Raw genomic sequence first — 127,970 nt, 5'->3', positions numbered from 1 at the left:
GGGTGGACATGACTGAGGGTGTAGACTCGAAACTACCACACCAATGCAACTACCAACAATTTGGAAATTGGTCTTGTTCAAGGACACATGACAAAACTAGTGGAAACGCGCATCGGCCAAGGGTGGGGGGGGGGCGCGGGGGGGGGTTGAAGGGGAAAGGGGAGCATGAATCATGTAACCATGTTAAAAATGAATATTAATAAATGTTAAAAAAAAATAAACTCACCAAAGATACCTTGTAAGATGTAACCAAAGAGATAACTTTGTTCAGTGACCCCTGATTATTGATCCCAAGCAAGGAATAAAACAGAGAGACATAAAGGTCTTTATCACTGTCATGGAGGATGTGCAGCACTGAGTCTAAATTGAAGATGGATTCCCTACCTCAGGGTTTCTTAGTCCAGGCTCTGTGACATTTAAACATTTTCTTTTGAAAATAGTATTTCAATATAATTGGTTTTCTTTATAATATTGTTTAGTTTATGCATTTAAAAACATTATTTTGAGAAGTGGACCACAGGCTTCACCAGATTGGCAAAGGAGTCCATGACACAGAAACTATTCTGGAAAGCAATTTGAAATTATGCACAAGGAAGTTAGACGGGAAGTTCATTGAGTTAGTCAATTAGTAATGTATCTGGGACAGACACAGTGATTAAACAGTGAGATGGCCCAGGATTGAATGGAAGAGAAGGCCTGATTGCATTTGGGAAATTGTCCAGGATTTTTAGTGATTCCTAGGCTGTTCTTTGACACAAAAATCTTTCTTTTTATTCCCATTTGTCTCCCAGCTGGTCCACTAGACCCTCAGCCCTTCTCCAACCTGACAGGTGGATAGTGGACAGGAAAAGAACCTTTGTCTCCTTCATTTATTAACCAAATTCTGTTAAAAAGGAAGACATTCTTTGGGATAAAGAAAATACAAAAAGTAGCAGACTAGATGGTGTTTCTGACACAGATCTCAGACAGAGAAATACAGAATAATTCTCCTTAATATATAGGAATTAATACAGTATATGAAAAATAAATTCTCACAAGTAGAACCTATCTCACCAGGTTATTGTGAGGATCAAGTGAAATTTTATATATAGAGAAATATATATATATATATTTGCTAATCATAGAAATGCTAGCTATTATTATGTAATATAGATATATAAAGAGTTTAAGCATGCACATGAATGAATTCTACAAAAGTTATTGAGGGAAGGTAGATGTTTGGCATGACCTTTTTTTTTTTAACCTTTACCTTCCAGCTTAATATCAATACTGTGTGAACTCAGGACACCTCCCATCTCTAGGTCAGTTCTCAAGCTACTAAGCCATCTAGCTGCCCCCTGGCACAGCCTTTTGACAGTCACATCCTCTCATAGGTCACGGAAGGCATCAGTGATAAGATAATGTGTTAGATGGCTCACTAATGTGACCTAGTCTGATATTTCATGTCCTTACACTGTGGTAATGGTAGTGAATAGGAGAGTTGTTAATGTCAGAGGACTATGAGCTACTCTCTGAAGACAGATTAGCAAGAGACAATTAAGAGAAGGTAGAAAAGGTAATAATAAGAACATACTTATGCTCAAGTTCCTAGTAAAAGATCATCATTGAATGAACCAAAGCCAGAATGCCCTGTTTGGGTGTGACCATATCACTGTGAAGTCCACTAAAGGAGCCTGTTTTTCATTTTGAGGTTCAGTTTTTAATTACAATTATATAAGAATACATTTCTGTGTTCTTCCATCTTTTTCAAAGGACACTTATGAACACCCAAGGTCAACACACAATATTTTCTTTTGTTCCAAATCACTACCTCATATCCTTCCACTGTGAGAGTAGCCACAGGGCTTTGCTCTTATTATTGGGTGTAACTGTGACACTAAGGGAGTCATGATGAAATTATAGCATCCCATTTGGTATCATTTAAATGTTGCTTCTTGTAGTGAAAAGCAAGGCTGGGATGGAAATGCCAGTAGCAAAAAGTATTTGTATTGTAGTCTTGGGTTCATTACTTAGCTTTCTGTTATTTCCCACATTTTCATTTCAATCATGATATTATAGCCCTGATATTATGGAAGGCATCATGCTGAGTATTGATGAGATAAATGTTGAAATATATTTTGAGTTTTCCAGATAAAAAGTCCTTGACAAACACCAGGTTCCAGATTTGGATACATGAGTTGGTGAGTATATCAAAGTCATGGACATTTCTCATTAAAAAAAAATATCCCCCAAAGGACACATACTTTAAAGCTCCAGGCCATTTTTTACTTAAGTTTAGGATATTATTTAAGTTTCATTATAATTTATGTTTATTATTAATATTTCTTTTTCATCTTAGGTATATTAACATATTTATTAAGCACATTCACTTAATATGCACACATGTGGATATATACATACACACACACAAGAGAAAGAGGGAGAGAGGGGAAAGTCACAGAGAGATAAAGACAGAGAGAGAGAGAGAGAGAGAGAGAGAGAGAGAGAGAGAGAGATGAACAGACAGAAAGACCACTGCAGGAAGAAGACTGGGCTGGGAGCCAGAAGACTAAGGTTCTAAATCTGGCTCCACCACTCAATAGATGACCTTCAGAAAATTCCTTAACCTTTTTGAATTTTAGTTTCCTCATCTGTTAAATCAGTATGACAATATCTGTCTTAACTATCTCACTAAGGCATTGAAATAATAGATGTGTGTGAAAGTATTTTGAAAAAAAATTGAGGTGGGGAGGTGGAGAGGGTGTCTGGGCTCATAAGATCATCGAGTAGGGAACTTATGGTAATGAAACTCCCTTTACCAGTGCCAAAGACTAACTAATCTGTAACTTAAAATTGTTAATTGCTGTAGGCACTGAAAGATAAAGTTATTTATCTAAGACCAGCTGGCTAGTAGTAGCTTCGGATTCTGGAATTTAACCCAGATCTTCCAAGTTCTCTCTTATATACTATATTATATATTGCCTTTCTTTGAAGATATCATATGTATTATATATTTACATGTGTATATAGGATATCCATATATTAGCTCATGTAAAATTTTACTAATACCTATGGCAAAGTATTTTTTAAATTGAATTTTCAAATAAACAAATTGGAGTTAATATAGTTTAGGTAAAAAATAATTAGATATAAGAATTCAACTCTTATGCCCAAGTGAGAAGGTAATATTAATCCAAAATAAATCATAAAAACAAAAACTTAAAGTCAAGGTCTTTCTTCAAGACAAAAGAGAATTCTGATCCTACCTGTGACTAAAGCTCACATATGAACAAATGTATATGTTTATACATACGTATGTATATACAACACGTTTGTATGTGAACTATTATAAATTCCATATAACACAGATTCCAAAATGCTTTCCTTTTTCGCTCTTGTGAAGCAGAGGTAGTCCAAATAACAGTATCCTTATTTTGTAGGGAACAGGAAACAGAAAGTCTTCTTAGGAGGAGGCAGTATGGCTTGGCAGACAGAGCACTGGATATTGGTTTAAATTCAGTTTTATATCTTCTAGTTATATGACTTTGGGCATTTAATTGTCTTTATTTCATTTGTAGAATAAATACTTTCTGTATAGTTTATCTCACAGATTTATTGTGAGCAGTTATTATAATTTGCCCAAGATCATGTAGCTCACAAATGTTTGACATAGGACTTGAATTCTGGTCTTCTAACTTTAAGTTGAACTATCCTTATAAAGGTCTCTATGCCTAGAAGTTCCTGATTTGTATCTAGGATAAAATTAATGGGCCAAATTCACAAGTGCTACAGGCAAAAGTGATTTCATAAGGCTAAGCTAAAGATAGTTGTTTTTTTTTATAATGGTTATTTCCAAAGCATAGAAAAAATAGCTAAATAAGGCTAACCATTTTTGAACTTATAAAATGAGGTTGTGATAATGGAATACTTTGTGTCAGATATTAGTATATAAACCCTAGAAAAACTGGTTTTCCCCTGAATTTGAAAGAAAGGTACCACCAATAATTCATTGTCACTATTTCTTACAGATTCCTAGTATATCCCATCTGCTAAGCAACAGGCAAGAAAACACCTGCTGTGCCAATGACTCCCTGTATGAATCTGGAGAGGGCATTTCAGCTCAGTCAATAATTTGTTTTTGCACTTGGAAAAAAGGAATAACTACAAAAGGTTTATAGCTATATGTGGTGAATGCCAGGCCTTAGAAACCAAAACTTATCTCTTTGTATCCCCAGTGCTTAAGATGGTTCTTTACACAAAGAATTTGATAAATGCTTTTTTTATTCATTCATTCATTCATTCATTTTTTCAAATGCCAAATTTATCTCACTCTGTTCACTATCAAGCTGACATCAAAGAATTATCTATACTTATTCACCCAACATGTTTCTATTTTGGTAATAAAATTAAATACATTCTGAAGCCATGGGAATAAAGCAGTTTAATTTGAGAGGTCTTTCCTGTGTCTTGTCCCATATTGTCTAACTATTTATTTTTACAGGGCTATGGCAAATGTGCTTTTCGACCCTTAAAATCTAAATGTTAAAAATAAAAGTCAACCCAAATCAAAGTAGGTAGGGAAGGAGGGGAAATTGGGTGCTAAATGATGTATGCTTAGCAATCCAATTTAGCATATTTGATATTTGAAACAGTGATCCATTCATGAACGTATGAATATGTTAAAATATTCAGTGTCTAAATAAACCACAGTGGGCTTGAGAAAAACTGGGCAATAAGCAATGAAAACTAGAGTGAATCTAAAAGAAATTTTGCTCTCCCTACCTGCTATTCTTGCTGTTCCCCTCGAGTTATGTTGGAATACCTGTGGGAACATGGGCTTATGGGAAACTGGCTGCTTTTACATGTAATTTCTGAATCAGTAGAGCCATGGTCAGTGATTCTGGCATGCTCGATGGGCAACTGCCACAGAATTAATTAGATCCGCTTTGCTGTTAGCTACTTGGATGGTCAAACAATGCACGAACCAGGCCTAATAGCAATTTCTGTTGCATGAGCACGGTCTCTGAATATTTGCTGTAGCAGATGCTGGGCACTTATTAGCCTGTTGGTATGATAAGGAGTAAGTAAAAAAGGAAGTGGGAGCCGGTAGCCAGGGTGCTAACAAACACTGGTGAATAAAGATTAAAATTAGTTGTGCTGGCAGACAACGAATCTTTGTCTCCTTACTTTCATAACTGATCCAATCTAGTCAACACAGTAAACCTTAGTTTTCAATAACAAGAGCAACATCAACTAAAGCAACAATGGACTGGTAGCTCTTTAGGTTGACAGCCATTGAGTTTAAATCTCCGGCCTTTTAGGAAGTAAGAGCATAAATTTAGAGAAGTCAGTTTCTTTTCAGGAAACTCCCCCTCCTTACCTCAATGTGTTCAGTGCCTGGCTCACTGACTTTCTCTACTCCCCAACTCCTGTCTTCATACCAGGTGGCTTTAATGTATGTATTGATACTCCCTCAAACACATTTATCTCTCAGTTCCTAAACTTACTCATTTCTCAAGATCTCCTCCTCCATGCCATTTCAGCTATGCACAGAGATGGTCTTACCTTTGATCTTGCCAACATCTACAAATGCTTTGCTTCTATGTTTATGAGCTCTGAAATTCCCACATCTGATCACAATCTGTTGCTGTTCCAAACCTTACTCTTCTTCTCTCTGACCTCAAATCCCTGTACTTCCCAGGCTATTATCCCATACTCTCCTCTCCTCTCCTCTCCTCTCCTCTCCTCTCCTCTCCTCTCCATCCTGACCCCTTAGTAAACCAGTTCATCAATACACTGTCCTCTTTGGTTGATTCCCTCTCTTATCCTTTATTACTGATCTTGTCCTGCCAAGATTCAGCTCTGAATTACAGTCACCATCTTCTGCCTTTTCTCCTGCCCACGTGATGCCTAGCAAAGCCAGGGGAAAAAATCATGAAACCAAACTAACAGGCTATAAAATTATGTTGCATAATATCAACTGTTGCCAAAGAATCCTTTTACACTTTCCTAACTGACTCACTATCCCACTCACCACAGGGGCCTTTTCAAACATTTTTACCCTCCTCAAATTCCCATAGTTCCCTTTCCTCAAATCTTGGCTTAGAACCTTACCTAATACTAGAAAAATTGAGGACCCTCACCAAGAGCTTCCTCTTTTCCCTTCCTCCTTAATTTGCATCTTCCAGATGCCTTCTGTTACTTGTGCTCTTTCATCTCATCTCAACTGAAGAGATGACACTTTCTCTCGCTAAGGCAAACCACTTCTACATGTACAAGAAATTGCATCCCATCTTGATTGCTTCTTCTATTGTCCCCACTCTCTTACTTATCTTCAATTTCTACTTGTCCAGTGGCTGCTTCCTTATAGTCCATGCTATAAACCCAGGCATCTCTCTTAATCTCAAAAACCTCCCACTTGCTAGGTCTCTCTCCGGTAGCTAACACTCCTTATCTCTCTTCCCTTTTGTGGCTAAACTCCCTGAGGCCATCTACAACTGAGGCCTCTACTTCCTTTCCTTTCACTCTAAATTTCTAGTCTGGCTTCCAACCTCATTGTTCAACTAAACTGCTCTTTCAAAGTTAACAAACAATATCATAAGTGACAAACCTGAAGGTCTTTTTTCTCAATTTTCATCCTTCTTGACATCTTTGTATTCTTCTGTACTATCAATCACTCTTTTCTCCTTGATGTTCTTTTCTCTACATTTTTATGACCCTATTCTGGTTGCTCTTCAGTCTCCTCTGCTAGATCCATCTGATACCCATTAACTGTGGACATACCACAGGGTTATCTCCTAAGCCCTCTTCTCTTCTCCTATGCAATTTTACTCTGTGATTTCATCATTATTCATGGATTCAATTATCTCCATCACATCCATATCTCTATACAATAACAATATCAATCACCTCCATGCTGATGATTCTCAAATCTATTTATCTAGCCCTAACCTCTCTGCCTTCCTCCAGTCTGGCATTAGATATCTCAAATGAGATGTCTTAAAGATATTGTAAATTCTACATGTCCAAAACTGGACTATTTCCTCTAACCCAAATCTTCCCCTTCCTAACTTCCCACAACAGATGAGGGTACCATCATCTTCTTTTTCACCCAGGTTGTGGCAGCCTAAGTGCCATCCTTGGCCCCTAATTCTCTCAGCCTCCCATATCCAATCTATTGCCAGGACTTAAATTGTAGCATCTGCCACATATACCCCCTTCTCTCCTTTGACACTGTCATCATGATGATGTGAGCCTTCATCACCTCACACCTGGATTACTGCAATAATCTGTTGGTCTCATCCCCTGCTCCTCCCTCTGAGTCTATCTTCCACTCAGTTGTCACATTGAGTTTCCTAAAGCACAAGTTTGACCATACCTCTACCTTCTTCAATATCATCTACAGCATCAGATATAAAATTGCTTGGTGTTTAGAGCTCTTTGTGACCTGACCTCCTCTTCCCCCTCACCTTTTCAGTGTTCTAACAGCTTATGTGTACTTTGAGATGGACTGCCACTGGCCTCTTTGCTGTTCCACAAGACATTCCATTTCAAGACTCTAGCCATTTCCTCTCCTTCACTATCTTCACTCCTTGCTTCCTTGGCATCCCTTAAGAATAAACTAAAATTTGACTTTCTACAGGAATCCTTTCCTGACCTTTAATTCTAGAGCCTTTCTTCTGATGATTATTTCTAGCTTATATTGTATAGTATAAAATTGAAAATATATTTTAATTCTATTTTTAAGACTTGGTCAAGAGACAATTAGGTGGTACAGAGGATAGAGCACAAAGCCTGGAGTCAAGAAGACCTGGATATAAATCTGGCCTCTGACACTTCTTAGCTGTCAGAGCAAGTCACTTAACCCAGTTTGCCTAGTCCTTGCCCTTCTGTCTTAAGAGTTCTTATTAAGAAAATAAGGATTAAAAAAAATTAGTCAAGCTGGTATAGATTAATACTCTCCCACACTGTAAGTCTAAATTCCTTACCCATGTAACTTTAGTCTTCAACTACATTCTGGAGAAACTTGCCTAAAGGTCAACTTTTTGTCTTGTAACTTTTCAGTTGTTGTTCAGTCATGTCTGGCTCTTCATGATGCCACTGGAGTTTTCTTGACTTCAAAGCTAGTGCAGAGGTTTGCTATTTCCTTCTCCAGCTCATTTTACAGATGAGGAAACTAAAGTAAACAGGGTTAAGTGGCTTGCCCAGGGTCATAAAGCTAGTTAAGTGTCCAAGAGGCCTTGACACATCACTGCCACCTAGCTGCCCAATGTCTAGCTTGTAACTCCCTCACCCTTTACTCAGGCCATTGGAGTCTTAATTCTATTATTTTAATTTGTATCTTCATCCAGTTACTGCTCACCTTTGTAACCTTACCCAGCCCCCATTTAGCTCAAATGCAAATTTCTTTATAACCTCATTCACTATCCACTCAACTCAAATTCAAGCTGATTGAACAAAAAGAAGCTATGGCAGACTACTCCCATTATCTGTAGCCTACTCCAATCACTTTGAGCCTTATGGCCATCTCCCAGGAAGGAAGTAATGGAAGGGGCTGAGAAGGCTCTTAACCCATCTCTTCATTAAAATGTCTATCAAACCAGATTGTTTATTGCCAGGAGAGGTCCAACTGGTAAGAAACACATCTAGATTTAAAAGACACAATCAGCCTTCACTTAGGGGTCTTTAGTCATTGAGGCCACTGATCTAATTTATGGGTTAGTTAGTTTTAACTAATAAATTGATGATACTTAGAACCATGTGCCTCAGTCTACATTAATTTTCAAATGTAATAATAGTTGATTATATATAGTTGTCTACATGTTTCCCCCATTAGTCTGTGGGCTCAGGGACTGTCTTTTCCTTTTCTTTTCATCCTCAGAGTTTAGCACAGTGTCTGGCTATTTAGAATAAATATTTGTTGATTGACTAAGTGGACTTCCCTCTACCTCTCTAAATAGAATGATGCAGGAAGTTAAACATGCCCTGGTACCTCTTCTGAGGATGTGGCCTGAGGTTAGTTGCAAATGAGTGGAAGACAGACCTAGGGAAGAATTACAAGCATTCTCCCACTGGGAATTCAATTCAAATTAATAAATAGGTATTAGAGACTTGCCAGGCAAAAGAAGGGGCTAAATGTTATGACTACTGCCCTCAAGGAACTTGCATGCTTTGAGGGAAGGGGGATAGACTGGGAAAAATAGATATGTATATATGCTATAAACAATGAGCAGTCTAAGGAAAGGTTTCCCAGAGATGATGCATGAGCTGAGCCCTGACTGCAGCTGAGGTGAGAAGGGCCATTACAGCTCTGTGGGCACCACTCCATGCAAAGCAGAGATAGGAAGGGTTTCTCAAGTTTGGGCAACATTAAGTTGGTCAACTCGGCTTGAAAATGTACTGCATAAATGGAGAATGAAATGAAATGAGTCTGGAAAGATAAACTAGAAACAGATTGTGAAGGGCTTTAAAAGCCGAGCTGAGGAGTGTACATTTCATCGAAGAAAAAACAGGGAGTCATGAGCAAAGGAATGAGCTGCTCAAACTTATTCTTTCAGACTATCATTTTGGCAGCTTGAGCATCATTGGCAGCTGGAGAGAGGAGAGACTGGGGGCACAGAAACCAATTAGTTGCCTATTGCAACAATCTAGCCAAGGGGGCTTGAACTTCAAGAAGAGCAAATTATTCTAGGGAATGGAACACAGTAATGCCAAGATAGTTTGTCAAAATGATCCATGTGTGTTAATGTTTTTAATGTTTAACACAAATGGACAGCAAGGTATTCCTGGTGAGTACTATGATGAAATTTCTAAGAAAATTAAAATAAAATTATGTTTTTTTGGTCCATATTTGTTATGAAGAACTTTCAACTTGATAGTTGTTTATTGCGCCTAGATTCCCACTAATATTTTCTAACTCCCAGGGCTGTTGATGTCATTGCTGAGAGAAGAGTAAAGGACCAGGAGTGGGAAGAGTTATAGCTGTCACAGTGCCAGTAGGGAAGAGGCACTGTGGCGTATGTGATGTTGATGCGGGTCCCCCGAGTTCTCAATACTTCATCTATGTTCCTGTCCTTATTTTGTGTTTTCAATCTCTATCCTCAGTCTTGTCTTGTACCTTTAGACCCCATTTTCCCTCCATGCTATCAATTTCCTGTGGTTTCTGGGCTTTTCTTCTGGATGCTCGCTTGCTTTTAGTTTCATTAAATAACCACAGCATACCAAGACTGAAGATAAAACACATTTCTGTGAAGTAATAAACAAATGAAAAATGCAACATCCTAAGTGACAGAAAGAAAGATGGCTCACAGCCAGGAAAAACACTGGAAAACCATCCAAAAGAAAGTGAGTAGGGCTGGAGATGCTGGGAATACTGATAATATATTGAGATAATATATGTAAATTGATTTGCAAATCTAAAGCGCTATGTAAATGTTAGCATTTTATTACTTTGTCATTATCATTATCTTATCTAGAGCTTGAACAATCCAATTACCTACTCCTACTAGGATCTTCAGGCCCAGTTCTCATGAATGTATATGATGGAGAGGCCAGGTGGCTGGCTGTATGTAATCCCTGATACAGTTAGAAAAAATCCCTGAAAAAAATTCACTTCATTTTAAAGAATAAAGGACAAGGCCCAAAAGGCTCTCTGAACTTGTAGCTAATGATAATTTGGAAAATTTTAAACTTGGGTGTTGAGAGCAAAAGCACAAAATAATCATATTTGATATCTTCAGATTAAAAAAAAAACTCTTGTAGGCTCAGTACTTTAGAAATGCCTCCTCCACAAAGTTTCTTGTTCAAAAAGGGGGTTCACTTTTATAGAGAATATTCGTCAAGAAAAATAGGACTTTAAAGTCAGTTTTGTCTTTTAAAATATTATTTTACACTTTTTGTGGTGAATTTTAGGGTTCATGAAAGGAAAGGAAATGCTCCTCTGTCAGTCTGTTTCTAAGGCAACTCTTTTGAAGTTTCATTGTATTGTATCCTACTTATTGTATTTGTCAGATTAGGAATAATGTTGTGCAGCCAGATAGAACATTTCAGGGGGCCACATCTGGCCCGGGGGCCATAGTTTGCCCATCACTGATTTAGTTAGTTCACTGAATTAAGAAAACAGAACATATCAATCACAGCACAAGTTGCTATTAGATCTCAAATCAGGTGACAACATTGTATCTTAGTATAATAATATTGTCATATTTCAGTGGAACTCTAATCCCATTCCTGGGTATACCTGTCTGCAAGGGTATAACTTGAACTCATCTATAATTTCTAATCCTGTGGCACCCTTGTTCACATCCTATCATAAATCCTCTAAAAGGGGTCCAATAAAAGGTGGGACCCTTCCTTTTAGGTCTCATCACATTAAGAGGATAGCAATTTAGCAAAGGGTGGTCAATCTATTACCTCTCCCTTGTCCACATCCTTTTCTCTTTCACGCTCTCTCTCTTTGTATGTGTGTGCATATATATTTGTTCCCCAGAAAATTCAATGTTACATTGGTGGCTTGTGATCATAACAGGTCTTAATTTCACTGACTTAGAGAGAAGCTAAATATTTTAGTTATGGTCAAGACTCTTTTAAGAGTTCTAATTCTTTCTTAAACTAGTGTGTAATTGTACTTTGACTTAAAAGAACTAGAGGAGGCTCTTCAACTGCATAATCTTAGTACATCTGATACAAATGAGAATAGCTAACACCATCTACTAATAAGTGCTGATTCAGATAAATGAAAATTGAAACAATTATCTGGACAATTCAGGTCTCCAGACTTGTTGAGTCAAGGTTGGAGGTGGAGTTTAAATCCACAGATGGACATCTGATTTGTCAGATAATCTTCCAATTTAACATTAACTTGGTGAAACTTTAGGGTAGACCTTTCTTTCCAAACTTGGCTCCTATTCTTCTCTATGCAATGATTAAATAGAGAAAATATTCTGGGGCTATTTAATCTATCTGCTATCTCATGGTGATTTTTTTTTTCTTTTTCTCTTCCCTCCTAGGAAACAAATTAAATAAATAGGCTCACATTCCATTGTATTGATTGTTATCTTCTTGAGTAATGAAGTAATTTATACATAGTGATAGATTTTTATCTCTTTGGTTCATCTTCAACTAGAGTTTGGAAGGAAAAGTAGTTTGTGTAGGAATGTGAAAAATTGAATAATGAAAATAAAAAAGGTTAGTACAAAAAATAATAAAGGGAAACTTGATTAATTAAACATAATATTACTTTTACCAATTTCTGTAACCATTGATGTTTTTCTCTAAACCTAGGTCATATCTCAATGTCTGAAAGAGTCCAAGACCCAAAATATTATCTACTCATTCTATTCTCTTTTATTTTGTTTCAGGAATGGCTGCCCAATTTGTTGCTCATTAGCTTGACTGAACACATATTGTCCTTCATTTGAAGAGTTTGTCATTACTTCTTTTCCTTATAAAATTATTTTTTATTTTATATATATATATATATATATATATATATATATATCAGTCAGGCGCAAATCATAATATAAAATATAGTGAGATACTTTCTCCTTCCTCTTGGGAATATATAACTTTATATTAGGTAAAATGTCTAGTATCTTTCTGGTGGCAATAGAAGCTAGAAGATACCTCTAATAAAATAATTTTCTCCAGGAAATCTCATGTAGCACTAAAAAAACCCTAAGCATCAAAATTCAATAGAGTTAGGACTTCCTTAAAAAACTGTATTTTGTAAAATTTGCATTTATCCAAGAAGGATAAAAGGTAATTTCAGATAAGTAGAAAGCAGAGGGAAGAGTAACTGTCTTCATGGAGACGAAACTGTTGTGACAGGCATCTCACAATTCCCTCAATTAGTCTTAAATAAAGGACCCAATGGTGGTTACAAAACTAGTGAGAGATGGTCCAAAGACCTATTTGATGTTCATATTCTATTTTTTAAAAAATATATGTGGAAGACATGCACTTTAAAAAATCTTGTATGATTATAGTCTATTGTAGAATATCATTTGTGAGAAAACCTGTTGATTCTCTTCTAAGATCATAGTTAGGGTCATGGATTTAGAGATCTAAGGGACTTTGGGAACCTTCTAATCTATTTTACTGTCTCATCTTTCAGGGAAGGAAACTGAGGGTCAGACAGATTAAGAGACATGGTGAAGGCCATACAAAGTAGGATGCACTCAATATGTGTACTGTATAGATTACCTTCACAAAACTTTTTACATAGCCAGGGAAAATCCCTTTTAAGTTCTAAGAACAGAGATAGCACCTTGTTATCAAGAGAAGCTGAAAGAGTACTTCTGAACAACACAAAAATGCCTGAATAGGTCAGATCCCTGACAAAAAGCTGACATTTGCACTAGACTGAATAATGATCAGGAAATCCAATGAGAATCTACAGCAATTTCTTCTGCCTCAGAACAGCACAGGAGGAAGCCCATGGGCAAAGGAAAAGGAGGTCCTCAGCAAAAACAAGTGAAACCTACAAAGTTCTGTGTCTGAAAACAGCAAGAGCAAATGAGGTCTCTTGAGAAAGTCAGAGTGGTCACAAAGTCCCAATATGGAGAATTTGGAAGGTTAAAAAAAATTGTTTCCTTCAGTCTTGGAATCAATATTAAGTATTAGTTCCAAAAGCAAAAAAAGTGGTAAGGGCTAGCAGTTGGGGTTAAGTGACTTGCCAAAGGTTACATAGCAAAGAAGTGTCCAAGGTCAAATTTGAACCCAGGATTTCCCATCTCCAGCCCTGGCTCTCTATCCACTGAGTCACTTCGCTGTCCCTATGACGACCCAGGGTCCAAGCAGGGTAGATTAGATTATCTCACCCAAAGGCATAGGAGAAGCTTGTTCTATAATGAAGCACCAGTCTGGGGACTAAAGATGGGGAGATGAGTAAATTACAGAAAAAATCAACCAGGGTCAAAAATTATTAAAAATTTGGAGATTCCCTAAAAGGAATGAATAACTCTTAACAAGTAGGCAGCTAGGTAAGGCAGCTACTGAAGTACTAGATCTAGAGCCAAGAAGAACTGAGTTCAAATCCAGTTTCAGACACTTAACAGTTGTTATTACTTTGGACAAGTCCTAGCCTCTGTGTGCTTCATTTTCCTCATCTATAAAATGAAGATAATAATAGCACCTATCTCCCAGGGTTGTTGTGAGGATGAAATGAGACAACTGTGATGCTTTTTATACAGTGTCTGGCACATATTAAACAATATTTATCAATTTTAGCTGTTTTTATTAACTGTAAGGAGAGACACAAAGGGAAAACTAATTTCCCATAAAGCCTACATGAAAAACTATAATAAATTAAGTGAGATAAAAAAAAAGAAAAATGCAATAAAAAACTTCAGAGGAAAGAATTGGAAAGGGAATGATTACTTTAGAAGAGAAACTGGTAAACTTCCCCCAAGAAATGGAATCCTTGAAATCTCAAAAAGACCAAACAGAAATCAATGACTTAAAGAAATATTAGAAAAAATAAAAAGACTAAAAAAGAAGAAAATATAAGCTATCTGATATAGAAAAGTAATCTAGAAAATTGGCCTAGGAGAGAAAATTTAAGAATCATTGGATTCCCTGAAAATTATGATTAAAAATAAGTAAAAACCCAAAAAGTTAGACACTTTATCTCAAGGAATTATAAATAAAAACTGCTTAGATCTATTAGAACCACAGTGCCAAGACAAGATGAATTCACCACTAGCTTCCTCAAAGAAATCCCAAAAGGGAAAGTGTTCAGAATAAAACAAAATCTAGAGCTCCCAGGAAAAAGGGGAATGGCTGCAAATAGCTAAAAGGAGTTCAAATACCAAAGATCTAGAATCAGACTACATCATAGCAGCTTCTATTAAAAGATGAGAGATCTAGGAATACAAGAATAACTTTCTCAGAAAAGCAAAGTATAACCTTTTATGGGGTGAGTGGGGGAAGAGAGAGGAAGAATTTTCTATAGAAAATATTCAAGATTGAGAAGGAACTCTGAAATATAAACAGAGGAGTCCTAAGAAACCTAGAAAGGCAAATTTAATTCAGCAGCTGGAAGGAACACTGTGATGATTCTGTACTAATATTCTAATAGGGACAGAGAAGAAACAAACTTCTCTTCAGAACCTTAATGTCTTCAAAGGTTAAAGAAGGAGCTAAATAATAAAAAGCAGTAGTCTAAATGTAGATTGGTTCTATTCTAAGAATCTGAAGATGAGAAAAAAAAGTTTAGAGATGTGTAGAAACGAGGAATAAAGGGGTAGAACTTGCTGCTTCAGTTAACTGTTGTATAGAAGAATATCCACAAAGGGAGGAAGAGAGGAGGGAGTAGACATCAGGTGAACCTAATTCTTAATCTGAAATAAAGGTATGTAGGCTTCACATTTGCACCCCTTTCCCCATAGAAAAATAAGGAAGGGGGGGGAAGGCTTTAAAGGAAGGGTAACAGCAGGATGGATGGAACAGTCATAAAACAAATTTCCTGATCCTGAAGCAGGGAATTAAAAGGAGGGAGAAAAAAAGAGTTAAAGAGGTTGAACCTAAGAGAATGCCTTAAACTACCTCTTAGACAACTGGGAAATGGCTGAACAAACCGTTTTATATGGCTATAGTAGAATATTATTGCCCTGAAAGAAACAATAAGTGATTTCAGAGAATCCTAGGTAGTATGAAATGTCTCAAAGTGAATTGAACAGAACAAGAAAAAGTTTATTCAAAGATAACACCTTAAAGAAACACAACCTTGACCTAATAATTCTGATCAATGCACCAACTATATCCTCAGAAGAGCTAGGATGAAACTGTTTGTTATCTACCTCTTGGCAGAGAAGTGATGGACAGAAGGTGCAGAGATAATACATTTTTGGACAGGATCACTATGTGGGACCAATTTTGCTTGATGCTTATTTGTAACATGTTTTTCCCCTTCTTACAGTTTCTACGTATGTATGTAACATTTTAAAAAATGCACAGAACAGAATAAGTTTACAAGGAGCACAGGCAAACAGGGTAGTTTTGAAAACAATGTCTAGAATTCACTTTTTACAAAGCAAGAAGTATGAACATACAGAATCTTCTTTTTGTGTTCTGTGTGTATGGAAATGGTCCTTTTTTGGTGCTTAATTTCAGATTAAAAGGATTTTTTTTTATAAAACTCTTACATTCCATCTTGGAGTCATTACTGTGTATTGGCTCCAAGGCAGAAGAGTGTTAAGGGATAAGCAATGGGGGTCAAGTGACTTGCCCAGGGTCACACAGGTAGGAAGTGTATGAGGCTAGATTTCAACTTAGGTCCTCCCGTCTCTAGGCCTGGTTCTCAATCCACTGAGCTACCCAGCTGCCCTCTAAAAGGAAATTTTTTAAAAGATAAAGGCTTGTTGTTCAGTTGTGTCTGACTCTTTGTGATTTATATGGGGTTTTCTTGGTAAAGATATTGGAGTGATTTTCCATTTCTTGCAGATGAGGAAACTAAGGCAAAGTGGGATAAGTGACTTGCCCAGGATCAAATAGCTAAAGTGTTTGAGGCTGGACTTGGATTCAGGTCTTCCTGATTTCAGGCCCAGTACTCTATCCACTGTGTCACATGGCTGCCCACTTAAAGAAAGTTCAGGGAAAATATGCTTTCTAAACGTGTTTATCATTGGAGAGAACCATTAATGGCGAAGTTCTCTAGCTGCTCTTTTTAGAGCATTGACATTGTACCAACTACATCGAACCCCAGAATATTGTAAAGTCCTCAAAAAAGAATCCCTAATCATCTTAGAATTTGGCCTTTCTGTCCAGGAAAATCTAATGAAGAATGACTTTCCTAAAATACATGTCTGACCATGTCATCCTCCACCATTCAATAAACATTAATGTCTCCCTATTGTCTCCAGGTTCAAATACAAAACGCTCTATTTCACATTCAAAGCCCTTTATAACCCAGCCCCTTCCTACCTTTTCATTTTTCTTATATCTTACTTTTCAAAAAGTATTTTTGATCCAGTCTCCTGGCTGTCCCACTCCAACGCCTGGCTCCAAAGCATTTTTTCTGGCTGTCCTTTCAATGTCTGGAATATTGTCCCTTGTCGACTCTTATTGACCTCTCTAGCTTCCTTTAAGTCCCAACTAAAATCCCACCTTATATAGGAAGCCCTCTCCAAACCACTTAATTCCTCTGCCTTCCCACTCTAATTTTCCATTTTCCCTTTATATAGCTTGCCTTTGTTTCCATGTTGTCTCTCCCATTAGATTGTCAGCTCCTTGATGGTAAGGGCTGTCTTTGGTTTCTTTCTGTAACCCTAGCACTTAGCATTCATTGTGCTTGGAATGTAACAGGAGCTTGATGTTTATTGAACTAAATATGCACTCATGCAGTTGGATATGTAACACAGCAATGGCCTAGATCTAGGTATATAAACACATATGTAAATTTGAATAGAAATGGAAAATAACACAATGGGTTGGACCTATAACTGAAAAGAAGGAAAAAAATAGCTTGATCCAAGCCTTTTGGAAACTGCAGTTATTGTAATGACTCTAAGATTTCCTCTGAAACAAAAGTGCATCTTTTTTAATACTGCTATTTTTCCAGTGATAATATATACTGTGCATCTAGGTGGCACAGTAAGTAGAATTTTTCGATTTGGAGTCTGGAAGTAATAGATTCAAATCTGGCCTTGGATATTTATGAGTTGTGTGAACCTGTGTATTTCAATTTCCTCATTTATAAAATGGGGATAATAGCATCTAAAGGCTTTGTAAGAATAATATTTGTAAATTGCTTTGAAAACTTTAAAATGTTTTATAAATATAACTATTATTATGATGGTGGGATACTAATAATATGATTATGGCAGTCTCTAAAGGATTAAGATTGAAGATCACTCAAAGGGCAAAATAGTTGCATGTTGGCTTGAGAAGGTGACAACACATTATATAAATGAGATTAAATAGGAGAAGCAGATGATGTTAAGAAAGAAACACATTTTTGAAAAAGAAGGCAGACTGATCATACAAATGGAGGAAAATCAATGGGACCACGCCATTCAGTGGTACACTTTTGATGAAGAGAATGCAAGGAAGCTTCCCCTGAAGCAAATGTATATGGGGGTCAAGGGTCACCCAGGACAGTAGGTTGCTTCGTACATCATTACAGGGAATTCTCACTTCATGAAATCACAGATGCATTGGAGTATTTGAGTATATTTTGTATTATATTTATTTGTGTGCCCATATCTCCACAAGCAGAGTTTAATCTCCTTGAAGTTAGGGAGGGATTTTACTTATTTTTATTATTCCCTTCTCCTCAAACCCCGAAATAGTGATTTGCACAGAACAAGTTTTTAGGAAATCTTAATTTAAGTTGTTACTTCCATTCCTGTTAAAAGTTTATGGGAAAGAGGCAGAACCAGCCATAATCCACAGCTCTAGCATATGTAATGAAAAACAAAGACAAGTCCACTAACAAAAATTTCTAATTACTTTATTAAAATTATATTCCATCTCAAAGTCTTTAAATCACCAAATTCACCATCACACAATATATGTGAATATATACAAGAATAAGGCATCTTAGACAATGTTCAGTGAGGTATAATAATCATTTTTTAAATTAAGCAATGTGAAATATAATTGGTTTAAGAAAAAACTGAGCAGAGAACAAATTACAATAAATTTTAATAAGAACCTATTGCAGATTCTGGAATGATTGTTGCATGCATATCCCTAGTCATATTTGACTTCTCCTTTAGTTTTGACTGGAGTAATGTGTGTTCCACTACTCCAATTCTAATGTCCATTTGGACTGTTTCTTGCTTCAGTTTGGTTAAGCTCTGTTTAATCTTTACCAAAGGAGCTGTAAAACAAAAATAACATGGAATAAAACTATTCTTTTGGGGTACTGTCTATTACTGGGGGTTTGCTTAATAAACAATTTCCTTAATTTTTGTCTTACACAAAAAAACAGGGATTTAAATATATAGCCAACAACTCACTGTTGTCTACTCAGTTTTGCTGTGGTATTTTGGATATGTGACATTTTCCAAATAGGAAAAGACCTTACTTTTGATGAGCTGTATGTGATCCTTTTTTTTTTCTTTTCTAGGGAATAGGCTGCTGAAAGGGTGAAGATGAATAAAACTAGGATTTTATATGCCCCTTTAAATGATCATGTATGTAGGCAGGTGGAGACTAGAGGGAGAAAGCAGTGAAGGTCAGTCACCTTCCAAGTCAAGGCAGTAGGGCTGCTATGATGTGGTGCAAAGAAGAAAATGTCTGACCCCATTTAGATGAGTTTTGGACAATCTTGAAAAAATTGAAAAAAAAAAACAAAAAACCTAGTTCACTGTGAAAGCCGATTTTTAATAAATGTTCCCTCCTGCCCTATCACATCTACGATAGGAAGAACAATAGCATAAAATCATTCCTATTATATTACTTTTGTGGCCATTTGTACAAAGAACCAATAATATTCTGAAAATCACGGGATCACTAATGCTGTACCTACAAAACAACCTATTTTTACCATATGGTACTATTTTGCTTAATAAACTGATTACATATTGTTTGGTCCCTCTTTGGTTTAATGAAAAAGATTAGAATTAAAAAAAACAAAATGTGTCAGACAACAAGCTACTAGTGAATTGTCATCAGAAAAATAATGCTTTGAAAATTTGAAATCTCTCCTGTAATATGTATTTCATCTCCATCAAGTTAAACAAATAATTCATTCAAAAATTATAATCATTACTTTAGTAATATTTTACTAACTCAATTTTTAATTTGTAATCATTCATCTCTTTCATTGCCACTTTTCCCCTTAAAATGCGCATATACTTACCACCATCAGTCATACTGCTGCCCTTTTCTTCCATTTCCTGTTTTACCTTTTCTAATTCTTCTGTAATCTTAAAGTGAAGGGAAAAAAAGAGATTATTTTCATGAATTCTGCATCATTAATGACTGTTTAAATATTCTCAATGCTTATGGCAGGAAAAAATAGATTTAGTATATTAAGAATGTATAATCTGGTCATGATTCCAGTAATAAAAAAAAAACCAAAACTATGCATATACTTGGTGGCTGGATGGCACAGTGCATAGAATGCCAGGCCTGGTAGTCAAGACGACTCATCTTCCTGAGTTCAAATCTGGCCTCAGACACTTACTAAGCTGTGTGACCCCTGGGCAAGTCACTTAATCACTTTTTGCTTCAGTTTCCTTATCTGTAAAATGAGCTGGAGAAAGAAATGGCAAACCACTCAGGTGTCTTTGCCAAGAAAAGCCCAAATAAGGCCACAAGGATTCAGATATGCCTGAAAAGACTGAACAATAACAACATGCATATAGTCAATGTGGTAACCCTTTGGTTTACCCTAATTTGGGACATCTTACATGGGAATAATAACAGCTCCAACCCCATGTCTCTTGGGGAATCTTTCCCTACAATCTTGAGGTTGCTTAAATAACAAATCAACACTGAACCCTTTGCCCCTTTATCATCAATCAATGGTATCACCTACTCCCCCCTACTTTGGTAGGCATGATTTGGTATCAGGCCCTGAGCATGCAGAGAAAGTAGGGGATCTTTGAGACTCCATTCTATATCTTCTATGAATCCTTTCATGATCCCTATTGCCAAAACATCAGTGCCACTTTCTGACTGAGGGCAACACATCCCACAGTATCCCTTCATTTGCCTGAGCTGCTCCTGGTAGTATGTGCTGAACAGACCTGCTTTTTTGATCTTCTTCCTGCTTCCTCAGTTCTTGCAGCTTCCTAAGACCCTCACAGGAAGTCCTCTGGATTTCCCCTGGACATACCCATCCTCTTCCCCAGTGCCAGGTAGTTTCCCTGCCACTTATTCTCCTCACCCACCTACTAAAAGGGCAGGACACACAGTTTCTCAAAATTTTCATCATTAAAGAATTTTGTATTAACATTAAAACTCATTAGTTTTTCATTCACTTTTTCAGACTACAAGATAGTAGAGTAAACCTATTAAAAAAAGTTTTAGGAACTAGTTGTTCTAGATATGCAATTATTTAATGACATACATATATCCCATTATGCTATTCCCTAATAATTAATCATTAATTAAAATAGCATAAATACCTAAGGAAGTTAGGCATTCCTAAAAGCTTCATACTTGCCTTTTCAGTATTAAGATTTTAAAAGTGAGATGATGTTCTTTCCCCCCCCCCTCAGTTTGATGTTGTGGGGGGGGGGGGAAAGAATCAAACTTTATATATATAGTAGAAAAATCCTAAATTGCAAGTTTAGCAAAACATATGCTGTTTACAATTCTGTAATAATAAAATGAAAAAAAATGTTTTTAAGTTGTTTCTTGTTTTAAGTCCTTATCTACAAACCTACATCTTGACTGCCTTATTTCTGTCTATTATCAGTATTAACATAAACTTCCATTAGGAAAATATGGCCAATTACTCTTCTTTTGTAATTATGAAAAATATCTGATATGATCTAGATTCTAGACATAATTGTTGCAGTTTAATAAGTCATAATTCTGTCATGATTTAGGATAAATAAGATACACTCTCAAGACATATAGTACTCATTCATACAAAGCAAGTTAATTTTTTTAGACACCTAAAAAACTACAACTGGGAAAACTACCTCTTCTAGAGAACTAAATGATTTCTTGGAATCCTTAAATTGTTGACTTCCCTAACATATCCGAGCTCTTTGTTTCCAGAGAATGTTTTATTTGCTTGGTTGAGCCACAGAATTACATTCACAGTACTTCTAATGCTATGTATCAAAGTACTTTAAAATCATTAGCAAGTTTTTTAGTATTTCTCCCTGAGGCAGGTTTAATCCTATTAAGAAGTGTAGCCCATGAAATATCATTGGATTGAGAATAAAGAAAATGTGGAGTTTAGTCCCAAGATGGCCATTGATCTTGGTCAATTTAAATTTTCTGTGCTTCAGGTTTTTCACTAAAAAATGGGAAATAGTAAAATCTAGAACCTATTCACTGCCAAGAACATAAAAATGAATTAAACAAAAGGTGTGAATGGCATAAGATTCTCAGAAGGAAGTTATTATATTACTATATCTCCTCTCTATTTTATGGATAGTAAAAGAGATAAAAATGAGTTAAACATAAACCTTAGATCACAGGAGGAATCAACAGTTATTAAAAGCACTGCGTACATGGTAAAGAATCCTAGATGAATGTTCTACTTTCTGTACTATATATTTCTTCTATTTCTGATGTAGCACATTATGATTTAGGCAACTTAGATATTTAATCATAAAATGAACAAGAATTTTCAATTAGAAAATTAAGGCTTTCTCCTATAGAAAATTATTAAGTCACAGGGATGTCTGTATAATTAAAAATGGCTGCAGAGGACATTAGCCAATGCAGAAGGCAAATATTTATGCCCATGGCATTGCTTTCACACAACTAAAAACAGTATTGGAAAGCCCAGGCAAGTATTGGATCAATATGGTGGAAGTGCCTTCTCTGTACCTCAGAAAGGATTCTAGTTCTTTCAGTTACTCCGCCATTTCCCTGCTGGTATCTTTCTCTTGCCTGAAAAAGAAGACATTTAATTTAGTCACACATCCAAAATAGAAGCGCAAGATTACTTAAATATGTCCACTTTGCAGTTGCCATTTCTGAATATCATTACATGACAAAAGCCTCCTTTTTGGGGTGGAAATGTATGTGAAAGTTAACAATTAAGTACAAGCTATTTTACATGGCTAACAAACATATGTTCATTAGACATATATCTGAACTACATAGCACTATAAAATGATGAAATTTTTATTTTAGGATTTTGACTGTATAACTTGCAAAATCATTGTTCTATGTAAAAATCATCTTTTGTAATTCTTAAATAGTATGGGAGAATGGTTTGTGTTCATTCTGTTCTGCACAGCAAGCAGGGAGAGTCAGTTCTAAAAAATCAATCAAAATACATTATCATGCTCAGCAATTTACCAGAATTAACAAGGAGGATGACTGTAATCAATCTACATATAGTTTGGGGAAGAAATGTTAAAAAATAGTGAATATTAATGCTTAACAATTACAGAAGGGTTTTAATCTTATTTCAAAGCATTTTTGAAGAAATAACAATACATATCAGTATATGATATGTGGTTATTTGGGTAATAGGAACAGGAAAATGGTATCAAGTGAAAAGCATTATCTACTTTGTCTTTATGTGGGTAACTCTCAAAAGATGAACAAAATGGCTTTGCTCTTTTCCCATTAAAGATTCTCTACCTCTTCTTCCTTTCCTGCTTTCAGTGTTTGCAGATGTCTGTTGAAGTTAGAAATATACCTTTTTATTTATGCATTTACTTCCATTCTACCCCAGTTTTAGGAAAGCAGAAAGATAAGCCCCACACTGAACTGTTCTACTCCAATTCTGAGAACTGTTGCTATCAAAGTCTGTCAATCTACTTAAAAGTGGAGGACTTTAAAATAATTGTGATTTAATTAACTGACCTATGTCTTGGATTTAGTCTTGCTTTTATACCATTTATTTTCTTGTCCTAAATTATTAAAATTATCTTCCCTTTCTTCAGTGGCTCTAACATCTCAACACAGTGGGGCAGACCCAGACATTCCCATGTCTTCTAGTGTTTAATTTTTGTCCATGTTTTTTGTAAACCTTCTATACAAGACCTATTTAATGACTTGGGTTTATTTATTTTATTTCTTGCAGGTCTGTTCATCTGTTATGTCACTCTTGCTAAATAATCAAAACATTTTCTTTTCTAGTAATATATGTATCCTTAACAATGACTATTATACTTCTTTATTCTGGACCTCTCCTAATACTTTTTTTTTTTTTTTTAGTGGAAGGGGAAAATATTCTTTTTTCTTTTTTTTAAAATAATTTTTCTTTTTTAGAAAAGTTATCATGGTTACATGATTCATGTTCTTACTTTCCCTTCCCCCCCCCCCAGTTTCTCCCCCCCGCATAGCCGATGCATATTTCCACTGGTTTTAACATGTGTTTTAGATCAAGACTTATTTCCAAATTGTTGATAGTTGCATTGGTGTGGTAGTTTCGAGTCTACATCCCCAATCATGTCCGCCTCAACCCATGTGTTCAAGCAGTTGTTTTTCTTCTGCTTCCACTCCTGTAGTTCCTTCCTCTGAATGTGGGTAGCGTTCTTTTCCATAAGTCCCTCAGAATTGTCCCGAGTCATTGTATTGCTGTTAGTACAGAAGTCCATTACATTCTATTTTACCACAGTGTATTGGTCTCTGTGCACAATGTTCTTCTGGCTCTGCTCCTTTCGCTCTGCATCAATTTCTGGAGGTCTTTCCAGTTCACATGGAATTCCTCCAGTTTATTATTCCTTAGAGAACAATAGTATTCCATCACCAGCATACACCACAATTTGTTCAGCCATTCCCCAATAGAAGGGTATACCCTTGCTTTCCAGTTTTTTGCCACCACAAAAAACGAAGCTATAAATATTTTTCGTACAAGTCTGTTTATCTATGATCTCTTTGGGGTACACACCCAACAATGGTATGGCTGGATCAAAGGGCAGGTAATCTTTTATAGCCCTTTGAGCGTAGTTTCAAATTGCCAACCAGAATGGTTGGATCAGTTCACAACTCCACCAGCAATGCATTAATATCCCAATTTGGCCACATCCCCTCCAACATTCATTACTCTCCCCTACTATCATATTAGCCAACCTGCTAGGTGTGAGGTGATACCTCAGCGTTGTTTTGATTTGCATTTCTCTAATTATTAGAGATTTAGAACACTTTCTCATGTGCTTATTGATCGTTTTGATTTCTTTATCTGAAAATTGCCTATTCATGTCCCTTGCCCATTTATCAATTGGGGAATGGCTTGATTTTTTATATGATTGCTTTAACTCCTTGTATATTTGAGTAATTAGACCCCGTCAGAGTTTTTTGTTATAAAGATTTTTTCCCAATTTGTTGTTTCCCTTCTGATTTTGTAATACCTTTTTTTTTTTTTTTTTTTTTTTTACTGTCACATTGCACTATTGAATATGGAACTTGAAGTTCACTAAAACTCCCAGATTTTTTTTTTCACACAAATTGCAGCCTAGCCATGCCTTCTGAATATTTATGAAGTGGATATTTTGAATCTTAAGTATAGGCGGCTTTAATGTTTATGCCTATTAAATTTCATTTAATAAGATTTATCTAACTCTTCTAATTTCTTGACTTTTTTTTTTTGGTTTCTGATTCAATCAGCCAGTGTGCTAGTGATCTCTCTCAAGTTGTATCTTCTGAAAACAATTACAAAGAACACCATCATGATCTCTATGCCTTTTTTAAGGCACTAATATAAATGCTGAAGAACACAGGGCCAAGGACAGGTCCCTAGGGTACTCCATTAGAGGAATTCCATCAAGCTGTCACCATCCCAATATTCTTTGAGTTTAGTCTTTTGGTTAAATTCTGACTTGTTTCCACCAGGAGAGTATTACAGACTTTGTTGAATGCCTGGCTGAAATTTAGGTAAACTGTATCTATATCTATATATAGAATTTCCCTGATCTGCTAGTCTAGAAACTTCATCAAAAAAGGAAATAATGTTACTCCCCCATGACCTGTTCTGGATAAAACTAGGCTGTTTTTCTTGCTTAATTGCTCAGAAATAATTTCTTTAATAGTATATTCTAGAATTTTGCCAGGAAATCAGTCAAACTTACTGACCTATAGTTAGTAGACAACCATTAGTCTTTCTCCATACCTGTGGCACATCTCCAATTCTCAAAAGTCTAACAAAGGTCACTAATAGAAACTCATCAATCCCATTCTTTAATTCTTTCGGTAACTGGTCATCTGGTTTTGGTGTCTTGAACGCACTATAATATACTCTTATTGCTTATTTTTTATTCTGATTCTTTATTAATTTTTTATTTGATGCTGCTCAGTCCAAATATTTTCTTTGGCAGATAAAAGAAACAAAGTAAGAGCTGAGTAGTTCTATTTTCCCCTTATAATTTGCTATCTTATTCATGTTGGGAAGAAATCTTACCCCTTCTTTCATTTTTCCTTTTCTAATAACATAACTGAAACAGCCTTTTAAACTCCTTAACATTAACTTCAGCTCATTCTGAGCTTTAGCATTTCTGCTACTATTCTGTCAAGATGCATTATTTTTGTGTATTCATCCTCCATTAACTTCCTTGATTCCATCTTTTATTCTGGTCTTTTAAAAATCACTAAATTAGTTGATGAATTCCCTTCTTTTCCACTTTGGTTTCTTTATATAGATAACTCTTTTTTCTTATTTATTGTATTTTTGTTTATGTCTTTAGAATTCTGTTTCTTGAGAGCTTCCCATCCTATAGAAGACTTCTCCTGCAGAATTTTAGATTATGGGAGCCTACCCATATTAATTCAGTCTCCCCAAAGCTGGGATGCATGTCTGACTTTATCTGGTTTTCCTTTTTGCCCCCTCCCCTTATATAAATTATATGATGGAATAATCACTTCCCCATAAGATCCCCATCATTTCTACTTCAACAACCAGTTTCTTCTTATTGGTCAAAATCATGTACAAAATAGCTCCCTATGTTTTCTCCATCTTTTGAAGAATGAAATTGTCATTAAGTTGATTCAAGAATTTATTAGCTACTCTGATATGAGGAGAGAAAGCTTTAGCAGATGACCAGATAATCTTAGCCCCATTTGCAGTTTAAAGTCCTTTTAATCAGATTTGTAAGATTCTAGGCAAAAATAATTTTACCAGCCCTCTCTAGGTGCCCTACATCTCTGGCCAAGAGCCTATTGTTTCTGTACTTTAAGACATGGTCCAGAAATACAAACCCTGTTCTCACATACTATCTTCTTACTCAGCTGTTCACTTTGCAAATCTGTTTTCCTTTCCAAAATACCTCCCTTCAATTGGCAGCAATGATAAAAACACCACCTGTGCCCTGAAGGTTTCCAATTTTTTGCCCAGAACTTTATACTTCTTAGCAAAGCTTACTTAGTTCCTTCTGGAGGTATCATCTGTCTTCTTATGAATCACCAGAAATAGGTAGTGATTGTTAGGTTTAAAACACCTCAGTTATTATGAATATATGTTGCAGAAAACTACTCTGCCTGTTCCCTGCCTGTTTCCTTCAACGATGCCTTCAATGTATACAAAGACCAATCTCAGAAAGATTTTATAGATGAAAAAGTAGATATGTGGCTCAATAGTTGTTGGTATATTCTTAGTTCTTTTTTTGGGTAATAATATCTCTTGTGATTTTTTTCCATTCTGTTAGGTTCTTCTTTTCTTTGGGATAGTTGGGAAATTGATCTGAGTACATATTTTTAAAACTGTGTGATTAGCAGCATGAATTTCCTTTGCATTCTCTATCTCTCAATGTTTGGTCATTCTTCCTTACTTTATCTTTGTAAACACATTCCTGTTTCTTCTTTCTACACTTGAGAGTTACATAGTAAAGCCCAAATGGGTCAATGTAGTGGTTCTGTTATCAATTAGCCTAGATTGAGTCTTTGCCTTGCTTTAGAAATGCTGGCACATTTCTACTTTACATCTCTTTTCTGCCTTTTCAGTTTCACTTACAATGTTCTTTCTATGATCTGGCTTAGCTGAGTCTCATTCCAAGATCACTCTAGAAGCTCATTTTCCCTTCAAATACTTTTCATTGTTCTGTGAAGTATGAGATTGACTATAACTTTTTGTAATATTTTACAGATGAGTTTATAACTTAAACCAATGGTGTCAAACCCATATACTAATCAGACCCAAGAATCTCTGGGGGGCTATGTATTGATTTAAAGAATTAACATTACACATGTTTTACTGCATTTTTATTTGTTTAACAAATATTAACCAATTACATTTGAATTTAATTTGGGCTGTACTTAGGAGTGTTATGGGTCACATATAGTCAGAAGGTTGCCTGTTTGATACCTCAGTGCTAAAACAGTACAGCCTTTGACTGTCCTATATTTCTGCTCGACAAGAAGAATAGGTGCTTGTTAGTTTAGGTGGTTTCTATGCTTTTTTTTCAGGTTCTATCTATTAGCAACCATCTCATATTAAACTTCTCTGTAAAATTTTAATGTAGTTCAAAATAGACAGTTATCCTCTTCTATAATGTTTTGTAAATGATGTGATACTAGAATTTGTCTTTGGCTGCTAAATCTCCCTCTGTTTGAAAGCAAGTGCTTGCTAGCCAAGGTGTTCCAAGGATTTTTGATTTCCTCACTGTGGTGACTTGTTTTACATTGGTTAAACTTTCCTCAGAGAAGACGGTGATAATTGGAACCAGTCTTTAGTTTTGTCTATTTACTATTTTTTCTTCCTAGGACAACAGCTTATTAAACACCTAGAGTGGGTTGTAGGTGCTCTAATTATGCACACTTATCAGCTCATCTTTATAATTTCTTTTCATTTGCTATTAATTTTGCTCTATGTAGTTGATGATTTGATTACACCAAAACAGCCAATTCTGATATGCCTCCCACTCAGGTCATCTATTAAGAGTCAATTAAAAAAATTTTTTTTATGTTCTTTGGCACTGCACATAGTTGGGGCTTAAGAATGTATGATGAACTGAACTGAAATAAATGATGCATAGCTAGGAACCTTCTGAAACATCTGTAAGCCTTTGGCTTCATTTATTTCTTGATTCCTAAATATATTTCCCAATATAACTTTTGCCATTCTCTATTGCGTGTCAAACTTTATGCTGCTATCACTCAATATTAAGAAAAACATGGAAATGCATTTTATCCTTTCCCGCTCTGTTCACAAAGCAAGTTAATGGAAAAATCAGAGCCTAAACCAAAGAGTACCTTGTCTCAAAGTTTGCTGCTCTAGATCATGCCCCTTAACAACATGAATATTACTTTGGGGACCTCCCTCCTAAAGATGAGTTTTTAAAAAGGAAACCAGAGGCTTAGCATACCTGATAAATGGGAATGATTATGTCTGTTGCCTACTTAGCTTCCAGGATTATTAAGAGAATCAATGTGTCACTGTTGTCAAGAATTTCAACTTTCTCAAGAGAAAGGTGTTAAGCTAATGCCAAAGCTTAGGATCATTAACCAGCACTCTTGATGGTCATTCCTGAATTACCTCACTCAGCTGGGCTTGAGCAGCACGATACTCTTGAACCAAATGCTCAAGCTGATTGTTGATGTATTTTTCTCGACTGCTGATCTTTTCCAGGGTTCTACTGATCTCATTATGGAGTTTGTCCAAAAATCCCTAGAAATTTCATGAGATTTTCAGTTAGAAAGAGACTTCCCAAAGATCTTTTTCAGAAATCCAATCTTAGAATGGTTATCCTTCCATACTGCTCAATTGTTGTAAAGACAACCAAGGAAAACATTTCTGAAAATTTGTTATGAAAAGTTTAGTAAAGATATTTTAGGTATACCTTACAGAATGTGAAAAAGTACCTATCGGTAGGAGTCAATGCATTTTTCTATTTTGATATGGCTGAAATCTATATGTGTAGTATTAACCTTGTACAAGATTCACAATGGAAATATATAGAATGAATGTGTACAAACTGGGGCAGAAAGAGAGTTTCCTCAGTGAAGGAGTGATTTCCATCCCCAGAATTCCTACTATGTTGGTGTTTATCATCCCTTCCTTTCCTGGCCAATAATGCCTAATAACACCAGTTACTTTCTTTAAATACTATTCAACTACATGAGCTCCTCACAAGATGAGGCTTTATCTTCTGTTTCATTTATGTCACTACACAATGAGGATTTTTGTGGTGAGGAAATATTTGCTGACTGTTAGTAATATACTTACTTTTGTCTCTTTTAAAGCAGACTCAATTTCACTTTTGTGTTGATGCATTTGGTCAACGTGGATCCTCCAGTCCTAAAAACAAAAATACATGAAAGTACTGAATTTAGCAATGGCATATTGAAAAAACATGTTTTTCTAAAACAGAGATACACTGCATTCCTCTTTTTTTCTCCTGTTGGATAGTACTGACTTATATGTTAATTACTGTATTCAGACTATTTCATTCCAAAAATAGTCCCATTTCAGGTGAGGAGATTCTTAAATATAGTTTACAATCAGATTATAAAGCAACATGTGTAAAGCATCTTAGGATGAAAAGTTCTAAATAAATGTAAATTATTTTATGTGTTCACAGAGTGATGTCTGACAATTTGAATATAAATTATAATCGCTCTGCTGGTGGTGAATATTTATGACTATCCATCAACAAAAAAAGTATTATGCAAGAAAAGAAATAATTGTTTAAGCAATTAGAATCATGTTGCCAGGAGTCTCTTTGGACTAAATGTTATATAGCAAAAGATATGTCCCTTAAGATTAATACTGAACCCTTGTCTGTAGTAAGATATTTCAACTTTTCTTATGAAGGTAGCTCCTGAGGATTCCTATAATTCTTTGTTTCTTTTCAGTTTGACAAAATTTATTGAGTTTTATGTATGAGATATAGTAAACCATGGGTGCTATTTCTTTTAGATTTCTAGACTTTCTTAGACCTTCTTGGTTAATTACTGCTGTCATGGATTGTTATATTTGTTGAAATCTACATTGACATTTTAATTATATGAATCTAATGTCTCAAAAACCATAGGTTTGGAACTGAAAAGGGACCTTAGAAATTATCTAGTTTGACCTGTTCATTTTAAAGAAAGTAGGAAACTGAAGTTGGAGATGCTAAAGCATTCGTCCAAATCCAGATAGTGGGACAGTGAGGAGCAGAGCTGGGATTTGAATAGGTCCTTTAAATCCAAAACCAACAATAGTCTCAACTGTGTTTATTTTTTCAAGTTTTGACTATTTTAAAAAAACCTACCGTTTTTATAACAGGGACCTTTGAAATATTTTCTAATCATGTGCCTATTAAAAAATCATTAAGTTGCAACTATGTAGACCATTGTATTTTATGCTATGGTGCTTATTGGAAAATGAAGACCTACAAACTTGTAGTAAGTTGGTGTAAGAGGGGAGATAAGATGTGGACATAAAAAAGGATATAAAAAGGTGAAAGAAAGCAGACTGGGGGGTAAGTACAGAAAGAGAGGCATAAAATGCCACAGGAGTTCAGAGAAGGGACAGACTCATTCTAGCTAAGAAGGTGGTGGCTTCAGAGTGGAGGAGGCATCTGAGCCTAGAGTTAAAGAAGGAAAAGATTTCAATGGGCATGATGTCACAGAACACTAGAGGTGGTATGAACATTTTGAGCAAAAGAATGGAGGTAAAAGTGAACAGGGCATTTATGGGGAATAACAAATAGTATAGTTTGACTAGAATGTAGGGTGTGTGACAGAGAATAATGAGAAATAAAGCTGGAAAAAAAGAATGGGATGGACTTAAGAGGGCCCTGAAGGCCATGGATACTAGGTAGTAAAGTATTACAACTTTTGAGATTTTGGTAAAGTGAGTCTAAACCTATGAAAAAACATTTATTGTTTTTTTTATGTGGAAAGGAATCACAGTAGGTGAGGTAGAGAAGGGGGAAAGAAGATATTTATATGCCCCCCAAATATGATACAAAAGAATGGTAGTAAAGAGGAAAGAAAGGTGGGAACATATGAAAAAAATGATTTATTAGTTCTAATCAGAGGCACCAGGGGAAGAAGATTCAGGAATCAAAGATAATCCTAGGGTTTTAAAGTAGATAACTAGGAAGATGAGGGAATCACTAACAAAAATAAGGAAGGACTAGACATGTTGCAGTAATCTACAGAGTATGTAAAAAGGATAACTCTGGAATATATATTCTTATTTGCTTGTACAACTTCTTTCCCTAAACCTCTTATATTCTATATCACTTCCCTAAAAGAAATACACAAAAATGTTTCATGAAAAATTTCTACTCATTTTCCCCTTCTACTTTGGAATAATAACTCTGGGTAGGGTCAGTCCAATAATTAGAGTAGGTGATTGGTACTTTTCTCTTAGGTTCTCCTGTCTCCCCTCTGTGATCCTGGCCTCCCTAAGCACTGGCCTTCATGGGTGTCCTCGGTTCTGTCTTCCCCATGGGATAATGCTGCTCCTTGTCTTTTCTCCTTCCCCACCAAGGTTTGTGGCTCTTGCTCCATTGCAAAAATTGCAAGTTACAGCTTTGACCATAGCAAAAGCTACCTGGAAACTTTAAGTATGTCAGCTGGCAGCATTCACTTTATCCCAAATTAAAGGAGCAGCCAGGTACTTTGCTGACAGATCATATAGAGCAAAGAACAAGTCAGTACTTATGACCTCCATTCATTTCCTTTTCTATTTAATCTCTGTTTCCCTTTCACCTATGATGGCCTAGGTTTACAGAGCTTTCAATAAAAAAATATTGGCTTGCAGTGAACTCTGGCAATTGTGACAGAGCAGATTTGGCCAGGGAATAATGCCTCTTCAAACCTGCCAAGAAACAATGGTGCAATGAGCAGTTGCCTGAACCTTATGCCTTTATTTCCCTGTATCAAAGGTACAAATTCTATATATAAATTTTATGTATGTGTATATATATACATATGTACACACATATACATATATATGTATATAAATATACATATATTTAAGTGATTTTGCAGATCTTTTTTTTTGGCCTTATCTCTGTTTCTCTCTACGACTGTTATCTTTCTAATATTGATCAGAATAAGTATTTAATAAAACACTTGTTCTTAAATGGCTAAAAAAAACTAAAGCAAGGATAAGGAATGGATAACTATTTAAAAAAGATAAATTTAAATAAATTTCAGTTAACTTTGTCTAGATGGCTATGTGATTCTGAGTATATCAGTCTTTAAATTAAATAGGAGTGTGAATTGCAATTCATCATTGCAATTATTGCATTATGCTCATTTAATTCTAACCCCATCTTCATTTTGGGATGAAAATACTATGGGAAAATTATACCTGAACACTGTAGTGGATGCTTCCATATTCTATGTTTGGTTTCAGTCTAAATCCTGTGAGGTTTTTTAGCATTTGCCACTGTCCCTGAAACTGAAAATCTGGTAGAGTCACATTCATGGGTTCTAAGTATGAGCTTTGTTAAGAATCCTTAAGGATGCATAGGAAGGCTATAAGGAAATTGGAGACACTTAAGAAGGAGATGACTGATATGGTGATAGAAACAATAATTATTTGAATTATGGTATTTTAGATTGACTCAAATGCATAACATGTAGATTATAGATGACCAAGGGGAAGGGGAGGTATCAGCAATCTGTGGCACAGGGTCAAATCCAATCTGTTCTATAGCACAGAGCTAAGAAGAGCGGTTACATTTTAAAATACAAAACTTTATTTAAAAACATAAAAATCAATCAGCTTTTGGGCCACAGTTCGCCAAGCCCTACTTTAAAAGAACATTACCATACTCTACATTATCAAAAGGTTTATAAGGATTTTTACAGTAAGAATATGGAATAAAGTATGGCTTTTGGAGCTGTGCCAGAACTTGAAAATAATTTTGATTTGTGGTGCGGGTTTTCTGCAATGCCTCTAAGTCAGGAGGAATGGAGTTTACAATAATGACTGCCTCACTTCTGTATTTGTATCATTAGCACCTAGTAGGTACTTATTAAATTTGATAGCAAATCAATATATAAGATGAAGACATTATGATTGATATTTGTGCTATGCTGATTTTGTAGTGATAAGATAACAGGCCATTTGAAAGACAGAGAATGGATTCAGTATATTATTCCTTCTTATGAAGGTCTAATAAGCATCCTTGATTCATATATTTTTAGAAGATTTTATGATATCCTGCTTCTTACTCTAAATGAAAGATGATTAATACTACTAATACCTTATATTTGCATAGGGTTTATATGTGTGTGTGCGTGTGTGCATGTGTGTATGTTAAACCATTACTTTCTGTCTTAGTAACAACTCTAAGACAGAAGGGCAAGGGCTGGGTAAATGGGGTTAAGTGATGTCATATAGCTAGGAAGTGTCTAAAGTCCAGATTTGAACCCAGGTCCTTCTTGATCCAGGCCTGGTACACTATCCACTGTGTAACCTAACTGCTCTGGTTTCATATCTTTTTCAAATTATTTTCATACACATGATCTAATTTGATCCTCAAAACAACTCTAAAAAATAGAAAGGGCCCAGTTGTATATTTAAAAGAAAACTAGACATGAAGTCTTTAACACTTGAGTTTGGGGCCTGGCTCTGATACTGCCTCCTTGGGTAACCTTACTTAGGCAAGTCACAATTTCTCCCCAGGTAAGTCTCATCATCTGTACAAAGAAATATCTGATCTGTCTACCCTGAAGTGCTCTTATGAGAACCAAATAACACTGTGAATGGAACATGCTCTGTAAACCTTAAAATGCAAAATGAGTTAGCAAATGATAACAGCAGTTAACATTTACATAGATGACACTTTACAGTCTATAAAGAGCTTTACAAATATATTATTTTAGTCAGATCTTTACAAGAATATACTGAGGCTAAACTTCTATTCATATCCCCAGTTTAGAGAAGAAGAAATTGAGGCTTGGAGAGATTAAATGACTTGCCCAGAATTACAGAGCTGCTACTAAGTGTCTGAGGCAGGATACAAACTAAGGTCTTCCTGACTTGGAGTTCAATACTCTGGCTACTATGCCCTTAAGCTACTATCATTACAGTTTTGATAATGGAAGCAAAGTGCTTTATAACTCTAAAGGGTTGCATATCTGTATCACTGTCCCCTCATCACATACTGAGATTAAGCGATTTGTCCAAATTTGCCAGATGAGTGAGTATTTGAGCCAGAATTAGAAACGAGATCCCCTTACTAAGACAGGGATCTTTCTACTATAATGGCTAACTGCCTCTTTTCTCCATCATTCAATTTCCATGAGAGACTAACTCCAAGTACTCCAAATTCCAAGTAATTCCAAATATCTCAATGTCTAAATTTCTTTAATTGTAAATGAGGAGATTAGACACAATTGTGTATCAAAACTCATAATGTAAATATTTATTAGCTTGTACGAGTATTATACAAATTACTTGGGAGAGGCTACAATTTTTGTAATGGTTTCATGTTGTGATAGCAATGGTCATATGTATGAGCTTCTTCTGACATTAGACTGAATAAGAACTTATGACCTTGAGCAGATAAAACCAGACTGAGTTAGATTTCCCATCCTTAGTTCATTCTCTGCCAGTTGAGTGCTATATTTCATATCATCCACACATCTCATTGCTCTTTTTAAAATTCTGCAGTTTTAAACATAGATAATATTCTATGGAAATGTGCAAAAGTTGTAGCTCTTAATGAGCACACTTCAAGGACAACTGAGATATTGCAGTAGCGGGTGGTGGCAGGGAGGTCATATGTTTCAGGGATCACTCAAACTGCTGAAACTCAGTTGTGATGACACATAAAGGAAAATGTTGCCAAAAATGGAAGGGGGGAAAAACCCTTTAAGAATTGAAACATTATGTGAAACACTTTAATCTTTTAAAATATTTAAAATTCTTTTTTTAAAAAGTCTTAAAAAATTTAAAAAAAACCTTCAAAAGGATCTGGAAGCCGGGAAATTTCTTGATTTCTTGGATTTGGGGGAATAGTGAAATCAGTTTTAAAAAATTTCTGTGAAAAAGCAACACTGGTCATTGGCAAGAAAATATAAAGACTGGAGTACTGAAGACTGGAAAAAGGAATTTTTTTATAGACAAAACTCACTTTTTTCATTTAAGGCTATGCTAAGACAATTGTAAGAAGTTCAGGTGAGCCTGTAAGATCTGTGGATTGTCATCTGACTACATCTGACGATAAATATCAACAAAAAGCTAAAAAAAATGTTTTGGAGTTTGTTTTTAAATGGTGAGCGGGCCTGGAAGTTTTGTTCTCATTGAGTGAATGATAAAATCTGAAAAAGATATTGATATATTGAGAAGCAGAATTATCCCAAAATTATTGTAATTCTTAAATAGAAAGGTAATCTTACAGTGTGACTTGCAATATGCCACCAGTTATTAAAGGTTTAAGAAATTCATCTAAGAGATAGATATTTGAGTGACCTGGGAAATTGCATGATTTAAGCTCTACTGAAAATCTATGAGCTATAATTAAGGCTAAGTTCATGATTTGTTTGTCAAAGACATACTTAATATTCAATGTGACCAACATGTGGCTTCATGATGAATTAAAGAATATGTAAAAAGCTTATGAATTCAATGCCAATCCATGTGAAATAAATGATTGGAGAAAAAAAGAGAAAATTTTATATGGTAAATTGTTTTAAAATGTAAAAAAGGTTGTTGTTTTATGATAATAAATTTCAGTGTTTTCCTTTGTCAATACAAGATGACAAATTTGGAGCTGGGAGGCTCTAGTCTAGTGATGGCGAACCTTTTAGAGATGGAATACCAGGCACTTCCCCCATCCCCAGATAAGAGTGCTGTGCTGACCCCTCCAACCAAGTGCCTCACCTTGCTTCCCCCACCTTATTCGCCACCCCCCTCCCTTACCCCACACAGGGGAGGGAGGAAACACTCCCAATGGGCTGCTGGGCAGAGGGGGTGGGGCATGTAAAAATGTCCTCAGGTGCATGGAGAGGGGGAGGGGAGAAGCTCTGCCCTGAGTCCCTACTGGCTTTCTTGGAGCGAACTCTGGTGGGTGACCACAGGTGTGACCACAGAGAGGTTCTGTGTGCTTTTTTTGCATCCATGCCATAGGTTTGCCATCACTGCTATAGTCTAACTTCCTTATTTCACATATAAGGAAACTGAAGCACTAAGTGAAATGACTTAGGATATGAACCCAAGTTTTCCTGTCTCTAGGACCAACATCCACAATAACATGCTACACACACACACACATGCACACACAGAGTGGTTATTATATCCTTCTTTTTAACTGTCCAAGTCATTATGATCTGTTTACATGTAAGCTCCTAAGAGGCAAGGATCATATTTCTTTAAGTTTTATTGCATAAAGCCTAGTATAGCAAGTGTAGGTGGATGCTTAATGAATTCTGAAATCTGTCTACTAAATGTATCACTTCATATATTCGGTGTCTTCTGCTAGGGAATGAATTAACTGTAAAAAGCCAAATCACTGAAGCTTACTTTTTTAAGTGCCAAAAGCTTAATTTAAACATTTGTGATAGAAAGCTTTTTGAAATATATCACTTATTTTCCTGCCTACCTGAGTACTGTATACAGAAAACTGAGTTTTTTTTACTGCTTGGTAATGCCCGTGATTATGAACTTCAATTACTATCCCCAGAAATAATACAGTAACTGAGGTGTACAGAGGTGTTTGGCTTTCCACTAAATGGCCTCATACTACTGTGCTTTTTAAGTTCTTAGGGCTGTATTTCTATTCTCTTACTATCAGGCTTTAACTAACTACATTGCTGTGGTCAACGTATACTTTTGACTTTGCAAACCCAATGAGCAAGTTTGTCAGAACAGTATGCATTAAGAGTTAAACAGGTTTTTAAGTGAAAGTCTGGTTTTTTTCTTCCTTTTGAATAATAACTCATTTACATAGCACTTTAGGGGTACAAAGTGTTCTAGATAAATCTTATTTGATTCTCACAATCACCAGGGGAATAGGCAAAGTAAGTGTTGTTCTGCCTATTTTATAGATGAAGCTAAAGATCAGAAAAATTAACTGACTTCCCTAAGCAATGACTTAGCAGTAGGGCCTAGGTCTTGTGACTCCAGTTTCTTTAGTTCTCTTTTCATGATGACACCATGTAAGCTTTATGGAAATAGATTATGTGATACCTATTTTGTTTGTTCAAGCATTTTTATTTCCTTCCCAATCTGTTTCCTGTGGTGTTCCCACCCTAAGTAAAATCCTTAGAGGTTATCTTTTCCAGCCACATTATATTTTATAGCAGAGGAAACAAAGGCACAGGTTAGATGACTTGCCTGGGATCATAAGAGACAGAACAGAGATCTGAGCTGTAGTTCTAACACCAAATCCACTGTTCTTTCAATTGTATTGTGCCTTTGATTCAATGTTATTATATAACTACAGGATAAGAGCATATCCCAGTCTGGCCGTAGCAAATATTTCTGGGATGAGACTATTCTTTTCTTTTTAAAATCATTCATTTTTGCCTACTATACAAATATATACCTACAAATATAAGACACTAACTCATCCCTCTCCTCCTCATACTCTTTTTTCCTGATAAAATAATGACCTCCATTTTCTCTTTGTACAAGCAGGCTTAGAGACCCTTTTACTTCTGTTTCATCCCCTTAACAAAAGGAGGTTTCACATTTGTTGCTGCCTGGATTTTTGAAGATTCCATTCAATTAAAGGCCTGTTTTCTATTAAAAATTATTTAATTAATGAAAAATTATGCTGAGCATGATTACAGAATATAATATTCTCAATTTTACAAAATTACAGAATATAATATTCTCAATTTTTAAATTTGGCATTTAAAATTTTTTTTTTGCCAGTAGTACTACCCCTTTTGCTGCAAACCCTTGAAGTTTGTATGCATGATTTTTCTTTAGATATTAAAAAAAAACCTACTAAAAGAGTCACCTGGAGAAGGCCCAAGGAGTGGGTTGAAAGGGACTCAAAACTAGTAGAAATATTTCTTTTTCCAAAGGTAGTTCCTGCTTTTTGAATGATCTTATTCTTTATAGAAAGAAACAAGATAATAGGGCAAAGGGTATGTAGAAAGGAGGGAATGTATAGTTTCAAAATAGTTGCTGTCATTTTCAATTTTGCCTATGATTAACCTGAAGCTAGAGATTCATAATCTCAAAATAAAAATGCTGTTACTTAAACAATTTTTATTTCTAATAGGTTATGAGTCTGTTATCTTTGTTTGATGCCATCTGTTACCAAGGATGGGATTTTCATTTTTTGATGATGCTCTAATGCATATTTATCCTGATCCACATGCTCCTTTCTAGAGCTGCACAACTCAAAATAGGTTTCCATAGACATGAAAGGGAACTCCACATCTGGAGAACAAACTTGGCAATGCAGGAGAGTGAATCAGACTCAGATAAATGGAATTAGAATTCGATAACTTCAGAATGAGAGGAATAATTCTTTATTGTATATCAAAACCTAAATCACTTTTCAAATGAGAAACAATCTTTGCAGACATCAATGGCAATTAAATCTGACAAGGAATCAGGTGAGGTACAATGTTATAAAAACTAAAGGATTCTCAACATTAGAAAAAAGTCAACCAAATACACAGGCAATATAACTATGAGACTAATGCTGCAAAGAAAAAATTAAGCAAGCAAGTCAGTAAAGAATAGATTGTTTTCCTCAGCTGTTTTTTATCATTGAGTCTTTAAAAATCATTCTGAACTTAAAAACCCAATAAAATGAGCACTTCCATACACATAGTAGAACACAAAAAGAAGGCTATATGTGAAACTGCAGATCTTTATTATATTAATCCTGCTTTTCTCCTAAGTGTGTAACAAATTCAGTTTTGGCTTTCAAAGCTATCTTGCTAGTCTGGGCTTCTTTTCTGACCTTCCTTTTGTTCTTTTCATTTTTCAAAAAAGATGCCTTGATGACCTACTTTTTCTTTTAAAAAGATGTATGATCTTTAGGACAATCTTTGTAAAAAATAGTTCTTGCTTCAATTGCTAATCTGTATTAAACATCTTAAAAATATTATATTGTGTTCCATACTTTGATAATAAAATATTCAAGTAGTCTGTAAATTTTAGTCAATTTCTAATTAGCTAATCTCAATTATAAATGTCTATTCATATGTTGTCAGTAGCATCACATCTCGCTTCCCTTTGAAGTATTTACATAATGGGTACACCCTTTACTGGAGATTTCTTTAAAATCTGCCTCTATGGTTCTCTTTCCAGTTCCAGATGATGGTAATCTCTAAAGCAAAACACTTGTTCTATTTCAACTTGGAACTAGTGATAAATGGAGCCTTTCCGAGAACCAGTTGAAACATTTATCAAAATCAGGGTAGATATTCTGGAAAGCATTATCAGGCTATCTTTAAACACAGAGTATCCTGGATATTCAGTGAGGCTGTAACAAAAGAAACTGGAAATGTTTTACAGTTATTCAAGGCTGGCTGGATTTTTCTCCACCCCTTCGCTGTATATTTTTACATGTATAATCTTAATTACAGGATTCCTTCCCGCTACCCTGAAAAGCTTCTATGGTACAGACTCTACAAAGAAAGCAGAGATTTGACCTTGATGAGGCAAGTGTAACTTCACTACTAAAGCTCCATTCAAAAACTCCTTGTTTTGTTTTGTTTTTATATGTGTCAAGAAAAGCTTTCTGCAAAATCTATTTTGTAGTCCATCACTGAACAATTTTCTATGTTCTCAGACAGCACATGTTTGTCAGTTGACTAATCATCCATGCTGTTCAAAAGTATGTGTCTAGTTAATTTAAGCAGTTTATTTTGATAGTGTTCACCTCCTTTTGATTATAGCAGGTGTTTCAAGGATAAATTTGCTGAAAATTGTATTTTGTTTAAACAACAGCACCATGTACATTTATGGCCCCACTATATTAAATAACATTTATTGTCTGGAAGCAATAGATACAATTACAAACATTTGTGACAGTAATTGGTGCTATTACTCCTGCATGAAGTCTCACAGAGACCAGCTTACTGCCACCTGTATTTACATTTCTTTGTTGCTCTGTAATTCTAAGACTTGAATTTTTTATTTGGCATTTTATTTTTCCTCAAATTATGTGGATATTTCTCAACAGAAGGTCTGTCTACTTATAAATCTACAAGAGATAAAAATGTCACCTCACCATTATTCAAATTATAGGAGGAATTTCATTTTAATGAATAATGTCCAATTCTATATAACAAGGCTAGTTCCACATCCTGGGAGACAGCCCATTCTAACACTAGTTTGCTGATATGGATACAAGAACACAAGTGAAAGAGAGAGGTTAAAAAAAATGTACTCGACAAGCAGTTAGTCAATCTTGGCCTTTTCAGCAAGGTTTTTATTTGCATTTCAATACCTGTATGGCGTTAAATATTTTTAAACAAAATTTGGATGTTTTTTCAAAATGTTGCTAGTGTTTTGGGATCTTGTTGTTTGTTTCTTAGAGTCAGTCCTGACTGCTAATGTTTGAGTGGGTGGGGCTGCAAAATGACAGTGTTCTGTTCTGCTTCTTGGGGAGACAAGTGAGAGAAAATGTGAGTTTCTTTATGGCATATTCACGAACTTCACAGGATCACAGATTTAGACCTGGAAGGGAGCTCAGAGGCTATCCATTCCAACCATATCATTTTACAGAAAGGGAAAGGGAACTATGGCCTAGAAAAATGAAGTGACTAGCCCCAGGTCACAAAGCTAATAGAGTCCAAGTTGGCATGTGAACCAAGATCATCTGACTCTTGAACTCTGAACTAGTGCCACTAGCACCAGGAGGCTTGGCAGGTAGCAAAACTGTCCAAAGAAGGGTGAATTACTTACCAAATTAAAAAGTCACAATCATTGATAATAACAGAATTTCACTGTTGAAAGGAATTTGTGAGTCATTTAATACAAAAAAACTGAGAATGAGCTAAGTGAAAAGTCAAAGAACAGGGAATAGAGAACTGGGGCTAGAAATTTCCCTAAGAATCGTGAAGTACATTCTGAATTGTCATATAAATTATTTCCTTATATTTTAGATGAGGTAATTAACAAAATACACCAAGTAAAATGTATAGAAGTAGAAGCCAGGAGATCTGGGTCTAGTTTTAGTTGGGTCAGTATTTCACCAGATGACCTATAAGGCTGAAACTTTCTGGGTGTCAAGGTCTACATCTATCAAACCAAAAGTCTGGAATGGATTTCCTAACACTAAACTCTCTCCCAATTTGAATGATTCATATTTATAAAGAGTTTTACAGTACAGTTTATTCACAACAATCCAGTGAACTATGTAATAATTAATAAACATTTATTAAGTACCTACAATGTGCCAGGAACAGTGCTAAATACTGGGGATAAAAAGAATGGCAAAAGGCAACCTCTGCCCTGAAGTACTTACAACCTAATGGGGGATGAAAAGGTTTGGAAGAGTAGTTGGGATGAACAGTATAGTGAGCTAATTAGGAATGTGTAACAGGATTGCTCTGTAGCTGTGAGGACCCAGTTGAGTAACATAAATTTATAGTAGACCCAGTCAGCACAGGTTTGTGATTTTCTCCAGCTTCATTTGGGCATACATGTGTAGGAGGCAAAGACAAGAGAAAGTAAGAATGATATAAGACTAAGGTTTGACAAAGTTCTTAGATGGCATTGAGATAAAGGGGCAAGAGGGGGCAGCTGAGTGGCTCAGTGGATTGAGAGCCAGGCCTAGGTCCTAAATTCAAATTTGGCAAGTCATTTAACCCCCACTGCCTAGCCCTTACTGCTCTTCTGCCTTAGATCTAATATACAGTAGTGATTCTAAGATGGAAGGTAAGAATTAAAAAAAAAAAAAAGATAAAGGGGCAAGTTAAAAAAAAAAGATAAAGGGGCAAGCTAAAAAAAAAGATAAAGGGGTAAGTGCCTCAAGAGAAGAGGACAGAGCTGAACTCATTTACCAAGGAATTAAAATGGGGAAGAGAGGACAAAAAATCTAATTTAATATCTAATTTAAATCTAATCTAATAGCCTAGGAAAGAAGGAGTTTGCGGAATTGGATATGGAGTGGACAAAGAACAAGGACAGGGGTTATAAGGCAGAAGGAAAAGGTGGAATGGTGGAATGATGACATTATTATCAGTTAAGAAAATTTCAGAGTGCATGAATATGGAATTGGCATATGTATAGGTGTTAACAGGATCAAGGGAATGACCACCTTTGTGTGTGTCTGACTTGAGGTGGATTAGGTCACATAAAATGAGTAAACTGAGGAACAAATATCCCTATTTTACAGAGAAAGAAACTAAAGATTAGGTGCATTTACTGGTGGCCAAAGTTTATATATCTGTAAGCATTAGAACCAAGGTTTAAAGGTTTAAAGCTAAGTGTGTTAATCAGTTATGTCTATAATTTTTATAACCTCTAGTATTCAAATACTAACAACTAATTAGTATTCTAATTATTAACTAATTAGTATTCTATTACTACTATCCAACAATTTATAATATTCCATAATATTACTAGTCCAATATTTTATAAAATATGTAAAAATAACTATATAAACGATAGTCATGGATCAAAGACAAAGTATCTTTGCTCACTTAGTCAATAACATATTTATAATCTTTTCCATTTATTTCATTTCATTTGCCCCTTGTGTCATCATGACTTCTTACATTTGAAAATGTAGTGACGTACACTTAATTTAACATTTTGTTTTAGTAACCAATACATGAGGGCCGGTGTAGCTGAAAGAAATAAATAGAAGGCTGAAAGAAAAATTGGGCCACAGCACCAGGAAGACATATTAAAAAGTCTTATTTTGGAAAAATACAATAATGGACATAGAGCTGGAAAGGTTCTGGATCACCTAATCCAACCCTCTCATTTTACACTGAGAACAATTCACTGGATTTTTGTGTCTCTTAAAGCTGTTATTTTCTTTTTGCATTACTTTCATTTCTTTTCCCCATTTTTCTTTGACCAATCTTATTTGATTTTTTAATTCCTTTCTGAGTTCTTCTAGAGCAGTGATTCCCAAAGTGGACGCCACCGCCCCCTGGTGGGTGCTGCAGCGATGGGGGCTGGGGGGCGCTGATGACCACAGGTGCATTTGGGGGTGGGGGGCGCTGATGACCACAGGTGCATTTGGGGGCAGTGATAGTATGTGACAGGGGGTACTAAGTAATATTTTTTCTGGAAAGGGGGAGGTAGGCCAAAAAAGTTTGGGAACCACTGTTCTAGAGCTTGAGCCCAATTCCTATTTTTCTTTGAAGTACTGTTTGTGGTTGCATGAGATCACTATCCCCTGTTAGTTCTGTGATTTGCTCTTTGTTAAAAGTTAAGTGTTTCTTTTGCAGTTTTGCTCATTTTTCAAGTCGTTTTTTGCCTATAGATTAGGGATTCTGAAAGCTGATGATTCTGTCTCTTCTGCTGCTGGCTTGCAGGACCTGGGCACTGTGAACTATTTTGCCCTGGGGCTAGGTCTTCACCAGTATAGGCTTGAAAGGGCCCAACACTTCAAGGAAGTGAGTCTGAGGTGCTCTTTTGTTGTTGTAGCCCATGTCCTGGGATCCCAAGTTAGCCTATGCCCAAGTCAACGAACCTGGCATAATAGGTGGGGGGGAAGAGGGGTGTGGTTGGCCAGCACTCCTCTGCATGCAATTTTACTTCCGGTTCTCCCTTATACTGTAAATATCAACTCTTTCTGCCTACCTTTCAAGTTGTGTTCAATGGGAGAGTTCTTTCACTTTGTCTTGCTGTTGGTTTTTGACTTCTGTCATTTTGAGGCACTTTTTAAAGATTGGTTTGGAAGGAATGTCAGAGTGGTTTCAGCTTTTGCTGCTACTAAGCTGCCCTTTTGGATCCACTACACTGAGAACATTTAGAGCCAGGGAGGGAGGTAGACTTTACCAAGGTCACAATAGTTAGTAGGCATCAGAGGTGGGAATCTGAAGTCAGCTTCTCTGACTCCAAAGCTGTGCTCTTTCCACTCTACCATGCCATCTCTCCAGTATTCTGTAACCATAGGAAAGTTGATTTACCTCTTAGTGCATCAGACAACACTCTAAGACTATAAGCTATACCAGTGATGGGCAAACTTTTTAAAGAGGGGGCCAAAGGAAAGGAAGTGCTCATCTGTCAGTATGTTTCTAAGGCAACTCTTTCAAAGTTTCATTGTATTGTATCCTGCTCATTGTATTCATCAGATTAGGAATAATGTTGCAGGACCAGATAGAACATTTCAGGGGGCCGCATCTGGCCCGTGGCCAGTAGTTTGCCCATCACTGAGCTATACTAAATACTAGACAATTATAATAACCCAAAACTATGACCCTGGAGAGGAACTGAAAAAAAATGTACTTCTTTTTCTGCAGAGGTAGAGATTAGGAGTAAGGGATGTTACATAAGCAGTCAGGCTTGGCTGATAAACAGATTTTTTTTTCTTTTTCCCCTCCCTCCCTACCCCACCTTCTCTCTCTTACCCTTACCTTCTGTATTAGAATCAATACTCTGTATTGTTTCTAAAGCAGAAGAGCGGTAAGGGTAAGGCAATGTAGGTTAAATAACTTGCCCAGGGTCACAAAACTATGAAGTGTCTGAGGCCAGACTTGAACCTAGGACACCTCCTGTCTTTAGACCCTGCTCTCAACCCACTGGGCCACCTAGCTGTCCCCTCCTTTCTTTCTTTTTTTTTTTTTGTATGTTTTATAAGGGAAGGATAGGGGAACAGGAAGAGATATTTCAAAGTTAACAGGATAGAAAAAGAAAAGATACTAATAACATTTTCTTTAAAAGGAAAGGAAATGGCCTCAGACACTTCCTAGCTGTGTGACCCTGGGCAAGTCACTTGACCCCCATTGCCCACTCTTACCACTCTTCCACCTATGAGCCAATACACAGAAGTTAAGGGTTTAAAAGAATTTAAAAAAAAAAAAGGAAAGGAAAAAAGACGACCATTATAAGTTGACAATCTGAATTTGTAAAGGGAATTTCCACAATGGGAATTCTCTACATCAATAAAAGTGCAGGACCAAACCAAACAATTATCAAAAATAAAAAGAAAAACATAAACAGTACAGTATGTCATTTGTACAATGTCAAAGATGGCTTCCATTTTATGAATTTTTGTATAATTAGGCAACTCTGACGGGCTTTAAATTTATTAAAATGAAGTTCTACTTGTAATCCTTTGAAATCTTGTACCTTTTTATATATTGTTTTATGCAAAGCCATAACATTTTTTACAAGTGGCAGGCAGAGAGAGAATTAGGGCACTGGAAAGAGCCCTGGCCATCTGGACACAGAAGCTACAGGTTTGAATTTTAGCACTGTGGCTTCTTAGTGTGACTTTAGTCAAGTCACTTTGATTATTTGGGCCTCAGTTTCCTCTGCTGTAGGTTAGACCAATTAATTTCTACCTGTAAATCTTATGATCTTGTGAACTAAGTCTCCTATTTGTTTCAGTCACTGGGTGCTGATAGGTTAGTGGGGTTTGAAATCTAGTGAGGTTTCCCTGTGCAGGTTTTTGCATCCTACTCAAAGAAATTTCTTATGTTTAATCAGACAATGAGAAATATGGCAGTTTTCAAGCAATTTTCAAAAGAAATGACACAACCTTATGCAAGAATGCTTCTTGCAAAGATAACAGACAAAATGGAAAAATTTGGAAAAGCTGTGGGGAGACAGCATGCCATAACACTATGGGTGGAGCCATGAATTCTCTATGCTGGGGGAAACTCCCCCCAAAACTAGAATAATCGAAGTCACTAAATTATAAACAACCTCTGCCTATTGATACCTCTTCTAGACATGGATATTATACTACAAGGAGGTCAAAGGCAGAGTGAGATGTCTCATATTTGCAAAAAAAAATTTATGGTAGCACTTGTCAGTATCGAAGAACTGGTTGACTGGTTGTTATCCTTCCTACTCAAAGAGGACCAAAATGACATCACTATTGGTGGTATCTTTTGATTGCTATAAGTTGAATTTAAGTGAGGAAGAGTTGCACAAAGTCATTAGTCTCACTGTCTTTTCCAAAGTCAATAAAGTCCAGTGGCAAGAAAAAAGTCAAGACAGCTAGCAGTGGCCTGAGATGCAGTAGATGACCGTAGCATCTTCAATGTCTAACCTAACTCTAAGTGTTCCATGATACCTGCTTTGGCTATCTTCATGGCCAATGGAACAACTTTGTCTCATCAGCCCTTTCCTTCAGGGGAAGTGTTCACATGCTTTGGGTAGACATCCTAATTCACTGGGATTGAGGCCTGTTGATTCACCTCAAACTGGTTTAGTTCTCCTACTGAGATAGTTTACTGGGATGTGGCTGCTATGCATGCCACAACTTTTTGGTTGTTAAGGTTAAGAGTAGGGTGAAAGGTGGATGAGCAGCCCTGAAAAGGGCTTGGCAAGCTTTCAGACCAGAGGTACTAGTCTTTCCTGAACATCCTATACACTCTACAAAAGATTAGAACTAGAATAAAAGTAGGTACTTAGTGTCTAAAAGTAGCTGAAGAAATTACAGCATAAAAATGTAACAAAACTGTTATTGTATAATACAAAATGAGAACTATGGATAAGTATGAGATTTCAGATCCATTGAGAAAATGTGTATGGACCAATAAATACAGAGTGAAGTAAGCAGAAACAGAAGAATAATTTGTGTGTTGACCACAATAATTTGAAGGGAAACAGTACTTAAAAACCTCAGAAATCTGATCAATGCAATGAACCACCAGACTACTGACAGTAAAGCATGTCTTGCCTGTTGGGAGTTCAAGAAAGAGGTATGTTTCCCCCCCCCCCCCGAAATGGCCAGTATGCTCACTACTATTTTGTTGTTAAGGGATTTTCCACTGAATAGTAAGGGTGAAGAGTCACTGGGAGGTGAAAATGACTATCAACAAAACATCTTCCCCTAAACAAATGCTAGATTCAAAAGATCTAGGTCCAAGTCTCAATTCTGCCATTGATTAGCTATACATTTTTAGCCAAGTCAAGCAATTTCCACCATTGTAAAATGAATCTCCACTTGGTATAGTGGGAAAAGTTTAATATAAGAGTCAGAGGACCCGGGTTCATATCTGTGTTTTGTTACTACTATCTTTGTAACTATGGGCAAGGGACAAGTTCTTTGTACCTCAACTTCTTCCATATATATAAAATGAGGGGTATGACTTAATGATCTTTAAAGTTGCTTCTAGATCTAAATTTATCATCCTATGGGTTTTAGTGGTTAAATTATATACCCTCCATGCTATTTAATAGCTTTAACATTTCTATGATAACTGATAATAAGATTTTTAATAACATTTAGGTTTTAGTTGAAAACTAAAGGTTAAATGAGATTTTAGTTGCCTCATTCTTCATAATATACATTTTCTAAAAGATCTTTTGCAAATGAGATCAAGAAAGGAGTATATGTTTTAAAATTATTTTTAAAATGACCAAACTGTAGGTTAAGTTCAGAATCCAAGATAATTTTTACAAATGTAATTAGTGGGAGAGAGAGACCAAGAAAAAATTAAAAGCACAGAAAAGCAGTAAAAGATTTGAGATCATTAGAAATACCTAGCACATACTTCTAAGCCTTTTAAAAAAAGAATCCCTATATCTAAATTCACTGCAATGAACCTAAAGCTTTACATAATTATGAAAGACACTTTTGATGGAATGGAAGAGGTAGCCAACCGTTTTTTGAAACAACAAAGTAGGAAACATTTAATTACAATTTGAAAAAAACTAAGTCATTAATCAACATTTTTAATTCTTGTATCCATGGGGCATTAAAGCATGTTAGAACAGTTGTTTAATGCATTAAATACCCTATGTTAAATCATTATAATTTATAATGTTAGAAATAATTTCTGCCTAAATGAAGAGTCATGTAGGCATTCACAGAAAATTACCTCATACTTTCTATTACTCATTATTTCCAAAGGGTAGCAGTAATCAAAGGGCATCAGAATGCTATTCTTTCCCTGGTTTCTGGGTAGAGTCCCAATTTTTGTCTAGAAAAATCATTCTCCAAAAATAAATAAAAAATAACTGCCAGTAAGTTTAATAATTTTAAGCAACTATTTTCCTTTACCTCAGTGCATGAAGTGAAATGAAGGTTAGCTATATGATCAAGACTGGGAAGAAGAATATAACATGCCTTTCTATCATTCAAAATACTTCATCAAATATTTAGATTAGGACTTAATGAAAGATAAGAAGCTTCTAAATAATTTGAAGATGCATCATCATTCTACTTTTTAAAAAGAATGCCTGGAAAATAAAGGCTTCTTTATAAACCTATTTCCACAACTATTTAAGTGAGCAATCATTTCAGCAAAGAGGGGACACTATAGGAATAGAATAATCTAATTTTTTAAATAGTTCATCATCTAGGACAATATTGTCCTTCAGCTATCCCCTAAAATTGTGAGCTGACATCATGTCAAACCCAGGCAGGTAAATAGCTGCCTGGTTGATATTCCCAATATTGGCTTTGATTTTATTCCAAACTGGTTCTACTTATATTCCTTTGAAATTTCATACATTTTATTTACTAGAATTTAATGTATAAGAGATATCTTTGACATTTTATGTGCTGTCATAATACTTTATTATTGATCTTTTGTTTATATATCATATTTCCCAATATATTCTTCCCTATCTCCCCCCAAACCATTTCTTATAATGAAGAAAAAAGAAAAGCAAAACATAGTTCAGAAAAACCAAACAACAAATTAAAGATTGATGTTATATTTAGCATTCCACATCCCTAGTCTGCCATATCTATAAAGAAAGAAGGGGGAAATGCATTTTTACATATCTTCTTTGGGGCCAGCTGGGGCATTATCATTTTTACATTCTTTTTATTTTTTTGGTTTCCTAGTTCTTATTTCTTTTTGCATTGGTTCATGCAAGTCTTCCTCTTGTATCTTTGTATTCACTTATTTCTCATAGCACAGAAAAATTCCCTTCCATTATATGTCATAACTTACTTAACCATTCCTGAGTCATAACACCTTTTAAAAAGGGAGAAAGACCATTAGTATAATGGAAAGAATGCTGGATACTTGGAGTCAGAAGAAATGAATTTGAACATCAGCTTTGCCATAGATCATAACTGTAACAGATTTATGAAATTGCTTTGGTTCAAAAGCAATTAAGACAGAGAGGGTGAGATCATTCACAGCATGACATGAGGTTCCAGGTCCTCCCTTGTATCCTGTGGTCCTGAGAAAAGGGCTTGAGGTATTTATCTTGTTCTTTATTGTTTGTTTTTCTCAGTTTCAGGTACAGAAGGTAGAATCCCCATTGGACCTGGAACTATCATATCATGGAGACCATGGACCCAGGCTTCCAAGCCTAGACATTGGCCAGAGTCTCAGGGACATGAATCCAAGGAAGACTTTGGATTTGGAAATTGAGATTATATTATGTAGGAACTAAGTTAAGCTGTGAACTAATATCCTTCCCATCACCAGAGTATGAGGTAATGCAGGCAGTGGGGAGAGGTGAGGATGCTGAGTTTGATAATCCTTTAAGCATAGTTCTAAATTATTCTCTGGAATGGTTGGACTATATCACCACTCCACCAACAGTACATTAGTGTCCCCAAATTTTTCTGCAACCCCTCTAACATTTGTCTGTTATGTCAGTGGGTTGGGTGAAATATATAACACATATGGCCTTCAAGTAGTTAAGGGCACAGTAATCAATGGTACAGATGAGACCCTGTTGGGGGTAAAATCGGGCCATTTACATTTGCTGGGAAAATGGACCCCTGAAAAAGAGACTCTCCTCAGGACTTTTGATTTTAGATACCCTAAATTCCAAGACCCTAAGAAAATATGGGGGAATTTTTTACATTTTTAAACCCTTAACTTCTGTGTATTGACTCCTAGGTAGAAGAGTGGTAAGGGTGGGCAATGGGGGTCAAGTGACTTGCCCAGGGTTACACAGCTGGGAAGTGTCTAGGCCGGATTTGAACCTAGGACCTCCTGTCTCTAGGCCTGACTCTCAATCCACTGAGCTACCCAGCTGCCCCCTGGGGGAAAATTTTAAGGCTGTAATTATACAGCTTTTTCCCACCCTGGTATGTGTTCTGTCACAAATCAATTCCATTGATTTAATTTTGCAAACTTTTCATTTGTTGATTGCTTGACTATTTAAATTCGGATATTTTTGGTATTATTGAACCCTGCATTAAATTATTTATTTAATGTGAGAAATATAAAAGCACTAGAATGATAACCATCTAGTAGGAATGTTCAAATTGTTCTTTTTGTATTCAAGCAGATCTATACTGTTTACCTTTTGTGAGAGCTAATGGCCCTACCACTTCTTAGGGTGAGAATGCCTGTACCTAAATCCATGAATACCTGACATTTTATTCTACTTCTCAAACTGAGCTTGTTTAACTTTCTGAACTGTTAAAAGAATGCAGTTTTATTTACCTTTCAAGTGATCAACTTGAAGTGGGGGAATTTCAGGTGCCTTCTTAAATAAGAACCCAGATGAAATCTGTGTGAACCTGTTTGACTGAACTGCAAGGGATCACCAGAGGGTCCAAGATTATTTTGGTAAGCCATGTGTAGAAACAGAATCCTTTTGTCCAGACCTATCTAGACAGGTTCATGCACTGAGGGAAGAATCATGGAAACGTTTCCTCTGAAGATACTTCTCTCATCTAAAAAAATTGACCTGGTTGACCTCAGGTTCCAAATTCCTATAGGGAAGGCTGTGTATAGTCTGGAAAGCTCCATGTCGACTGGCTTTCCAAATGAAAAGAGAAACCAGTTTTCTTTATCTTTCTTTGCTTATAGGTAGAGAAAGGCCCTATAAGGCTATGGCTTAAAATGAAGATTTGATAAACCTTGTGAAATACTTCTGGTTTACTGAATCTTCAAAACTATATATTCAGTATACTGGTGATTTTTTATCTGTACATGTGGTATTGCATATGATCATATAACACTGGATGTTTTGAGACTTAACTATATAACACGGCTTATGCTTCCCTAGACAACTTTTCAAAACTGGGGATAAGGATTGTGTTCAAAATGCACCCCTGCCTATCTGCCAGGGATGGCAACTATTTCCAAAATGGGGAAGAGAGTAACTGCAGCTTTACTTTGGGCATCCTCAGATCACCTAGCATGGACGCACCCCATGTCTGGGAAAAGTCATTCTGTTCTCTTACCATATGAGTGGAAATAGTTTCCTATGAAAAGTTGCATAGCCTGAACAAGCCATGTCTTTAAAACTACCAGACTGGGATGATCTTGCTTTCTTTCCTGATTGCATCCAGAGAGGGTGAAAGTCACCCATAGTGGGGTAGTTGTCATGAAATGGACTGATGAGAGGGAAAGGATTATCTTTTCTTATTCTCCCTTGTACTATGTGGCCCTAAGAAACAGGCTTAGAGTTTTGTTCTGTTTCTCAATTTCAGGCATGGGAAGAAGAATCTTCACTGAGGCCAAAATCATTAAGTCATAGTGACCTCAGACCTATGATGTTTCAGCTAGGAAAACCAGCAAGAGAACCCTAAGAAGTCAGTGTCTGATACTCAGATCCTTCATGGTTTGAGCTTGGTACTTAGTGGCACTGTGATATATAGGAACTGAGTTAAGCTTGTAAACTTAATCCCCCTACCCCACTCCAAGGACTGATGTGATGTGATGCTATGTGATGTGTATATGTGTGTGTGTGAGAGAGAGAGAGACAGAGACAGAGACAGAGACAATGACAGAGAGAGATTATGCCTCACATATATATGTATATATACATACATATTTTGATATTGATTTCTGAAGTAGTTTCCTTTGCAAAAGCTTAAAAAAATTGCAATGAATAAAAATCAAGGCAGGGCTAATGTCATTTGTGCTTTTGAAGACCCTCAGAAAGCCCAGTCCAGTTTACTCATTCTTATTTTAGGTCTAGGTGTTAGGTACTGGAGAGACAAAAATGCAAAAACCATCACTGCCCTCAAGAAGTTTACATTTTGTTGAGTGAAAAAAATATGTACAAAAAATAAGTAATAAGAAAAACCAAGGAGAGAAAGGACATGATCATTTGAGGAATCAGGGAAAAGGTAGCTCTGAAGTCTTGAAGGAAGATGAATTTTCTGAGAAACAGAGATGAAAAGTGGGTACATTTCAGTCTTAAGGAATAGCTTATATGAATGCAAAGAAGGAGAAGATGGAATATCAAATTCAAGAAATAGCTAGTGGTCAAATCTGGCTTCAATGGAGAGTTCGTGAAAGAGAGAGAAATAAGACTAGAAAGACAGGGGAAAGCCAGACTGTGGTGTTAAGCCTACAGCATTTGTATTTTATCCTTTTGTCAATGGGAACTTACTGAAAGTTTTCTAAACAAAGGAAAGATATGGTTAGAACTATGGATTAGGAAGATTATTCTAGGAGATTGGGTAAAGTATCAGCATACCTATCAAATTGCGGATGTGACTGAACATATGAAAAATATTAATGCAACTAGGGAGAATAATAAACATACAAATTTCAGATAAATATAATAAGATTTGAATGAAGTGATAATTATTGAACAAAGCAGAATCCAAACAATTTCTACAACTGTCTGTGTAAATTTAAAAAAAAACTTTAAATGGCAGTAAAACATTTTTTAAAAATTGGACAACGCTGATATTTTAGAAGTACATATTTGTTCACTCTGTTAACATACAGAAAAATACTAAAGAGTTAAAAATTTCATGAACTGGTAGTTGTAGCCACTCATGTTTTATGTAATTGTTTTAGAAGACCATGTAGTGGGAAGAGATTCAATTGTGGAGGGTATCTTGAAGTTTTGCAGAATATGTCTAAATAAAATATACTGATTTCAAAAGAAACAGATGACTTATTTTAATAAAGCACTCCTCAGTGGCAACCATGCCATAGCTTGCAGGTATCTTAGGACTGCATTTCAATGGAAATGAATTATAAACCTAACCACTGAATAAGGATAACATGGTGTTTGGATGGATTTCTAGTTTATTAGAGCAATACTCCTAAAATCAATAAGATACTCTTTATCTGACCCTTCCATCTTAGCCCAGAAACATATTCAAAGTGATCTTTAAGGGAAGAAGGGAAGGTGCCATTTACCTGACACTGGTTCATTTATGGGACCATTTCACAAAGAAAATAAACTAATTATTGAATCACCTATGGTCAAATTTTAATTACACATGCTAAAGGAAGGGATAGATGATGCAGCAAATTCAAGAGAGTATAACTTTAAAAATAATTTTAAAATTATAAATATAATAAATTTTAAAATTAAAATGATTTAAAAAAATCTTGCTTGTCTGATATGTAATATACATTTTGATGACAATGGATTTATTTTCCTAATTTTACTTCTTTTAAACTAATGTTAGGTGGGCAGAACCAAGATGATGGAGTAGAGGGAATATTCTAATAGAACCCCACAAGAATCCCCTTCAAACAACTTTTTTTTTAATAATAATGTGTTATAACATCAAATCAAGTTCTGGAGTAGCATAATTAAGAAAAGGTTGAAGTGAGCCATTTTTCCTGCTTAGGACAACTTAAGAGGTTGGAAGGAGAGATCTATTGCACTGGAGCAGGGGTTAGCTGGGAGTAGAGCAATAACAACAGCTATGGTCCTTGGAAGCAGCATCAGTACCGAAAGCTCTCATTTCCCAGAGATAGGGGAATTGGACACGTGGTCAGAAAGAGGTTACAGGGGACCCCTGTGCTAGCATTGGGCATAGGATTAAGTGTTGGTTGACAACTCTTATTACTTATTACCCAATTCTAGATCACAATTCCAGGACAGAGATGGAGAAGGGGCCCTCATTCCTGGTTGCAGGTCCAGGGCAGAGAAGAGTACTAAGCTTGTGTGGCAAGAGAGGAAGGGGGCCTACTTGGGTAAGGACCAGGAAAGCAAGAACCATATCTCTCCCCAGATTATACCACCAGGGAAGCACTGAATACTTACAGACTTCCATAACTAGCTATGAAAACAAAAGAGAGAAAAAAAAGACTATAAAGCTTAGGATAGTGACTCATTGCTTTCCTCCCCAAAATAAGCCAAACTCTTACAAAACATTCAAAGTCAAGAAATAGGCTTGAAAAAAGAGCAAACAACAACAGCAAAAGAGAATCCGACCATAAAAAACTACCATGGAGATGGAAAAGTTCAAGATACAAATTCAGAAGATCACAATGTGAAAACATCTACAAGCAAAGTCTTTTTCAAAGGAAAAAAGCAGACTGGACACAAGCCCAAAAAGAAGACCTAGAAAAAAGTTTTAAAATGAGCACTGGAGGAAAAACTAGAAAAATAAGTGGAAGCAATACAAGAAAAACATGAAAAAAGAATGAAAGGTTTGGTAAAGAGGGCACAAAAATATTGAAGAAAATAACTCTTCAAAAAACAGAATTGGCCAAATGGAAAAAAGGTACAAAACCTCAGTGAAGAAAATAATTTCTAAAAAGCTAAGAATTAGTTAAGTGGAAGCTAATGATACCATGAGACATCAAGAAACAATAAAGCAAAACTAAAAGAATTAAAAAAAAAAGGTGAAACATCGCAATGGAAAAATAAATGACCTGGAAAACTGACTAAGAGATAACATAAGCCTACACATCACATTTTAAGAAATTATATGTGTTAATGATATATATGTGTATATGTTAATTTTATATTATGTTTTATATATATATATATATATATCCCCCAACCCTAAACCCTTACCTTCTGTCTTAGAATCAAAATTATGTATTGGATACAAGGCAGAAGAGTGATAAGGGCTAGGCAATAGGGGTTATGTGACTTGACCAGGGTTCACACAGCTAGGAAGTATATGAGGTCAGATTTGAACATAGGAACTCCTGTCTCTAGGCCTGGCTCTCAATCAACTGAGCTAGTGAGCTAGTAAGCTGCCCTCATTTTAAGATATTATTAAAGAAAATTACCCAGGTATCTGAGAATCAGAATGCAAAACAGAATTTGAAAGAATCCACAAATAAACCTCTTAAAAGACATTCCAAGAAAACTCCTAGAAATATAACAGCCAAATTCCAGAGTTCTTATGCAAAGGAGGAAATAGAGTAAACAGCAAGGAACAATTCAAATATTGTAGCGCCACAGTCAGAATCACAGAAGATTTAGCAGTGTTATGACAAAGGAGCAGAAGGCTTAAATTATGATATTTCAGAAGGAAAATACAATAAAGGACTTTATAAGCATCGATTAAAAATTAAATAGAAATGAAAGAATCTAATCCTAAAGAATGAGTAGGTCAAAGAAGAAATCATAGAATCAACAATTTCAATAAAGATAATGAAAATGAGACAAAATACCAAAATTTATGGGATGCAACCAAAGCAATACTTAGGGAAAAATTTATATCTCTAAACACTTAAATTAATAAAAGAGAGAAAGAGCATATTAATAGATAGGGCATACAACTAGAAAAAGGATCAAGTTGAAAATCTCTAATTAAAGACAATAGAAATGAGAATGAAAGAAATTAATAAATAATGAAAACTTTAAAATACCATTGAATTTATAAATAAAACTATGAGCTAGTTTTACAAAAAAAATGCATAAATCACTGGTTAATATGATTTTCAAAAAGGAAGAAAACCAAATTACCAATACCAAAATAGGGTGACTACAAAGCCAATAAAAATGAAATTAAAACAATTATTATAAGTTGTTTTACTCAATTTGATGCCAATAAACCTGACAAGAAAAATGAATGAATATTATAAAATATAAATTGCCCAGATTAACAAATGAGGAAATTAAATATTTAAATAATCCTATCTTAGAAAAAGAAATTACACAAGGCATAAATGACTCCCTAAAAAAATTCCCCAAACCAGATGAATTTACAAGTAAATTTTATAATTAATTCCAACACTACATAAATTATTTGAAACAGGTAAAAGAGTCCTATCTGATTATTCCATCTATGACAATTTTTTTTTTAAACCCTTGTACTTCGGTGTATTGTCTCATAGGTGGAAGAGTGGTAAGGGTGGGCAATGGGGGTCAAGTGACTTGCCCAGGGTCACACAGCTGGGAAGTGGCTGAGGCCGGGTTTGAACCTAGGACCTCCTGCCTCTAGGCCTGACTCTCACTCCACTGAGCTACCCAGCTGCCGCCCCCATGACAATTTTTAAAAAAGAATCCTTCCTTTCTGTCTCAGTATCAGTTTTAAGACAGAAGAACAACAAAGGCTAGCTACTTCATGAATATGGTTTTGATACATAAACCAGAGAGCAAAAACAGAGAAAGAAAGCTGTAGACCAATTGCCCTAATGAATATTGATACAAAAATCTTAAACAAAATATCAGTGAGGATGACAAAACATGTAATGCATGGCTGGTTCAATACGAGAAAAACTATAAACTCATATAATGGTGTATACTTAGAAAACCTAGAGAATCAACTGAAGAACTAGTTGAAACAACAACTTTGGCAAAATTGCATGATACTAAATAGAGAAATCATTAGCATTTCTATATATTACCAACAAAACTCAGTAGCAAAAGATAGAAAGAAAAAGACCATTTAAAATAACTTCACACAGTATAAAATATTTGGGAATCTATCTGCCAAGAAAAACCCAGTGTCTGTATGAACACGATTGCAAAATACTTTTCACATAAGACAAGACATAAAAAATAACTGGAGAAATATTAATTGCTTGTGATTAGGTTAAGCTGATATAATAAAAATGACATCAACCTAAATTAATTTACTACTTTAGGGCCATGTCAAAACACTAAACATTATATTACAGCATTAGAAAAAAAATAATCAAATCCATTTGGAAGATATCAAAATGTCAAAAATAACAATAAAATCAACTTTTTAAAAAGTGAAGAAAGGCAGCCTAGCAATACTAGCTCTCAAACTATATTATAAAGTAGTAATCATCAAAACAATCTGGTACTAGAAACAGTAGCTGATCAGTGAATAGTTTAGTTACACAAAATACAGAAGTAAATGACTATCTAGTGTTTGATAAGAACTCACTATTCAACAAAAAATGCTGGGAAAGCCGGAAAGCAGTCTGGTAAAAACCAGACATAGACCAACATCTCCCAATGTATATCAAGATAAGGTTAAAAGGGTTACACACATTACATGATTTAGATATAAAGGATTACATAATCAAATTAAAAGAGCATGGAAAAAATTATCCTTTAGGTAGATGAATAAGAGCTTATAACCAAACAAGAGAAAGAGAGAATCACAGGAGGTAAACTGGATAATAATTTTGATTACATGGAATTAAAATTTTTACATAAGCAAAATCAATATAGTCAAAATTAGAAGAAAAGCAAGAAACTGGGGGAAAATTGTTTATAGTAAGTTTCTCTGATAAACATATTATTTCTCAACTATACAAGGAACTGAGTCAAATTAATAAAAGTAAGAGCCGTTTCTTGTTTGATAAAAGGTCAAGGGATAGTAACAGGCAATTTTTAGAAGAAATCAAAGCCATAAATAGTTATATGGAAAATTGTTCTAAAGCACTACTTATTAGAGAAATGCAAGTTAAAACAACTCTGAGATACTGCCTTACACCTATCAGACTGGCTAACATGCCAGAGAAGGAAAATGATAAAAGATGGAAGGGAGGGGGAAAAGTGGAAACTAATGTACTATTGGTGGAGTTGCAAAATGTTCTAACCATTCTGGAGAACAATTTGGAGCTATACTCAAAGATCTATAAAATTATGAGTACTCTGACTCAGAAATACCATTATTAGGTATGTATCCTAAAGAGATCAAAGAAAAAGGAAAAGGGAATATATGTACAAAAATATTTATAACAACATTTTGTGGTGGAAAGAATTGGAAATTGAGGGGATATCCATCAATTGGGGAATGGTTGAACAAACTGTGGTATATGATTGTGCTGCAAGAATGGGTGTTTTCAGAAACACTAAATGAGTGTTTTCAGAAAAACTTGGGAAGATTTATATGAAATGATGCAAAATGAAATGAGCAGAACAAGGAGAACATTGTACAAAGTACCAATAATATTTGTAAAGAAAATCAACTGTGAAAAGACAGTGATCCATGACAATTCCAAAGGAATAAGGATAAAAAATGTTCTACATCAAGAGAGAACTGATGTAGCGCAGATTGAAGCTTATTTTTGAATTCATTTTTCTTGCCTTTTTTTTGGCAACATTTCTAATAAGAAAATGTTTTGCATGACTTCCAATGTTTAATGGGTTTTACATTGCTTGTCTCCTCAATAAGAAGGGAAAAGGCTGCAAGCAGGGAGAAAATTTGGAATTGCAGATTAAAAACTGAATGTTAAACTTAGGTTAAAATAAGGTTTATTAATTCTTTAAGCACTGGTTGTAGCAAAAGGTGATAATGGTTTAAGTGTCAAAGAACAGGAGCTGTTGGACCATGATTAAAACTATGGATAACCCATAAAATGGAGATTCTGTATGCTGCCAAAAAGAGTATTATTAGGCTGTATATTGTCAATGCATAGATATTGTAATATGCAGACAGGAAATGAAAAGGGGCTTTACCTTTGTTGCTGGCAAGCAGAGTAAGGAACAAAATTAAACTCTTTGCAAGAAGGCCAAAAAGGTAAAAGGGTTTGGTGAGATGCCAATTAAACCTGGGATTGATTTAGAACTGGTCCAAGGCCATTTAAAAGAAATCCATAATGGATTTATATAATGGTTGCCCTTTATTACTTGTCTTCCCTATCTCCATGGTAGTCAAAAATGAATTTAAATGAAGAGTGAGATACATTGATCCTAAAGAGAATTTAATTTATTTCTGTGTGCATGTATATTCATGCCTGCACACAAGTGTTTAAAGACAGTTTTAATTGTTGATTGCTCTACATGCTAAGCGTAATGCAAAAGATTGTCATTTTAGCCAAAATAAGTTTTTGTTTTAGCCAGAAGTTGAACAGCAATGGAACATGAGGTGGTATCTGAGTATAGCTGTTCAAATTCAGAGGAAAGTGAATGCTTGAGGAGATAATTTCCTAAAAGAAACCTGAAAAATATGTTTTCATATAAAATTTGTTTATTTGGAATGAGAAAAATACAGATAATTTGTATTCATTAGGATCTTGTAAACAGTCTAGTGTATAATTCTATTTTACTACATCAAGTTTAATGGAAGATGTCTGACTTAATTATAGTATTTTTCTAACCAATCTGTATAATATAAAAATGTAGTCCTCTGGCTGCATTTACCATTTGCTCAATCTGAAATATTCAGAAAGAAAATGCTTTTGATATCAATTGGAAATAACTGATATAGGCCAAATTGCCTAAAAATAGGAATTTCTAAAGCCTGGTGATTATCTAATAATTTTCAGGCATTGTATTTTCACTATGACAATTCAAACTAAAAAGTGATGATATACTTCAAGAAATAGTAAAAAACAAATGTTTTGGAACTTAACAAGGTGAGTATATTGAATATTGCCTAAATCTTGAATTTTGCTATTAAAATAAATATGATAAGAACAAAGTTACACTATAAATATGACTCGTTTTCAAACTCTTTAATTCTTCCTAAAAACTAAGATACGCGGATCTACTAAATGTTAAGGGAGAAAAATCTATTTAATGTTCCTCTTTACTCACACTAAAGATGAATGGAAAGTGCTATTTTCTGTGTAATTATTAAAAACTCAGCTTCTGAACTGAGGTTTGAAGAACCAGAATGAATGTTTCTCTTATTTAGGTATGAAAATGTTTATGAAATACTGTTTGAAATGGTTCCTTGGTAAAAGCTTTAGGACCTTGCCATGCATATTTCCTTCTCTGACAGCAGCTATAGATATAGTAGTAGCTAGGAAATCACTTAAAGAAGTCTGACCCAATATTCTTTCAGATAAAATAAAGAGATGTGAATTTTATAATAATTCAGTTAGGTGTATTTTAAACTTTTCTCCAACTTTCCTTCTCTCCTCTGACACTACCACCACCCTGGTACGGGCCCTCATTTTGTTTATGCAAAAACTATTGCAATAGTTTGCTAGTTGGTCAGCCTGCTTCAAGTTTCTCTCCATTCCAGGCCATCATTCACTCTAGCTGCTAAAATGATTTTTCAAAAGCACAAGTTTTACCATGTCATCTCCCTACTCAATAAACTCTAGTGGCTCCCTTTTACTACTAGGATTAAATATAGAAAATCCCTTGCCATTCAAAGCTCTTTATAATACTTCCCCCAGCCTGAACTCCGCTAACCCCCTCCCATTCCCAGTCTTCTAACATTTTAACTATTTCTACATATTCTTCAATACTCTCATCTCCTTATACAAGGCACTCCATTCTAGACATTTTCATTAGCTGTCATTCATGCCTTCTTGGCTGAATGCTCCTCTCCCTTATCTCTTCCCTGCTTCCCTCAAGTCCTGGTTTAAAAATCCATCCTTCACATAAGTCTTTCTCAATTCCCCTTAATTCTAATATTATTTTCTGTCTCTTGGCTGCATTAAATTTTGTTTGATCTAATTTTTAGGAAGTATGTAAAATTTACCACATTTTCTCCTAAGCCATTTTATTCACCTTCTAATTCTTTCCTACAGATTTTTTATTTCCTCTTTAAAGTTTTTACTTAATTTCTCTTTTGTATTCATGTAATCCTTATGTAAAATTCATTTCTTCCTAAAAGTCTCTGCTTGAAGTTGTTAGGGTATTTACTCTGTGTTTTCTTTGGTTTATACATCTCTCATCTTTCCAGTCTTGGTTCTTCAAATGGAGTTTTATGTGAAGAGGAAACTGTACCCCTAGGTGTCCCTTTTGAAGATTTTGGCCTTGGTTGGTCTCTACAAAAGTCCCTTAAGTTCTTGTGCTGACCTCCACCTCACAGAGTTTAATTCCTTATGGAACTTCAGGGCCCTCTATGCTGCCTCATTACTGAATGCAGAGTCTTAGAGTATCCTATTCTAAGTGCTGCCAAGCACATACTGGGGCTACTATTCCCAGAGGCTTCTATGTTCTATATTTCTGACCACTCTGGGACGTTCTCAGGGAAGTCTTCCACTCTTACAGTCTACAGATAGAGAACCTTGTAGGCTACACATCTTTATATCATCTCTGGTTGTTCCAGAAGGTTACTAGTTAGTCTGCATGGCCTGGCACTGGCTTTGCTAGAGGCCCTCTTTCCAGGAATAGTAAACATCTCAAGGACTTCTAGCTGATTTTTTGCACAGTTCTAGAGAGGAGAAATCATTTGCTAGAAGTCATTTTTTTTAACCCTTTCTTTCTGTCTTAGAATTAATACAAGTATTGGTTCTAAGGCAGAAGAACAGTAAGGGCTAGGCAATTGGGGTTAAGTGACTTGCCCAGGGTCACACAGCTAGGAAGTGTCTGAAGTCACATTTGAACTCAGGTCCTCCCATCTTGAGGCCCAGTACTCTAAACATTGAGCCACTTAGCTGTCCCTTATAATGTGTTATTGAATTTCTTGAAGACTATTTGGTCTTTTATTATATTTAGATTTTTTCTGGAGTAGGTATATGGGAATTGGGCTCTCCGCTGCCATTCAAGGTAGTCATCTTGGCTTGGAGACCCTTAGGATCTACAGTTATTTTTGTCCAAGACAGATAGCTAGCCTGGTACTGAAGTAGACAAAAACCTATAATCCCAGGCCTCCCCAGGAAGCTTTAAAGGCTCAGACTCATTTCAGCCTATGGTTAAATTTTATGACATTAGGAAATGCCTCCACTGATAACAATGAAATGTAACACATCCTGCAGTAACACTAAGAGCACAAACATCTGCTTCTGTGAGATATTGCTCGCTTGCTTGCTTCTGCCAACGCCTATAAGGAAATATACATATATGAATGTTTGAATCCACCAATGCTTTCCTTTGGCATCTGTCAATCTGTATTCCTATAAATTCTGTTCCTACCCATTCTCTCACTTAAGAGGGTGCCCTGGCCAGTATTAAAGGTTCCTCTAATTTGAACTTCTGGGTGTCTGTACATTGTGGCATGAAGTGCTTCAGTAGTTTTAGTATTTGTTAAATTCTTATTATATTTCAGGCAGTGTGCTGGGTACTGGGAATACAACTAAGAAGCAAGCAATAGAGTTTACATTCTAATGAGGAAAGATAACAAATAAATGGGAGGTAAAAAGGCAGGAGGAGTTATAGAATGGGTGGGGAAGAGGGCACTAAGAATAAGGTTACACGGTTTGGAGCTACTAGTCTTCAAGTACAGAAGAGACCTGGTTCCAGACAAGATAAAAGTGAATGGGAACCCATAAGCCCAGAGTTGTTCCAGGTATTGGAGTTCAAGGTTCCTATGGAGGGGTGAAACAGGCATGATGGCCAGAATGGAGTCCAAATGGTCTGGAGCTGTTGGCCAGAAGTGACTTTGTAATACTGGGTAATATTAGTTAGGTTCCTTGAGGGTATAAATCACCATGAATAGATAGCAGTCAAGTTCCCCCCCACCCCCACCCCACCTTTAACAAGACTTAAGAGATTCTTTGCTATGTCTTGGGTTCCAAGCCTTAGGAATACATTAGACCATTCTCTTGTTAATAGATTGGCAAATATCAGCTTTGCTGCCCCTGATCCAAAAGTCACCAACCAGTACTATTCTTCTCTTCTGACCTTTAAAGGATGGTTTCTCACATGACATATCTTATCATTGCATCATTCCTTAAATGACAGGCATCTGTATTCTCTTCAAATGACCCAGAGCACCTGCCTCTCTTCAGAACTTCACATTTTTTTTTCTTTTTAGCTCCAAATAAGACTGTTGTTTTCCTCTTCCTCCTTTTCTTCTTCATAATAGTCTTCTGGTCTCCAAACTTTTAGTGTAGGTCAGTGATGACAAACCAATGACATACGTGTCAGCACTGACACACATCGCCATTTTCGATGACACGAGGCCGCATGTGGCTGCATACAGAGAAGTATGGGGCCGCATGCCAAGGATGAAATATTTGCTGTAGTGTAGTATAGACACTCTGTGCTCTATAGATGACAATTCTACCTATGTTAATTTACCTATTCTGCTTTATTAAATAGTTATATATTACAATTATACATTTTTGTTATTTAAACTATAAATATCGTGAAATTATGGTTTTTTTCTCGAAGTGGCATACCACCCAAGTTATGCTCAGTTTTTGGGTGAATTTTGACACACCAAGCTCAAAAGGTTGCCCATCACTGGTGTAGGTTAAATTTTCTTTTTTCCACTTTAGATCTCCCCTACCTCTTATTCCCTCCACTTTCTAAATTCAGTCTTTGAAGGGTCCCATTGAATATTAAGTAGATGGCACTTGGCCAGGGGTGCTTCCACAGTCCCTTGAACTAAGGCCCCAGGTTTTCTGTGTCTGATACCAATGTGGGTAGAAACCTAGCCCAGTGGAATTATCCTGTCCCATACTCATCTAGTCCCAATCAGTACCCCACACCTCAATCTCAGTTCTCTCCACTTCCAAAGCTGCTCTCTTCCTTTGGTGACCTTGTTGAGCCCTTTTGCTTTTAAGCACAATCAGGTCTCCCCATCTTTCAAAAAACAGAAAACAAAATAAATAAAACAAAAAAATTTCACTTGACTCTATTCTGTATTTCTCCTTTTTTTCCCCAGCCAAATTCCTAGAAAAAACCATCTACACCCACTCACTGTTTCTACTCCCTGTCTCTTACTTGCTCACTCTTCACTCAACCCTTTGTAATTGTGACCTTATCACTCAACTAAAACAGTTCTATCCAATATTACCAATATAATTGCTGATCATCTTTTCACAATCCTTTATTTTCTTACCTTCTATCATATTTAGTTGATAAACTCTCCTCCTGGTTATAATCCACTTTCTGAGTTTCTGTGACATTATTCTCTTCTAATTCTTCTACCCATCTGACTACTCCTTTGCTGGCTCATTTCATCCATATTATGACCTCTAATCACAAGTGTTAATTAACCTAGGCTGTGTCCTTTGCACTCTTCTCTTCTTTCTCTCTTTGTGCTTCATGTCTTGAATACACTCTTCTGCACCTCTGTCTTCTCAGAATCTTTCTCTTTCTTCAAGATTCAGTTCATGGACCAACTTCTAAAGCCTTTCCTGATTCTCCCACAATGGCTACTGCACCTCTCTCCCTCCCTATCTTGAATTTATATTCTTTTTATTTATACTCTATATGCTTATGTAGATTTTTATCTCCCTTGATAAAATGCAAGTTCTCTGGGAATAGCAAATACATATTTTTTTTGCATAATGCATCTGTACCCCTAGAGTCAAGTACCTAGTGGACACTTAAATGCTGGTGGAATGATTGCATAATACTTCTTACTGAATGAGATTTAAAAAAAAACATAAGCTATATGTGAATATTTAGAGTTTTTATTTCCTAAGTACCATAAAATTATTGATATCTTCTCTTTTTATATCACCTAATTTTTCCACTTATTCTCTCACATGTAATAAATAATTTTTTAGGGAAAAAAGAAAGAAAAAGTAGGAAAAGAGAAAAAAGCATGCAGCAAAATCAATCAAAATATTAAAAATATTTTTTAATGTATACAATGTTCCATACACATAAACCTCCTATGTCCAGCTGGGGGTAGGTGATTGGGAGTGGAGAACAGGGAAGGAAATGTGAAATGTGGAGACTTCTCGGATTTCTTCATTAGAGTCTTGCTTGTTTGTAATTTTACAATATTCTGCCTTTCAATTTTCCCAGAAGTTCTTACAAATAAGGAGTTATTTCCTAAATAATTTATGTTTTCAGGCTTATCAAACACTATTTGACAGTTCCATTATTTCTCATTTTTCCTTGTCCAATTTGTCCTGTTCTATGGATCCAACTCTCTCTTTTGTAACTAACACTATATAGATTTGAAGCCTGCTGCTTTGTAATATAGTTTAAGGTCAGAAAGAGCTATTTCTTCCTCTTCATTCCCTGCCTTGATATTCTAGATCCTTTTGTTTCTACAACTTAATTTTGTTATCAATTTCTGCAATTTAACTGATAGCTTAATTGGTGGAACACTAAAAGTGTAGGTTAGTTTTGAAAGTTGTCACTTAATTGGAGAAAGTAACTGCAAACCATTCCAGAATATTTGACAAATGTCCATGGGGTTATAAAGAGTCTGACACAACTTAAATGTCACTTTGTCAATCCATAAGCACCTTCAGTATGAAGTGGAATTAAGAACTATGATAAGTTGTTCTTTATTTCTTTAAGGAACACTTTGTAATTGAGTCTCAACAAGTATATTCTGTATGCTCTTGGAATTTGACCTCCGGATATTTTAATGTATTGAAGCTTCTTTTTAAAATCCTTTATCACCTCCTCTTCATAGCTTGACAGCCACACCAAACTTCCTTATGCCTCAACAACTTTATAGCTACATACTGCTCCATTTTCTTTTAGTACTAGCTTTTCTTTTTCTTCTATCAGTTTGCTTAACAACCAGTTTCATAACAATGATAAACAGAAATATAAATCCCTAGTTACAAATTCAAGTACCACTGTCACCAAACTTGCTAGTCAAGTCTCATTACTTGTAATTTGCTTTCCTTAATACTTTGAGAATTTTTTTTATTTACAAAGCTACTAATCACTTAGAGAACTCACATTTTAAAAGTTCTTAGCTACTAAACTGTTACGTCTTATTAATAGGTAGTAATTATTTTTTTACTGAGTAGATTAATAGCTTTTAACATCTCTCTGTGTAACAACATACCTATCCTAATTCTAAGAGCTAATAGAAGAAACATAGCATTTAAAGTTGTTGGAAGGGCCCTTAAAGAAAATCTAGTTAAACTGTTTTTACTTTATGAATGAAGAAACAGAAGGCTAGGGAGGTTAAATTACTAAGCCCTGGGTTACATGAGGAAAAAATGCATGAGCCCTTGTCCCAATTATAAATCCCACATTTTGCCATCATGTCATTTTAGTGTGTTTAGTCTCAAAGCTCTCCAAAACCTTCCCCCAAATGAAACTACATCAAGTACTTTTTTCCCCAGCTTTGTGACTCTGACTCATTTAGCACCCACTTCCCATGGTTTCATCATTTTATAACCAACTACTGCCAGATGCTCCTTGAAGGCAATCATCTTTTTTCCACCATTTAACCAAAAAGGACACATATAGTTTTTAAAATATTACAAAAACTTGGGTCAAAAAGTTCACATGGTGCCTGAAAAGGATGGAGGAATCATACAGGTAAAGGACAGTCCATTAGGCATCTTCTGGCAAGTCTTCAGTCCAAGTCTACTGTTCCTCAACTTGATCACCATAAAAGTCTCTGACACTGGCTAAATTTGTTGATCCTGAAAGTAGCATATCTACTTCATGTCTCTCTCTTTTTTTTTTTAACCTGGAAAGTTTTTGGCTAATCCCCTTTAAAAACTGAGCTTATAAGAGCTAGCCTTATGAGGTTACTTATTTCCTGCTAGGTTCTATGCCTATAATGGGGATAAGCTGCTACAAGATCACGTACAGGTCAAATCTTATTATACAAATTCTTTTTAACATACTGTGATTCTGTCTTATTGGATTATAAGGAGAAGTGGGTATTAATAGGGGCCCAGAAATCCTTTTGTTATGCAGAAACTTTTTTGTGGTAAAATCTGTTACTACAAAATTGAACCTATACTTAATTTTTTTTCTGGACTTAATTTTCTTAAATACTAGATCCATTTGTGATTTATACTCTTTATTATTAGTTGTATTATATAGAATGTTTAGTGGAAACACAGATGTAAATAAGCCTTTAATACACATGTAGGTAATATATTTTAAATATTCATATTTAGACAATGAAAGATTTTTAAGTTCAAGAGTTTACTTATAAAATTTTTAAAAATTAATTCATTTCCTCATGATATTAAATTGTACCTGATTAATTTAGTTTACTAACATTTTATTATAACACACTACCTGTGATCATAACAAACTGGTTTTTAATTTAATTAATTTCTTCTGATAGAACAAAGCCTAGGACAAGGATTTATTCCTAAAAGAGGAATAAATTCTAAATGAAATTTCAATAAATTCCAGAATGATCTAGTAAGAGAAAAAGAAATTCACATTGACAAATATTAACATATAGGAGATAGGATAACACCCCTGGAATAAGCAAATATGAGCCATCTTAAATAATAGTTACATGGTTTTTGAAACAATGTTTCTTCTTTCCTAAATCAAGTTGGTTTCTAGGAAAAGAGGACTAAAATAATTATAGTCCAGGAAACCTCTTGTCAAGCTAGTTTTTTCAATTCTAAATTGAAAGAGATTTCTAGGCTCATTCTGGGACAGCACTCAAATGTCAGCTTAAAAGATTTTTTTCAACTATTTTGGAATTTCAGAACAAAGTCCCTTGTGCCATTCTGCTATGGGTATACAATGGATCAAAAGGGAAAGAGAGAGAAGGGGAGGGAGGGAGGGAGGAGGGGAGAGAGATAGAAAGACAGAGAGAGAGACACAGAGAGAGAGAGACACAGAGAGAGAGACAGAGAGAAATGAATGAAAATGAGAATATTTGGCTTTTTCACCTAGGCATGAGGCTGGTTCATTCTTCCAGAATGGGAGGGGGACACTATCATAGTAGTACTGACAGGAGCAGCTATCTTCACCATCATGCCTCTGTCTGTTTCATCATACCTTATTATCAGTTCGAATCGTGACTTTCAGTTGTGGTAGTACACGTTCCACTTCTAGATTCCATTCTGCAGCATCTGTTGTAGATTCCAAAATATCTTCTTGTTTGGCAGACTCGTTCATATCCTAAGAAAAGAAAGATATTACAAGACTGAGAGCTTATAAAAAGATATGGTGAAATCTTGAAGCATTTTAGCAGCAGTACACAATTTAAATCAGGCACAGTACTACTGAAATTATAGTGGGAACAGAAACTATTCTATCATCTCACCCCTATCAAAAGCAAAATTATTCAAAACTATATGTAAAGTGGCAAGAGTACAGAAATCATAGGCTCATAGCCTTAAAAAGCTGGAAATGACCTTGGAGTCTATTCTAGTCCAATTTCTTCCTTTTAAGAATGGTGAAAATAAATAAGGCCCAAGTAGTTTAGGTGACTTGCCTAAGATCACAAAGGTAGTCAGTGGCAGAGCCAGAATTTGAATATAAGTTCATTTCTTTAAAGGAAGGCACTGTGTTTCAGTGGAAAGAGTTCTGAACTTTCCTACCGACCATGGAGTCAGTGGATTATTCTGAATCTCAGCTTCTGCTATCTAGGTTCTGTAGAGTAGTTATGTCCAACTCTATATTTTCTTTTTTTTCTTTTTCTTTTTCTTAAACTCTACATTTTCTTGGCAAAGTTAATGGAATGATTTGTCATTTCCTTTTCCAGTATAACCCTGTTTTACAGATGAGGAACTGATGAAAATAAGAGTTATGTGCCTTGCCCAGGGTAAGTGTCTGTAAGGCTGGATTTGAACTCAGACCTTTCTGACTCCAAGCCCACTGCTCTGTCCATTGCACCACCTAGCTGCCCCTAGGTTGGTCTACCTAGTCTTTTTTTTTTTTAAAAAACCCTTGTACTTCGGTGTATTGTCTCATAGGTGGAAGATTGGTAAGGGTGGAAAATGGGGGTCAAGTGACTTGCCCAGGGTCACACAGCTGGGAAGTGGCTGAGGCCCGGTTTGAACCTAGGACCTCCCGTCTCTAGACCTGACTCTCACTCCACTGAGCTACCCAGCTGCCCCCCTCTACCTAGTCTTAAGTAGGAGTTTGAACATAGACTTTGGGTAGGGAGCATGGTATGATGGAAAGGGAGGTCGATTTGGACTTAGACACCCTGGATTCAAATCTGGATTTGTTGTGTATTATCTGTGTGACAATGGACAGGCCAATTCCTTTCTCTATTTCCTTATCCATAAAAGTAGGGAGTGAGTAGATTCCCTCTGAGATCCTTTCAATCTTTGAACCTCAAAATGAAAAATTATATACATTCTTATGTTTGGAATTTAAAGAGACTTTAGATGTTATCTAGTTTGCCACCCACCCCCCCCATTAAATGAAAACTTGGGCACAAAGTGAAAAGTGATTTGTGCAAGGTCACTGCCAAATCACAGAGGCAGGTTTCTCACTGTAGATCGGTATTCTTTCTATATGCAGGCTTGCAGCTCAGGCTTTTATTGGTGCTTCAGGTCATTGGAAGTTCAGGGATTAATTTCCTCTCAAGAGGCTTAAAACTGCACTAAGACTTTTGGGACATGCTGTATAAAGAAAATACAGGCTCTGGTGAGTGCCTAATGGACAGCTACATACATAATGTCACTTAGTAAGAATTGCACTTAGTTATCCCAGTTCATAAGCTGTTCCATGCTCTAAGCTGGACACTTTAGCAAGTTGCATTAACCTTTTCAGAACACAAGGGTATCATTTAGTTCATTTATGTAGTAATTTACTAATCAGTAAGATGCCCTAGTGAGCTGAAAGCCTTTAATGTAGCCGCTCAAATTTCCTAATTCATTCCTAAAAAATAACTTGTACACCAGAAGAATCTATCTAATTATTTAATGAGGAAGGGGAGGAAAGAAAAAAGCCAGGGTTTATAAGGCAGCATTAACTCAGGACACTTCAATTACTTCCTGTTTGCCCCATTTACTTGACTACCATTTTCCCCAACAGAAATTCCTAATGCCTAGTAACTTGATGCATTAACCAAATAAACCATAAATTTGAAAGAGTATACATAATTTTCAAAGCCTATACATTGCACTGGTTAAAATATTCCCTTAGAAAATTATACTTACCCAACTCATTTGTTCTCTATTTAGTACATGTAATTTTATGTAGGGCTCTGAGTAGAAGAGAAACAAAAAATTGCTTTGGTTTAATCAAAATGGTCTATCATGATGACAAAGCCCTCCTATAAATCAGCATTCACAGGGATAGGTGCTACTTGTTGGAAACAGCCTTTTCTAGGCAAGAGCTGCTGCAGGAATACCTAGGCCTAAATCAGACCATGACCACCTTGAGTTATTGGACCACAGCATCATTCTGGATGGCAGAGTTCTATTGGCTAACAGTTAATCCTCTTTAATTTTAATTCTTTTTTTTTTTAATAGGCAATAGGGGTCAAGTGATTTGGCCAGGATCACACACCTAGGACCTCCCGTCTCTGGGCCTGGCTCTCAATCCACTGAGCTACCCAGCTGCCCCCTATTTTAATTCTTTTTGATGAAAATAAATCACACATTCATTCAATTCAAAAGAACTTAATAAGCACCTAATAATAAATGCCAGGGGTTGGGATACAAAATAAAAAACAAATATGACCCTGTCCTCAAGGAGCTTATAGTCTATAAAATATATCCTTATATATACAGATAAGAAAGCTTACATACACAAAGAAAAAGTACAAAACGTTTTCAAAATAATTTCCAGAAGAAAGGAACTAATAATCACCAAGGAAAGGAAGAACCTTCTTGTCTTCTTAAAAAGTTTATTAAAAACACTTTAGTTTCTTCTTCATAACTCAGAATCATCCTCATGAACATTAAGTTTTGTACTGTATGCAATATAGTGGTGCCCTCATGATTTATTAAGAAATTTTTGGAGGTTCACCCTCATAGAAAATGGCCCTAGACCACTAACTTGAGTTCTTATGTCTGCCGCTTTTCCTCTACAATTTTCTGTCTCATCCTTTGCTACCCAAATTATACCTGTCTGAAGCAACCCTCCTTCCAGTTTTGCTTCTTGCAATTTTTATGGCCTTGGAAACCATGTAATTAAGTTTGTTGGTGTTATGTTTGGGGTTCAGTCACACTCCAAAAGAATTTGTCACTCAAGTTCTGTTCATCTCAGGCAAAGCTTTTATTGGCATTATTCTGAAGATCCAGCTAGTAGTGGTGGAGCTGCTGCTTGCTTCTCAGGAATGGAGCCACCTTCCCCTGAGGAGTGGGGGACATGATTTTTAAAGAGAAAAAGTCAAGGTCTCTCTGGCCCCTCCCCTAGGCTAGGCTAGAGAAGATGGACAGACACCCATAGGTAGCTCTACATAGGCAGGAGCTCATGGAATTTCCCCTCATGGCTATTCATTGGAGGGAGCCAGAAGACCAATTAAGTACCCCTGGCTTGGACCACAGCTCAGGCTGATATCATTTTGTCCTTGAGAGTTCCAGCCCCCATAAGTTCTCTTGGCCTTGGATATAGGCAAGACATCTGGACTGGGGCCTAGTCTGATGTCATTTGATAACTGACACAGGGATTCCAGTCCCCATCATTACAATTATGTCAATAATAAGAGTCAATATGCTTTGAATAAAGGCCTTGAGTAAAGGTACGTGGCCTTATTTAGAGGATTTTATGACACCCATTTCAGTGATTCAAAGGTCTTTTTAGCCTCCTTCCTAAAATTCTTTCTTAAAAACAAAAACAAAAACCTTACATTCTTAGAATTAATACTCTGTATTGGTTCTAAGGCAGAAGAGTGGTAAGGGATAGGCAATGAAGGTTAAGTGACTTGGCCAGGGTCATGCAGCTGGAAAGTATCTGAGATTACCTAAATCTTTCTTAACTTTGTTCTAGATAGGGGAGATAGCCAAACTCCAGATAGGTGAGACATTACGACTGGGTAACGGAATTTCCCTCTTCATTTCTCAGGAGCAACTAGAAAGCTAGAATGAGGAACAATAATATGCTACTTGGATTAAGAGGATTTTTCTCAGAAGAGGTAACCATTTTTAAGTAAGCTAAAGTTTGGGCTGGAAGAATCTTTAAAAATGTTGTATGCTTCTTTAAGGGCTGTATTTTTCTTTAATTCAGTGAGTCTGATTCATTGCTTTCTTGCTATATTAGGTTTTGCATGATTTAACAGTATATTACCATGAAGATAAATGTTTAATAGTACAAGTTAAAATGTATATTCAGATCTGTTCTGAATGATTCAAATTAAATACTGGTTGTAATCTATCAAGGGAAGAAAATGGATGGAAGCTCATGTCTTTAAATACACTTGGTTCATGAAAATTAAAAACAAGAAACAAAAAAAACTACCCTCAAGTTTCATGGCTGATGAGAAGAAATTTTATCCCAAACTAACTAAACAGCATTTGAGGAAATCATATTCCCATAGCAAAAAATGTTTTTTAAAAAGGAAAACAAAAAAATCAATACAAAACTATCATTTATCTTTTCAGCTAGAAATTTTAATTGATCTTTGAAAAGTCTGATGTCCAAATTTCCCTTTTATTAAGCTAGTTATCAAGAAAATAGGTTGTTAATCATGAGAGCAAGAGGCATTAGATGGATAGTCTGAGTAGGGCAGAGAAGGAGTTTGGGGAAAACAAGAAAAAGAACTAAGCAAGATATAAGAAATTATAGAATAGAGGTAGTACAATCAGCATTAGTTGGCGAAATACATTAAAAATCATGTATGTAACAAAGTACCAAGGCACAACAAAAAGTCGGAGTTGGTCTTTAGAAATGCCAGGTCCCATATGGACAAACAATAAGTGGCTTAAACTATATAAATGTAAGCAGGCTGTCACTGCCTCTATTTTCTTTCATTCCTTCCTAATTCTAATCCCCTGTAGCTTCCACAAGGACATTCAGTATTAAGTCTGTTTGGTTTTCTAGGTACTCTGAGACCATATACTTATTAGCACATCCTGACACCAAACACAACCTTTAAAGAAACCAAATTACTACTTATTCTGTGGTTTAAAAAAAAAGTTTTTAGCATATTCTTTTCAAAACAAACAGAAAATCAAGTACTGCTCTGTGGCTGGCAATGTGCAGAACAACAAAATGAGTACCAGATACGGTCAATTAATTACAAAAATTTTTTAATTTAATTCCTACTAAGTGCTAGGTGCTATGCTAAAAACTGAGGTTACAAAAAGGAATAAAAGGCACCTTTTGCTCTTAAGGAGTTTATAATTTAATGGGGAGAAAGGAGAACAATGTACAATATATACAAAATAAGCTAAATATGAAATAATTAACAGAAGGAAGAAAATGGGAAATAAGAGGTTTTTGGAAAGGTTTCCTGTTGAAGGTGGGACTTTTGGATAGGCCTTAAAAGAAGCCAGGAAGGTCAGTAGGTGGAGTGGAGTGAGAACATTCCAGGCATAGAGGACAGTGAAAACAAAATGCCTGGGGCTGATAGATGGAGTATCTGTGAGAGGAACACTCAGGAGGCCAGTGAAACTAGGAGTGAAGAATACATGTTAGAGAATAAGGTATTAGAAGGCTGCAAAGGTAAGAGGAGGCTAGATTATGAATGGTTTTGCATGTCAAACAAGGTATTTTTGTATTTGTTTCCAGAGGCAATTTGAAGCCATAGAAATTTATTGTTGGGCAGTAGGGTGGGGAGGGGGAAACTGTTCAGACCTATACTTTAGAACAGTGATGGGCAAACTTTGGCCCTGGGCCAGATGTGGGCCCCCTGAAATGTTCTATCCTGCCAGGGGCCATTATTCCTAATCTGATGAATACAACGAGTAGGATATAATACAATGAAACTTGAAAGAGTTGCCTCAGAAACAGACTGACAGATGAGCATTTCCTTTCCTTTGGTCCCCTCTTTAAAAAGTTTGCCCATCACTGCTTTAGAAAAATCACTTTAGTGGCTGAATAGGGAATGGATTGGAGTGGGGAGAGACTTGGGACAGGCAGTCCCACCAGAAGGCAATTGCAGTAATCAAGACAATCACCACTAGAGTGATGGCTGTGTTAGGGGAGAGAAGTGGGCATGTTCAAGAGATGTTCAAAAGGTGAAATCAAAAGGCTTTGGCAACAGCTTGGATGGGGGTAAGGGGGGTAGAGAAGAGGAGCAAGCGTGAGAGAGTGAGGAATCCAGAATGACTCCTAGGTTTTGAACCTGAGGGACTGGGAAAATGAGAGTTGGATAATGAATTCTGGTTTGGATATGTGATCCTTGATCACTAGGAATTTATAAATTTATAATATTTTGGGTGTAACAAGATATATAAAGATTATACATATATACATATGTATGTCAGAAATTATGACAGTCAATGGTTACCAAAATAAATGTTAAAGACAATTACAGAAGAAATTAAGATGAGAAAAAGTTCAATGTGTAATCGGAAGATTTTATAGAGGAGGTGAGACTTGAACTAGGCTTTGAGGGTTAAAATTTAATTCGGAGAGAGGAGAGAGGGCATTTCTGATAAGGATAACAGATGCTGGAAACGATAGAATTTAGGGTAGCCTAAATGGAATGGCCTGATGGAGCAAAGGGTATGTTGTGAAATTGTGAAAAATAATATAGGACAGGAGTGTGAAGGACCCTGCAAGGGAGCCTTTGAGAGATCCTGATTTTATCCTGAAGGCAGTTAGTGATTATTGAAAATGTATTAGTAAAACAGGGAAAGTGAATTTTAGGAAGGCCCAACAGTACATGCTTAATTAATTATTGTGGATTAACTGATGGATAGTGAGAGGCAGTCCATAGACAGACTTGAAATCAGGAAGATCCAGATTTAAAATATGCTGCTAACAGTAGTTATGTGATCCTAGGTAAGTCCTGCAGCCTCAGGGCCCCAGGCAACTCTCTAAGACTATCAATTGTTTAAGAATTGCTGATGTAAACTGGAAGAGAAAATTTGGCAAAGCCCAAAAGAAAGCTCAGTGGTAATGTGAAAGATGAAATCATCTCTTCCTTCCTCACCTTCACTTATCACACCTTCCATTCTCTTTAGTTAGGACCTCAACTTACTTTAAAATACTTTTCTCTTTACTGAGAAAATTGAGACTATGCATGAGTTCTCTCTCTTCTGCTTTTTTTCCCCAAAACTCCTATCTCTCAGTTTTTATTAATGAAGTGACCCTTTCCCTTACCAAAGCCAACTCCTCTTAACATGCACTTGATCTTACCCATCTTTTCCAGCATACTGCATCCCTAGTCATTCCCCATCTATCATTTTCATCATTTCTCTCAACTAGATTTCTTCTTGACACCTTCGAACATATCCAAATCATCCTACCCAATCTCTCAAATCATCATCCTATATATCTTTTCTTTCTTAAACTCCTAGAAAAAGCTATCTACACTCATAGCCTTGACTTCTCTCCTTCATATATTATAAGATATAAGCAAGCACCCTGCTGACCCCACATATATGTACAAAAATGTATAATAAAGTTTAATTGATAAATTAAAACATAGTAAGCCACTACCAACATTAAACATAGTAGTAAAACATACTATATAATTTTTACATATTTATAAATATCATTATACAGTAGTCCCTGTTATCCATGGGGGATACATTCCAAGACCCCACACAGTGCATGCCTGAAATTGTTAACAGTTTTCATTTTAACTTTTAACATGTTAACTTTACTTTGCAGCTCGCCCTCTACCCCCACTCCCATAAAAAGCCCTAAACACACCACCCCCAACTGAAAGCAGATGAACTGATACATGGGTGGACCTCCTCCAGGTGCAGAGAGAAAAGACCTCTGCCCCACTCAAGTACTAACAGTATTTGATACTGTACTACCTCATCCAGCAACCCCCTCCCTGCCTACCTTCTTTTCATGAATGTCCTCCGGTAACTGAAACTGTGGGCAAGGCGGGGGGACTACTGTATGTATATGGATATTCTGAATGTATTGGAGAAAGACTAAAGTTAAAAGGATCTTAGCTCCTGTAATAATCCAGGCAATTAGTGATGAGGTCTAGAATTAGGATGCTAGCTTTAGAAACAAAGAAGGTGGGGAGAGGCGGCTAGGTAGGTGGCTCAGTGGATTGAGAGGCAGGCTTAGAGATGGAGGTTCTGAGTTCAAATGTGACCTCAGACTGACTGTTCCTAGATGAGTGACCCTGGGCAAATCACTAAACCTCCATGGCTTAGCCCTTATTGCTCTAAAAATGGGGGAGAGGGATGGAGGAGTGCTGGGGGGAGTGGAGAGAGAGAGAGAGAGAGAGAGAAAGAGAGAGAGACAAAGGGATAGGGAGAGGAGAGGAAGGAAGGAAGGAAAGAAATGAGTTGAAAGGCATTGGAGACTTGATACAACTTGGTAACTGGATATATAGGAAATACAAATACTTGATACTTTGAATCAAAGATGACCCCAGGGCTTCAAGCCAACAATAGCAACAACAATGACATCATCAAGAAATCATATGGATTAAGATTTTTATGTTAAATTTCTGGAGGACACAAACTATAATATCCTTTTATTTAAGGTGTCACCACCAAACTGTTACATCCACAAGGTTTTATTTGCCACATGACATAATAGAATGCTATTTATCCTAGTGTTAGGAAGCACCTCCAAATTTTTCTGAACCAGAAGGAACATTGAAAAATCCTTCTTTCTGTCTTTTCCAATTCCACAGTTGTACTACTCAGATCAAAGTGAGAATCCATCCTATTCTGAGTAAAGAGAATCTAAAACTACATGAACAGATTGAGCTTAACTCTGTTCTTTCTACTGAGGCGTGCAAGAATCATTTTTCCTCCTAAAAGCAGAGGAGATAGACTTTTCTCCCCACTTTTCCATATATATGTCCATTTCCAGATGTTTAGGTTCTAGGAATGAGGGAAAAGCTGGAGAACTAAAAACAATTCAGCCATAGTCTTTATTCTATCATGGAGAATTATTATTTTTTTAAACTCTTACCTTCTGTCTTGGAACCAATACTGTTTATTGGTTCCAAGGCAGAAGAATGGTGAGGGTTAGGCAATGGGGGTCAAGTGACTTTCCCAGGGTCACACAGCTGGGAGGTGTCTGAGGTCAGATTTTGAACCTAGGACCTCCTTTCTCTAGGCCTGGCTCTCAATCCACTGAGCCACCCAGCTTCCCCCTACCATGGAGAATTATAAACACATAAGGAAAAAAAGCATAAAAGAATGGTTACTTTTCAAATTAACAAAAAAAATCATGTTTCCTTTTTGACTGCCATATTATTACAAACTTGTACTAGTAACATTAAAGCTAAAACTAAAATAACATTTCCATTCTAAGCCCCTACTTTCATTTTCTTACAGCTTTTGCTTTTCAAACTGAAATTTCACATTCGTGGTACAATGATATTTTTTGCTAAGCAATTAAAAACCAATTGTGTTCAAACCTTTTAAGATGCTTAGTTTTATTCTGTATAACTAAGGATTTGGTTTCTAAAATCTCAAATTGAGCATTTCAATGAAGAATAGTGTCTATGACATGTTTGAAAAAAATGTTTTGAAATGAAGTGATGGGCATTTAAAAATAGCATTTAGAGCATGCATAGCTCCCTTGCTTTTTTTAACTAGAGAAAGAAAATGCAGTGTGCCAATGTGATACTGTTAAATGTGAACAGACATTGCCACACTATCCCCCCCTCAGCCCTAGCCCAACCTTCATTCTCACATTTATGCAGCCTAAACCCTCTCTTATCACTGCCACCAGAGATACCCAATCACCAAAAGCCTCTGTTTTCCTAGTGGTTTCTCAGTAGATTTGGGTTCTAGATACAAGGATCTGGGCACCACTCCTAACGCTGTTTCTACTGGAACACTCTTCCAAACAGCAAGCATATAAATAACTTCAAAGTGAACACATTTGATAGTTTTATACATGACACATTATTGTATTTTCTTTAAAGTTTCATATTTCTTGCCTTAGTAAAGGCCCCCTTTTATTCACTTTTACTAAAATAATCCCTTCTACCTTTCAAGACCTCTGTGTTGAATCATAAAATCTGAAATCTATTATGAGACAAACCTAAATAGTAATCCTGTTGTGAAAGCGCAACCTGTGCAGTCCTAAGATGCAGTCAGACACACACAGCTGTCTCAGGCAGATGGCTTTAGTGGGCAACATTGTGAGCTTGCCAGATTTTTCAAAAATGAAAGAGCTTTCTGCCTCATTAGTACTTGAAGGCTGACCATCCACAAACACCTGGTATTCTAGACTTTTTCCTCTTGTGGAATAGCAATCATAGTCTTATCTGTGGAAGATATTTATCATACAACCCGAGTCAATGGAATTTCATACTTAGAAGATTTTGCAAAGTCACAAAGTAAAAAAAAAAAATTACCTATTCTATGTAACTGGGATAAGATAAAGTTCCAGCCAGGACACACACTAGTGGTGAATCAGGACAGGGAAGGTGCTATTTGTGTCTCACTACTCATAATTGGTTATTTTTTTCCCAAGGAAAAAGTCATAAGACTTTAATATCTGATATAAAATTATGAAGAAGCACATTTTCTTCCTTCTAATAATCATTTATACTTTCATCTAAACTATTTTTCCTTTCCTTTTATAACTAAGTGCGCCATCTCTATTCTATACTCCTACTTTTACCTTCATCCCAGGATCACCAAGAAAAAATATTGTGTAAAATAATGCATTCAAATGGGACATGGCAGTTAATGACATTGTAACTGTTGTCGGATTTTAATTCAGAATTCCTGGGCTTGTTTGGATTTAAATGCTAAGTTAATAGTTCTATTCAGTGGTTTGCTGGTAAACATTTAACAATTGGTTCTCTGGGGGGAAAAAGTTCATGACACTTTATAAAGTTTAATTTGCATTGTTAACATTCTCCATCACTTTCTTAAACCTAGACAATAAATAAAATAATAAATTGAGCCTTGATTTGAAGTATTTCTTGATATTGGAGATAAATATTTACTGATTTCCAACTTATAAATGCTCACTCTGAAAATTAAACTACTGAGCCAGTTTGAGCTGGCTCTAGCATACCTCTGGTTGAATTCCCATTGTTCAGTGGTCTGTTATTTCATCTTAAGTTCAACAAATGTTTACTGAGTCTTTACTATGTACAAAGTACTTACCATGTACTTAGGGAAATACAAAAAGATGTATTTCCTGTGACCTAGGAGCTCATAATCTGGCAGGGGAGGTAATTAAATGAAATGGTAGCTACATTCCCAAGATAACCCACAAATGCTGATTTAACCCATACGATACTAAAAATATAGAAGTTCCAGTTGTACTATAAGGAATGATGAATTGCTTGATTTCTATCAGAACTGGAAAGACCTATATGAACTGATGCAGAGTGAAACAAGCTTAGAACCAGGAGAAAACTGTATATAGTAACTGAAACATTGTGGAATGATCAAATGTGATTGACTCTGCTACTAAAAGCAATTTAATAATCCAGGACAACTGAGGGCCCTCATGAGAAAGAATTTATTCACATCTATAGAAAGAACTGTGAGAGTAGAAATCCAGAAAAAAACATATGATTTATCACTTGTTTATATGGGTATGTGATTTGGGGTTTTGGTTTTAAAAGATTACTCTATTACAAGAATGAGTAATATAGAAAAAGGATTTGAGTGATAATATATATATATGAGACATATATATATATATATATGTATATATATATATATATATATATATATATATATATATCCCAGTGAAATTGCTTGTCAACTCTAGGGGATAGGGAGGAAAGAGGGGAGAGGGGAGAGAGAAAACAAGAATCATGTAACCATGGCAAAAAAATAAAAATAAATAAATAAAAATATAGTAGTTCCATACTATTTAGTACTATAGAACCCAACCAATAGTTTAACAATATTTATGGCAAAAACAAACAAATAAACAAACAAACAAACAAACAAACAAACAAATAAATAAATGAATGAATGAATAAATAAAGGGCAGGAAGAGTTCCAACTTGGAATGTGATACATTTCTCCTAACCCCTAAACGGGGAGTGGGTCAAAGTCCCAGTTTGAACAGGGCAGGAAATGGTGAATGAACAATGAGGGTGAAAAGTAAAAAGGGACCCAGTGGGATAAGAGGAGGAGGAATAGGGCTTTCAGTTGGGAGATACAGGAATAGAACTCTTTCTGGTATCATTCCCTAGTGACCCATTCCCCAATCACTCCTTTGTGTTTTAATTTTGGGAAGGTTGAGGACATAGGTATAACATCTTTGACTATTTGTCCTCATGTGAATAAATGTGTCAGATCCCTGTCCTACTACTGAGCATATGGCTCTGGAAAGATCATATTGCTGGATCAGTATCTCTCAATTTGTAATGGTCCATAAAACCATTAGTGACAAAATAAAATGCTTTTAACAAATAAAGGCTTTATTTCTTAAATTCTATAAACTTAAAAAAGTACTCCTTTTATTCTGTTCTTCCTCTTCCCAGGCTCCACGTCCTTTGCCCCTTGAATTTTGAAAGCAATGCACTCAGATGATTTACCCATCTATGGTAGAGAATTTAGGTATTTTCCAGCCAGGATGAGTCATAGTCTTAATGGCAGTTCTTATTCTCTCTCTCTTGCTCTCTCTCTTTCCACGAACAGAAATTACCCTCAGTTCTCAGTTGCCAGCAGTTATATGGTTCCCTTATAGATAAGCTCCTTGACAGTCATCACCAGGATGTTAGCAGTTTTCCCACATTAAGAGTTACCCAGAAAAAATCAGTTATCAGGGAACATGTTTCATTTAAGAGCAGGAATGACTGGCATTTTTTCAAAAGTCATAGTCCCTACAGTTATTTCTTTTTTTTTGCTATATAATTAAACGAAACTTACTTCTCTCCTCCTGAGCAATTGCTCAGGATACAAAGATGGTTTTATTTCACTTGGGCTAACTGTCTCCCCAGGTAAGAGGACTGCCAGTGGAATGTGCCCCAACACCTCTTTGGTTTCCAGTTTTCATTTGATATAGGTTTATAGTGTCTTCATGCAAAGTATTCTTCCATAAACTTATATTGGGTATAGCCTTAGTAATCATAAATCTTTCATGCTAGTCTGTGTGCATAATACTGTTTTTGTCAGTGGTCAAAGGAATATATACTTAATACTGGATGGGACCTCAAAGGCTGTCTAATCCAAATTCCTCTTTTTATAGACGAGGAACTTGAGATGCAGGGAGGTTAAATGACTTGCCCAAGGTCACTCAGATAAGCAGAAAAGGCTGGATTTTAAACTAGTCTCTGTTATCCCAGTACTCTTTCCCTTCTATGATCAACTTGCTTTCAAGACACCTACATTTTATTACTTTTTTCCTTCATGCACTGTTAGGTTTCATTCATTCTCTTTTTTTTACTAGTTCCCACTGCTAACTTCTCCCTTTCTCTGAACTGAGAGACACATTTCTAGACAAATGTTTGAAAGACAGTTGTGTTCATTATTATATCCTGCTAGACCCACAGCAGGTTCTAACACTTCCTCCTTTTGTAGGCCTCAGATATTGGTGTATTGGCTTGTTTCCCTCTTTTTTTCTCATCAGGTAGTGGGAAGAACACTAGAACTGGGGTCAGAAAACCTGGCCCTTTTCCTCCTCCCTCTCACTAATACCAAAAACCACTGAACACTTTGTCCTCGACATCCAGGACTTGGCCAGGGAGAAAGAATGGAATGGTAAAATGACAATCCTGGGTAATATGGACTGAAAAGGAAGGCAAATATCAAAGAGAGGAAAATAAACAGTAGGGAGTGAAGTTTCTTTACTGTAGCTACCAAGCTAACCAGTTGAACAACTGTTCAAAAGTATGGCATTAGGTCTGACTACAAAAAAAGCCCTAATCACATTTAGATTTTCTTTCTAATTTGTCAACCATCAATAAATATTCTTTCATTACAGAGGGCACTATAGAGACAACACAGAAGTATAAATTAAAGTCTCCACATTTGAGAATTTTAGTAAATAGGATTTTGCATTTAATAATATTAATGGTACACAGAAATTGAAACAGTGTGGCACAAACAAATGTAATGGACTTCTTTACTAGTAGCGATGAAAAGACCCAGGACAATCTTGAGGGACTTATGAGAAAGAACATTATCCCCATCCAGAGAAAGAACTATGGGAGCAGAAACGCAGAAGAAAAACATATGACTGATTACATGGTTCGATGGATATATGACTGGGATTTTGGCATTAGAAGAACACTATTACAAATATGAATAATATGGAAATAGGTTTTGTATAATGACATATGCATAACCCTGTGGAATTGCTTGTCAGCCCTGGGGGAGGGGGGAGGAGGAGAGGGAAAGAACATGGATCTTGTAACTATGGAAAAATATTCTAAGTAAATTAAATAAATAAAAAATTAGAAATAATATTAATGACACAAAGTAGCATTTGATAATGCCAAATGAGCCCTAGAGACAGTATTACTGCTTATTTGGCCCTTAGTTATAAAAGCAAACTCACATTTATAAAGCACTTACAAGACTGATTTTCTCACACAACCCTATGAAGTAAACAAAATAATTACCATCACCCTTATTTAAAAGGGAATGGAACAGACTGTTCAGAAGAGTTAAACATTTATACATGGCCAAAGAACCACTAAAGAGCAGAACCTTCTTTCTACTGTATCATGTTAAATGGATTCAACTAAGATAAATTAGTTATAATTTTTTATTCATTTTTTGGTTTTATTATATTTTTAGATACATGAAAATAAAGAACTTTTAAACAAAGTCCTCGAAGGACAAAACAGCCAGTTCTATTCATTTCAACTTATACCAAAATATAAACAGTGATTTAAAGCTAAAATTCCCCAATGTTTTTTGTTCAAGAATCAGTATTAGATGTAACTCACCAATCGGTAGGTCTGTGCCTTTAAAACATTGAGATCAATAAAGTTTTCTTCATTGTCAGTCTCCTCTTCCTAGGAAAAGAAAGAAATTTCTTCAATACATTGTTATCAGAAATCAGAATTTAAAAAATATTATGTGAATAAACAAACAAAATATTATGTTAGGCTTATTCTAAGACTATCATGTGGGGAAACAAAAAGACAAATTTAGAGAGGTTGTGCATGAAGTACTACACTATATTAAAAGTAATATTTATTGGTGACAGAATTAATGCTTGTCTTATAGGAACCATCCTAGCAAAGTTCAGATATTCTTTATTATCTGTGGGTAGGCTGCTAGATAATTAATCTTTTGGGTTATAGCAACTCATGAATTTTTATTAAGAAGTGGGGCTGCTGGGTATCTCAGTGGATAGAGCCAGGCCTAGACACGGGAGGTCCTAGGTTCAAATCTGGCCTCAGACACTTAACAGCCATGTGACACCGGGCAAGTCACTTGACCCCCATTGCCTACCCTTACTGCTCTTCTGCCTTGGAGCAGAACATGGAACTTGGAACAGTATTGACTCCAAGACAGAAGGTAAGGGTTAAAAAAAAAAAGATTGAGATGTGTTTAATCTACACTGACAAAACAAATCCTTGACATATACATTGATATTTCTTTTTTTAAAAAGAGAAATAGTTACTAGACATTTGATGGACCCAAAATGAATGGAGAGGGAAATTTATTGGGACTCAATCTTATGATCAAGAAAAAGAAAAGATCTATGTTAAGTCCTAGAAATGAGAGGTTCCTTAGTCTTTTGAAGCTATTTGTAGGGCAGCAAGATTTGGGACAGTTATCATACAAATGAACTAAGGCAATGATGTTTTATAAACATAGAATGTGAAGATAAATTATAAAGGAATAATCATCAATTTTTTTCTGGAATTGGTTATAAGGTCATAAAACAGAAAAGTATATTAGTAGAATAGGCTGGATAAAGAAGAAGCAGAAACATTCTAACTCAATAATACAGTAATGATAAACCCATTATTTGTGGAAGAATTCCCTTTGACAAGAACTCCTGGGAAAATGTAAAAAAAAATTGGCAGGAATTGGTTTTAGACCAGTATCTAACACCATATACCACAATAAGCTAAAAACCCATACAGCCCTGAATAATGACATATGAAAATATATGAGAACCAAATTACTTAACTTTCATAGATATGACTAGCTAGAAAGTCCTTTTTTAAAAAGCCCTTACCTTCTGTCTTAGAATCAATGAATTGGTTCCAAGGTAGAAGAGTGGTAAGGACTAGACAATGGGGGTTAAGTGACTTGCCCAGGGTCACACAGCCAGATAGTGTCTGAGGCCAGATTTGAACCCAGGATCTCCCATCTGTAGGCCTGGCACTCAAGCCACTGAGCCACCTACCTATTCCTTCAAAGAAACTTCTTAACCAAACAAGGGATAAAAGTCATCAAAAAGATAATAGATAATTTTGATTAAATTTTAAAAGCTTTTGCATGAACAAAGTTAATTATGATAAAGAAAGCTGTCAATTTGTAAAATAAATTTGCATCAAATATCTCTGAAAAGGGTTTTTGATATCCAAGATATAATATAGGGAATGAGTATAAATATATGTCTAAGAACCATTCTATCCTGATGTGTGGTCAAATAAGCTAAATTTTGAAAACAAACATTTGTCAAAAAAAATTGTAAACTATTAAAATCTATATAAAAGATTGCTCTAAATGACTAAATAAAAGACATAGCAATCAAAACAACTCCAAGGTTTCATATCATGCGTAGTAAAGTGACAAATATTAAAAAAGATGCTATTAATAAATGTCAAAGGGCTATGGAAAAAGAGTCAATACAGATGTATTCTAGTGGAGCTGTGAAGTGGTTTAACCACTTTGGAAAGTAATTATAATTAAGCTAAAAAAGTGACTAAATTTTGCCCATATCCTTTGACCCAGAAATTTTTCTGTGACTCTCCAAGAAGGCCAAAGAAAGGAAAACCCTATATATACCAAAATGTTTATGGTAGTACTTTTTATTTTAATGGTAGCAAAAGATTAGAAACAAAGTAGATGCCTAGCAATTGTGGAAAGTTAAATTGTGGTATTATGAATGTAATACTGTAACCAAAGGTCAATTATAAAGAATACAGAGACACAAGAAGAGTTATGTTAGTGAAATAAGAATAAGCAATACCAGGGAAAAAACCAACATGATGATGAAAAATCAAAACAACAAAAAACACACATGCAGGAATTATAATTATTTTATTTTATTTTATTTTATTTTATTTTAATTACTATGTATTGGCTCCAAGGGAGAAGAGTGGTAAGGGTAGGCAATGGGGGTTAAATGACTTGCCCAGGGTCACACAGCTGGGAAGTATCTGAGGCCAGATTTGAACCTAGGACCTCCTGTCTCTAGGCCTGGTTCTCAATCCACTGAGCCACCCAGCTGCCCCTATAATCATTTTAATAACCAAGTTTGACACCAAAGAAGAGAAAGTAACTTCTTTCCTTTTTTTCTGTGTATGTTTATCTATCTAGAGATTGCTTGATTGTCTAGAAAATTTTAAAACAAGTCAAGATTCTTCTAAATTCTAAAGGCTTCACAATCATCCTAGATTGATATAGTATATTCTTCAAAGCAACTTTGAATCCTTATAATGACAGAGAATTTACCTTAGGTTTCCTACAGTCTAGCCCAGTGATGGGCAACCTTTTGAGCTTATTAGTGTGTCAAAATTTGCCAAAAAACTGAGCATAACTCAGGTGGTGTGTCACTTCGAGAAAAAAACCATAATTTTGTGATATTTATAGTTTAAATAAAAAATGTATAATTGTAATATGTAACTTTATTTAATAAACAAAGTAGGTAAATTAATATAGGTAGAATTGTCATCTATAGAGTACAGAGTGTCTACACTACCCTACAGCAAATGTTTCATCCTCAGCATGAGGCCTCATACTTTTCTGTATGTGCCACGTATAATCGAAAATGGCTAACCCTGTCAGTGCTGAAACATGTGTCATAAGTTTACCATCACTGGTCTAGCCTTTTGTCCTGAGTTTAGGCTGCTTAAACTATTCACCCCAAAAATTTCCAATTACAACCTGGTCACATGCTCAGGTAGTCCAATCAGTTACTCTAACTGTATTTTTAATAGCCTGTAGAAACAAGTCCAATACTTCCCCAAATTTTTAGCCTTCTAACAGCCCCCTCCCCCAATTTCTAAATTTGATGCCTGGTATTGGGAGAAGTGAGAAATAAAGGGAGAATAATGAAGATAGGCATAGGAGAGAATGCTACCTGAGAATTCTGCTAGACAAGAGATGTAAGGTGTAAATAGGACTTTGAAAAGAATGTATTAATATTGTAAAGAAATGTGAAAAAGAGAAGTGCAGGTATGAAAATGAATATGCACTGTCATTAAGGATCCTAGAAACAGGCCACATAGGAAAGAATATAAGTCTATTAGAAAAAACTAGCTAGTGTGGAAATTAACTTAATTCTGCCACTCTTTTTAGCAGAACTTATATTTTAGAAAAGACTTTAGACTGACTAATTCACAAGCCTGAGCTGAAGACTAAAATTTTGCTCTTGCCTACTTCTTATAATTGATTAAGTCATGATTCTTTGTTTCCAAACTTAGTTCAGCATTCAGCTGGTTTGTAATGGGTGAGGTTTAGAAACCCATCTCTTCTGCTAATAATCTGTGCTCTACTGGGAGGGCTGTATGTGAAAGGAAAGGAGTTGTTGGGCCTATTATCTTTAGTTATGACATCCTTCAAGGATGTCTGGTTTGCTGTCCAAAAGGCTGACCATGATCTCATACCTGAACTGTAACAATGAGTTTTTATTAAGTCCTTTGGGAAAGCAGATGATTTATCGTTGGCTCTTGGTCACCAAACTTCTAACCATTTAGTTGGTCCTTGCACCTCAATTCTGTAAACCAATCATTTTGTGTATTGAATCCTATGATATTTATTCACCCTGCTCATGCTTTGTGTGCTCTTCTCTCCTCCTTCTCTTTGTGATTTTTGCTTTAAAAGCCTTTATGATGCTATAATTAAATATTGAAGCACTAGGACTAGACTTAACCTTTGAACAGGGCAAAAAATGAATAGGAAAGTATAAGTAAAAAGGAATCTGATGTAATAGGGAGATTGAAAATATTTTTAGAATTATATTTTTTATTTGACTCAAAAGACTTGCTACGGCTTTTATATATACCTTAAAAATTTCAATTTATAATACAGAAGAAAGTGTATCCTTTCAGGTGATAACAAATTTATAAACAGAGGTTATCAGTAATAAAATGGCTTTCCCATTTTCATTTAAAATTAGTGAGTGAGAAATTTCCTCTGCTTTGTTACTTCTATATTGAGTTATCACAGTACTTTACTAGTTATAGATAATTTTAATTAGTTCAGAATACAGTAACTTACACACAGAATAAAGCAGTTCTCTAATTTATTTCAACCCCTGCAATTCCACATATCTTTCCATATTCAATCAAATTGCCAACCCAATCTAGTTCATGTTCTAGGTAAAGGACTATGTGAGGAGGTATCTCTGTCTCCATTGGCCTTACAATTTTGATTTGTTGCAGAAAAGTAGATTTAAACACTAGTGACCTGGTCTTTTAGTTTCACATTATGAACAGTATCTTAAGCATGCACAAAGGCCCAGATTGTGTAGTGCAATTTAAATAAGATCTTTTATTTGAAGCCTTCAAGAACATTTAACCAGCATTTGTTTATCTGAACATTTCTGTAGGGTGGTATTGTTATAGACACAAGTGGTACTGAAAAATGAAATTATGGTCTTTGGACAGAAGAATAGAACCATGCAAGACTTATGTATTTGGCTAAAATACAGAGTATATTAAAGGGAATGATCTGAAATAAGCCGGTTGATAAGGGTAGACTGAAACCAGATTATGAAGAGTTTTAAATGCCAAGCAAAGGAGCCTGTTACTTTCACCCTAGAGGCAAGAGGGAGTCACTGAAACTTTTGAGTAGGGCAGTGACATGTTTAGACCTATGCTTTAGGAAGATTGTTTTGGCAATGGCATGAAGACAGAAAAGTATGTGGAAAAATGACTGGAGAAGAGAGAATAAAAGTCAATTAACAGGCCCAATTAAGAGGTGATGAAAGGTTTAACTATCAATCAACAGGCATTTAAGTATTTCCTCTAAGTGCTGGGAATACAAAACTTCATTTTGAAACAAAATAAGGGTGTTAACTATGTAACAGGAGAAAACAGGATTGGTGGCATGAAGATGGGTGAAAGCAGAGTCAAAAGTTGGTATTTGACTTCAGGGGAGTGAAGGTAGAGAGAAAAAAAGAGAGAAAAGTCAGAGGCAACTTCCAAGTATAAACCTAAGTGAATGAAAGGTTAGTGAAAAGACTCCACTGACTAGCGAAATTTAGAGAAAAAGTAGCAATGTGGTAGGGGAAGATAAGTTAATTTTGGAAATGTTGCATCTGAGGTACCTATGGAACATCCATTGCTATGGGTAAGGGCAAACTGGAGTTCAGGAGAAAGATGAGACTTGAGTGTAAAGATTTAGGAGTCATCAGAATAGAGATATAATTGAATACATAGGCACCAATAAGATTATCAAGATAAAGTGAGGAGAGAGGGTTTTTAGTCTCTTTTTTGCCATAGACCCCTTTGGCAATCTAGTCAAGACCATGAGCCTTTTATTAGAAATGAGGTTTTTCAAAAGCATAAAATAAAATACAAAGAATCAAATTAATTATATTGAAACAGTTTTCAAATTATTTAAAATTAGGATTATTGGTCCCAGGTGAATAACTTCTAATATAGAAAGACAAAAGGGCCCAGGACAGAGTATCTGAGGTACAATGATGTTTAGTAGATGAGACATGAACTCAGCAATGGAAACTGAGAAGAAATTCAAGGTAGAGAAGAAGAGAGAATTATCACAAAAATCCAGAGAGAAGAGCAGAAAGGCAAGTGTTTCCCAAATGAGGAGGACTACAAATCTGGTGATAAACCATTTGATAAAGGAGGAAAATGTCCTGAAAGCTTGTAGATAACTTCAATCTGAACATATGAAGGAGAAGATATTGAATGATTCTAGCACAGGGAGGGCCTGGAAGTGTCAGTGAAAAAACAAAGAGTATATGTCTATTCTATTCTTATGAGTAACCCTGCCAATTGGACCGACAATTAATATTTTTCCCTTTTCAAAGTCAATGAAAAAATTATATTCTAGAACATTACAAATTCCACCATTGTAACCCCAGTGCCTGTACATAGTGGATACTTAATAAATGCTTGTTCCCTTCCCTATTCTTCTTTTTTTAAAACCTTTATTTTCTGTCTTAGAATTGCTACTAAGTGTCAGTTCCAAGGCAAAAGAGGTTAGGCAACTGAGATGAAGGACTTGCCCATGGTCACACAGCTAGGGAGTATCTGCGGCTACATTTGCACACAGGATCTCCTATTTCCAAGTCTGGCTCTCTATGCAATCTAGCTCCCTCCCTTCCCTATTTTTATAAGAAAAAAAGATATTTATCCATAGGCAAGAAACTCAGAACTAATTAATAAAATTAAAGAAAAACCTGATGTAAACAAACACGTACCACAATTTCTTCCTCAACTTTATTTACTGTTAATTCTGCATCATCTTCTGGAACTGTTTCCTCTTCTAATTCTTCTACTGGGTATACTGGCCTAAAAGAAGACAGCTTAGTTTGTGATATTTAGACTTGAAAAAATAAATCATATAAGAAATAATAAGGAAAATGCTAAGAACAAAATAAACACTTATAAAATTGTTCTAACTTATGTCATGAGATTTAGAAAGTACTAGCCAAAATATGTCTTTCACTGGAATTTTCCTGAATTGTAACATCCAAGAATATGAAAAAAATATGAGTTAGTATTTGTGCATAACTTCCAAATAATGTGTGTGTGATAAAATGTTTGTTATCATGTTACTACATTAGTATACTGATCTGTAGTACTTTAAGTTTAACTCTGTGGTAGGTCATATTACAATCTTCATTTAACAGATGAAGAAGCTGCAACTCAGAGGTGAAGTGATTTGCTCAGAGTCATATAAGCTAGAAAATTTTAAAGGTAGGCCTCAAACTCAGGTCTTGTAACTCCTAGATCAATGTTCTTTCTACTAAACCACAGTACTAATTCAGACTGTGTTACTTATGACAGTTAGGATTTCATAACTTTTCCTTGGGAGTTATTAAATTAATGATTTACCTTCTTAATTGTTAATCTATCCTTTTTTACCATACTTATTATTCATGTAAAAATGAGTAATTTGGTCTATATGACCTTAAATGTACTGCCTTGCTCTAACAATCAATATAAAATTCACACACATCAACCAGAATGAGTTTATGTAGATGATCACAAAAGCAAAATATCTAACACTTTATTTTAAACCTAGCATAAAAAGTCTCTAAACATTTCAGCTCTACATTAACTTTTTTTTCTTCTATATCACAACAGGAAGGGTTTCTCATGAGATAAATTTTCAAGGTTCTGAACAGTTTGGATTAAGAGGCTACTTATGTAAATACTAGTATTATGATGATCTTACCTTTTCCAACTGAAACCAACATATTTTAGGGCTTCTTCAGCTAAACAATCAAGAACATAGCATACATGCTCTCCATGACCTGACTTTAACTTTGATGGAGGAAAATCTGCAGACCTTCCCTAAAATAAAGAGATTATTTTCTTATTTATATCCAAAATGTGATATGACAAATAACATGCTATATATATGTTTGATTTGGGGGGAGGAATGTTAAAAAGTGTTTTAAATAATTATGTTGCTAGTCCATCTTTTTTCCTTCGTTTCTTTTTTTTTTCTAAGACACAAATAACATGGCCTAAATTTGGCAAGAAGTCGATTCATCTTTTCCTGATGAGCTATCTGACTAGGGAAAATCATTATTCTCTTAGGACAGCCCACACAAAGCCAAAACAACCAGTTGAAAAGTGAAAAAAAATCAATAAGCCTGCTGTTTGATCTATATAATGCCAACTGGTTTTACAAAATCTCTCTAACCTCAACATTGAAGTGATGAGTTCAATTTAATTTAATTAAATAAACATTAAATACCTGCTATGCATAAGGGTCTATTCTAGGCATGGAGGATACAAAAACAATTCCGACTATCTGTAATGAGGATTTATAATTTTATAGAAATGAAATACCACCACATACACATTTAACTAATATAAAGGATTATGCAAGGCTTAAAGGTTATAGGAGGCATTATCTCAGTCAAGAAAATTGGGGTTCAAATCCCATTTCTGATTCATATATGATCCTTAGCTGGCTGCTTAACCTCTCAGTGCCCCAAAGCAACAAAGACCAGTAGTTGCAAAGCAGTAGCTGGATCTGAATTGGTAGGTAAGGTTTTCTTATGTAGAGTTCCCTATACCACTGAAATCACATACCAAGACCCCCTTTTAAAAAAAAAAAGGCAGGAGTAAAGGGATAAGAATATTAGAAAATGCTTCAAGGAAAGTATGTCAACACAACTGGGTCTTGAAAGATGAGGCATTTTAACAGGTAGGGAATTAGGAAGGAAGAGAAATTTTATTCCAGAGAGAAGGAATAGTTTGAGCAAAGGAATTGAGACACAATGACAACAGGATACAAAAAAGCAGTCTGGCTAGAACACAGCATAAGTGAAACAGAATAGTCTGAAATGAGGTGAGAAAGGTGATGTTAGAGTAGAGCAGATCTTAAAGTACCAAGATTATGAATTTATAAATTTGCAGGTAATGGAAAGGCAATGTGTTTTTGAGAAGAGGGATAATGTTATCAGTGATTAGGATCCCCATATGGAGGATGGAAAAGGAGATAAATTAAAGGCAGAAAGATCAGTCATTTTATTTGCCATTTAAGGCCTACTGCAGTCTTAATTATTTGGAAGATTATAATGGAAGTAAGATAAAAGGATGGGATGGTAAATTAGGACCACTCATGGAAGCAACTGGACTGAGAAATCCTAAACTTTGAGGTACTTGAGAATGAGAAGACACAATCAGCTTTTCCTATCCTTTTCAATTTCATCATGGCAACTGTCTCTCCAAATAAATGGATATATATGATTAACTCTCTGTGTTTACACAAGAGACTGAAAAAAGAAACCTACTCAAGATTTATGTACTTTAAGGATATTTATCAAGAGATACTATTTTATATTCAGCAAGAGATGTGAATGGGATGCTACAAACTTGCAAATCTGTATTCAGATTTGACCAAAGATATGGCAGTTCAGTTCAGGGAAATGCATAACTCCTAAGGTTGTTTTCCAGCTTTACCTGAAAAGTCCCATCTCCAATATGTGTTAAGAGCTGTTCCTTTTCTTTTCCAAGGTTTCAGGATGGTGATTATTGGGGTGTCAATGTTATCTGCTACTTCTGGTCTAGAGGAGTACTGTTGTGCATGCTGTAGCATGGTAAATGATTGAAGGAGATGGGGATGCTCTCTTAACTTAGTCACGGTTAGCTAATGCATGAAGCAAGGTATGATGGGGTTATCTGTGTCTACATGGTTATTATAAATTTAGTTGGAAAAGAAGAAACTTTTCCAACAGATTTTAGAAGTAAAAACATAAAATCAAGGCATTTTGTAGGGGGTGTTCCTTTTTCTTCTCCTTCTCTATTCTATATGTGAAATGCTAACAGATTCTATAAGGTAGAAGGGAGAATAAGCTTCCAATACACAAAGATACAGATAAGGGGAGAAAATGATAACATATTAATATAATTACATATAAATGTGATTCATTTACATCTCTCAGAATGAGGAAGGATTGCATTTTCAACATAAATACCCACAGAAACACAATTATATCTTCATATACATAATGAGAAAGAGACATAGAACTAAAGGGACCATATATTAGGGAAAGCATTGCAATATTTAGTTTTCTGGTCCTACCACAGGTAGGGACTTGGTAGCCTGGGGGCAGAAACACCACTTAAGAGGCTATTTATAGGGGCAACTAGATGGCTCAATGGATAGAGAGTCAGGTTTGGAAATGGGAAGTCCTGGGTTCAAATTTGACCTCAGATACTTCCTAGCAGTGTGACCCTGAGAAAGTCACTTAACCCAAGTTGCCTAGCCCTTACTGCTCTTCTGCCTTAGAACCAATACTCAGTATCAATTCTAAGACAGAGGGTAAGGGTTTTTAAAAAAGAAGCTATTATAATAGGCTAGGCAAGAACGGATGTTCTCTATGGCACTACTCTGTCCAGTTATCTTTATCATATCTGACTAATATTTCTCAGCTTTCTTTGCTAATTCATCATCCACATCATGCTTCTTGCTCCAAGGCTCCATTTTACAGTTTCTCTCATATCTCTACAATCTCCCTTGGTGACTTCCCCATAGTTCCCCGTAGGCTTAATTATCATCTCTCTGCAGATGACTCCCAAATTTATATATTTAGGTTTGTCTCTTTTGTCTCATATCACCTACCTATTGAACATTTCAAACTAGATCTAAAGAAGTTATATCAAAACCCAAAATATTCAAGAGGACTTATTATCTTCCCCAAAAAACTCATTCTTCCACTGAACTACCCTATTTCTGTCAAAGGCATCACTATTATTTCATATATTGTTATTCCTCAACTTTTCATTCTCCCATACTTCACATATTCACTCAAGGTCCCAATATGGCCTTTTTTTTCCTTACCACTACAATATCTTTCACATCTGAATTTTCTCATGTAGTTACCATACCTTATTTCACGCCTGCTCTCTTCTTGCCTGCATTATTCCATTGGCTCCCTAATTGTTCTTTTTCTCTCAAGTATTTCTCTACTGCAAACTATTCTCAACACAGCTGCCAAAGTGATATTCCTTAAGCATAGATCTGATCATATCACATCTTGACCCAAAATATTCCAGTGTCTCTCTACTGCCTCTTGGCCAAAAATATAAATTTGAGGTTTTTTCTCAAAGCTCCCCACAGCCTCATCTGAACCCATCTTTCTTTTCTAGTCTTATACTTATTTTATTTTCCTGTACCCTGTGGGTAAGTAAGATTGTTCTAGTTTCTGACCATGTTTCATTTCACATGCCATCTCTCCCTGACTCTGCAATGGCTGTCTTCCATTCCTAGAATGTACTTCTCTTCCACACCTCATAGTAACTCTCATTTCTTTCATGATATGAGATGGATCTGAAAAGATAGAAGGCAGAATTGGTAGAACATGACAAATAAGATATAAACAAAGATGGAGGGGAGAATCAAAGAAGAACCTGAGTTTTCAAGCCTGAGTGACCATAAGGATGGTAGTAGCACCATCAACAGTAAGTTAGAGGGAAAGTTGGTTTTCTCTGTGTGTTTAGGAAGGCAAAGGTGTGAAAGAAGAAAAGTGAGGTTATGGTCTATATAATGGAATATTATGGAAAGCATAAAGGTAAGTAGATATAGCCTCTGATTAAATTTTCACAATTTTTATAATTAGATATGATGATAATCTACAGTTTCTCTGATGGAGGAAGTTCTAGAATTAAATGCTCGTATTATGTTTATCACATCTATTAGTATTACTACTATCCTCCCCTGGAGAAGAATAGAAATAAAAAAACTTTTTTTGTTTTTTAAAAAAATGCATTTTTCATAAAAGTATTTGAACCACAACAAATATGTATAAAATATATTGTTTTCAGCTTTTTTTTTCAGAAAGGTGAGCTAAAAACTCATATTTTACTTCTGATTAAGAAATTTTCAAGATTAAGAAAAATATACACATTTTTGTAGTATACATCAATGTAAGTGAACAATTTTTGGAAGACAGCTTCAGCAACCTAGAGATGGCAGAAACTACATTAATAAAACTTTAAATGCAATTACAATTCTTTGATATTATTTTGGTACATCCCATCTGAAAAAATTAGAAACTCATAAATAGGAAAAGGATCATTGTCTGGCATTTATATTGAATTAATTAGAAATACAATGAGCTTAAAATTAACAATTTGAAAATACAAACTCTTTTGCACTTACAAATGATCGAAGCTCAGATAATATATTAGATATTGTTGCATTGGGGTCATCATATTCCTGTGGTTGTTCAAAGGGGCATCCTGCTTTATTAATTAGCCAAGCAGCAAGAGTGCAAAACATGTAAAACTGTTCACCTGGATTGGTAGGCAAAGCAAAATAATGTCTGTTTCAAAGAAGAAAAAAAAAAAAGAAACCTTAAAAAGCTGCAAAATAGTTTATCTGTCTAAAAGTAACATCTACGATATTTCAAAAGGATGTTTTATTTTAATGGCAACATTAAAAACAAAAAACTAAAAATAGATCTTTTCTTAACTTCAATATACCACATTGACATTAAAAGTTTATCAATAAAGAGACTCACAAGTGTGTCAGAGCTGCAAGAAAGCAGAGGTCTTCTCATATGAGAGATGAAGAAAAAGAGGCATACAAAATTACCAAGCTAATTTTTTTAAATGTATTTATTCTGTTTTAAACTGGCAAGAAAAGTCATGCAACTAGTTACTGACAGAGTTGGATTTGCTAACTCAGGATCTTGATACCTAATTCTGTGATCTTTTCACGGCTGCATGGTCTTTCCAAATTATAGAATCAGAAAATCATCACTGTTACTTACACATGAAATATACCAGCTAATATGCCTATAGTACAGAGAAGAAAGGAAATGAAGAAGTATATCTGAAACCTAAATAAAAAAAGATTAAGATCCTGAATAAATCACACAAGTTAAAATGCTTTAAGATACCACACTCCACATCTAAAATATTCAACCTGCTTTCTAACTTCCAAATACAACCAAAAATAGTATCAGATCTGAGATACCATGAAATTTGATAATTTCAAAACAAGACAGCTAACTAGCAACTCTAAATTTTAGTTCAAGAATCTTTCCTGTCTCTGTCATGATCATAAATATTAATTTGCAGAAAAGGTATTTATTAAAAACATGGTATGTATATATTTTGAAGTTCAGTTTTTGTTAACTTTTTTCAGTACATAGCCCACCTGTGAATGGCCATAACAGAAAGAGAGCAAAGAAGGGAGATGACATATTATAAATACAAGTACACACATACCTCATAAACTCTTCCACTGCTTCTCCCAAGATTATGGTTATCACTACCTCCACTGTCCTAGTCAAAATTGATAAATGGAAATGAAGAGACCCAGTATGTCTCCATACACATATTTAAGATGCACTCAAGTATCCTGATCCTGATGCCCTGGTCACAGTATTGTGTTATAAATGATATAAAAGAAACACAGGAACTATGTGTTTGTTGAATTAAAATATAAGTGATCCACTTTATTCTAATCAGTCAAGTCTAAGCAATCAATCTCTAATAACATGTAAATCATAAATATCTACATATATACACATACACACATGTATTTCAACCTATGACTAAGACCAACATTATAACCATATTGTTTGTTTCTTCCAACTTTTCACATTATGAATAAATTATACAAGAATGACTTGGGTAAAGACCGGGTAGTTTAAATTTTAGAGATTATACCAATGAAGAGTAAAAGAAGGTGTTTGAGACAGACTCAGAAAAATTATTTGAGTTTTATTACATATTAAGTAAAGCAAGTTCGACATTGAATCTAACTCTAATTCCAGTTCACCTGCGCAACACGAAAATAATCAAAATTAATCTTAGCATCAGTTAGGAAAGAAATTTTATGAAACCAATTTATTTGGCTAAATCTAGACTAAGTTGGTTGGAAGAGAAAGTAGAAGCTGTCTATTTTTACCAAAATTAAAAATGAAGGAGGCACTGTCCCGTAGATAAAATAGGTTCTGAATTTCTCCCCCAAACAGAAGTAAGTACTGTTTCTCAGATCTCGGAGAACACAGTGTTTTGAACACAGGCTGGAGAATTATATACCAGGTACCTGCTGTACATAGCAGTGAAGGACAGACATGGTCCTCGGCTCTTTGTCCATATCCATTACGATATATTCTCCAGCCTTTCCTTGCACTGTACCTTGTGAATGCTACACGTTTTGAGATACCCAATTTGAACTCTTGCACGCTCTCCCTGAAGAAGAGCCCAAGAGTCCTCAAATTTGGTAAGACTCCTAGCTGGGTCATGCAAGCACAGGAGAGACTGATTCAGCCATCTCATCCAGATTTTGCGATAAAAGTGTGAGAGCGGCCAGACCCCTTCACCATTTGGCCCCTAGGCACCGGGAGTCCTGCGTGGGGCGGGGAGGGGGGCGTGGCCACGGCCCAGGGTCCTACCTGGACAGCGGTTTCAAGTTGTTTCTGCGCAGGATCTCCTCTTCGTAGCGCAGCAGCTTTAGCTTCTCCACAAGGTCTTCCATCACCACGAACATGTGGTAGGCCGCGCCGGGGCCCCGTTCCACGTACAGGCCTTCTCCGCTCGCGTCCCCGCCACGGGCCCGAAGCACCGTTTCCTCCACGCTTACTGGCGGCACCACGGCCGCGGCCACAGCCATCTCTGCGGGGATGGGGTGGGGGAGCGTGGAGGGAGGGATAGGGTAGGGAAGCGTGGAGGGGGGCGGGGGAGAGTTGAGCGGTCTGAGTCCGGTGCTAAAGCGGCCCAACCACCACCCCAGTGGGGCCGCGCTCAACTCCGCCACTAACTCCGGGCGCCACGGTCGCCTGGCAACGCGTCAACCTCCGGTGACGTCACGCCCCGCTCTGGAGTCCCGGAGCCCCGCCCTTTCCTTGTGATGCCCACGTGCCCTGGAGCGCCACCGGGCCACCCCGGGGATGCTGACGTGAGCCTTGGCCCCGCCCACTCGGCTCTGTGAATAGTGAGCAGGCGGTAGGCGGGGCTAAGGGACTTTACCCGGGTTAGATTTTGCATTCGCGCTAAGAGTTTAAGCAAAGGGAAGATCTAGGTCTCCTTATAAGTTACTTCCCAAGATGTACCCCTCTGTCCTCTGACACTGGCCTCCTGGGTATTCCATAAACAAGAATCTCCATCTCATTTCTCTGGGCATTTTCTCCGACTGTCCCCTATGCCTAATATTCTCATTTCACTTACTGCCTTCCCTTGCTTTCTTAAATGTCAACTAAAATTTTGCTTCCTACTGGAAGTCTTCTCTCTTAATTCCAGTGCCTCCCCTCTGTTAATCATTTCATATTTACCTTGTTTATAGTTTGCTTTGCATATATTTGTTTGCACAGTGTCTCTTTCCCCCATTAGATCATAAGCTCCTTAAGGGCAGGGACCATCTTTTGCCTCTTTGTATACTTAGCACGTAGTAGATGTTTAATAAATGTTAAATTGAAACGTAAGTAGGCATTGAGCAAAACAAGAATGTGCCATCCAGAAAGCATAGACTCCAGCTTTCTACCACTTTTTCAGAACTCTATGAATTTCCTATAAGCTGTACCCCAAGGGAGCATGAAGCTACTCCTTAATTCTACTGGCAAGTAATAATGGGTATTTTCTTCTCTGGTGCTTCTTATTGCTTGCAATTTATGAAGTTCTTTAACAGATTTTAAAGACTCTTGGAATAGAGGAAGGGAATAGGACCTTTTCTGGATCTGATCTGTTTCTGAAGCTCTTCTTATCTCTAGGGGATAAATGCAATTAGGTAGGGGAGGTGCATTTCTAGTGTTGGTGCGTTTTTACCTGACAAAGACCAGAGCTTAACGTGAAAAAAAGCGAGATCTACAACCTACAACCCAAATTATCTATTGCTGCAGAAAGTAGTGGAGGGGTAGTATTTGCAAGACGGAAAAGTGGTCTTGTGAGGAGTACCTTAGGGAAGGATGTGAATGAATAATGCTTGCAAAATAATCTGAAAAATTTTTAAAGTAATTTTAGCAGTTTTAAGAATAAAAATTACTTAGAACCTTAACATTCAAGAATAAAAAGTACATAGCCCATAATAAGTGAGCTATGTCTTTAATTGGTTCCAAGGATGAGGAGAATTCCAGTCCTTACAGGTTTTCAGCCACAAATTTCTGGAACCTTAGCCATGCCACTTAACAGTACAGAAATTTTCAGTTCAAGTCCAGAGTGATTTTAGAATGGAAAATGGGCACTGAAGGTGTTAAATCTTCTTGAGGAAGTATTCCAGTTTCAAATTCTATTGGCAGGTAATGATGTATTGCTTCCCCACCTACTTTCTTACTAAATGTGTGGGAGTATAGTATTAACTAAGGCTAAATCTTCCTCTATTCTATAGTTACATGTAGACGTTTTTGGTTTTGTTTTTAAAATAAAACACTAATAACAAGATACACAGGAAATATTTGTAAAGTTTTATGGGGGTGATATTAAAGATTAGAAAAACAATTTTTTTACAGCTTTAATATTGAACTTCATTAAAATCAACTAAATTTGGCTTTTTACTATTTTAAACTAAATTCATTGGATAAAAGGTAGCTTTTCAACCACTCCTAGGTCTTTTCAGGTTTCTTTGTCCATTTGTTTTCATTCATTTTTACTTGAATACATTGGCACTTGACAATGATGCATTTTCTCTGTTCTCTTTGGAGGTTACAGTTATTCTTCACAAGAGATTTCTATTCTCCTGAAGCTCTCTTCATCTAATGGCAATCCTTGGCTCTTTGGATGCAATCGCTTTTTGTCCCTAATGCTCAGTAGCTTCCTTACATTTTCTAGGTGAAATGGATTGCACTAGCCAAGAAAGATCCACCATTTCCTCATTGTTGGGGCAGTAGTAAATGGTTTCAAGAGCTGATTTGGCAAAAAAGACTTGTCAATAAGTGTCCCTCTGATTATGAGCTTCTCTGCTTGGTGCCCAGTTCACAGACATTTGCCAAGGCCCACTTTAGAAACCTTTCCAGTTCGAAAGGAAATTCAGACATTAGAGTTAGCTGACAAAGCCCTCAAAAACTCAGAGTCGCCTAAAGTATATCAACTGGCTCTTTTTGTGGTGGCAAAGAAGTGGAAATTGAATGGATGTCTATCATTTGGGAAATGACTAAACAAATTGTGGTATATGATTATGATGGAATGCTATTGTGCCATAATATTCTCCGTGTCTCTTGTTTTGTTATAAACTCTTCCCTTATCCATAAATTTGAAAGGTATATTTTTCCATTTTTTTATCTCTTACCCTTCCATCTTAAAATTGATGCTAAGTATTGGTTCTAAGGCAGAATAACAGTAAAGGCTAGGCAATGGGAGTAAAGTGTCTTGCCCAGGGTCACACAGTTAGGAAGTGTCTGAGGCCAGATGTACATCCAGGATCTCCTGTCTCCAGGCCTGGCTTTTTTCCACTGCACCACTTAATTTACTTTTGATATTACTTTTTATTAGTCTAAATTTTTATCCATTTTCTTGGTATCCAATTTGAGATATTGGTCTTTGCCTAGTTTCTGCCAACTACAGTTTTCCCAGCAATTTTTGTCAAATGGTGTGTTCTTCCTCCAAAGCTTGGGTCTTTGGGTTTATATTGTGTTTTATCAAAGGCTTTTTTCTATATCTATTGCTATATTTTTTCATTTTCATTATTGATATAGTTAATTTTGCTTATACTTTTGAACCAATCCTGCATTCTTGGTATAAATCCTTCCTGGGGCGCTAATACATTGTTGGTAGAGTTGTGAACTGATTCAACCATTCTGCAGAACAATCTAGAACTATGCCCAAAGGACTCTAAAACTGTGTATAGTCTCTGACTTAATACTGTGTCTGTTTCTCAAAGAGAACAAAGAAAAGAGAAAAGGACCCATGTGTACAAAATTATTTGTGGCAGTTCTTTTTGTGGTCGCAAAGATTTAGAAATTAAATTGAGGGGATGCTCATCAATTGAGAAATGGTTGAACAAGTTGCAGTATATGAGTGTAATGGAATACTTTTGTGCTATAAGAAATGTTCAGCAGGATGGTTTCAAAAAAACTTGAGAAGACTTATATGAAATTATGCAATTTGATATGAACAGAATTAGGAGAACATTTTACATACTAGCAATACTATATTTATGATATATTACTGTAATCTTCTTGCTAGTGTTTTATTTAAAATTTTTGCATTGTTACTCATTAAGGAAATTGATATATAATTTTCTTTCTCTGTTTTTGCTCTTTCTATTAAGTATCAGAATAACTTGTGTCATAAAAGGAATTTGGTGGAACACCTTTATCTGTTTTTCAAGTTGTTTATATTGTATTGGGGTTCATTTTTTCTTTAAATGTTTCATAGAATTCACTTGTAAGTCTATTTGGTCATGGGTTTTTTTTTTCTTAGGGAACTCACTGATGACTTGTCCACTTTCTTTTTCTAAGAAAATTTCTAAGGGTTATTGAAATATTCTATTTTCTCTTTTGTTATTCTTGGCAGTTAATTTCTTTGTAAATATTAATCAATTTCACATAGGTTATCAGTTTTACTGGCATTTAATTGGGCAAAATAACTCCTAATTGCTTTGATTTCATCTTCATTGATGGTGTATTTACCTTTTTCATTTTTGATACAAGTAATTTTTTTTACTTTTAAAATCAAATTAACTGGGGGCAACTGGGTGATTCAGTAGATTGAGAGCCAGACCTAGAGATGGAAGGTCCTAGGTTCAAATCTGACCTCAGACACTCCCTAGCTGTGTGACCCTGGGCAAACTCCCATTGCCTAGCCCTTACCACTCTTCTGCCTTGGAGCCAATACACAGTATTGATTGACTCCAAGACAGAAGGTTAGAGTTTAAATTTAAAAAAAAAATCAAATTAACCATTGGTTTCTCTGTTTTGTTGGGGGTGGATTTCTTTATAAAACAAACTCCTACTTTTATTTATTAGTTCAGTCTTTTTTACTTTAATTTTATTAATCTTTCTTTTGATTTTCAGGATTTCCATTTTTATGTTCAATTAAAGACTTTTCATTTGTTCTTTTTCTAGTTTTCTTAGTTGTATGTACAATTCCTTGATCTACTCTTTCTCTCCTGATGTACATGTTTAGAGCTAAATTTTTCCCTAAGTACTGCATGCTGCATCCCACAAATTTTGGAATATTGTCTCATGTTATTTTCTTTCATGGAATTATTGTTTTTTGATTCACTTATTCTTTAAGATTAGATTATTTAGTTCCCAATTAATTTTCTAATCTGCCTTCATAGACCTTTATTTAGTATAATTGTTATTGTGTTATGATCTGAAAAGGGTACATTTAATATTTCTGATTTTCTGCATTTGGTTGTGAGATTTTTATGTCCTAATGTATGGTCAATTTTCATGAAGGTGCCAGGTACACTCCTTTTTATTCCCATTTTTTCCAGTAGTCTATCCTGTCTAATTTTTCCAAAATTCTATTCATTTCCTTGACTTTTTTCTTATTTATTTTATAGTTAGATTTATCTAGCTGTAAGAGGGGCAACTTATACTATTTCCTCCTGTAATTTATTTAACTTTTCCTTTAAGAATTTGGATGTTATGCAATATGGTACATATCTGTTTAGTACTGATGTAACTTCATTGTCTATGGTACCTTTTAGCACAATGTAGGTTTCCCTGCTTATTCCTTTTAATTAGGCATATTTTTGCTTTTGCTTTGTTTGAGATCTTGATTGTTATCTCTACATTTTTTACATCAACTGAAACATAATAGATTCTACTCTAATCCCTCATCTTAACTCTGTGCATGCTTCTGTTTTCAAGTGTGTTTCTTGTAAACAACATACTATTGGATTCCAGTTTCTAATCTATTCTGCTATTTGATTCTGTTTTATGTGAGTTCATCCCATTCACATTCACAGTTATGATTATTAACTGTATATTTCCTTCCAATGTATTTTTTCTCTCTCTCTCTTTTATCCTGTCCCTCTTCTAAAGTCTATTTTGCTTTGACCATTGCTTTTTTTTTATTGACTCTCCCTTATATGCTCCGCTTTTTATTATCCCCTTTGCCTCCTTATTTCCCTATTAGATTAGAGAGATTTCTATGACCAATTGAGTATGTCCATTTATGGACTAGTTTAAATGTAAGTGACATTCAAGCATTACTCCCTCATCCTTTTTCCCTTCCACTGTAAAATCTCTTCTTTGTGCACCTCTTTTATGTGAGATAATTTCCCCCATTCTTTCTTTCCTTTCCCCCTTCTTCCAGGGCTTCTTCTTTTTTTTTTTAAACCCTTACCTTTCATCTTGGAGTCAATACTGTGTATTGGCTCCAAGGCAGAAGAGTGGTAAGGGTAGGCAATGGGGGTCAAGTGACTTGCCCAGGATCACACAGCTGGGGAGTGTCTGAGGTCAGATTTGAACCTAGGACCTCCCAACTCTAGTCCTGGCTCTCAATTCACTGGGCTACCCAGCTGCCCCGGCTTCTTTCTTTTTTACCAATCCAATTTTTTTACATTATCTCAATATAATCAACTCAATCTTGTACAGTCTTGCCATGAAGTATTCTTGTAACTCCCTTAATAATGACAAAGTTCTTAGAAGATACACATATTTTCCCACATGGAAAAGATAAACAGTTTAACCTTATTGAGTCTCTATAATTTTTTTCTTGCTTATCTTTTTATGTTTCTCTTAAATCTTGTATTTAAAGTCAAATTTTCTATTAAACCTTAGTCTTATCTTTTTTTTTCTCTAATCCATCCTCTAAAACTTCTAATCACTTCCTTCTTTTATCTACACTCCCTTTAATCACTTCTCTTATCACCTTCCCCTCCTACTTCTCTGATGGGTAAGAAATTTCTATTACCACTTGAATATGTATATGTATGTATGTATATATGTTTTCCCTTCATGAATTTAGATATGAATTCAAGCATTGCCTACTCCCCCACACACACTATTTCCCCCTTCACTGCAAAAGTTCCTCCTTGTGTACCTCTTTTATGTGAGATAATTTTCTCTGTTCTTCTCCTTTTCCTCTTTTTCTAAGGTATTGTTTTTTTCCCACATATCCATTATTTTTACATCACCCTACATAATTGACTATTTAGAATCCTTCTAACTGCCCTAATAATGACAAAGTTCTCAGAAGACACATGTATCACCTTCTTATATCAAAATTTTAACCTTATTGAGTCCCTCATGATTTCTCTTTCATGTTTACTTTTTCATATTTCTCTTGAGTTTTATATTTAAAAGTCATATTTTCTATTCCGCTCTGGTCTTGTTATCAGGAATGCTTGAAAGTCCTCTCATAAAAAAAAATCACTTTTTCACTGTAAAGGATTATACTCATTTTTATTGGGTAGGTTATTCTTGTTTGTAATCCCAGATTTTGACTTCTGGAATATCTTATTCCAGGCTCTCTGCTTTTATATATATATATATATATATTTTTTTTTTTTTTGAAAAGTGTCATTTATTAGAAAGGTGATATACAGGCTCTATGCTTTTTTAATGTGGTAGCTTCTTTTTTTTTTTTTAAACTCTTATCTTCTGCCTTGAAATCAATACTGTGTATTCATTCCAAATATATGAGGGTGAGTATTGATGGTGAGGGAAGTGTTTATCAAGATCCCCCCACCTGATAATATTCAGTGGGCCAGATCAGCTAATCACTCACCCCCATCCCAGGGAAGACCTGTGATGGAATAAACTCAAAGAGGTTCCCAATCTGTCAAAGCTATAGTGGGGATGTTGAAGGAAGGTGTTGGGGTTCATTTGTGACCCTAATGGATTGGATCCCACCCTCAGAGCCAGCAATATTGAGACAATTCTTCCCCTTGCTAAGTTCAAGTCACTTTGCCCTTCAAGATGGTGTTTGGAATTAGTCTTCCTCTCAGCCACAAGATCAGTCTTCTTCTCCTCAAAGTAACAGCCCCAGACTCTAAGTATCAAAACGATCAGGGGTTTATTAAAGGATAAATTCAGGGTCCAGGGGAAATGGTATAGAGGAATCAAGGATGGTGGGAAGGGATGAACTTCACTATCAACTATGTCTTCTCCCCAAGAGAGCAGCTCTGGACTTCTTCTGAGACTTGGTCACAATCTCCTATCAAATCACTCTAAACTAGTATAAGAGGGAAGTAACAGGATAAATTGATTCAAGCAGGATCAGGGACCGCCCCCTCATTTGAACTCTTTCCCCAGGAGTCTGGGCTCTCCAGCCAAATTGAAGAATTACTGTTCAATGTCTTCCTTGTTGGTAAATGAAGATAGTAGGAATTGATGTTGATAATTGTGATCTCCCAATAGTTACTAAGAAAAAGGGTACAGGGGAGCCAAAATTACTCAGGATCCACCCCAAAATCTAACCTACCAACCAAAAACCAACCCCCTTAGGTCCCAGTCAGGTTGGGAGTGAAGTGACAGTTGAGAAAAACTCCTCTTCCTCTGTGGCCCCTACTTTCACATCCTGAACGGGCAACATTCTGCTGGACTGTTTCAGGGTCCATTCCAACTCCAAATGCCTGCTCCCCTTTGCAAATTTCAATCTACCTGTTACACAAGGCAGAAGAATGGTAAGGGCTAGGCAGTGGGGGTTAAGTGACTTGCCCAGAGTCACATAGCTAGGAAGTGTCTGAGGTCATATTTAAACCCAAGACCTCCTATCTCTAAGCCTGACTTTCAATCTACTGAGCCAACTATCTGCCCCTCCCTTGACTTATGACCCAGAAGTGGGTATAGGCAATGGATTACTCAAACAGTGTCAGGTCCTATATCCAATGCCAGCACAAGGATATCCAGTAATCCTTTTCTATCCAACTGTCAGGTCTCCTTACCCTCTCCTACTTGAGAGCTCCCAAAGCTTATGTAACTGCTATCACCACTATTTGGTCTTCACCACTGGTGTTTCCTAAGTGAAGGCTCTGGGATACCTTCATCCCTGTGTCACAGATCTTTTCAACCTTTTAAGTTGTCTTGGGATGGAAGAATGTCTTCCTTTGACCTTTGTTGGTTCTGCCACTCTAGAATTTAATCTGAGCTTTAATTTTATAGTTGTTTGAAGGGAAATGTTGAAAAATCTTGGGTGAATGCTTTCTCTTCTCTGCCCCCTTGGCTCCATCCTCCCCAAAACTGGGCCACTCATTTAAAAATATTTTCTTAATCAGCAGCTCTTCCCGCTATGGAAAATCTTCTGTTCTTCCTAGAATCCCTTAGGTCACACATGTGATAGGCATCAACAGATGTTCATATGATTGCCTTTCTAGACATGACTCTGTTAGAAAAATGTGACTGCTTACAAATCTCTTGGATCTACTCATTTCAGCTTGAACTATCTTTTTAAAAAGTTACATTCCAGGTTTTCTGGGTTAAGATAGCGGCAGAGTAAAAAGCAGCTGCTTAACCTCTCCTAACCCACACATACAGGACTCCTCAAGAGGACATAAAAACAAATCCAGATGAACAAAGGGACCCCACAACAGGGTGAAGCATTGAAGGTATGTGGGATCAGGGCATTTCCCTGCTGTGAAGGGGTGAAATAGCTCTCACTAAAAAGCTAGCTGAGCAATGCCCCCCCACACACACACACACATACACCACCACCTACAGTGCCAAAGCCAGCGCACAAGAGTTAGAGCAAGTTTGGGGCATTCATTAAGTTCTTGGCAGCTCAACAGGGCCTGCTCCTCTGAGCAGCAAGACATAAGACCCCAAGAGGCTAAAGAACCAGACTTTGAACACAGACTTTTAGCTCAGGTGCAGTTGCAGGGGCGGACACAGGCACGGACTCAGGCACAGACTCAGGCATGGACTCAGATCCTGAGCCCAGGCTCGGACCTTGGGTGGGGACCCAGGGCAGAGGGGTGCATGACTGTGGAAACAGCACCCTGAGATTGTTAAAGGAGCTTCAGGCAGAGGAACAAGCAAGGGCACCATCAGGAGGCTTAACCCTGAGAACAATTAGACCTGAGACCTCAGGGGCCTAAAGAGTGCAGACAGATTCTGGGCATGAGGATAAAGCTGAGAGGGCACGCAGCTCACAATGGCAAGCCAGAATCAGGAACCCCAGAAGAGAAAGATGAAGAAGAAACCTTTAACACTTGACAACTTTTACACAGAAAAAATCCAGACAACAGAGCAAACAGCAGAGGAGAACAAACAAGTAATCATATCCAAACCTTCCCCCCAAAATGAAAACTGGTCACAAGCTCTTGAAGAGTTCAAATCTGAGATTATGAGAAAGATGGAAGATATCTGGCAAGAAAATGATAGTTTAAAAGGCAGAATTTCACAATTGGAAAGTGAGGCTCAGAAATCAAATGAATTGATAAGCAAATGAAGACCAGAAATGACCAGTTGGAAGCCTTGAAGTACCAAACTGACCAGATTGAAAAGGAAAACCAAAAGATTATAACCGAAAACCAGTCTCTAAAGGCTAGAATTGGGGAATTAGAAGCCAATGATCTCTCAAGACATCAAGAACAAATAAAGCAAAGTAAAAAGACTGATAAAATAGAAGGAAACATAAAATATCTCCCTGAGAAATTGACAGATCAAGAAAACATGTCTACAAGAGACAATTTGAGAATCATTGGTCTTCCTGAAAAAGCAGAAATTAATAGAAATTTGGACTCCATACTAAAAGAAATTATTCAGCAAAACTGCCCCGAAGTTCTACAAGAAGAGGGCAATATAGACATTGAAAGGATCCATAGATTACCCTCTACACTAGTCCCTGAAAAGACAACTCCCAGGAATATAATAGCCACATTCAAGAGCTTCCAAGTAAAAGAAAAAATATTACAAGAAGCCAGAAACAGACAATTCAGATATCAAAGAGCAGCAATCATGATCATACTGGATGTGGCAGCCTCCACACTAAAAGTCCGCATGGCTTGGAATATGATATTCAGAAAGGCAAGAGAACTAGGTCTACAACCAAGGATCACCTACTCATCAAAACTGATTATATACTTCCAGGGGAAAGTATGGGCATTCAAAAAGATAAAAGATTTCCAAGTATTTGCACAGAAAAGATCAGGACTAAATGGAAAGTTTGATATCCAACCATAAAAACCAAGAGAAACATGAAAAGGTAAATAAGAAACAGAGGGGAAAGAAAGAAAACTCTTATGTTAAAATTTGCCTCTTTAAGGGCTTTAATAAGATCAAATTATTTGTATTCCTATATGGAGAAATGTTAGGTGTAATCTTCAAAAACTGTATTCACTATTATAGTAATTAGAAGAATTATTCTTCTAGGGAGAGGTTGGAGCACTAAATAGTCTAAGATGAGATGGGAGCATGGGTAGAGGGGGGTGAATAGTAGATGGCACCAAGAGAAACTTGAATGAATAAGAAAAATAGGATATTCTATACCACACAAAGAGGGCATGGGAAGGGGAGGGGATGAATACTATTATAAGAAGGAAAGGAAGAGAGCATTAAGAGGTAATACTTAAACCATACTCTCAGCCGAATTAACCCTGAGAGGAAAGAGTAGCTATATCCTTTGGAATATAGAATTATATCTAACCCTACTGAGAAGGTCAGAAGGGATTAACCAAGGGGAGCAGGGGAGTGGGGAGGTCAAAAAAGGGAAGGGAGGAGAGGGGGGAGGTAATTAATTAGGCCTTAAAAAATAAAAAGGGAGGGGATGGAAAGGGAAGTAAATCAAGGAAGGGGATAAGGGGGAGTGGTCTAAAAGAAACCACAGGTTTAAAAGGAAATAGTGTAAGAAGAAGAGGTAGAACTAGGAGAGGATACCAAAATGGTGGGGAATACACAACTGATAATTATAACTCTGAATGTGAATGGGATGAACTCACCCATAAAATGGAAGCAAATAACAGAGTGGATTAGAAACCAATATCCTACCATATGTTGTCTACAGGAAACACGTGTGAGGTGGGTGGACATACACAGGTTTAAGGTAAAGGGCGGGAGCAAAATCTTTTGGGCTTCAAATGAGAAAAAAAAGGCAGGAGTGGTGATCATGATTTCTGACAAAGCCAAAGTAAAAATAGATATAACTAAAAGAGACAGGGAAGGTAATTACATGCTGATAAAAGGCATTATAGACAATGAGGAAATAACAGTACTCAACATGTATGTACCAAATGGTATAGCATCCAAATTCCTAAAGGAGAAACTGGCAGATCTCAAGAAGGAAATAGATAGTAAAACCATATTAGTGGGAGATCTAAATATTCCTCTTTCAAATCTATATAAATCAAACCAAAAAATAAATAAAAAAGAGATAAGAGAGGTGAATGAAATCCTAGACAAATTAGAATTAATAGATATGTGGAGAAAAATAAATAGGGACAAAAAGGAATATATCTTCTTTTCAGCTGCACATGGCACAGTCACAAAGATGGGCCATGTAATAGGGCATAGAAACATCACAAAAAATGCAAAAGAGCAGAAATAATAAATGTAACCTCAGATCATAATGCAATAAAAATAATTAGTAAGGTCACATGGACAGGCAAATAAAAAACGAATTGGAAATTAAATAGTATGATTCTCCAAAACCAGTTAGTTAAAGAAGAAATCATAGAAACAATCAACAATTTCATTGAAGAGAATGACAATGATGAGACATCCTACCAAATTCTGTGGGATGCAGCTAAGGCAGTACTCAGGGAGAAATTTATATCCTTGAGTGCATATATTAACAAATTAGAGAGGGCAAAGATCAACGAACTGGGCATGCAAATTAAAAAACGAAAACTGGAACAAATTAAAAATCTCCAGCTAAAGACCAAGTTAGAGATTATAAAAATTAAAGGAGAAATCAATAAAACTGAAAGTAAAAGAACTGTTGAATTAATAAATAAGACTAGAAGCTGGTACTTTGAAAAAACAAACAAAATTGACAAAGTACTGGTCAATCTAATTTAAAAAAGGCAAGAAGAAAACCAAATCATCAGTATCAAAGATGAAAAGGGAGACCTCACGTCTAATGAAGAGGAAATCAAGACAAACATTAAAAACTATTTTGTCCAATTATATGGCAATAAATATAGCAAAAGTGAGATGGATGAATATTTACAAAAATATAAATTGCCTAGATTAACAGTAGAAGAAATAGAACACTTAAATAGTCCCATATCAGAAAAAGAAATTGAACAAGCCATCAAAGAACTCCCTGAGAAAAAATTATCATGGCCTGATGGATTCACAAGTGAATTCTATCAAACTTTCAAAGAACTAACTCAAATACTATACAAACTATTTGACATAATAAGCAAAGAAGGAGTTCTACCAAATTCCTTTTATGATACAAATATGGTACCGATCCCTAAGCCAGGTAGATTAAAAACAGAGAAAGAAAACTACAGACCAATCTCCTTAATGAACATAGATGCAAAAATATTAAACAGAATACTAGCAAAAAGACTCCAGCAAGTGATCACGAGGGTTATTCATTATGATCAGGTGGGATCTATACCAGGAATGCAAGGATGGTTCAACATCAGGAAAATCATTCACATAATTGACCATATCAACAAGCAAACCAACAAAAGCCACATGATTCTCTCAATAGATGCTGAAAAAGCCTTTGACAAAATACAACATCCATTCTTATTCAAAACACTAGAAAGTATATGAATAGAATGACCTTTCCTAAAAATAATAAACAATATATATCTAAAACCATCAACAAGTATCATATGCAAAGGGGATAAATTAGAAGCCTTTCCAATAAGATCAGGTATGAAACAAGGATGCCCATTATCACCTCTATTATTTAACATTGTGCTAGAAACAGTAGCAGTAGCAATTAGAGAAGAAAAAGAAATTGAAGTTATTAAAATAGGCAATGAGGAGACTAAGCTATCACTCTTTGCAGATGATATGATGGTCTACTTAAAAAATCCTAGAGAATCAACTAAAAAGCTAGTAGAAATAATCAACAACTTTAGCAAAGTTGCAGGATACAAAACAAATGCACATAAATCATCAGCATTTCTATATATCTCCAACACACCACAGCAGCAAGAGGTAGAAAGAGAAACACCATTTAATATCACCCTAGACAATATAAAATACTTAGGAATCTATCTACCAAAACAAACACAGGAATTATATGAACACAACTACAAAACACTTTCCAAACAATTAAAACTACATCTAAACAATTGGAAAAAACATTGATTGTTCATGGGTAGGATGAGCTAACATAATCAAAATGACCATTCTACCCAAATTAATTTACCTATTTAGTGCCATACCTATCAAACTACCATTTTTTTTTACTGAATTAGAAAAAAACTATAACAAAGTTTATTTGGAAGAACAAAAGATCAAGAATATCAAGGGAAATAATGAAAAAAAAACATGAAGGAAAGGGGCCTAGCAGTACCAGATATTAAACTATACTATAAAGCAGTGGTCATCAAAACAATATGGTACTGGCTAAGAGATAGAAGTGAGGATCAGTGGAATAGACTTGGGGTAAGTGAGGTCAGCAAGACTGTCTATGATAAACCCAAAGAGCCCAACTTTTGCGACAAAAATCCACTATTTGACAAAAACTGTTGGGAAAATTGGAAAACGATATGGGAGAGATTAGGTTTAGATCAACATCTCACACCCTACACCAGGATAAATTCAGAATGGGTGAATGACTTAAATATAAAGAAGGAAAGTATAAGAAAATTGGGTGAACATAGAATAGTATACCTGTCAGATCTATGGGAAAGGGAAAATTTTAAAACCAAGCAAGAGTTAGAAAAAAATTACAAAATATAAAATAAATAATTTTGATTATATTAAATTAAAAAGGGTTTGTACAAACAAAAACAATGCAACCAAAAACAATGCAACCAAAATCTGAAGGGAAACAACAGACTGGGAAAAAATCTTTATAACAAAAATTTCTGACAGATGTCTAATTACTCAAATATACAAGGAGCTAAATCAATTGTATAAAAAAATCAAGCCATTCCCCAATTGATAAATGGGCAAGGGACATGAATAGGCAATTTTCAGATAAAGAAATCAAAACTATCAATAAGCACATGAGAAAGTGTTCTAAATCTCTAATAATTAGAGAAATGCAAATCAAAACAATTCTGATGTATCACCTCACACCTAGCACATTGGCTAAAATGATAGCAGGGGAGAGTAATGAATATTGGAGGGGATGTGGCAAAATTAGGACATTAATACATTGCTGGCGGAGTTGTGAACTGATCCAACCATTCTGGATGGCAATTTGGAACTATGCCGAAAGAGCACTAAAAGATTGCCTGCCTTTTGATCCAGCCATATCATTACTGGGATTGTACCCCAAAGAGATCATAGATAAACAGACTTGTACAAAAATATTTATAGCCATGTTTTTTGTGGTGGCAAAAATGTAGAAAACAAAGGGATGCCCTTTAATTGGGGAATGGTTGAACAAATTGTGGTATCTGCTGGTGATGGAATACTATTGTGCTCAAAGGAATAATAAACTGGAGGAATTCCATGTGAACTGGAAAGACCTCCAGGAATTGATGCAGAGTGAAAGGAGCAGAACCAGGAGAACATTGCACACAGAGGCTGATACACTGTGGTAAAATCGAATGTAATGAACTTCTGTACTAGCAGCAATGCAATGACCCAGGACAATTCTGAGGGATTTATGGAAAAGAATGCTACCCACATTCAGAGGAAGAACTACAGGAGTGGAAACACAGAAGAAAAACAACTGCTTGAACACAAGGGTGGATGCGGACATGATTGGGGATGTGACACTAAACAACCACACAAATGCAACTATCAATAATATGTAAATAAGTCTTGATTGATGACACATATTAAAATCAGTGGAAATGCACATTGGATATGGGGAGCAGAGAAGGGGAAAGTAAATACAAGAATCATGTAACCATGGAAATTCTTTCTAAAAAATAAAATATATTAAAAAGGAACAATTCCATACAAATACTGGTATAATGTAGCATACCAAAAACAGGAACATATCTTAAGCCTTTATGACTTTAAAAGGAACTCAAATTTTGTACCCTTTGAAAAAGAATGACCATCTCCAGCCATGAAGGTCTATTAGAATAGAACTATGGTAAAAGGTATGACAATATACATGCATGTTGTATGTAATTGTGATACTTAAAAATAGGGTAAACAGGGAGCAGCTAGTTGGCTCAGTGGATTGAGACCCAGTGATTTCTTGTTAAACTGCATCAAATTAAATTTCTCTTAAACTCTATAAGGTGAGGGTGACTAAAATATTAGAATAAGTGATGAGGTGGTATAATTGGAATGACTAGAACTCTTGTCATTATCATGTAGGTAAAAGTTGGCAGAATCTTTTGTTTAATAACTCTTGAATAGTGGTTTTTTTTTCAAGGGAATAAGATACACAGAATTTAGTTTTCAAATTAGCTTTTATCAAGGCCCAAGAGTATGCTCGCAACATTTTTTTTTTAAACCCTTACCTTCCGTCTTGGAGTCAATACTGTGTATTGGCTCCAAGGCAGAAGAGTGGTAAGGGTAGGCAATGGGGGTCAAGTGACTTGCCCAGGGTCACACAGCTGGGAAGTGTCTGAGGCCAGATTTGAACCTAGGACCTCCTGCCTCTAGGCCTGACTCTCAATCCACTGAGCTACCCAGCTGCCTCCTGCTGGCAACATTTTTGAGAAAAAAATTTTGTCAAACATTTAAAATGTCTCTCTCAGTTCCCGGAACAGTAACTGCCAGAACTTGGAGAGAAGAAAGAGAAAGTTCTATATTGCTGCTCTAGAGATTGTTAAGTAAATAAAACAGTCATGTTTGCAATATTTTTTAGTATCTTCTGCATCTAGATTCAAGGAATCGTAGAAAGACATCAAAGATCAGCACAGATCAGGAACTCCTAGAGAACAACTTGTTAGAACTGAGCTTTCCAGTGAAGTCAGTGGTCCCAATAGGTTCCACTTGCTTCTTGCAGACTTGGGTAAATCCTGAATTCAGTCTGGCTGTTTCATTATTCTTTCTTGAGAAAAGCCATTTTCTTTGGAAAATTTCTTTTCTTTTTTCTTTTTTTTTTTTGGTCTTTAAAAAGACACAATTCTGCAAAAACATCACATTGTAGAGGAGCTGGATGTAATAGAAAAAGCCCAAGACTGAGATTTAGATGTACTATTGGTTCCAGTGCCAATTCTGGCACTGTCTGTGTGTCCTCGTGCTAATCAGCCTTTCTGAGTCTCCTTTTCTTCTTTCATAGAACTTGAGTCTAAATATGTAAAAACCAAGGAGCTGGGATTAGATCACTGTTTCCCAACTGCTCACACACAGAAAATTTTTAATGATTCTTTAAAATTTTTACTAGCAGAAAGCCTTACTACTTATTCTCTTTGTTTAAATTGAACCCTAGTGAGGGTTCAAAAATAGTGAGGCCACTATTTTTTCTTGGCTGAGGCCCTTCCAATATGTGTTGGGAGAGCTTGGGTGCTAAGGCTTCAGAAGGCAGAGTAGTCTGTCGTAGAGAATTTAAATATTATACAGGTCTGCAATGCAGTTTTGGTTGCAAAATACTAGCTAGGAGCTCCAGCATCTTACGAACTATTTGTACTTCATGAATTTGGGCATCATGTGGTATAACCGATAATTGTAAGTTGATGTGACAGGTTAATATTGTTTCTCTCCAGTAGAATATAATAACCTCCTTTTAGTCAGGGACTATTTCTTTTTCAATCTTTGTAACTATAGTGTCTATCATACTGTTTGGTACATATCAAGTGCTTAATTAATGCTTGCTGAATTGTTTTCCAGTTATGTTCTTAGTTTTTAGCTAGTATATGAATTCAGTTTAATGAACATTTATTAAGTGCCCACTATGCATAAGGTACTGGTAGGCATTAGGAAGACAGATGAAATAAAACATAGACTATTTCCTCCAGGAACTTACTATATTATCATTCGGAGCTTATTGTTATTAAGTTGTTTTTCAGTTGTGTCTGACTCTTTGACCCAATTTGGGGTTTTCTTGGCAAAAAATACTGGAGTGGTTTGCCATTTTCTTCTCCAAATCATTTTACAGATGAGAAAACTAAGGCAAACAGAGTAAAGTGACTTGCTAGGGTCACCCAGCTAGTAGGTGTCTGAGGCTCAGATTTGAATTCAGGTCTTCCTGATTCCAGGGCTGGTACTCTATCCACTGCACCAGCTAGCTGCCTCATTGGGAATTTATATTAAAACATCTCAATGATGATGAAGCTTCTGCCTAAACTTATGCCTCATAGAACAGCTATCTCCCTTAAACTAATGATTCCTTTGAAGTTGATGGCATAAAACCACTGTTCAGACCCTCATCACCTCTTGCCTAGGCTATTGTAATTGCTTTTTAATTAATCCTTGTTTCCAGCCTCTAGCCTCTTTGATCCGTTCTCTACACAACCGCCAAATTGATATTCCTAAAGCATTTGTTGTTCAGTGATGTCTGACTCTTCATGTTTCCATGAGGTTTTCTTGGCAAGATACTAGAGTAGTTTTCCATTTCCTTCTTCAGCATGTCCCTGTTTTACAGATGAAGAACTGAGTAAATAAGGGTTAAGTGACTTGCCTAGAGTCACACAGCTAGTAAGTGTCTGAGGCTGAATTTGAACCAGATCCTTCTGACTCCAGTGCAGTGTTCCCTGCACCATCTAGAGACTATGTCCCTTCCTTACTTCAGTATTTGAGAGTCTTTAGTACCTCCTTATGGCATGGGACTTTGTACTGTTGTGAGGAAGATTATTTAGTATTAGTTACATATAGTGTTGGACCTAGCAGGAAGGGCTGGAGGATTCCAAGATGGAATGAAGAAGCAGGAAGTAGGGTGTGCTCTGAGAGAGACTCCATTAGTGTTTGGCACAAACTGTTGCTAGCCCTGGGAGATCTCAGACCTGCATCCTGATTCCCTGGGAACCTGAGTGGTGGTGGCTTTCAGCAAGTGGACAAGACCTACAGAGCTTCATCAAGTAGAGAAGGGGTTTGGGATCTGGTGGACAGCATCTCAAGCACACTCTCTCTACTTGGGTACCTTGGACCACCTTAACTTTTGGCATCCTGAGATCATCTGTGGATTACCATGAGAACCCTTAAAGCCACCCTCAGGCCCTTTAGCTGTGCTGGTCAAACCTGGCTGGAACCAGCCTTCCCAGTGACTCCAGAACTGCTCCTTTGAGCCCTGCCTGGCCTAGGTCAATTAGAATTAGAGTAGACAAGTCCTCCCCTTGCCCCTGTGATTTGCCCTTTAGGGTTTTAAGTGTAGAATCCCCTATCCCACTTTTATTAGTTAATCATAATTAAAACTGTTAAAACTTTTACCTAGCCTGCTGGTTCCAAAGACCCTGGCCTAGGGGTGAGCTAGGTGAGCTGGGCCAACTGCCATTCTGACAGTTAACAACAGCTTGGCAGTGAACTCTGGTCTCCCTGTCCTGGTTGGTCCTGTCTCTCCTTCAACCCAGTGTGTGTACCCACAAACCATTAAGTCACATTTTACATCCCTGGTGCCCCATCTTTTACAGTACCCTCAAATTATAGAAGTGCTTCAGGTCAAACTGTAAACAGGGAAATTCCTTTGCTTCCTTGTATTCTTGTTAATGCTGACCCTGGACATCAAAGAGAAAGACTCTTGAGGAAATTACCCCCTTTGGATTCTCCCCTACATTTCAAGATGGACATAGATATACATATTTTGATTATATTCCCATACTGTTTAATTGTAATCCAGGATTGTAATCTTCTTGCCCCCTAACCTATGCCCAACCATGACACTGCTCTGACCCTGATCAGGTGGACCAAACCCCTCCCTTCTTTTCCTTGAATTCATACCCTTCTCAAGTCACATAGCACCTGCTGTAAGTAAAGTATAAAGACCCCAGAATTCATCCCTTTGAGGATGTAGTATACACATTTGAGCCTGTCTTCTGACCATTCAAAATTACCTTCTAAATTAATAAATTTCTCTTTTTATTTTTAAGCTAAGTTTTGGAGTCTTGCATTCTTGCAAGGGGTACCCATCCAGAATCCCAGGGGTTCACCTCAAGCCCCCCACAACACTTATAGCTTCTGTGATATAATATGAATTGTTCTCTTTAGTAATTAAATCTCTTTCAATTTGACTCTAACCTGCCTTGGAGGTATTTCCTCATACCCTACATTGCAGCCTCCCTGGTCAATTTGCTATTTCTTAGTGCCTAGGATGTAGCAGCTAGAACACAGTAATGGCACAATAAATGTTTTTTGCTATGACATTTGATCTCTCACCTCCCACACTTAAAAAAAAATCTTTATCTTCTATCTAAAGCAAGAGAGTGGTAAGGGCTAGGCAGTGGGGGTTCAGTGACTTGCCCAGGATCACACAGCTAGGAAATACCTGAGGCCATATTGAGTGTGTGTGTGTGTTTGTGTGTGTAAGGTGACCCTCTACTACCTACCTAGCTGCTGCTTCATCACCTCACTTTTACATAAGCTGTACTCCATGCCTGGAATATTTTCTCTTCCCATCTTCATTTCTTGGAATCCTTTATTCACTTTAAAACTCAGGCCAAGAGATATTTACTACCCAAAGCCCTTGTGCTCTCTAGTACACACACTTCAGTTCTTAGGGTTCCTCCCTTAATCATGTTGTATTTATTTACTTTTCTACATAGGCTGTTTACTCCTAGGTGAAATTCTCCAAGGACAAGGACTGTTTCAGTTTTTTGGCTCTGTACCCCAAAAACTCAGCACAGTGTTCGGAGCATAGTAGCTGCTTAATGAATACTTGTTTGGTTAAATTGAATTAAGCAAAACTGCTCACTGAATCTTTGATTTCCTGGTATAGAAATGGTGATTTGAGTCTATTTCAGCTGATGGGGTTGTTTTATGCTTTTTAAAATTTAAGACACTTAAGACATAATCTACTATTGCATAAACCCAGCTGGAAAAAATAGCAGATAAGTAACTCATAAATGTATTTCGAATATTGGGCCTGTTTTCACGATAGGACTTCCATTCCATCAAATGTGCTAGTGGCAGTTTAATTTGTTACATATCAGGAGCTGTTAACAAGGAGGATTGATCTGATTGCCAGAGTTTGAAGGTTAAATGAAAATTTAGTTTACTCTGTGAAGGACAGATTAAAAAGATTCAATTTATTTCACAGTCAGAGGAAATTTTTTAAAAAAGAATTTAAATTCAAGACTTAGGAATTGGGTTAACAGACATTTTATAAAAGTAGGCTGCTGATGGTGTCTTAATAGGACTCCCAAGGATCTGGATACACTGAAATTTTTGCTAGAAAAGCAAAATCATTCCCTCTTTTCTGCAGAAGCCCTCACATGTTTGTATGTGAGGACCACTTCATGGTGATAAGTGATGAGAGGAAGCACCTTCTGAATGCCAGATCTACAAATGTATGGATCTTGGATCTGTCTGAGGATTAGAAAGCTTTGTGTGGTTAAGAAAACTACTTAGTAAACTAGCAAGGGTAGGGGATTTAATCTTAACTCTTTTGTTCCTGCTGTAGGAGAGAATTAGCCTATGTCTAGTGCTACCCATATTCTTTGTCTCACAAATGTCAACTTTCTGCCTTCTATAACTTAATACTCTTTGTGATATTTAGCAATCACAATTATGATTTACAAATCACTTTTTTTAGTACCCTGTGAGGTAGAGGATACAAATATTATTTCAATTTTATACAACGCAGATACCTCTAATTTTAGTCTTGTAAAAAATGACTCATCAAAAATTACCATGAAATTTAAAAAAATTCAGTTAGAAAGGGTCACCTTAAGCTCCCCTGGTGTTTCTCAAATTGCATTTATAAAATAATTGAGAGTCTCAGCTTGTTAGCATAACGCTGTTCAAGGTGATAAGCAGGTAGAGATTAGTGAGCTGATGAGAATCATAAATTTCTCCTAGATTATTGTTAGCAAGCCAGAAGTCTGTGACAGAGGTAGACAGAAAGAAAGATCTGTTGTGTGGGCACTCCTGAGTTCCTCTATCCCCTTCTCCCTATTCAATTCCAGATGTAGAACACCAGGCTTCATCCCTCACTGGGGTCCCCTATTTGTTACATCTATGCTGCAAAGGGAATTTATTACTATCAGCTCTATACTATTCAGCCCCTAAGTGAAATAACATATAGCTTCCTCCTCAACATAATGAATACCATTGACCCTGTCTGAGTGAGCAAATGTCTCTTTATAATGAGAGTTGTCAGTCTAAAAATGGTAACTGTGGCAGAGTTGTTAGTGATGATCATGACAACCAATGTTTGAAATTCTATTTCCTTTTAAAAATGTTTATAAGAAACCTCTAATTCCAGAACATGGTTGGGGGGATGATAATAAAGTTTTAAAAATATTATTTTTGAAAAATCAGCTGTGCTACTGTATATACCTGATGAGTAAGATATGGCTTCCTATAATAGGTGTTGATAGGTTGTAATTTCAAAATAGTGTGACATGGCCACAGAAAACAAATGCAATCTTCAAAAAAAAATCTGGGTCTTCCTTAGTGTGCCATTCTTTCTACCATGTAAACTGCAGCTCATACATGCCTTAATAGTTGTGCCTGGTCACTCTGCTGATTCTGGGGATGAAGATAGTCTCAGTGTTCAGAGCTTATTTCTGATGGAAGAGAAAACACAAAAGAGAGTGGTGGTCAGAAAGGAGTGCTTTGGTCTGGAAAGTGACAGGGATGCTGAGTTGATTGACACAGTCTATGTAGGAACAGTGACATAGTGGATTATGTTTCATGATTCTAATAATTGGGGGCAGGGACATGGCAAGGCAACTGGTGAGGCTGTGGAGAAAAGAACTGGATGAAGAGAGCACTGGTCCATTTGGGTATTGAGGATATTTCTGGGCTGTTATTTAGGAGAAATATTGCATGTATTGTGTTGTCTCCAGAAGCCAGAATTGAGACCGATGGGTAGCGCAGAGGGAAATAGGTTTTAGAACTAATGCTAACATTTGATTCTATTTTAGTAATATTCTTTACATCTGTCTCCTCCTATTACTTACAGTGGAGAACCAATCTCGAGCTGGAAAGCTCATCCAGAGGTGCCAAACATGTGGCTTGTGGGTCACATATAGCCCTGAACCAGATTAAAATGCAATTAGAAAATTTGATAAAAAAATAAAAATATTATAAAACCTTTACCTTCCGTCTTAGAATTGATACTAAGTTTCAGTTCCAAGGCAGAAGAAGTAAAGGCTAGGTAGTTAGGGTTAAGTAATTTGCCCAGGGTTGCACAGGTAGAAAGTGTCTCAGGACAGATTTGAACCTAGGACCTAAATCTTCAAGTAGAAGATGGATGGCTATCTGTGGTAGAGTGTGATTAGATTAAATTAGATTGTGAGTTCCTTGAAGGGAGATACTGTTTTTTGCCCTTCTTTGTATCTTTAGCTCATTATTATCCCTGGCACATAGTAGGTACATAATGCTTATTGATTTATTAACTAGAATGTATTTCTCTATTGTGTAGGATGGTAATAAGTCTCTAAGGTCATTTTTATGAATTTTCCCATCTAGAAAAGCCAGGACTGTTGCCATTTTTTTCAGGAAATTTATTAAGAAGCTTTCTCTAGCCTTAGAAAAAAGAGGATTAACTTATATGAGTGGATTTCTTTTTCTTTTAAAAATTTTTTCCATGGTTACATGATCCTTGTTGTTCTCCCTCCCCTCTTCCCCTACCCCTCCAGAGTTGACAAGCAATTTCACTTGGTTATACATGTGTTATCTGAGTGGATTTTTTGCCTGATTACAGCAGTTAAAAAAAATTCTACCTGTAAGATGTTAACTTTCAGGGGGCAGCTGGGTGGCTCAATGAATTGACAGCTAGGCCTAGAGATGGGAGGTCCTAGGTTCAAATCTGGCCTCAGATACTTCCAAACTGTGTGACCCTGGACAAGTCACTTAACCCCCCTATTGCCTAGGCCTAAGATGAAAGATAAAGGCTTTAAAAAAAAGGATGTTACCTTTCAGTCTTCAGTTTGTCAGGAAGAAAGATTAAGTAATAATATCTGGTATTTATATGGTGGTTTAAGGTTTGCAAAGTGTTTTATACATCTTATATGGTGGTTTAAGGTTTGCAAAGTGTTTTATACATTTATCTCCTTTGATTCTCACAATAATTCTAGGAGGGCAGATGCTATCATTAACTTAATTTTATAGAAGGGTAAACAGGATAAGAAAGATGAAGTGACTTACCCAAGATCACAGAGGTATTACGTGTCTGGGGTAGAATTTGAACTTGAGTTTTCTTAATTCCGTGTTCAGTAGTCTATCTACTAGGCCTCTGAGATGCCTTCAAAAAGCAGATTCATAAGATCATGAAGATCATAGATAATAGTTAGCATTTATATAGTACTTTAAGATTTGCTAGGCGCTTTACATATATTATCTCATTTGAGAAAAGAAAGCAGAGGCCAGTTCAGGCACATAACTCTGTGAACTGCTAATTATAGAGTGAGGAGTATTTTGAGTGAATTTGGGGCCTCACAGGCAACAGTTCTGTGGCATATGGCCAATCATTGCTAGAGATCTTAACCGCAGTGACTGTCCTTGCTTCATATAGATGGACGGGTTGAGTATTTGTCAAGCATTTTGTCAATTGCTTAAATTGAGGGATTCTCTTATGTTTGGTACCTGGAGCAGAGTTTTGCTTGAAGCAGGCCTTATTCAAATAGAGGCAATATTCTTCGTTCAAGTCAATATTATGGGCTTGAACTGTGTCCTTAATGCAGTATGTTATTTCTATAGTCTTAGCCTCCACGATAATTGAGTGAGTTACGGTCTCCAAATCTAGAGAACTGAAGACAATTCCAGGAAGATGCCTGGCTCTAAAGGAACACCAGAGCAAGATGGATTAAAATTTTGTTTCGTCAATAGTAAAAATTCCTTACGAACTATACAGTCAAGTGACCCCTAATATTCATTCTTTTCCTCAGGCTTTAATTGTTGACAGACTCGGCCCCACATTGTTTTTCCCCTCAATTTAGTTGAGTTAGTAGCAGATGTTCATGTACCAAGGCAACCAACACGCAGGCTATGTTCCAAGAACTATCCTACCAACATGTTCTTGGAACTGGGCGGGCTTTAACCTTGGTAAGAGAAGGCTGGTGGTGGGGACCATGGGGATTAGACTTAGGAGCTCTGTTTGAAGGCTTAAATGACTACCATATGAGAGAGAGATTAGACCAACTGTGCCACTCTAGAGCAGTGATGGCAAACCTTTTAAAGATGGAGTGCCAGGTCCTGCCCCCACCCCCCACCCTAGACAGAGTGCTGTGTCCCTCCCCCCAGACTGAATAGAGGGATAGATGATGAGAGGGGTATGTAGAGAGGGGGAGGAGATTGGCCCTAGTACCCTGCTCCCCTCCAGCTCTGCCACCTATGAGCTGCCCACCTTATCTCCTGTGTGCTCTTATTGGGCTGCTGGGCATAGGGGCAGGGGATGTGAAAAAATGTTTTCAGAAACAGTGGAGAGTAGAAAGGGAGAAGTTTTCCCCAAGTCCTTCTGCTTTTCCAGTAACGAACTCTGGGGGAGAGAGAGAGTGAGTGGCTGTGTGTCCACAGAGAACCCTCTCTGTGCCATCTTTGGTACCCGTGCTATAGGTTCGCCATCACTGCTCTAGGGGGTATAACTAGAAGGAATAATTGAAATGGAATAAATTTAGGTAGACATAAGGAAATACTTCATATAATAAAACAAAAGTAGAATGATCTGGGAAATAGTGGATTTTACTTTATTAGTGGGCTTCAAACAAGACCTTGAAAAAATTCTTTTTTTTTTAAACTCTTCCTTTCTATATTAGAAACAACTTAAGACAAAAGAGCAAAGGCTAGGCAAATGGAGATAACTTGCCCACGGTCACTCAGCAAGGAAGTATTCAGATTTGAACCCAACTCTAGTCCTGCTGCTGAATCCATTGTGCCACCTAGTCACCCCTTGAAGCAATTCTTTTTAGGGGCCTGGTTTAGACTAAATGTAGTACATTTAAATTCTAAAATTCTGTGCTTTCATGATATAGTATGTAAACCATATTCAGAACCTCCTTTAAATTAGAGAGGAAGGTAGGCATGGAAGTCAATAAATCAAAAGCCTTTCAGAACCTAGAGATTATTAAAGGAATGAGAATGGAATTAAATCAACAGTTATGTGCCTTTTTCCTATTGGATTTATCTTGAGAAGGGGGACCTTTTCAAGTCTAATAAATACCTATACCTGCCAACCTTTTATAATGGCCAAATATTTAAGAAAGGTGACTTCCATTGTTACTTTTCCAAACCACTGAGAGTTAGGAGTTAAGCTTCCTGGGGTGGTTTGACACTCACCCTCCCTGTATCTCAGCTATTACTACTTACCCAGTTAAAATCTGATTTTTGCCCTGAGCACTTTCCCATATAAAACAAAAATTTGCTCTTTTCTCATGGCTGGTCTCTTCTTTGAGCACAAGCATTCTTTATATGCCAACTGACTTTTTTTTAATCTTTTCCCTAGAGCACTTCAACAGCTAACTGGTATTCTGCAAGGAGGGCTGTAGAAAATAGATGTTAACAGAGGTTAGTCCCACAGGAGCCAGTTGTTTTAGACCATGAAATCAAACAGAGGACCCATCCTAGTGAATACAGAAACAAAGGTTTTTGATATTTTTATTTTGTTGGAGAGTGCAGAACAATCTTAGGCATCATAGAGTACAAACACTTGAAAATTAGCATCCCTTCCCCTCCTCCCCAAAAGGCTATCTGTTATGCAAAGCAGAAATAGCTTTAAAATTTTTTTTAAATTTAATTAAAAAACCAAACCAAACCTTAGCTTCCATCCTAGAACCAATATTCTGTATTGGTTCCAAGGCAGAAGAGTGCTAAGGGTTCAGCAATGGGGGTTAAGCAATTTGCCCAAGGTCATATAGGATGGGAGTATCTAAGACCAAATTTGAATTCAGAACCTCCAGTCTCTGGGCCTGGCTCTCACTGAGTTACCTAGATGCCCCCCAGAAATAGCTTTTGAAATATAAAAAATAGAATAAAAACTACTAGGCTCCATCTATTCTATATATTCTATGCTTTTGTGTAAGCAATGAGAGATAGTGCTCATCTCTTATGGTGGCAGTATTTACATCAATTTCCTTTTCTCAGAGGATAATGTAGGGGAGGCAAAGATGATGACCTTCATTGTCACTAATTCCCCTTATAAAATAGCCACTATGAAGAAACCAAAAGAGCTTGGGAGCTGATCGGCTTGCCAAGCAGAGAAACATGGCAGACAAAGGCAATACTAGTTTAAATTACAGTCTTATTTATAAAACACCATGAAGAAGGATGGAAAATTAAAAACAATATTGCCTTACAAAACAACAATATGTAAATGAAGAAAACACTTGTTAAAAAAACCCATTACTTAAGCCATATTACATTAAAGGGATTCTTGGGGGGAAATAGTGGGAGAAGACAAAGATGTAAAGTTGGACAGATTTGTCAGTTTTTCTATAATTATTTATTGTCATTATTAATGACATTGAAACTACCACTTTTGGACTAACATCTTAGCCCTGCTATAGTAGATTGATAATGTCAAACTCAAATAGAAATTGGATCCCTGGAGTGCCTCCAAATTGACAAAGAAAGCCACAAATTAACCTTATCTATGTTGTATTGTATTTTTATTTATTTTGTTAAAACATTTCCCAATTACATTTTAATCTAGTTCAGTTCTAACCTCTGAGTTGTTTTTGGGAGTGGTGAAGGGAGTGTGTGGTTGTACTTGTGTTCTAGTGCCTTGAGTTTGACACCGCTATACTAGTTAAAGGAAATAGAAATAGCACTTATGAAGATTAAGTTGAGAAGAGTGACTGGGTTAGATCAAGTACACACAAAAGAAATTAATACTCAAGACAACATAATCTCAAAAACACTAAAAGATTGGTTGTATTTTTTCTTTTCCTTTTCTTTTTTTTATGAGATAGCTCAGGAAGGAGAAAAGAGTGGGGAAAAATCATGGATGATATTGTTACCCAGAAGGTGATATCAATAGCCACTGATACATATAACTATTTTTTGTCCTTTAAAAATCTTAAGAATGACATATACAGATGACTAGGATATCCTTTGTGAACATGAAACAAGAGTTCATAAATAATTATTATCCACCTGAAATTGGATTGCAATGGATAGAAAAAAATGCAAAGAAGGTAAGATGTCACCATGTTTACTGATTTACCCCCCTTCCACAAAAAAGGTTATATAGAGTAAAATGCATTCTTAAAGGCTATCTCCCAAGGAGGCTGTTGTACATATATTAAAAGCATAAAAGATTTTCTGATGAATGTAATCAGTAATCATAGAGAACTCTCTTCAGCAGCTTTCAGATGGTCAATATCTAGCAAGGCATAAACTAGGGAAATAAATACTAAGCAAAGGTAAATTGTGGATATTTTCATCAGTGTTATAGAAAAAGGGTCCAAGGGGAGAGGAAATTGATTACCTATCGATAATTGTTAAATTCAGAATTTTTTTAAAAAGAGAAGTTAGGAAGTAAAAAAAAACAAAGAGACCACGGTGAACCTCCAGAGACTATGGGCATGTCTGACTTTAGGAATAAAGTCCTACCAGGAAGCTGGCCCAGATATAGAAATAGATTACCTATAGATACCTATAGAAGTTTGTGCTGCTCCCCCCCAACCCAGATGTTCTGGCTTATGGCTATAAGTAGTACACAGCATATTCCTAACTGTGATCTCTCTTCAAAAAGGGGCCTAAGTGATAAAGGAAGTATAATAGGAAAGGACACAGGTTGGTCATATGTAGCAATAGCCAGGTATAACATCTGAATAGCCTGCAGGCTCGAGACTAGTACCAATAAAACAGAAAAAAAAAAGACTTACAAAAAGGCAAATCCATAATTTTGGGATGGATTTATGGGAGAACATGCATGAGAATTGCATTGTAACAGAAGGCATGGATTGATTGTGATCTGTGCCAGTCAATGAAGGTAAGACCCATATAGCCGAGACAGTGGATCCATGTAAGCTTATATAAGCAATTTCTAAAAAGTTTGTAACAGGGTAGAGTCAAGGGCTGGATTGAATAAAATTAAATTCATTTTCAAATGTTGTTCATATCTTTTGTTTTTGTGTTGCTTTCATTTATTAATATAGCCTGCCCTAACCACCACTGAGTAACGCATTCTTTTTTTTTTTTTTAAACTCTTACTTTCAATACTGTGCATTGGTTCCAAGGCAGAAGAGTAGTAGGGCTAGGCAGTGGAGGTTAAGTGACTTACCCAGGATCACATAGCTAGCAAGTATCTGAGGCCAAATTTGAGCTCAGGTTCCCTAGGACTGGTTCTCAGTCCACTGAGCCATCTAGCTGTCCCCTAAAGTATCCTTTTTTAACAAAGAATAAAGAAAAAAAAAAGATCCTAGCTTTGTCATTGCCTAATAGCATGATCTTGGGCAAGGCACAGTGTAATCCTATATCTTTCAACTTCTTCATCTATAATAGGAAAATAACATTTGCCCTAGGACCTCTGAGTTGCTGTAATACTCACTCAAAGGAAAAAAAATGTATGTGAAAGTTTTTTTGAGAAGTATAAAATAGGTTATATAATAAATAGTTCCTGTGGATGTTGTATTTTCCTTATGAAACCACGAGGTGTCACTAAGAAGTCTGAAGTTTCTGTTCTTGCCTCCCCTCTCCAACCATAAGGAGGAGGGTGGGAAGAAGGAGGAAGGAGTAAAAGGGTGGGAGACAGGTGTGGAAATCCTTAGGCCACTCCTCTTTCTATATCTGGGCCAGCTTCCTGGTAGGACTTTATTCCTAAACTCAGACATGCCCATAGTCTCTGGAGGTCCACCGTGGTCTCTTTGTTTTTTTTACTTCTTAACTTCTCTTTTTAAAAAAATTCTGAATTTAACAAACATTAAATAAAATGAGTATTTTCCTATATGTTATAGAAGAGCAGAAAATTGTACCTGAAGCTGGGAGTCTCTATTATCCAGAACTTACTTTTCTTTTAAAATATATAATACACTCAACAGTCAACTTTCAAAGCTATCCTGTTTGTCTATGATTTTCTTTTCTTTTTTTTTGGGGGGGGGGAGGGTGCTATCCCTGCTCTCCCTCACAAAAAGAAAACCAAAAAAATTCTTATAACAAAATTGCATAGCCAATCAAAACAAAATTTCCACAAAAATATCTCATTATGCATTGTGAGTCTACCACCTTTCTAACCAGAGGTAGACAGCATTCTTCAATATCAATACTCAAAATTATAGTTGTTCAGTTCATCCAACTTATTCCAAATTTTTAAATCTTACAAAATTGTTTCTCTTTATGATGTTGTTGCTGTATAAATTATTCTCTTAGTTCTCCACAGGCCACTCTGTATGGTTCATACAAGCCTTCCCAAGATTTCAATGAAATAATCTCTTCCTGAAACAGTTCCCATTTACTGCACAATAACATTTCATTACATTTATAACAATTTATTATTTATTTAGTCATTTTCTTATTGATAGGCACTCCCTTGCCACTAAAAAAGAACTGCCATAATTTTTATTGTTGTTGTTCCCTAAGGGTTATTTTCTTTTTCTTTGACCTCTGGAGAACAGGCATAGGAGTGGTATAACTGGGTCAAAGAGTATACAGAGCTTAGTGATTTTTGGAGGGGGAGGGAATATAAATCCAAATTCTTTTCCAGAATGTCTAGACCAGTTCACAGCTTCACCAGTAGTGTATTGTGTCTATTTCCTCAAATTTCCCCCAACAACTGTCATTTTCCTTCAATTCTTGTTTAAATGATAATGAAAGTTTAGGTTCCTTTAGCCAGAGAGGAAGTAAATTCTCTGCTTGCTATGGGATTTATTGGGTTGTTAGTAAGAATAAAAACAAAATCAATTAACTGGTAGGTTTGCCCCCAGGTGTTCTATTTGACAGCCAAGATAGGATGTGGGAGCCTCACTTGTTTTCTATGAGATATCAAACCTCAGGTCTGCTCCTTTTATATTCTTGGCCAAACTTTTTATACCAATGGAACAACCTTCAGCAGACATATTAGGAAGGAGATTTTTTCTTTTTTTCCTTCCTTCCTTCCTTCCTTCCTTCCTTCCTTCCTTCCTTCCTTCCTTCCTTCCTTCCTTCCTTCCTTCCTTCCTTCCTTCCTTCCTTCCTTCCT

General features: G+C 36.1%; 1 protein-coding gene across 2 annotated transcripts; it reads right to left on the bottom strand.

Moving 5' to 3' along the window:
- Positions 1–18,409: 18,409 nt before the first annotated feature.
- Positions 18,410–97,626, bottom strand: IFT57 (intraflagellar transport 57). 2 transcript variants are annotated; one of them, XM_044670105.1, is made up of 11 exons: positions 97,283–97,626; positions 95,035–95,197; positions 90,592–90,710; positions 89,612–89,702; positions 82,983–83,051; positions 68,105–68,227; positions 29,726–29,797; positions 29,036–29,167; positions 22,444–22,506; positions 19,787–19,853; positions 18,410–18,802 (listed from the first exon to the last, which is right to left on the bottom strand). In XM_044670105.1, the coding sequence occupies exons 1-11, from the start codon at positions 97,498–97,500 to the stop codon at positions 18,624–18,626; spliced, it is 1,296 nt and encodes a 431-aa protein (XP_044526040.1). In that variant the 5' UTR covers positions 97,501–97,626; the 3' UTR covers positions 18,410–18,623. The 2 variants fall into 2 exon arrangements, with proteins under 2 accessions (XP_044526040.1, XP_044526042.1); XM_044670107.1 differs by lacking the exon at positions 29,036–29,167.
- Between the last annotated feature and the right edge of the window lie 30,344 nt (positions 97,627–127,970).

Source organism: Gracilinanus agilis, chromosome 3 (assembly GCF_016433145.1).
Source record: "Gracilinanus agilis isolate LMUSP501 chromosome 3, AgileGrace, whole genome shotgun sequence".
In the NCBI taxonomy this organism is placed as follows: domain Eukaryota; kingdom Metazoa; phylum Chordata; class Mammalia; order Didelphimorphia; family Didelphidae; genus Gracilinanus; species Gracilinanus agilis.
The sequence above is the reverse complement of the archived record's forward strand: the minus strand, read 5'-3'. Positions and strand labels throughout refer to the sequence as shown.

Excerpts from the sequence above, each read along its gene's own strand:
- IFT57 (XM_044670105.1), bottom strand. The coding sequence starts at position 97,500 with ATGGCTGTGGCCGCGGCCGTGGTGCCGCCAGTAAGCGTGGAGGAAACG. Across the intron at positions 89,703-90,591 it reads GTTGGTTTCAGTTGGAAAAG|GCCAGTATACCCAGTAGAAG; the intron begins GTAAGATCATCA and ends GTCTTCTTTTAG. Across the intron at positions 18,803-19,786 it reads CAGCAGTATGACTGATGGTG|CTCCTTTGGTAAAGATTAAA; the intron begins GTAAGTATATGC and ends TTTGTTTTACAG.